The sequence below is a fragment of the Erinaceus europaeus genome, chromosome 3 (assembly GCF_950295315.1).
Source record: "Erinaceus europaeus chromosome 3, mEriEur2.1, whole genome shotgun sequence".
NCBI lineage: Eukaryota > Metazoa > Chordata > Mammalia > Eulipotyphla > Erinaceidae > Erinaceus > Erinaceus europaeus.
Genome location: NC_080164.1, coordinates 1 through 135,000, shown reverse-complemented (window position 1 = coordinate 135,000; position 135,000 = coordinate 1). Strand labels below are relative to the sequence as shown.

General features: G+C 45.0%; 1 protein-coding gene and 1 pseudogene across 1 annotated transcript; both read right to left on the bottom strand.

Moving 5' to 3' along the window:
- Window positions 1-57,107: 57,107 nt before the first annotated feature.
- On the bottom strand, window positions 57,108-109,527 carry FGF19 (fibroblast growth factor 19). The gene is given in 6 exon segments (XM_060187823.1): window positions 57,108-57,208; window positions 57,211-57,270; window positions 57,273-57,499; window positions 57,501-57,771; window positions 105,347-105,400; window positions 109,314-109,527. Coding segments are annotated over 6 exon segments (927 nt in total).
- A 163-nt stretch (window positions 109,528-109,690) lies between these two features.
- Window positions 109,691-124,709, bottom strand: LOC132537522 (uncharacterized; annotated as a pseudogene).
- Between the last annotated feature and the right edge of the window lie 10,291 nt (window positions 124,710-135,000).

Here is a 135,000-nt window from a genome sequence, read left to right as displayed (position 1 = left end):
AGTGAGGAGAAAATAGCTCTGATATCTCCCACAGACATCACTGTGCTTACAGAGAGTCACTTGCCTTAGACCCAGACACAGCTGGTGTCGCTTCCTTGTGAAGAGCCAGGAGGGCTCACCAGGAGTGGCAGAGTCCAGTGACCACCCTCCAGGCTGCATCCTGCCTAATCCCTGAGGCTGCTGTCCACAGAGGACATTCATTTACTTCTTCTCTGGGAAGGTGTCTGCTGTCACTTCTTCCCAGTTAATATGGGCATTCCACAGCATCATTGAAGGAGCTGTCATCTCTTCAACTTCAGGCACAAGGCACAGGCTCAGGGATAGGTGCTTGACTTGCTGAGTCCTTGTCCTCCATCCTTTGTTTTTCAATAGAAATACCCAGGTCCTCACGTCCCGGTCACAGCTGTCCTCCTTTATTTTTTATTTTATTTATTTATTTATTTATTTATTTATTTTTAATCTTTTTTAAAAATTAATTTATTTATTTTCCCTTTTGTTGCCTTTGCTGTTTATCGTTGTTGTTGTTATTGCTGTCATTGTTGGATAGCACAGAGAGAAATGGAGAGAGGAGGGGAAGACAGAGAGGGGCAGGGAAAGACAGACACCTGCAGACCTGCTTCACCACCTCTGAAGCGACTCCCCTGCAGGTGGGGAGCCAGGGGCTCGAACCGGGATCCTTATGCCGATCTTTGTGCTTTGCGCCACCTGCGCTTAACGGGCTGAGCTATGCCTGATATTTTTTATTTTTAACAAGAGAGATAAAAATAGGAGGAAGGAGAGAGAGTGATGGGAAAGGAAGAGGGAAAGGGGAGGGAGAGAGAGAGAGAATGCTTGAGCCTTGCTTGGTTCTGGCTGGTGACTGTGCTGGGTACTGAACCTGGGAGCATGGAGCCTCAGGCATGAGAGATTTTTGCAAAACCATTATGCTGTCCCCCCCCCCCCCCGTCCTAAACATTCTCTTTTAAGTCCAATGTGAAGAAGACTGTAGAATAAATTTTATTAAGTCAGTATATCAGTTCCGGGGGAACACAATTCAGTGAAAGATGTCCAGAGATACAGAGAGAGGAAGAGAAAAATCAGAAAAATGAAGAAAAGAGAGCAGAGGGGCAGGGGGAAGGGAAGAGAATGGAGGGAAGGGGAGGGAAGGGAGAGAATGGAGGGAAGGGGAGAAGAGGGAAGGAGAGGTAAGGGGAGAGAAGGGAAGAGAAGGGGAGGAGAGGGAAGGGAAGGGAGGGAAGGGGAGGGGAGGGAAAGGAGAGAAATGGGAGGGGAGGGATAAAAGGGAAAGGAAGAGGAAGGAAGGAGAAGGAAGGGGAGAGAAGGGAAGAGAAGGGGAGGAGAGGGAAGGGAAGGGAAGAGAATGGGTGCCAGGATAGCCTGAGGGTACTTCTTCCCGAGCTAGTGCTCTCTGGCTTTAGTCCCCTGTGCTGTGACTGTGCTCTGTCCTCCCAATCTCTGACCACACACCACACTGCTTTAGCCCCCTGTGCTGTGACTGTGCTCTGTCCTCCCATGCTCTGACCACACACCACATTGCTTTAGCCCCTGTGCTGTGACTGTGCTCTGTCCTCCCATGTTCTGACCACACACCACATTGCTTTAGCCCCTGTGCTGTGACTGTGCTCTGTCCTCCCATGTTCTGACCTCACACCACATTGCTTTAGCCCCCTGTACTGTGACTGTGCTCTGTCCTCCCATCCTCTGACCACACACCACATTGCTTTAGCCCCTGTACTGTGACTGTGCTCTGTCCTCCCATGTCTGACCACACACCACATTGCTTTAGCCCCCTGTGCTGTGACTGTGCTCTGTCCTCCCATCCTCTGACCACACACCACATTGCTTTAGCCCCCTGTACTGTGACTGTGCTCTGTCCTCCCATCCTCTGACCACACACCACATTGCTTTAGCCCCTGGACTGTGACTGTGCTCTGTCCTCCCATGTTCTGACCACACACCACATTGCTTTAGCCCCTGGACTGTGACTGTGCTCTGTCCTCCCATGCTATGACCACACACCACATTGCTTTAGCCCCTGTACTGTGACTGTGCTCTGTCCTCCCATGTCTGACCACACACCACATTGCTTTAGCCCCCTGTGCTGTGACTGTGCTCTGTCCTCCCATCCTCTGACCACACACCACATTGCTTTAGCCCCCTGTACTGTGACTGTGCTCTGTCCTCCCATCCTCTGACCACACACCACATTGCTTTAGCCCCTGTACTGTGACTGTGCTCTGTCCTCCCATGTTCTGACCACACACCACATTGCTTTAGCCCCTGGACTGTGACTGTGCTCTGTCCTCCCATGCTATGACCACACACCACATTGCTTTAGCCCCCTGTGCTGTGACTGTGCTCTGTCCTCCCAATCTCTGACCACACACCACATTGCTTTAGCCCCTGGACTGTGACTGTGCTCTGTCCTCCCATGTTCTGACCACACACCACATTGCTTTAGCCCCTGTGCTGTGATTGTGCTCTGTCCTCCCATGTTCTGACCACACACCACGTTGCTTTAGCCCCCTGTGCTGTGACTGTGCTCTGTCCTCCCATGCTCTGACCACACACCACATTGCTTTAGCCCCTGTGCTGTGACTGTGCTCTGTCCTCCCATGCTCTGACCACACACCACATTGCTTTAGCCCCCTGTATTGTGACTGTGCTCGGTCCTCTCATGCTCTGACCACACACCACAATGCTTTAGCCCCCTGTACTGTGTCTGTGCTCTGTCCTCCCATGTCTGACCACACACCACAATGCTTTAGCCCCCTGTATTGTGACTGTGCTCGGTCCTCTCATGCTCTGACCACACACCACAATGCTTTAGCCCCCTGTACTGTGTCTGTGCTCTGTCCTCCCATGTCTGACCACACACCACATTGCTTTAGCCCCCTGTGCTGTGACTGTGCTCTGTCCTCCCATGTTCTGACCACACACCACATTGCTTTAGCCCCTGTGCTGTGACTGTGCTCTGTCCTCCCATGCTCTGACCTCACACCACATTGCTTTAGCCCCCTGTACTGTGACTGTGCTCTGTCCTCCCATCCTCTGACCACACACCACATTGCTTTAGCCCCTGTACTGTGACTGTGCTCTGTCCTCCCATGTCTGACCACACACCACATTGCTTTATCCCCCTGTGCTGTGACTGTGCTCTGTCCTCCCATCCTCTGACCACACACCACATTGCTTTAGCCCCCTGTACTGTGACTGTGCTCTGTCCTCCCATCCTCTGACCACACACCACATTGCTTTAGCCCCTGTACTGTGACTGTGCTCTGTCCTCCCATGTTCTGACCACACACCACATTGCTTTAGCCCCTGGACTGTGATTGTGCTCTGTCCTCCCATGCTATGACCACACACCACATTGCTTTAGCCCCCTGTACTGTGACTGTGCTCTGTCCTTCCAATCTCTGACCACACACCACATTGCTTTAGCCCCTGGACTGTGACTGTGCTCTGTCCTCCCATGTTCTGACCACACACCACATTGCTTTAGCCCCTGTGCTGTGATTGTGCTCTGTCCTCCCATGTTCTGACCACACACCACGTTGCTTTAGCCCCCTGTGCTGTGACGGTGCTCTGTCCTCCCATGCTCTGACCACACACCACGTTGCTTTAGCCCCCTGTATTGTGACTGTGCTCGGTCCTCTCATGCTCTGACCACACACCACAATGCTTTAGGCCCCTGTACTGTGTCTGTGCTCTGTCCTCCCATGTCTGACCACACACCACATTGCTTTAGCCCCCTGTATTGTGACTGTGCTCGGTCCTCTCATGCTCTGACCACACACCACAATGCTTTAGCCCCCTGTACTGTGTCTGCGCTCTGTCCTCCCATGTCTGACCACACACCACATTGCTTTAGCCCCCTGTGCTGTGACTGTGCTCTGTCCTCCCAATCTCTGACCACACACCACATTGCTTTAGCCCCTGTGCTGTGACTGTGCTCTGTCCTCCCATGCTCTGACCACACACCACATTGCTTTAGCCCCCTGTATTGTGACTGTGCTCGGTCCTCTCATGCTCTGACCACACACCACAATGCTTTAGCCCCCTGTACTGTGTCTGTGCTCTGTCCTCCCATGTCTGACCACACACCACATTGCTTTAGCCCCCTGTGCTGTGACTGTGCTCTGTCCTCCCAATCTCTGACCACACACCACATTGCTTTAGCCCCTGTACTGTGACTGTGCTCTGTCCTCCCAATCTCTGACCACACACCACATTGCTTTAGCCCCTGTGCTGTGACTGTGCTCTGTCCTCCCATGTTCTGACCACACATCACATTGCTTTAGCCCCTGTACTGTGACTGTGCTCTGTCCTCCCATGCTCTGACCACACACCACATTGCTTTAGCCCCTGGACTGTGACTGTGCTCTGTCCTCCCATGCTCTGACCACACACCACATTGCTTTATCCCCCTGTACTGTGTCTGTGCTCTGTCCTCCCATGCTCTGACCACACACCACATTGCTTTAGCCCCCTGTACTGTGTCTGTGCTCTGTCCTCCCATGCTCTGACCACACACCACATTGCTTTAGCCCCCTGTACAGTGACTGTGCTCTGTCCTCCCATACTTTGACCACACACCACATTGCTTTAGCCCCCTGTACTGTGACTGTGCTCTGTCCTCCCATGCTCTGACCACACACCACATTGCTTTAGCCCCTGTGCTGTGACTGTGCTCTGTCCTCCCATGCTCTGACCACACACCACATTGCTTTAGCCCCCTGTATTGTGACTGTGCTCTGTCCTCCCATGCTCTGACCACACACCACATTGCTTTTGGTTTTATTTTGTTGGTTTTGCTTGGTTTTTGTTTTGCTACCAGGTTTTCACTGTCCTGGCTGACCTTTTTTTCCCGGTAGAATATGTGGGTGGTGGGAGAGATAGATAGATACATAGATGCTAGATAGATGATATATATATAATAGATAGATGATAGGTAGATTGATGATAGATGATAGATAGATAGATGATAGGTGATAGATGATAGATAGATGATAGATAGATAGGTAATAGATGATAGATATATGATAGATATATGATAGATAGGTGTTAGATAGATAGATGATAGATATATGATAGATAGCTGATAGATGGATAGATGGATAGAAAGATAGACAGATAGACAGATAGGTAGGTAGAGGTGTGTCCTTGCAGAAAGCTTCCTCCAGGTTGACGGCCAGGTTGGCAGCTGCCTGTTGGCTGGGAAAGCAGACATGCTCTCCCGCAGTGCTGTTTTTCCAGCCCAGGTACACGTTCCTTCCAGTTCACACACTCATCAGGCTTTTTGGGAAGCTGCACACCCATGGACTTGCAGCTTGCTTCATCCTAACAAAATCTGTTCATTCTGCCTGTCACCTCAGGGCTCCTGGGCCCCAAATGCAACTCTCTCCAAAGCCCAAGCCCAGCACTTCATGTGCCACACAGGCCCTTGTGTAGCTGGGCACAGAGTCCAGGTAAATTTAGAGCTGGAGTAACTCCAGCCTAGTCCCCTCCACTCCAGACTCTGAGAGCCAGCTCCTGTGACCTTTGAAGGGAACTCTCTGCACCTGTTTCCAAGAGGGCTCTGCAGTCAGCCCAGTGATGCTTGACAGAGAGCCTTGTAGACTGTGAGCCCCAGGGATGCGGGCTGATGAAGAGGCCAAGGTCACTGGTTGTGCCTGTCTCCTGCAGGAATGAGGACTGGGAGCCCAGGGCCACAACACAAGCCCCCAGGCCCTGTCCAGACTCTGCCTGGCTGAGAGTCAACCTCAAGCCTCATCCACTTCCTCGTCCTAGCCGGAGACCCCCCCACTTCCCCATCACCACCAAAGCCTGGAAATAGACACTGCACTCGCTTGCTCGCAGCAGAGGATAAACGGCTCAGCAGCATCTGGTGGGGCCGGATGCAGGCATGGAGCCTCAGGCCTTTTAGCCTCATCATGTGCTTTCTAGAAAGTGGAAAATGGCTTGAGCCTTCCAGGTGAGTGTACAGCCAGACACGGGCTCAGCTGGTTCTGAAATGATTCACAAAGCATCCCACTGAAAATCACTTTTGCTTCTTACCAAAAACAACAAAGTTTTTTGTTTCTGAACACTTGGTGCAACTCTCTCTCCCTCCCTCCCTGTTTATCTCTCTCCCCCCGCCCCCCCCCCTCTCTCTCACACACACACACATACACACACACACACACACACACACACACAGCGGGATGGTGATGGTGGTAGAAAGGAGTAATATGAGATTTATATGTAATCCTCCAACCAGTGCTCCCCCCCAATATCTATAATTATCCCATTCAAACCCAGCACATTGTCTTCTAAATGTCTGAGTGGCTTAATAATAGAACTGCCTCATTAAGCCCCGTCCATGCTTGAGAATCAAGCAATATATATTGCAGCAGCCAGAAAACCAAGGGACTGAGGATGGGTATTACTGGGTTACTGAAAAATGATATAGATGCTTGTGGCTGACAGGGCTCCAGCAGAAAGCCGAGACCGGGACCCTCCTCCTTTAGCTGTGGAGCTAAAGGTCTGCCCTCACATCCCTGTTTCTCTGGGCCACGTCTCTGTCCTCTCCCTCCCAGAGATAGAGACAGTCCTGCCTGCCCGTCCACTCTCTTCTGTCTTCCAACAGCAATGGAATGAGATAGCCCTATTGTTTTATATATGATTTGCTAAGACGGAGAAATTGATGAGGGGAAGAGAGACACCTGTGGCCCTGCTCCACCACTTGAGAAGTGTCCCCTGCAGGTGGGGACCAGGGGCTTGAACCCGGCCCTTGTGCATAGTGACATGTGTGCTCTACTGGGTGCACCACTGCCGGGAGGCACAGAGTCAAGCTTGCTCAATCTTGCTCTTGTCCAGGTCCCCACCTACCATGTAAAGTTGGATTTGAGGTGGGGGGTGTGGAGTATGGTTGGGATGGACATTAGGGAGAAAGGCCCAGCACCAGGGAGCTGACAGCTCAGTGGGACTGGAAGGATACACAGGAGAGACATCTTGCAGAGCAGAAGTCCTCACAAGGGGATGCAGCAGGACCATGACGCTTCCAGGGCGACTGGCGTGACTCCAGGGTAGAGATGGCCCCTCTGAGCTGGACTCAAAGGTCGCATGTGAGCCCGCACTTGACCGTCAGCAGTGCATCCCTCTGTGGTCACCCCACAGGCACTGTCCTGTGCAAATAGAGAGGAGGGTCAGGGAAGAAGCACCCCCTTTCTGGAGACTGACTGACTGATGAGAGAGGAGGAGAGAAAGAGAAGCAGAGCCTCCCTCTGGCACAGGTGATGCCGGGAATCAGACTTAGGACCCTCATGTTGGAGAGTCCAGTGCTTTAGTCACACACACAGTACTAAGGTAAGGAGCCAGATTCAAGCCCTCACTCCCCACCTACAGTGGGGAAGCTTCACTAATGGTAAAGGAGGTCTGCAGGTGCTATCTTCCTCTCTCCCTCTCCATCTCCCCCTTCCCTCTCAATTTCTCTCTGTCCTATTGAACAACCTTGGGGAGGGGAGGCCACCAGGAACGGTGCGTTAGGAGTGCTGAGCCCTAGGGATAACCCTAGAGACAAAAAGAAGAAAGAAAGAAAGAAATAAAGAAAGAAAGAGAGAAAGAAAGAAAAGAAACGTCATTCCCAAGTCTTTTGACAAATAAAACTGGAATTACCTTATGATCCTGTAATACCAATCTTAGGCATTTATCTAAAAAACATGCAAAGTCAAATTTGAAAGGACATGTGCACCTCCATGCTTGTAGCTGCATTAAGGACAACAGCCAAAGTGTCAAAGCAGCCAAAGTGACCACTATCAGGTGACTGGATAAAGAATTTATGGGAAATATATTCTATGGAATACTACTCTGCAATCAAAAAGATGATATTGTGCCTTTGGGATAAGATGGGTGGAGCTGGAGGTGATTCTGCTCAGCAAAATAAAGAAAGAAAGACAATGGCCAGGTAATTTTCACTCATATATACAATCTAGAGAACTAATACATATAGACTTACCAAAACAATGAAACAACAGCAAGCAAACTGTTTCTAAACCTCTGTGAGAAGTCTGGTGATTCTCCTTGGGACCTGGGAGGTAGGACCACAGAACTCTGGTGTTGGGAGTGGTGTGGAGCTGTGATCTTAGCGGCCTGTGAACCACTATTAATCACAAAGAAAGCATTAAAAAAGAAAGAGAGAACTATCTTTCCCAGAACTACTGCCTTGCAGATTTAGCTGGGTCACATATACAGTCACTAGCACAAACAGAAAATTTGACATTTACCTGCCCCACTCCCCCACCCCAGGGCAGGAGAGTCCTTTCATAGCTGTCTTCTGTGATTTACAAAAACAAGAGAGGGCTGGGGAGAGAGCTTCACAGTTATGCAAGAAAAGGCTCCTGTCTGAGGCTCTGAGGTCCCAAATTCAGTCCCTCACACCACCATAAACCAGAGCTGAGCAGGCCTCTGGAAAAACAAACAAACGAACGAACAAAGAAGCACAAAGCAGGAGAAGCTGTGTCCAGGCTCAGAAGTGTTCTCTTCCATGGCCTCAGAAGTACCTGGACTTTTCAGTCAGTTTGAATGCCTTAGACTGAGTGTCTCTCGGCCAGTTTTATCTCACCTGAAAAATGAGCATTGCCACCTCTCAGCCAGCTCCAGTGAGAAGCCAAGGGGCAGCTGTGTGTGTCCTGTGTAACCCCCTCCTCACAAAGGAGCTTTCTCACCTTCTCCCCCAAACAGGGAGGTGATGCAGCTCTGGTCTGCTGCCTGCTGCTGGCAGCAGAGGAGGCTATTTTGGGAGGAGTGGTTACTAAGAAACAACAGGCTCTGGTAACCTTGACAACCATAGGTAACAGAGTGAGGGTGCCTGGGCTCCCTGGCTTCCATTCTTTCCTCCGCCTCCCAGAGATGGTAGCTGGTGATTCCTTGATCAGATGAAGCATCTGCAGCCTAGACAGGGCCAGGCACTGGCTCACTAACTTTCTCGTGGGCAAAGTGGTCCAGTCCACCCTAGGAAGACACAGACGGTTCCTTGCCTGCAGGCCACCAAGGCCGGGTCTCCTTACCAACTTCCTGCTTGTGATCTTTGTCACTGTCCCACCCTCACTCCAGCTATCTGAACACGGGGCCTCACACAGGTGTTGGGGGTGTTCGGATGAGACAGGTTAGACATTCACACTCCTGGTGCAGGCAGAGCTGCCTCAGAAGTTGCAGCAAGAGTGGCCCTGTGTAAGCACAGAACAGCTGAGCCATGGATTCTCCTGAGCAGACTCAGAGCTATTAATAGAGACAGATACCGGAGAACTTGTGTGCAGGGTAAAGGGTCACCGGCTCCAAACGCCCATCTAGCTCACAGCCCAGATAAATGAAGCCCAGAATATTCCTGCAGCTTGGCAGCCACACATGCACTCTGCACCACACCCCTTAGGACACCTCTCTCCAAATGTGTGTTTCTCTTTCCTTGCTGTGCTTACCAGTTTTACCAAGTGTGAATTCCTTAATATGGTTAACTTTTGCTTAGTTTGGAGCTTCATATAAAGACGATGACAGACACCCGCTCTCCTACTCTTCCTTTTTGCTCCATCATATTTTCCTGAGAGTTGCTCCCAGGACACTGGTTTTCTCTGCTGTGCAGTACTCCACAGTGCCAGTAAAGCCAGGTGCCACCTGGCATTTCAGGGAGAACCATCTGTATGGCAGCAGTTCTGATAGGCTGCCCACCTAGTCCAGGCCTGTGGCGGGCTGTGGCATCAGTGAGATAGCTCACTTGGGGAGTATGGTGCAGTGTCATGTGCACAGCCCAGGTTCCAGCCCTCAGCACTGAAGAAAGCTTTGATGCTACCCTCTCCCTCTCCCTCTCCCTCTCCCTTTCCCTCTCCCTCTCTCTCTCTGCTTCACATTGGTTTGGTCTCACTCTCCCCGTCGGGAGATTGTGGTTTAGCCCTTGCTAGTTTTCACGCTACTCCCTTCTGCCTTCCCCGTACCCTACCTACTTCCTGAGTTCCTGATGCTGCCGCCGGAGGAGAAAGATGCAGGACAGATCTGTGTGGTGATTAGTTTTAGGTTAGTTTTTGAATCGTTGCTCCTGAATAAAGAAATACAGCTTCTCTGCCCAGCCATGTGTCCTCGAGTCTCTGTCTACTGCCGCGAAGCTAGCTCGGCCTACTAGAGCCCAGAACTCTAACGACATATGGCGCCTACAACGTGGGACCTGACCTGCATATCCCCCAGAAAAGTGAATCCATTATGGGATTCTTTTCTGACTGTGAAGAGGTTTCCAAAGGCCTCTGCCCTTTCTTCACGAGACTGTTTCTGTGTTTCTGGAACATTTCTCTCTGGTTTCTGCCTACCGCCCGCCCACAGAAACCAGCTCGCCACCGCGTGACGCGGGGCATTGGGTGTGGGCTCCCCCCACGCTGCTCAGCCGCCGGGAGCAGGACAGCAGGCATGTTGGGCAGGGCTGCAGCCTATCCTGGCCGCCATTTCGGGGCACCTTGGCCCGCGCCTTCTGCACTGCTGCCCCCCCACCCTCCTGCTATGAAGTCTGGGCAGATCCCGGACCATGCGGAGACCGCGGGCTCCCTGCCAAAACTGGGCCCCCTGGCCGAGACCCCCAACTTGGCTCTGAAGTCAGAAAAGCTAGAATATGCAGAGATCCCTGTAGAGATCACAACCTACAATTCCTGGAGCTGAAGTTGCGCAAGAAGCCACCACCAGACAATGCACCCCCCGAACAGCTAAGACAGTACAGATCTAAATTCATGTTTAAAATGACCTGTCTTCGTAACAAAAGTTTTCCTCCTTGTGCATTGAAGACTATATTTATGTGTGTGTTTAAAGTTTGGTAAACATTAACTTTAAGGTTAAAAATATAACTTTAAGGCTATATTCTTACCAGACAGAGTTAAATGAAAAAGGTTTCCAACGTAATTCTCATAAAGGTAAAATTAACTTACATTTAAAGTCTGAGGTAAAAATTAGTTAAAAATCAATATATTTTAACTAAGTTGGTCTAAAAAAAAAACTGCGCACACCTAGGGTGTGTCTCCATCTTAAATGGGTGTAACAAAAGGTTCAATAGACTTGTTGATATGTAAAACTCTCGACTACCCTCTCAATTAGAAATGGTAGATTACACAATGGTTATGCTAATGATTCTCATGCCTGAGGCTTTTTTTCCATGGTTCTTCTCTTTACCTTTCCATATTTTATTGTTTAAACTTTAAACAACCTTAAAATCATACTAAAAAAGACTTCCAATTGTAATAGAGTTATCAATTGTGGTAAACTAACCTGCTACAAGTTTTGTTTCATAAGTAACTGAATTGCAGCTGTCAAGTTCTCTACAGAAAAGTGGAATTCCGATGGCTGACATTCCCCATCGAGACAGACGTACAACAATTCACCCCCTGGCAATTCTTCGGTAGACATCTGCTTTGGACTGGCACTTCTATCGGACTCACTGGTACACCTCTTGGGCACTTTGCAAAAAACTAGCAGCTTCCCCTTATGCTGCTGGGTTTCTCAAAGACTGACTGCAGCCAGCTGCCTTGGGACTCTAGGCCCCCATGCTATAAAATGCCCGTCGAGGCAAGTAATCCCCCCCAGAGGCAAAAGAAGCCCCCAGAGGCAGGAAATGTTTTCTTAGCTGATAAAGTTTTGCCCACAGAGGCAAAAACGCCCCCCCTCAGGCCTTCCCTTGGCAGCACACTGGTTCTTGTTGCTCGCTTACATGTTCCTCCATGTTTGTGCCAGTTTCTTTTTTGAAAATGCCTACACGATATAGGTTTCTGTTCACCCCACACTCCTGATACTATGGTCATTTAGTTAAAAAGAAAAGGGGGAATTGTTGCTATGCTTCACATTGGTTTGGTCTCCCCGCCAGGAGATTGTGGTTTAGCCCTTGCTAGTTTTCGCGCTACTCCCTTCTCCCTGCCCCCTACCCTACCTACTTCCTGAGTTCCTGATGCTGCCGCCGGAAAAGAAAGATGCAGGACAGATCTGTGTGGTGATTAGTTTTAGGTTAGTTTTTGAATCGTTGCTCCCGAATAAAGAAATACAGCTTCTCTGCCCAGCCATGTGTCCTTGAGTCTCTGTCTACCACTGTGAAGCTAGCCTGGCCTACTAGAGCCCTGAACTCTTAACGACAGAAGAAAGCTTTGATGCTACCCTCTCCCTCTCCCTCTCCCTCTCTCTCTCCCAGGTTCCAGCCCTCAGCACTGAAGAAAGCTTTGATGCTACCCTTTCCCTCTCCCTAGCTCTCTCTCTCTCTCCTCCCTCCCTCCCTTTTGTGTCTCTACTTTAAAAAATAATAATAACATACATAAAATTCTCGACTTCAGGCAATGGAGATAACTACTATATTATTATCTTAGTTTTTTATTATAAGTTTGACTTTCATAACTAAAGTTTTATGTACTTAGAGCTGATTTATGTAAATGTTGTGAAGGAGAACCCTGTTTTATTTTTATTTGGTAGTTGCCATCTCAGCATTCTGAATGAAAATGCAGCCCCATCCCCTTCCAGCATACACACACATACACACTCACTCACACACTGTCTGATTAATCAGGTTTTTGTGCTTGCCTGCTCCTTCTCTGGGGCTATACGCTGTCTCATTGGCTTATTTTTATATGCTTGCCCTATACCACATTGTCCTAATTACTGATTTATCAAGTATTGTTTTCGTACCGGGCTTGTTCTCCTGCCTGATTCTTCTGGAGTGTTTTGGTTTTCTTGTCCAATTCCTGTTTCATATTTATTTTTGGAACTGTTTGTCAAGTTACACACACAAAAAACAAATTGTTAGGACTTTGATAGCATAGAATTAGGCGTATTGGTTGACTTAAAATGAATTATCTACACTATTTTGAATATTTTGTGTCAATGAAAACAACATAGCCATTTACCTAGGTCCTTTCTCATATTTCCCAGTCAGAACAATGTTATTTTCTTCAACTTTGGTACTACAAACTTTTTACTCTATTTATGTCCATTTAACACTATTCATGATGAATAAATAAAATTTTAATATGATTCATTATTAATTTACCTATTGGGGTACTAAAGTGCATTTTGTCCTTTATAAACTTATGTCTGGGTAGCCCATGAGTTGGTAAGAGTATAATTATAGCTTGCTTGGGTGTGTCCATGTTGGGCTGGGGAACTAGTATAATGGCTATCCAAAAGACTTTCACTCCTGAGACACCACAGTCCCAGGACTCCGGACGCTCTCCCCTGTATCTCTCTCTCCCTCTCATTAAAATGAAATGAATAAAATATCAGAGTCCAGGTAGCAGCACAACAGGTAAGACACGCAAATCCAGCTTTGAGGACAGGGCACCACCTGCAGAAGAGAAGCTTCACAAGTGTTGGGCAGGCTGCAGGTGTCTCTCTTCCTATTTCTCCCTCACTGTCTTTCTCTTTGTCTATATTGCAGTTTTTTTTGTATGTGTGTGGTTATTAGGTTACAAGATTGTAAGATGACAGTGTATAGTTGAACACCAAACCCACCACCAAGGTTCTGTGTCCCCACCTTCCCACAGATAACCACCAGAGTTCTCACAAAGTCTTAGAAACAGTTTGCTTGTTTCTGGTTTTTTTTTTAAGTTCATGTAAATCAGATCTCTAGATTCCACACATGAGTGAAATCATATGGTGGTCATCTTTCTTTCTTTTTTTTTATATACTTATTTATTTTCCCTTTTGTTGCTCTTACTTTTCATTGTTGTTGTAGTTATTACTGTTATTGATGTCATCATTGTTAAGTAGGACAGAAAGAAATGGAGAGAGGAGGGGAAGAAAGAGAGGGGGAGAGAAAGACAGACACCTGCAGACCTGCTTCACCACTTGTGAAGCGACTCCCCTGCAGGTGGGGAGCCGGGGGCTCGAACCGGGATCCTTAAGCTGGTCCTTGTGCTTTGCGCCACGTGCACTTAACCCACTGCGCTACCGCCTGACTCCCGGTGGTCATCTTTCATCTCTTTACTTATTCCACTAAGCACAACCATCTCCAGTTCCAGGCATTCTGTCCCAAAGGCACAATACCTGGTTTTGATTTCAGAGTAGCATTCCATAGGATATATGCCCTATAATTTTTTTATCTGGTCATCTGATGATGGGAATTTAGGCTGCTTCCACTCTTTACCTGTTGTTAATAATACAGCTATGGGGAGTCGGGCAGTAGTGCAGCGAGTTAAGCACATGTGGCTTGAAGCGCAAGGGCTGGCCCAAGGATCCCGGCTCGAGCCCCCTGCTCCCCACCTGCAGGGGAGTCACTTGGCAGGTCTGCAGGTGTCTCTCTTTCTCTCCCCCTCTGTCTTCCCTTTCTCTCCATTTCTCTCTGTTCTATCTAACGATGACATAGATAACAATAACTACAACAATAAAAAAACAAGAGCAACAAAAGAATATAAATAAATAAAATTAAAAATAATAATACAACTATGAATACAGGGCTGCATGTGTCCCTTTGAATTAGTACTTGAACGTCCACTGGATAAATGCCCAGGAGTGGTATTGCTGATCATAAGGTGGTTCCATTTCCACTTGTTTAAGGCCTGTCCACACCGTCTTCCAGAGGACCTGTCCCAGTTTGCATTCCCACTAGAGTAGAGCAGAGCCCCTTTTCTCCAACACTTGTCCCTTCCTGTTTTGTTGATGTCAGCCAGTATCTCAGGTGTGAGATGGGATCTGTGTAATTTTTATTTGGCATTTCTGAAACGACAGGTGAAATACAACATTTCTTCATATGTTCCTGGGCCATGTGTCTTTTTTTAGAAAACTGTGTGTTTAGTTCTTTGGCCTTTATTATAATTTTTTAAAAGGAAAAATGGCCACTGGGAGCAATGAATTTATTTTGTAGGCACCAAACCCCATCAATAAACCTGGGGGGAAAAAGTGTATAAGTTTACAAAGTTCTTTGCCCTCATCTCTTTACATTTTAGATACTCCACGATGAACCTGATACTCTTAGAATTTTCTTTAATGGAGATGTTTAAAAGAGTTTAATTTTACCTTAGTTCTTGCAAAATATCAATAATAGCTATTTTGCATATAACAATCTAGGTTACCAGTTGTATTTTCCAGTACACTGAAGGTATACATCTTCTAGTCTCCAATAAAAAGCTAATCATGTTGTCTTTCTAGGAATACCACTGAAAATGAAACTTAAATTATCTACATTTCCACAAACTGAAATCAGAACAAAGGCTTGTGAAATCAAGAAAGGAAGCCGTTCAGGAGAAATATTCATAGGACTGGTGATATAGCTCACCTGGCAAGGCTCCCTGCTTTGCCAGGCACATGGCCCAGGGTCAAGCATTGCCATCACAACACTGGAGGATGCTTCAGTGCTGTGGAGGCCTTCCCTCTACCTCTCTGTATATGAAAAAGTCAGCAGTGACAAAAACAAAGCAAAACAAAAAACTGTTCTTAGAAGATGAAAGATGAGATGTTGTTCCATGTCACTCACATTCGGGCATCCCATGGCCCTTCAGCTCTGAAAGAAATCCAGTTATTCTCAAGAGCAAGCATACCAGTCTGGCTCATATGCCACAGCCTATGTCCCCTGACCACATAGGCCACCGTTAAGATGGAGCACAGCAGCACACTTATATTTTCCAAGGAAGTCCAGGCCAACTAGCATCAGGTCTTATATCTGTAGAAAAGTCCTCTAACATTTATACGGCAAGGGCTATGCCCTCAGCGAATCCAGTGGAGAGCAGAAAACTCTGGAATTGCCCTGAAACTTTGTAGTCAGTGGGGGATTATTTAAACAGAGTTTCAGTGGTGAGTTCTAAATAACTCTGCCTCTATCTACAAGAGAAAAGTGTGAGAGATGAAACAGAAGGAGAAGAAATCTCTTAGTATAAATTGTCATTCCTTGGAAAGTAATCTGCCTCTTCCTACTTCTGATGTTTTCTTGTCTTTGATGTTCTGCAGATGTAATATGATATGATCTCTCATTTACTCTTGAACTAAAGAAGATAGCTGAACCCATCAATTCAAAGATTCAGAAACCAAGGTTCAGAAAGGTCAAGTCTTGCAAGAGAGAATTTTAGAGTTTTCATGATTTCTCACTGATTTAAAACCATGGAATAGCCTGTTTTTTGTAATGAATAACCAATAAAGAAATGGGTAGATTATGCCTAGGTTCTTTCAGAGCAAAGGACTGAAATAATGAAACCCTATAGCAGAGGCATCAAGGGGTCTGAGGGACGGGAGACAGCTCACCTGGCACAGTACTTATTGCCATGCGTGAGGCTCTGGGTTGAAGCTCTGGCACTGCGTGGGAGCATGAAGGGTGGGTTTGGGTGAGCTCCTTGAACAGTGAAGCCTTGCTGTGGTGTCTCTTCTCTCTGTGTCTTTCTTTCCTTGTCAGGGTTCCTCGGAGGGAACGAGACAGCCCGGCTCCCACTCACCCACCTGACCTGTTGGCCACCAGGAGACAGGCAGAGAGCGGGGAACCATGGGCTAGCAGAGGCAGGAGCGAGTTAGCTAAGGGGTCTTCCAGCATACAGTGGCAGCGGATGACACACAAACCTCCTTAGGGTACCGTGGCGGGAAGCGGGTCGTTTTTATTGACGTAGTCACAAGTTTATACAGGGGTAGCTGTGCAGGGGAAGTAGCCAGCTGGCCAATGAGGTCAATATCTCCTTATAAGGAAAGAGCAAGGCAATGAGAAGGTGTGGATGGTGATGCAGAAATGTGGAAATATAAATTTAAGGGAGCCGAAGCCCACCAGAGGGAGGAGGGGTGGGGTGATGTGGTAAGGCTGATAGGAAGGTTGGAATTCCCCTGCATACTCTGGCCACATCTCGCTTGACCACAAGGCTGGCATGCCAAGGGGTCTGATAGATGAGATTCTGGGGGTCAACCATCTATGCTCAAACACACATTAGACCCACATTTCCTCTCTCTCTAAAATAGAAAATTAAAAGTTGATGTAGGAAAGCTGCTCACTGATGGCAGCACACATGTGTGAGGGCTGGGTTCATTCTGTGGCACCTCATAAGTGTGTGTGTGTGTGTGTGTGTGTGTGTGTGTGTGTGAGAGAGAGAGAGAGAGAGAGAGAGAGAGAGAGAGAGAGAGAGGAGAGAGACTGAGGCTGAAGGACTCAGTTTGACCTGGAGGCTACACATTTGTGGAAGGGAAATTATGGTAAAATGATTACTAATTAAGAGGCTGGTTTTCTTTGAGGCCCAGACACTCCAACTTTGCTGATTGCCCAGTGACTAACAGCCTACTTCTTGAGAGGCTGATTGGGCAGATATAAAGGGATTTCAGGGATTTTATTGCAGCTCAAAATAGAATGACTACAGGGGACAGTCAGAACAGTGACTTTCCAATTTCTCCCATCCAAGTACTAACCAGGTCCAACCCTACTTAGCTTCCGAGATCAGACAAGATCGTGTTTGTTCAGGGTGGTATGGCCGCAGACGACTTTCCAATTTCTTAAACATGCCACCCATTATTAAACATTTTAGGAGTATGCATCTTCAATAAATATACATTTATCTTTGGTAAATTTTAGAAGCATTGACTGTGATTGCACTATCGTATTATTTACACTCTTACACAAGTGCACAGAAGATATCCCACGTCTACACTCGACCGGGCCTGCCAATATACGCGGATATCTTCGCCCACCCTGTCCAACGCTTGACGTCTTGTCACCCAATCTGGTCCCCTACGCCTACACTGAACTTCTGTGTTCCAGACTCTTGGAAACAAAGTTGGCAGTCAGCTGAGGTAAAGAACAAACACCTCATCGCAGACCCCTGCAAGCGTCAACCTGGCTTTAACCTAGCACGTTATGATCCTCAATCGCTATCGAACAGGCCATGGCCGGTGCGCCGCTATGTTCCATCGCTGGGGAGCCAGAGATGACCCGAACTGCCCCTGCGGCTACAGACAGACTATGACCCACATAGTCAAAGACTGCCACCTCTCCAGATTCAAAGGAGGTCTCGAAACTTGACATCAGGCTCAACCTGACTCTGTTGACTGGCTACGGAAGAAGGGCAAACGCTAGAAGAAGAAGAAAATAGACTATTAGGACAAGATGACACATAAATATCAATGAATGTTCCAATCTGTATTCCCACCTCCCAGTGAATCATTTATCCACCTCCACTTTGAAGACTTTGGACTTGAATTCCTGAAAGCTCATGTCCCGCTACAAAGAAAGACTGCAGGAAAAGTCCTAAGTTGACTGGGATTGGTAGCAGCGGTGACCCCAGAGCCTAGAAGCTGTGTTAGGCGGAGTGTAGCCTGGCATGCCATATGTTTCAGCATGAGACCCTAAGCCAGAGAGCACTGCACTGGGCAAGAGATGCCTCTTCCCCATTGGCAAAAGCAATTTTCTACTCTGAAGAATCTGCTCAGGTTAGTTCATTACATGACAGATAGATGAAGAAAGACAGACCCTCAGTGCTGTGGAACATGGCATGAGGACAAGGTTGCCATCAGGGAAACTCAGACTTTTATTACCTCTGAGGAAACCAAGGATCAGGAAGTCATGACCCTGGTCTGCCTTGCACCTGGTGAGTGGCCCTGCCAGGACTTGACCGTGACTCTCCTAATTTTCATTCCAAATATTCTCTCTCTCTCTCTCTTTTTTTTACCTCCACTTTCTTTTATTCTTTATTAGAAGCAATGAAGTCAGACAGGAGTTCTAGCAGGAGTATCGTGGCTGATGCTATCATAGGTGATAATTATAAACTGAGACTTCCAATACCATACTTAACTTCTGAAAATATGTGGATTTTTATTGCATATGAATAGAAATGTCCATTACACAAACCAGATACCTAGAATTAGAAAATACAAAAAGTTGAAGCCATTGAAACGTGTATGGGTATATAATTACTCACTGCCTACAGGCTTTATACTTTTAAAAATAGTCACAGGGAGCAGGAGTAATTAAGCTGGAATCATCACTCCACTACTAGATCACCATTGTGCTCTAGTCACAATGAACACTGTTCTCTCCTGACTGAAACTGAAATGCCCATCAAGGTTAGTCATATTTCAGGGTCAATCATGAGGAAAAACAAAGTGTAAATGGGGAGGGGAATTACAAAAACTCATATACTGGCAGTCTGTAAATCCAGACGTGGGAATTCTATCTTGCATAGTCAGCAAGGTGATAAGGTACCTTTGATGTGACTGATCTGATGCAACTGGGATGAAAGTCACAATGGCATGGCAGCCTGTCATGGTCCCTCCCTTAAAACCAACCTGGAGAGGGCAGGGGAGGTAGCAGAATGATTATGCAAAAACAGCTCTCATATCTGAGGTTCCAAAATGCCAGGTTCAATCTCCTGCACCACCATAAGCTAGAGCTGAGCTGTATGACGTTAAAATAATAATGATATAGTAATGATAATAAGTAAGTAAATACAAAAAACCTGGAGGGGACTAGTCAGTGATTCACCTGGTTGAGCACACAAGTTTACTATGCTCAACAACCTGGGTTCAAGCCCCTGGTCCCCACTTGCAGGGGTGAAGTTTCACTGGCAGTGATGCAGTGTTGCAGGTGTCTGTCTATCTCTCCTATTACCTCACAATTTCTCTCTGCCTTATCAAAAGCAAATAAATAAATAAATACTTTGATAAATTATAAAGAAGAAAACAGATCAGAGGAAGGATGAAGAATAATGAGATAAAAAATATCTAGACAATCAAAGATCAGTTCATGTAGTATCTGGTGTCAAAAGCTGGCTCTTCAAATGTTACTTCAACCTGTTGAGGAAATGAAGCTGAGGTTTTTGCTTTCCTCAGAGGGGAGAAGGCAAATTCAAAACAGAAACCTGAACATTTGATTTGAAGTTGTTCTTTCAAATGGAGTAAAACTAGTTTTAGATGAGGCTGAAAAGGAGTCGGGGAAGAATAGCTCCGTGCTGATGGAAACAGAGGACAAGGGTTCCGAGGCAAAGAATTCAAGGAATCTTATGGTCTAAACCAAATGATTGTTTTCCAATGAAAATTTGACTCTTATATAAATTTTAATGTGAATAGTCAGACAACTATCTAGACTGGAGATTCTTGGAAAAAGAAATTGAAGAAAATAGTGACAGAGGAAGAGTACCAGGTCAAAGTGATATGCACAGTGCTGTGGTTTCAGTGATAAGTACCCAAGTCTGATATGGGATAGAAGTTCCCGTTCCACTGGTTGAAGTGGGGTTAAGGTTAGGTGGTGGGAGGGTTAGGTGCCATCAGAGATGGCAATGGTTAAGGGCACCTTTAGTTTCAATCTAAATGCCATTATACCAACCTTGGAATAGTCACTGCTTGGTTTATCCAGTCATCTACATATAACTAGGTACTAATTCTGTTCTTTAGCAAAAAAAATCCATATTCATCAGTTCTCAGTGACTTTTCAATTATTTACTTGATGTTTTCTGTTTTTTTAAATAAATATTTTATTTTAATGAGAAAGAAATACACAGAGAAAGATACACACACACACACATACACACACACACAAAGAGGCCAGAGCCCTGCTCAACTCTGGCTGATAGTGGTGCTGGGAACTGAACCTGGGACCTCAGAGCTTCAGGGAGGAAAGTCTTTCACAGAACCATTATGCTGTCTTTCCAGCCCTTGTTTGATGATTCTTAAAATGGTTGCTTTGCTAGCCTGGTCCAAAGGTCTCTATCCCAGTTCAAGTCAGGTAGGCAACGCAGTTTCTCTGGGATGACTCCCAGCTCCATTTTTAAAATGTTCCTGCATATCTTAACTTTCCACACTACAAAATAGGCTTCATAAAGTTTAACACTGATTATTTACATGAAAATCCAGGGTGGGACTCTTAGGGGCCTGCTGGGAAGGAAGCTGGCCCAATCACACAGGCTGGGCCTGAGTCCAGGCAGAGATTCCTCCCACCAAGGTCCCAGGGCACAGGCTCAGCCCTCACACAGCAGCACTGCTGCCTCACACAGCACCTTCCAGAAAGTTCAGAAAGAGCTCCCAGTGAGCCACTCTACACATAAATAGGGGTCAGAAGCTGGGGTTGGAGTCCGCTGCCTGTGAGCTGCCATAGTTGTCCCAAGAGCCCCTCTTACTTAGCTCCCCTCTGGGGAGCCCTGCTACATGTCGTGACCCCACAGATGGAAACACTATGTGCCTTGCATCAATCAAACCCTGGATGATGGAAAGGAAGGGCTTACTGGTGCAAAGGTGAGTGGAGGGATAACGCAGAGAAGAACTTGAATCACTTGCTGGTTTGATCATCTGTCCAGGCTCTGGAGGACTGAAAGGAAGACAGGCTGGCATCTGCCCCACTCAAGCTTGCCTGGTGCAACATTTAAAGGCAGTGACGGCTGGGCAGCTGGTGAGCGAGGAACCTCCCTGGTCTCCTGCTCAGAGGTAAGCTCTTGTGGGCTCACTGACAGGACAGAAGGCCTCCCAGCCCCACCAGGAGGGCCGGCTCTACCAAGCAGAGGCTTCTCACTGGGGAGGGAGCTGAACAAATCCCTTGCACTGGGGCTCCCTTTGACTCACTCATCACATTTTCACTCTCAGATGACTTGTTGATACCAGCCTCCAGGGCTTGGGAGGCGATCTGGAGTGTTCTGACAACCAGGCCTATCTTCTTAGCTTCTTTCCTCATCAACGTCAGCCCCCGCCACCCCCCCCCCCCAAAGTCTTGCTCTTTCATGGTAGGCCTTCATGAGCTATTAAGCCCAGAGCAACTGAATCATCAGAGAAAGTTTAATTTCTCAGCTATGTTATCAGGCATATTTACAGCCCAATCTTCTAACACAGCAAAGAATTTTTTTTTTTTACTTTTCATATTAAAGCAGACTGAATATTTATAGTCTGTTCTCATGTCAATTTTTCCCCCAGAGCTAGGGCACATGCACAGTTTCATTACTCTGGGATTCTTTTGCAGAAAGAAGAGAGAGTTGCTACAGCAGCGGGGCTTCCTCTGGTTTCATGTAGTGTTGAGGTTCATATATGGATGGTGCACATGGCAGGGTATGCACCCTACCTAGTGATATCCAACCCACATTCTACATCTCTCTCTCTCTCTCTGTCTCTGTCTCACCAAATGCTTACTATATGCCTATTCAAGGCATCAAGCCTCTGTGGTCCCTGAATTGAGATTCTGCTCAACCAGAGATTCACCCTGTGGTAAGAGAACCAGTGGGATGACAGAGAACAGGGTGAAAAATGTCTCCATAGAGCCCAGGGCAGTCACTTGAGGATCCAGTTTGGGGCTGAAGTGTAGGGTACTCGATAGCACTCTGGCAGAAGAGAGGATATTGGGATGGCCTGGAAACAGCTCTTCTTCCAGGGTCACATCAAGGAATCCTTGCCACGCTGCTGAGGAGGACAACTAGGAAGATTTGGAAAGAAACAGCTGGGGTCTCAGGAGCTGTGGCCATGCTAAGCCCAGGATTCCTGTGAGGGGGCAACCATTGTTTCCCAAGCTGTTTGTTCAAGCAGTGCTGGCTGTGCTGTTAGAGACAGAATATGAAGCCTGAGACAATGTGTGGGCCACAGAGTGAAGCAGCAACAGATGACTGTTTAGGGAAATTATGGGATATATACTTCGTGAAATACCACTGCAATGTAAAAAAATAATAATAATAAAGATGATTTTGTGTGTCCTTTGGGCTAAAATGGATGGAACTAGAGAGGATTATGCTTAGGGAAGTGAAATGAGAGCCAACTACCAGATTGTTTTGTTCCAGCGTGTGAAGTGCTCTGTGGAGCCATCTTAAAAATGCAGCTGAGAACAACTGTAGAGATCAGTTGTCTGTCTCATTTCAGTGGGGCCTGTGAGAGACATTTGCACAGAGACAAAAAAGCATTTTTTTAAAAAGAGATTCACTTGTTTATCATATGAAAGAGAGGTTACAGCATCACTGCATGATAAGCAGTGCTAAGAAACATATCTTCCAAAGAACCATGTGTTCTCAGAGGAAAAGGACAGATTCCATCCTTGATTCCCTGAGTCAGGGAACAGGGGAAACCCCCAAGACTTACTTGTGAAGGGGTACAATGAGAAGAGATGCCTAGGACCCAGAGATGAGCTCACCATTACTGGGAGATAATGTTAGTAGATTGGGTATCATGTCTGGGGTGGGCATCAGGGTGTCAAAGAATCACCCTGTAGCCTTTGGACTCTTGGAGGACTAGATAAATGCTCAACCAAGCAGGAGGCATGTTGATAATTCTGGCACATGCAATGCTAGGGGCTTGCACTCAGGACCTCCTGCTTGCAAGCCTAGTACTCTAGCTGCAGCACCACCTCCCAGGCTGGGGCACCATCTTAGACAGATGAGCTAATGCAGAGGACTTGGGTAAGAAGAGAGTGCAGGTCAAACACAAAGATGACTCAGAGAAAGGCATGCAGATTGAAGGCCTACCTCCTCCACTGGTTACATCCTCCCTAGGCCAGATTCTCTTCCCAGTCACCACGCTGATTTCAGGGCTGCTCCCTTCAAAGTAAACTTCTCTCATCCTTAAACAAATAAATATGCAATCACCTTATGATCCAGCAATACCACTCTTGGGCATTTATCCAAAAGACACTCAAATACCCATTTAAAATATCATATGCACCCTTATGCTCATAGATGTATTCTTCACAATAGCCAAAGAGTGGAAGCAGCCTAAATGCAATCAACAAATGACTGAATAAGTAAATTATGGAATATGTATTTGATTAAATACTACTTTGCAATAAAAAGATAATACTGTGTCATTTTGGACAAAATGGATGGAACTGGAGGTAATTATGCTTAACAAAATAGGTAGAGAGATAAAAGGCAACTGTTTTCACTCATGGAATCTAGAGAACTGATACATATGAACTTGGAAATAAATAAATAATAATAGAAGCAAGCAAGCTATGTCTAAGACTTTGTGAGAACTATGGTAGTCATTGTTGGGAGGGTGAGGACACAGAACTCTGGTGATGGGTACCACATGAAACTATGCCTACAGTCTTACAATCTTGTAAACTACTATTGATCACAAAAAATGGCAAAGAAATAAACCTTCTTCCAATATTTCTTTGCTCCCCTTCAGTGGGGTGGGTGCTGAGTGCTTCCTGTGAGTCCATACTGAGCTTCCACACCACTGACTGTCTAGGCCCACTCAGAAGGAGATTTTTGTAGGGAGGAAGCAGAAGACTGTCAGTGTCCTAGGGGTGGGGGTGGGGTTGGGGGACATATACTCCCTCAACAAAGACTTCAAAACATTGTGTGCTATTTGGTTTGGGGGGTGGTGAAGAGTAGTTCACAGCTCACTCCTCCTCCTGGTCCCCCAGTTTTGAATTCAGGCAAAAGGCAAAAATTTAAATCCTAGGCAAAGGATTTAAATTCTATTAATGTAATACATGCCTGCCATCCACTGCCTAGAAATCTAGAGGAAAGGGGTAATTTTGTCCAATCTCCTGAGTACCTCTAAATAGGAAACTGGCTGACAAACCCCGACAGACATTCTAAAACACTGTGTTCTTGTATAATTTGGTCTCAAGTTCGAGAACACTTATCCTTGTTCTCACGGTTGCTATGAGACAACCAATGAGTAAACATCCTTCCTTCTATTATTGTTTTGTAGGATCCCAGTCCCTATGCCTTCATCACAGTTGCTCTGCTAAGAGAGCTCCTGGCCTCCTAATGGCTTCGTCACATGGGCCCGTCCTGGTCCCTTTCTGAGCAGACCTGTTGCCCAAGGACTTGGGACTTTATAACCTGTGCTTCCAGGGCATTTCCATACCTTCTGCCTCTTCCTGTGTGACTCTGCCTATAGCCTGCCCCTTACATATGGCTGATCCCAGACCCCTCCATCAGGGCTGAGACTGAAGCAAGAGGGACCCAGAAAGGACCATGAGAGAGACTGTAGTTCTGGTGAGAGACAAGGACAGGGCCCAAGCTTGAGAGGAGGGTCTTCTGAGTGTCACATCCCAGGCAAGCTGCCTTGTACTCTGAGACCCCACGGGTCCCAGGCTCCTGGCCAGGGCTCCTCATCAACATACAGCCTCACCTCACACCACTGGACCCTCACCTACAGGGGCTATTGGGTCCACATACCCAACTTCCTTCTGGATGAGATTGCCTGAATGCCTTTCCTTCCTTCAGAGGAACTTGGTGACATGTAGTCTACCACTACCTGGCCTCTTACAAGTCACTTTCATTTGTGACTAATGGTTGTTTACAAGATTGTAAGAGTACAGAGTGTAGATCTGCTGTGCCCCCTGCTTCCTGATGGTAATCAGCGCAGTTCTCCGTCTTAGATGGTCTGTTTACTTCTGCTTTGTGCTCTTGTCTGTTTAGCTTTGTTTACAAGCTCATGTGTTTCAGTTCTCTAGATTCCACATGAGTAAAGCCATCTAGTAGTCAGTCATATTTAACTGATATATACCTAAGTATAATGTCCTCCAGTTCCATCCATTCTGTACCAAAAGATATAATATCACTTTTGTTTTGTTTTAATCAGAGCACTGCTTAGCTCTGGCTTATGGGACTGAATCTGGGACCTTTGCTGCTTCTGGTATAAAAGTTCTTTTTTTTTTTTTTTTTTTTTTTTTAGCATGATCATTATGCTATCTTCCCCAGCCCTTATCTGTGTTTAAAGCCACTCACAATGGTCAACCCCTCTCCCCTCCCACTCTGCACACTCAGGGACTTCCTATGTCAGGCAGTCTGGACTGTAGTCTTGCCTGTCCCATAGCAACACCCACTCTGCACTCTCAGGGACTTCCTATGTCAGGGAGTCTGGACTGTAGTCTTGCCTGTCACATAGCAACACCTGCCAGCTATTTATTTATTTTTAGCTTCTTTTTACTTTTTAAAGTACCCTGTGGTGGCTGAAAAGTTCTGCCCTCATTCTGCTGGGGACCGTATAGAGTCCACTCCAAGACACTTTCAGTCCAGCTCCCTTGCCTCCTGTCCCATGTCTGTGTGGGGCTCTTAAGCCCCAGAATATGGAACTCCTTACATTGCCCCATCACACAAGCTATTTGTAGCCACTGGCCAGTGTGCCTGCTTCTCCCCTGCTGGAAAGCCCTCCAGCACCCTCTCAGCCCCAGGCTCAGGCAGCACCAGCCACTCACCCTTCCAGACTCCTCTGAAACTGCACAGAGCCCGAAGCTTCCAGCAAGGCTTCCAGTGCACAGTGAGCATTCCATGTGCCTGATGCTTCTGCTAGTCCCAAGGGCCAGACTTGGTCCTGTCTGAAGTGAAGGGCAAGTACAACACACCAAATGCCACCTCAGAGCCAGGAGCACTTGGCTTTGAATCCTGGGTCTATCCTTGGATGTCCAGCCTTGGGCAGTCACTTATTCTCTGAGCAGTCCTTTCTTCATCTGATCGCCTGCCAACCTTCAGGGTTTTTTTGGATCTTAAAACACAGCGCCAGTGAAATCATTCACTTGGATAATGCACTGCTTTACCCAAGGGTCAAACCAGGCCTCCTCCATACTGAGGGAAATCGGAGCTGTGGTCTCCTTCACTCTTTCTTTACCATTCTGTTTCTATCAGTCAGCAAATACAAAGCTAAGTAAATAAACACAGACCTGAGAATGTGGGTGCATACATGACTGGCTGGATTCATTGTGCCTGTTGCAGCAAATGTGTGAACTGGTGGGTGGTGTTTCTCTGTCTTTGGAAGCTGCACTGACTTTGTGACCAGATGCACAGGCCTCTCTAATTTCCTGCCCAGGCCTCAGAAAATAACTTCCCTGCAGGTGTCCTCCTTTCCATGTGCTTTCCTTTACCTTGATTTTTTTTTCTTTTACATTATCTACCATTCATCTTCTTTGTGCCTTCCTACCTCACAGCCCCCTCTGGGATTAGCTGACAGCACACAGGCCAACAGCAGCTCAGACCTCCGCCTGGTGAAGGACCAACAACAGCACAGGGGGACCATCCCCAAGTGAGCACAGAAGACAGGGTGCCAGAAGTTGTTAGAGCTGAGTCTTCTCCCAGCACTGCCCAGAGCTGTGGAACAGCTACCATCCAGCTGAGAGCCAGAGTTCCACCTGCAAGTGGGGAAAAGAGCTTTTACTGGAGGTCTTCAAGGGGTTGCAGTCTGGGGAACTACTTGGCTAATCCAGGCAAGTTCTCCAAGGAGGGAAAAATTACAGCAGAAGGACTAGGTGTCCATGTCCAGTAGTGTTGGTATGATTAATATTGGTTTGGTCTCACCACCACCCCCCGCCACCTCCGGGAGATTGTGGTTTAGTTTTTGCCTTTTCGTGCTTCTCCCTTCTCCCCGACCCCGACCCTACGTACTTCCTGAGTTCCTGCTGCTGTGGCCAGGCAGGACAGAACTTGTGATTATTAGATTAGATTAGTTTTTGAATCGTTGCTCCTGAATAAAGAAATACAGCTTCTCTGCTCAGCCTTGTGTCCTTGAGTCTCTGTCTACCACTGTGAAGCTATCCCAGCCTACTGGTGCCCAAACTCTAACAACACAGTAGAGCACATATTACTGTGTGGAAGGACCCGGGTTCAAGCCACCAGCCCCCACATGCAGGGTGGGAGATTCAAGACTGGGGGAGCAGGGCTGCTGGTGTCTGTCTTTGTGTCTCTCCCTCTCTATTTCTCTCTGCCTCTCTTAGGGAAGAAAAGGCCACTGGGATAGGTGGAATCATTCTTCAGACACTGAGCCCCTGCAATAAGCTGGTGTTAACAAATAAATAACAGCAGAGCTGTCAGCCCACCATAAACTAATAAAACTCTTCTAAAGGAGAGAAGGGAAGCATGCAAAAACAAATGTCACACTACAGTACAGTCACAGCCCTGTGAAGTCAAGGAACTGTGACACTTGTCCATCTCATGGGCAGGAGGTCCCTGAATCCCAGGTGTCATGACATTGGTTAACACTGGGTGACACATGAGTCCAGGCTGCATGCAGTCCAAGGTGAAGGCTCAGCAGAAGTCCCAGACTCCTAACGGCCTCCACTTTAGAGTTTCACTTGTCTATTCTGACTTTATGACTCCTTCATCATCTCCACAATGTCTAAAGAACTCCCTGGAGCCTCAGTTTCCTCATTTGTAAAATGAGAGGAAAATCATGCCAGCATCAAGGAGTTGTTGGAAAGACCGAATGAGGAGCCAGTGAGGTAGCTCACCTGAGAAGGTGTCTGCCTTGCTGTGTGTGCAGCCCAGACTCACATGGAAAGACTACAAGGAAACTCTGGTGTCCTAGTGTCCCTCCTCTCTGTCTCTGTTTTTCCCTGTCTCTACTAGAAGTAAAAGGAAGAGGGCATCTCAGCCAGGGAGTGATGAAGCCACACATGCACAGGGCCATGGCACCAACAAAAATAAACATGTAGACCCACCAGAGAGACTCCAGAGCTCTAGCTAAATCCCTGCATTTCATTTTCTTTCTATTTTTTTTCTGTCACTGAGGTTGTTGCTGATGCCTGATTGACTCCACCACTATTCCTTCTGACTATTTTTCTCCTCCTTTTGGGTAAAAGGTGATAAACAGTGGAGAGAAAGATCGAGGGACACCTGAAGAACTGCCTATGGATCAGGAAACGTCACCCCTTTGGGACCAGGGACTTGAACTCAGGTCCATAAGCATGCTAGTATGCTCTTGATTGGGTGTACCACTGGTCAATCCCAAGCTTAATCTCCTACACTTCATTTATTGATGAGGTAGAGAGAGAGAGAGAGAGAGAGAGAGAGAGAGAGAGAGAGAGAGAGAGATCTGGCACATGGGATGCCAGGGATAAAACTGGAGACCTCTTGTTCCTATGTCCAGTGCCTTACCCACTGTGTCACCTCTTGGGGGTTATTTCTGCAATATTTATTTTATGTCTCTAGAGATAGAAAACAGTAGAGTGATCAGAAGTTCCTCTCCTCTCCTCTCCTCTCCTCTCCTCTCCTCTCCTCTCCTCTTCTCTCCTCTCCCCAGTCAACTAAGTGCCAGGAGCCATTTCTCTGCTTGATAGATGATAAGCTTTGAGACAATGGAAGCCCTTGAGACAAGTGTTAATTCCCCCCTGGGCAGGCCATTTCCCCTCAGGTAAACCATTTATCAGTAATCAAGTGAGTCAACACACAGTTGTGGTAACAAACATGGTTTTGGCCATTTGTTGCAAGGAACAATCCGCTTTGAAGTTTGCTCCCCCTCCCCCCCTCCAGCATTCCCTCTCCTTCCCCAAAGCCTTATAATGCCTGTGAACACAATAAAATTTTGCAGCTTGATCAGAAACTTGACTTGCTGTTGTTCTTTCATGTCTCTTGTCCCTTTCATTCCAGATCTTTTAGGTTCCAAGCCCCTGCTCACTGCCCTGCTGGCCGGGGCATTCTGGCACCCGAGCGTGGGGCAAAGAAGCCTTCTAGACCTAGGAACTCCGCTGATCGAGAGGGTAGGCCTACCCAAATTCACTGAGTCATCGCAGCAGAGGGGGTAACACAAAGACTCGCAGAGATTGCCACGGAAATACCCGACCATGAGTTGCATATGGAGGAGAGTGTCACAGCGGCTGAGGTAAGCAAAACCATGGGACATGAATTTAGCAAACAAGATTTATTCATTAAAGGACTCAAGGAGTCACTCAAGACACGAGGAACTAGGGTTAAAAAGAAAGAATTAAAGAAGTTTTTAGATTATATTGGAAATATTTGCCCCTGGTTCCCCCAGGAAGGCACTATAGATGAGAAACATTGGAGGAGAATTGGTGACTGTCTTAATGATCAGTATCAGTCTTTTGGTCCTGAACGTGTACCTGTTTCTGCCTTTTGTTACTGGAATTTAATTAATGATATCTTAAAAATTTATATTAATCACCCTGATATTAAAAACCTTATTACAGAGGGTGAAAAGGTCCTCCGGCAACTTTCTAGTCCGCCGTCCAGGACAAAGTCCCCATCCCCATGCCCTTCTGTGATTATTGATCTTGATCCCCCAGTACCCAGTCAAAATAAAAGCCTCCCAGCACCCGATGAAAGTAAAAGCCCTGTCTCCCTCCCTACAGGTTCCACCTCACTTAATAAAGTTCCCTCCATTGACCCTCCTATTGCTAATTCACATGAGAATGAAACCCAGCATCCTTTCCCCTGCCTCTATCCAGTTTTACAAAACCCTCCCTCTCCTGAAGCACTTCCCATGGAGGATGAGGCTTTGCTAGAAAAAGAGACTGCGAAATACTACAATCCCAATTGGTGTCCTTCTCCCTTTAATCTCCCTCCCAACACTTATGCCTCTGCTCTCCAGCCTGACCATCTTCTTGACAATCCCTCTGTCAGGTGGGCACGCTTAGGAGCCCTTACAGGAATTTCCACCCTCCGCAAGGTCCTTGCTAACCGGAGAGAGCAGCTTCAATTAATGAAAGAAATAGCTGCAGTTACAGAAGAACTTACATTTTTAGCCTTACCAAAAAACCCAATCCCTAAAACTAAAACTAAAACTAAACCATCCAAATCAAAACCGGTTTGGCTTTCCCTGTTACTTGGAGCCAGGCTCAAACTGGCTAACCCTAACCCCTACTCTCTTACTTGTCCAGACTGCCTCCCTACACCACCACCCCTCCGTTTTGTGCTCCAGTCCTTGACTTGGCCAATAATACTGATTAGACCACCAAGGCTAAAACTCAACTAGCATGAAAAACAGCTTCCCTTAGATAATTAATAGAAGAAAAATGAGAACATTTACAATTACTTAAACTGTGGGCTCTTGATTTGGCATTATCTTAAAACTAGCCAGCAAAAAAAAGATCCAGCTTTTTCCCTCTACTCTCAGAAAGCTTTAAACCAGCTCTGAGTGAGATCTTATCTGGCTAGCAGGCTACTTACAGAAAGAATGAAATCAATCAAACAAGATGTTCTCTTTAACTTAAAAACTATTAATCAAAAAACCAGTACACAATTTTGATAGAAATTTAATGATTTGTTTCTTTAAAACTGTAAAATGTACCTTAGCCCAGAAAAAAAAATTTTCAAAGATTTTTCTCTGCGCGGCGGTAAACTGAGCCCACCTGTTCTGCCCGCACAGCCAATCATGGCACAGAGCTCCTGCTCCACAGATTGGCAAAGACTCCAGTCAATCATTCCCTAGCCACAAATGCCCCTCCTGGGTGGCGGTGAGTTAGAAATCCGAAAGCCGCTTTTCAAAGGGAAAATTTTTCTCTTCAGCAAGAATGTATGTTTTAAGTGTGTGCTAACCTTGTTTTCATTAATGTGTGTTAACCCCTAAGTAACTAAAGTTTTTTTTAAGTTTTAAATAAGATTTAGTTAAGCTAAATGTGGTTTTAAAGATCCCGACTTATAGAGTTGGCACACCTTTACCAAAGTAAAATATATGACAGTTTCGTCCTTCTGATAGCTAATATCAGCATCAATTCATTAGTTAAAAGATTTTCTGAGATATCTAGGCATGGTAAAATGCCTCTGCAGTCTCTCTCACTCTTGTGAGAATTGTAAATATTACCAGCACCCCAATACCAACTGCCACTGTTTGTTAATTCCATGCTTCAACTGGCTTTCTAATAACCCAGTCAGTGTAGAGCAGTGGCCTTGCCAGGAAAAAAAAAAGGTTAAACATATTCCTGGCCTGATAAAAAATTTTCATTCAACAGATGTGATTCAACAAAATTATTTAGTGTAAAATGGTCATCTAAAAGAAATGTTAACAGTAAAAATTTATTTTAACATTTCAGTTATAAGGTTTATTTTAGCTTTTTAAGTTACCTAGCCAAATCAAAGTGAAAGATCAATTAAGTTGTGTACCCACCCTTGTTCATAGCTGCCCTAAGGGTGTGATAGCTTTGTGATAAACAAAGATCCTAGCAAACAAAGTTTAACATTTCACTTAAAATTGTTTTTAAGACTGACTTGAGTTAGTAAAAGATAACACAATGGTTATGTTAATTATTTACATGCCAGAGGCTTTTGCTCTGTTTTTCCTCTTTATATCTTTCTGCTTTTAAAAATTATCTGGTTTGTTTTAAGACGGTGTCAGAGATTTATTCTTGGCAAATGGTGTTTTTTGTCTGATAGAAGGTTTGTTTCGGCAAATCCTGATTTAACAAAATTAATATTTTGAACATTTAAACTATGAGGTTTTATTTTAGCCTTTTAAGTTGCCATATTAGAGTTCTAAGGAACAAAATTTATTAAGAGTTTTATATCTATGCTTACTCATGATAGCCTTGTGATGAGTAAAGATCTTAGTAAACTGAAGTTATAATAGTGTGCTTAAACTGTCTAATCAGTTTAAAATAATGCTAAAAAATGGTAAAAATTTTATCATGTCAACACATTAGGCATTGACTTTCTATAACATATTGGTATATTCTAATAAAGAGCCTTCTAAAATCATATGAAAGAACTCAAGCCAATTCTAACCATTAGATCATCAATTAACTTGGTACAAGTTCTCTCCCTAAGTAAATAATTATAGGTACATCTGCATATGAAGAACTGACTGCTCATATGGTAAGATTTAAAACTAAACATTTTTAATTTTTTATTTATGGGTGTGTAATGACTCCTAAAGTCACTCATATCCTAAAATTTTTCTCATTTTTTTACAAGCCTCTTAAAAATTTTAACGCTTGACCTGCCATAGTGAGAGCACTTTACTGGCTCCTGCATTGTTTAATTAAGATTCTGTTATTCAGACTTTTAAGATTAATCTCCATTAATAAAAGCCAATGCTCTCTGACAGATTGATGTAATTCACCTGCCCATGTTTAGTAAACAAAAACATTTTTTTCTCAATTGGTATTTTTTTCTAAATTTATGTGGGCTACAGCTCAAACAAGAAAAACTAAAACCCTTAAGCTTAATTAATAAAAAAAAGGAGAATGCACCCCCCAGTATTCAGTTGGCTAAATTGTCAATGACGTAACATACTAAACCTTTTTAATATTTACAAAAATTCGAATTGTCCGTTTATTGTATCTCATTGACAAAGCCACCCACTTTTCCAGTCACAGAGACATATTCTTTTTCTCTTTTTCAACACTGGATGTCCATGTTTGTTTTCCTTTTATTATGGTGAATGACATTATTGCTCTTACAAAATCCACAGAGTCCCTGTTGGCAAGTCCTTACCACAAAGGACGCCATGGCAGTATATACTCCAGCTAACCTCACCAGCTTATCCAAGTCTTCTCTTTCTGCTGACCTACCACTGCTGACTTCATCTTTGCATGTTTATTGACTGCTCACTTTTTTCAAAATATTCCTCAATGTTCAAGGAACCTCACCTTGACTTCTAATGTGTATGCACCTCCTCTGTGTTTTGGTAAACACCATCCTATATTTTCATGTAAATTCTTCTCTACCTGGTCCTTGCCTCCTAGTTTTGCTTGTTCCACAGCTGACCCTCTATGAAGAAGAAAAATTTCATCAGTTGACGCTGACCAGACCAGATGTGCTGTGTTTCTTCCCCTGGACATCACATCCACTGACTGCTTCCCTTAGACTTGCTGGTGGCATGCTAGGACACTCTACATATTCCTCCCATGAATTTTCTGACAAATTACAACAGGTTATAGAATCCACCACAAATAGTCTTGAGTCACTACAGAGCCCCTTATGAGACCCTTGATTAGTCTTTTGTTAATGATTACCTTAAGACCCTTTATTTTTAATAAGATGACTGATTTTATAAAACAGCAGATTGATTCATTGGCATCAAAACCTTTGCAAATACATTATCACAGACTTGATTTGGCTGATAGAGGCCTGGCTGAACCTGAGGATGACAGACCTCCTTTACGGATGGCATAAAACTCAAAATTATGCATCGAGACATCCAACCTTGGCAGGGCAAGGACACCAGTAAGGGGTGCAAGGCAAAGCACTGCAGGGGGAGGACCCTATAGTCTGCCTCTGAGTCCCCCATGAAGCAAACCTGATTTGCATGGAGGTTGGTGTCAGCAACAAAAATTGTTTCCCTAGAAACTGTGGCTCTGCCTCCCCTCCCCAAAAAGACACAGAGAGCCTTATAAGATGTGGGAAGGTTGGTTTTGCACTCACCCTGCGGGAGGAATTGGGTCAATACTTCTCCCCTCTGGTTATGCCCACTAAACCTGCTGTTAGGGTCTCTGCTCCTCACCCCCAATTTCCTGCCTCAATTTAAATTATAACAAAGGGAGGATATGCCAGGAGCCATTACTCTGCTTGATAGATGATAAGCTTTGAGAGAATGGAAGCCCTCGAGACAAGTGTTAATTCCCCCCTGGGCAGGCCATTTCCCCTCAGGTAAACCATTTATCAGTAATCAAGTGAGTCAACACACAGTTGTTGTAACAAACATGGTTTCGGCCATTTGTTGAAAGGAACATTCCGCTTTGAAGTTTGCTCCCCTTCCCCCCCTCCAGCATTCCCTCTCCTTCCCCAAAGCCTTATAATGCCTGTGAACACAATAAAATTTTGCAGCTTGATCAGAAACTTGACTTGCTGTCATTCTTTCATGTCTCTTGTCCCTTTCATCCCAGATCTTTTAGGTTCCAAGCCCCTGCTCACCGCCCTGCTGGCTGGGGCAACTAAGAATAGCAAAGATTACCTGAGAACACAACAAGACAAGACTAGTACCAGTTTAGGAACACACCAAGTCATGGGTGAGTGCAAACATGTGTGGCTCATGGAAAGAGAGGTTCCTTAGGGGAAATTCTTGTGGCCTAAAAGCCCACGTCTACATCAGAATGACTGGTAACTGTTGTAGAGCCAGATGTTGTAGTGCGCGGGCTGCAGAGAAGAGAGAGAGAGGGTCCGGAGCAAAGAGGAAACACAAATCTTTATTTGCGCTGGCACCTCAGAGTTGGGTGTTAGAGAAGCAGGTTGGGCCACGTGGAGGTAGAGAAAATGGCCGCCTCACACAGTAACCTTTCCTGCGTCTGAACACCAGAGTGGAGCGCCGGCAAGAGAGCGAGGTGCGGAAAACGAAGGGTTTTTATAGGAGTAGCTTTCGCGAGAATGGGAAGGGGGAGGAGTAACCATAGCACTCCAGGATAGGATGATAACTCCCGTGAGAATGGGAGGGGGGAGGAGTAACGAGAGCACTCCAGATATCGCGGGGATATAGACAATGTCCTGAGGGCACAAAATGGCTGAACAGGCACTCCGAGAATGTCCCAACTCTCCAGGGAACTAGCAGTAGCCTGAGGGGACAACATGGCAGATGTGACTGCACTGGCACAATTTCTCAGCATCTCCCCCTTTCCTTTTATCTAATGCCCAGGTCAACAGTGTGTAAAGTCTGTGCTGATTAGACCTGGCGCCATATGTTGTTTTTGACGGGTTATGTTGTTTTCACCGGGCTGGCTTCACGGGCGGGTAACAGACGACCAGGGACTCATGGTTGAGCTGTAGGCAGTATCTCTTTATTCATGCAGGACGCAGCACAATCTAAGATGAGCTAAGCTAAACTCAAGTTAAAGTAAAACTCACAATGCTGTCTTTATATATACTTGCCAAGTAGGGTGGGAACAGGATGTGACATAGAGAGGGTGGAGAGAAAAGTTACTGGCGAAAATCAGAGTGTGACAAGGAGGGGGTGGAGCACCTTATGAGTCACTATTGAAGGAAATAGAAAAAGAGACAAAGAAGTGTAAAGATATTCCATGTTCATGGATTGGAAGAATTAACATCATCAAAATGAATATACTACCCAAAGCCATATACAAATTTAATGCAATCCCCATCAGGATCCCAACCACATTTTTTAGGAGAATAGAATAAATGCTACAAATGTTTATCAGGAACCAGAAAAGACCTAGAATTGCCAAAACAATCTTGAGAAGAAAGAACAGAACTGGAGGATCACACTCCCGATCTCAAATTGTATTATAGGGCCATTTTAATCAAAACTGTTTGGTATTGGTACATAAATAAATACACTGACCAGTGTAATATAATTGAGAGGCCAGAAGTAAGCCCCATACCCATGGACATCTAATCTTTGACAAAGGTGCCTAGACAATTAAATGGGGAAAGCAGAGTCTCTTCAACAAATGGTGTTGAAAAAATGGGTTGAAACATGCAGAAGAATGAAAGTGAACACAACACAAAGGTAAATTGGATGTTAGTCCAGAAACTATCAGATAATTAGAGGAAAGTATTGGCAGAACTCTTTTTCATATAAATTTTAAAGACATCTTCAATGAAAGGAACCCAATTACAAAGAAAACTAAGACAAGAATACACCAATAGGATTACATAAAATTAAAAAGCTTCTGCACAGCAAAAGAAACCACTACCCAAACCAAGAGACCCCTCACAGAATGGGAGAAGATCTTTACATGCCATACATCAGACAAGAAGCTAAAAACCGTGGGTTAAGCGCACGTGGTGCAAAGCGCAGGGACCGGCGTAAGGATCCCGGTTTGAGCCCCCGGCTCCCCACCTGCAGGGGAGTCACTTCACTGGCGGTGAAGCAGGTCTGCAGGTGTCTATCTTTCTCTCCCCTCTCTCTCTGTCTTCCCCTCCTCTCTCAATTTCTCTCTGTCCTATCCAACAACAAAGCAACGTCAACAATGGCAATAATAACCGCAACAAGCCTGAAACAACTAGGGCAACAAAAAGGGGAAAAAATGGCCTCCAGGAGCGGTGGATTCATGGTGCAGGCACTGAGCCCAGCAATAACCCTGGAGGAAAAAAAAAAGAAGAAGCTAATAACCAAAATATGTAAAGAGCTTGTCAAACTCAGGAAGAAAACAGATGACCTCATCTAAAAATGGGAACAGGATATTCACCATAGAAGAGATTCAAAAGGTTGACAAAAAGAAAAAAGTGGGTCAAGTGATTGACTGTCAGAGAAATTCAAATAAAGACAACAATGAGATACCACCTCACACCTGTGAGAATGTCATACATCAGAAACAATTAACAGCACCTGTTGGGATATGTGTAAGCTTGATAGAGCTTAAGGAGAACTCCCCCCATCCTTGGATGGAGGTCTGGGAAAGACACCCCCTTGTAAGTATCTCTTGCCAAGGTGAGCAAAGGGGAGAAACCATCTCTCAGACTTAGTTCTTCCCTTCCAGACTCTCAAGCCCACAGAAACCTCACTGACTCTCTCCATTAACTGCAGGCCACATGGATGCCTGCCTTAAGGTTCATTTACTCAAAGTTCACCTCACCTTCTGATCACTGAGGAGAACACACCTTTTCACACACTCCATCATACACCTCAGACCCCAGACAAGAGAAATTCCAAACTCTATGGCCTTTGATATTCATCTTCTCTCTGTCTCATCCTACTGGTTTAACCCCTATGTTTCTCTCAAATGCCTTTGGATAATTAAGTTGCTTGCATCATGGAGAATAATTGTCTTGACCTTTATGTATCTCATAAATTCCTATCATACCAACCCCCTACCATAGGGGCAAGCTGACCTTTAAGAAACCTGTAATTCCTGACATGCTTGAAATATATTCTTTGTCTGAATTCCTATTTAAACCAATGTTCTTCTGCCATTAAATGAGAGTTCCTCCATTCTCCCCAGTTTCTCTTGTCTCTATTTCGCGTCGTCTCTTGATCAAGCAAGGGAGAACCAGTTGGTTTGCCTTCCTGAAGGACATCACCCCACGGGAGTGCCGACATCCCGGCAAGCAGCAAATGCTGGAGAGGTTGTGGGGTCAAAGGAACCCTCCTGCACTGAACTGCTGGTGGGAATGTAAATTGATCCAATTCCCATGGAGAGCAGTCTGGAGAACTCTCAGAAGGCTAGAAATGGACCTACCCTATGACCCTGCAATTCCTCTCCTAGGAATATATTCTTAGGAACCAAACACACCTATCCAAAAATATTTGTGTATACTATGTTCACAGCAGCACAATTTATAATAGCCAAAACCTGGAAGCAACTGTTGTTGGAAGCAACAACAGTTGAATGCTTGAGCAAGTAGTGATATCTATACACAATAGAATACTACTTAGCTATTAAAAATGGTGATTTCACCATTTTCAGCCCATATTGGATGGGCTTGATGTAGTCATGTTAAGTGAGATATGTCAGAAAAAAAAAAGGATGATTATGGGATGATCTCACTCATAGAGAGAAGATGAAAAACAAGATCAGAAGAAAAAAAACACTAAGTAGAACTTCAGCTGGAGTTGGTGTATTGCATCAAAGTAAAAGACTCTAGGGTGTTGGGGGGGAGAATTCAGGTCCTGGAACAGGATGGAAGAGGAAGATTTAGTAGGGGTTAAATTATTATGTGGAAATTTTATATATGCACAAACTATTGCATTTAATTTCAATGGTAAAACATTAATCCTCCAATAAAGAAAATTTTAAAAGTAGAGTGTTTGTTATCCTGTTCACATCAGCTTCCATTTGTCCACAATCCCCCAGTACCTCCTCATAGCAGTAGCTTTTTGAAGCAAAGCTTTCTTGGGGTAAGGGTCCAGGGCATTTATGAGCTTGCCTTACAGAAGAAACTAATCTTCAGGCACTGGGGAGACAGCAGAAGGGCTCTGCAAAAGGCTTTCATGACTGAGGCTCTGAAATCTCAGGTTCAGTCCCCAGAACCACCATTAAGCAGAGCTGAGCATGGTTGTGGTCAGTCTGTCTACCATCTATCTATCTATATCATCTATTTATCATCTATCTATCTATCTATCTATCTATCAGTCATCTATCTAATCTTTCCTTCATCTTTTCCTCATTAAAGTAAAATTTATATAAAAAATAAAATATTGAAGAAGATGATAAGGAAGAAGGAGGAGGAGGAGAAAGAGAAGGAGAAGCAGCAGCAGCAAACCCTTTATATAGTTGTGGCCACCAAATACCCGAGTCCAGGTTTCCCTTGCTACCAAGAAACCTGGTTGCTCATGATGTCATCTGAATATGAAGAAGGGCAGGTCCTCCTTTCCTTCCCTTCCCTTCCCTTCCCTTCCCTTCCCTTCCCTTCCCTTCCCTTCCCTTCCCTTCCCTTCCCTTCCCTTCCCTTCCCTTTCCTTCTTCTCTACATCCCTCCCTCCTTTCCTTCCTTCCTTCCTTCTTTTTATAAATTGCCATTAAGGTAATCACTGGGACTTGGTGACTGCACTACTAATCCACAACTCCCAGATGTTATTATTTTAATTAATTAATTAATTAGTTAATTGATTGATTTTTGCTCCAGGTTTATTGTTAGGGCTTGGTACCAGCTCTATGAGTCCACTGCTCTTGGTGGTCAGTTTTTTTCCTTTTTACTGGCTAGTACAGAGAAATCTAGAGAGAATGGAGAGATAGATAGGTAGAGAGAAAGATACAAGCCTGCATACCTGTTTCACTGCTTGTGAAGAGAACCCCCTGCAGGTGGGAACCCGGGGCTACAACCATGATCCTTGCATGGGTCCCTGTGCTTAGTACTATATGCACTTAACCTGGTGTGCCACCACCCAGTCCCTATTTTATTTTATTTTATTTTATTTGGCAAAGAGAAATGGAGAGGGGAGAGGGAATATAAAAGGAGAAAGATATATACCTGATGACCTGCTTCCCCACTTGTGAAGCTTCCCCCTGCTGGTGGGGAGTGGGGGCTTGAACCCTGATCCTTGCACATGGTAATGTGTGCACTTAACCAGGTGCACCACCCCCTTCACCCTGAAGGTCCTCATTTCTCCCTCCCTAGCACTCCCTTTCTCTTCCACCTGGTCCCATAGACACCTTGTCTTTGTTTCCCAGAAGAAGTGAGTTTGTGAGTCCTTTCTCCCTGTTCTGACTTTGACCTGCTCTTGACATAGTCGCTGCTCTCTCTGCAGGCACCGGCATCTTTGTGTGTGACTTTCACTGCCTGGGTGCCTGAGTGCATCTGGGCCTCAGATGATATCCACATTGGGGTGCACATTCCACCCCGTGGCCTGTGGGGTTCACTCCTCCTGTGACACCTCACTTTCCCGTGACCTCGCTTGAACAGCCTCCCCCGCCTGCTTTCATGCCTCCACTCATCACATGTGCTTGTTCTTTTGGCTGCTCTTCCCTCACCACAAGAAGACTCCCTACAAGGACTGAGTGTGCCCAGGACACAGTGCACACTCAGTAAATACTGGGCAGCTGGCAGGCACCACTTTAGGGTTTAGAGGACTGAGAGTTTGAAGAGCAGGCTCACTCAGTATTTTATAGAGTCAGATTAAAAATAGTAATAAGCGTGGATGAAATAGCTAACTTGGAGAATGTGCTGATTTGCCTTGTGTGCGATCCAGGTTTGAGACCAGCCCCCACCACAACAAAGGAAGCTTTGTTGCTGTGGTCTCTTTCCTTCTCTTTTCCTATTTCTCTGTCATAAATATATAGATACCACATGAAAAGAACTCCAGCACTGGGGGGGGTCTCCTTCAAAGTCAGCATCTTTGTTCTCTCACTTGTGCTGCAGAAAGTTCTACATGGGTGCTGGGCAGTGATGTACCCATGCACAAGGACCCAGGTTCAAGCCTGGTCAACACCTACAGGGCCAGCTTCACAAGCAGTGAGGCAGGGCTATAGGTGTGTCTCTGTCTCTCTCTGCCCCTCTATCTCCACTATCCCTCTCAATTTCTGTCTCTATCAAATAAACAGGCATAAATAAATAAATAAATGGAAATATCACATGGTCAGGCCTACTGCTAACCTGGGTCATATCTGCTTGAGTGACCCTGTGTGACTTCTGGCGTGAAGTCTGACTCAGGCCCCTCCCTCAAGCAGAAATTCCACACAGGCCTCCCCAGAAGTGGAGTCAGAAACCCAGGCTTCTCTGAGTAGAGTCCTTGGTGTCTGCAGTGCAGAGAAAGGAAGCATAGTGTGAGGGTCAGGGCCCTGGACCTCAGCCTTAGCCTCGGGCTCTAGGCCTCCTCCTAGAAATAAGTCCATATTCTCTGACTAGGGTGGCTGAGACCCCACTTTGATGCTTAGTTGGAGGCCTAGCCCTACAGCCTTCAGTACTGGGGCAGAAATAGCCTGCTAATTAAGTTGTTTCCTAAAACAAACTAGTAGAGGCACTAAGAGGACAGTCTTAACACATTCGTCCCTGGATTACACTCCCAGGAACTGTCTGGGAGAGAAAACTCAGGGCACAATCAAAGCATCTCATCTGGAGCAAGGCTTCTGGGGTGCCTCCCAGAGCAGACCAGCTGAGAAAACTCTGAGGACTCCTTCCTCACGGCACCTCTTGGAGCATCTACATAGCTCAAGATGCACGTCAGATGGCAGCAGAGAGGAGTTGCAAAGAGACCTATTCCTGCCTGCTTCCATTTTCAGAAGCCCCCAAAAGCATATCCATGTGGTGGGAGGGGTTCTGAGCCAGGAGAACACCAGCTGGACCCTCACTGAGCATGAACTCCCTCAGCCTTCACCTCCTCTGGCAAAGGGGAGCCTCCCTTCCACTTCTAGGAGCTCAAGGATCTGTGATTGTGTAGGGCAAGGCCTGGAACACAGTGATATCATTATTTGGTATCTGAAGGCCCCCTCACCAGAACTCCCCAGCAGTCCAAGCAAAGCCCATATCCTGGGGGTCCCTGGCCCCTCCTCAACCCCACTTCTGGGATTGGAAGGACCCCAGGGCAATCTGTGCTGTTCTCCCCTGCCTCCCTGGTACCTAGAACATGCCAGTGCATTCTGGGAGGGCCATGGATGTGTGATGAGTGACTATATGAGTGAGTGGATGGGTGGATGAGTGAGAGAGTGAGTGGGTGGGTGACAACTCCCAACACTAACACTTCATGGTCTCATACTTCGAGGAATTCTTTAAAGAATGGGGGGAGGGTAAAGCATCATTCTATATGTAGTGCCAGGGCTTGAACCAGGGACCACATGCCTACAAGTCCAAAGCTCTACCAGTATGCCACTTCCCAGTATGCACCTTGGGATTTTTCTAGAGGGTCTTGGTCCCTCCACTCCAGAGACTCATGCCAGTCTAGCCAAGTGGTTCCCCTTCCTGCTGCCCCCTTACAGGGAGGGAGAAAGAGAGATATATTGAGGAGAAAAAGAGAGAGAAAAGGGGGGGAGAGGAGAGAGAGAGAGAAGGAGAGAGAGAGAGAGATAAAGAGAGAACAAGGAAGAAAAACACAGAGCACAGAGGCCCCTAGAGAGGAGCTCCCTCAGCTTCTCTGCCCTCCACTCCCTTGTCCTCTCCTCCTGCAGGTGATGGCGGAGGCCCTGCTCTGCAGAGAAGACCCTCCTGACCATTCACGACCTTCAACTTCCTTTGGGGCCTCAGTTGGAAAGTCTTAATTTGTGGCTGGAAAATAGCTTCCGTGGATAGTGTGTTGCTTTATCACGTGCACAACCCAGGTTCCAACCTGGCCCTGCTGCACTGAAGGGAGTTTCAGGACTGTGGCTACACAGAAAGGCTGTCATGTCTGAGTCTTTGAGGTTATCACTTCAATTTGAAGCAACGCCAGTTGCAGTGCTCTAGTAAGAGAGAGAGACCAGTCTAATTTTCAGTATCTTGTTACACAGGACAAACTCCAAGTCTGTGAAATTCCTTGGCCACTCTGTGGCAGCTCAGAACCCTGTGCACCCTTCATGCTACCTGCTGTGTTGTGACACCCTGAAGAGGAAGCAGGACCAGCATGGAGTCACACAGCAGCTTAATGGGTTTACATCCCAGGCCTGCCACTTCTTCTTCTAGCGTTTGCCCTTCTTCCGTAGCCAGTCAACAGAGTCAGGTTGAGCCTGATGTAAAGTTTCAAGACCTCCTTTGTATGTGTAGAGGTGGCAGTCTTTGACTATGTGGGTCATAGTCTGTCTGTAGCCACAGGGGCAGTTCGGGTCGTCTCTGGCTCCCTAGCGATGGAACATAGTGGCGCACCGGCCATGGCCTGTTCGATAGCGATTGAGGAGGGCCCAATCATAACATGCTAGGTCAAAGACGGGTTGACGCTTGCAGGGGTCTTTGATGAGGTGTTTGTTCTTTACCTCAGCTGACTGCCAACTCTGTTTCCAAGAGTCTGGAACAGAGAAGTTCAGTGTAGGCATAGGGGACCAGATTGGGTGACGAGACGTCAAGCGTTAAACAGAGTGGGCGAAGATATCGGAGTATATTGGCAGGTCTGGTTGAGCGTAGACGTGGGAAATGAACTTAGATGATGCCGCATCCCGACGAATATCTGGCGGGGCGATGTTGCAAAGAACTGGCAGCCATGGAACCGGGGTGGAATGAATGGTTCCAGAAATTATCCTCATGGAGGAATATAATTTGGAATCGACCAAGTGGACATGGGGGCTACGGAACCATACTGGGGCACAGTATTCTGCAGTGGAATAGCATAATGCCAGAGATGATGATCTTAGTGTGGAAGCACTCGCGCCCCATGAGGAGCTGACCAGTCTTGCAATGATGTTATTCCTCGCGCCCACCTTTGCTGCAGTTTTTATGAGATGTTCGTGAAATGACAGAGTGTGATCGAGAGTAACACCAAGATAGACTGGCTGGGCTTCATGCCGGATTCTCGTATCGCCAAGCTGCACAGTAAGCTCATGCGAGGCCGAGGGATGGTGTAGATGGAAAACAGATGATACCGTTTTTGCAGTGCTAGGGATTAGTCGCCATTTTTTTACAGTAATCAGATATCAGAGACATGTCTTTCGTGAGTGTTTCCTCGAGGATGTCGAACTTTGATGCCTGAGTTGCACAGCAGATGTCATCAGCATAGATGAACTTCCTTGAAGAAGTTTCTGGGAGGTCACTGATGTAAATATTAAATAGCGTAGGAGCCAGAACAGAGCCCTGGGGGAGGCCACTTGAGACAAGTCTCCATCTGCTAGACTTGTCACCCAGATGCACCCGGAATCTTCTGTTTTGGAGAAGAAATGATATAGTGTTGGCCACCCATGGAGGCAGGCATCTTGAGATCTTGACTAGGAGACCACGGTGCCAGACCGTGTTATAGGCTGCTGTGAGATCAACAAAGACAGCACCCGTCTTTAAATTCTTCTGGAATCCATTTTCAATGTAAGTTGAGAGGGCCAGGACTTATTCGCAGGTAGATCTTCCTGGGCGGAAATCAGCTTGGGCGGGTGATAGGAATTTCTCTGTAAGATGAGAAATATGTGACAGAAGCAGCCTCCCAAGAAGTTTGTAACACACGGAGAGGAAAGAAATTGGTCTATAGCTGGCGGCCAGTGTTGGGTCTTTCTTTGGTTTCAAAACCGCTATTATCTTTGCACGATGCCAAACTTTGGGCATAGACTCAGATTCCAAGATGTGGGACAGGAATGAAGCTAGCCACTTCTTTGCTGCGGGGCCCAGGTTAAGAATGAGTTCTGGGGTGATGTTATCATAGCCAGCAGCTGTTCCTGGTTTAACCCTCTTCAAAGCGTCTTCCAGTTCAGACAGTATAAAGGGAGAGAGTTTTGGAGATGGACAAGATAACCGGAAGTGGGATGACCACTCATGGGAAATATCTCTTTTTTCCAGACTGGGTCGATCTTAGCACGTCCAACTTGAGTTAGGTGACTGGCCACTGAGTTTGGAGATACGGGAGGATGGGAGACGGGAGGGGGTTGGCTACTGGCACCCAGTCTGTGAAGAAGCTTCCAGGCCTTCCTACTTGAGTGGGTGAAGTTCAGACTTTCCATGTCACTTTCCTGCCACTGAGAACTGGGCACTCGAGAGTGAGCTCCACGGCCTTCTTGCATGTGGGCCACCGGCATGCAAATTGAGGGAAAGAGTAAGACATGCAGGTTGTCTCGAGAATTGAATGGGTGTGCAAGGCTCCCCATTGTTGTGTCCACATGAGCCTCAGGACCTGTCCATCTGGTCAGCCTTGCACAGGCTTCATCTTGACTCACTCTTCTCTTCCTTTTCAGACCTTTCTGACTTCTTGTGGGATTATATGAGATGGAGGTCTGAAAAGACACCCCACCTGACAGTCTCTCCCTTTCAAGGATAGAGCTTGGAGGGAAATGCTCTTCTGACTCAGTTTCCCCTTGTCAGTCTCCCAGGCTTCACAGAGGCCTGCAACCTCTCACACTTAACTCAGTTGCCTGCTGCAGACCAAATGGCTGCCTGCTTGAAAGTTCACTTAAAGTTCACTATAAGCTCACCATCTTTTGATCACATACAAAGTATACTCCATCAGACTGCCTTGCCAGTAACTCAACAGTGAGACCCCCCCACACCTTATTTCCTCGTTCTTTGATCAGCATGCTTTACATCAGTGCTCTGCCCTTCTCTGTTTTATCTCACTCTGCTGGTTTAACCACCATGTTTTTCTTAATACCTTTAGGTAATTAACATCTCTTGCCTCATGGAAACTAACTGCTTTGACCTTTTGGTATCGCATCAATTCCCGTCATTCCTTAACTCTCCCCACCATAGCGGGACTGACCTTTTGGAAACCTATGATGACTGACATATGTGAAAAATGTTCTTTGTTCCACTTTGCTATATAAGCCTTGTATTTTTCTGAATAAAATTGGAAGTTCATACCTGAATTTCTTCTGGTGGGTCCTTTCTGTTTTGCGCAAGCCCTTGAATTGGCAACAGGGATGCCAGTGACTTACCTCTGTTGTGAGGCCACCCATGTGAGCACCAGCAACTTCTTCCTTGCTGTTTATTATCTGTCATGATGGGTTATCTTTACACAACCACCTCAGATACTTTGTGAATAAATAACACATACTGTGCTCTCTTTTCTTTGTCATTCTCCCTCAGTGTTTGATTAGTCCTTGTTAGATTTTACAGTCTCCAGGGTAGGGAGATGAACCCACCACAGTGGGTGGCTGGTAGTGAGTGACAGGGAGAGCAAGAGACAGAGTAGAGCCTTCCCACCAGCCAATTCTAGAAGATTCTCTCCCCAGCACCAAACTCAGAGAGATCAGATTTCTTTTAAGAGAAGCAGGAGTTTCCTGTCATAGTAGGCATATTATTATTACCATTACTAGCCTTTATCTATTTAATTTTTTTTACTACCAAATTTATTGCTGGGATTTGGTAACTGCATGACTCCACCATTCCCAGTAACCTTTTTTATTTTTTTTATTTTCCCCCTTTTGTTGCCCTTGTTTTTTTTTTTATTGTGGTTATTATTGTTGTGATTATTGCTGTCATTGTTGTTGGATAGAACATAGAGAAATGGAGAGAGGAGGGGAATACAGAGAGGGGATAGAAAGTTAGACACCTGAAGACCTGCTTCACCACTTGTGAAGTGACCCCCCTGCAGGTGGGGAGCCAGGGGCTCGAACTGGGATCCTTATGCCAGTCCTTGCGCTTCACTCTATGTGCACTTAACCAGCTGCGCTACCTCCTTACACCCCCCGTGACCATTTTATGTATTTATTTATTTTCCCTTTTGTTGCCCTTGTTGTTTAACATTGTTGTGGTTATTGATGTAGTTGTTGGATAGGACAGAGAGAAATGGAAAGAGGAGGGGAAGATATAGAGGGAGAGAGAAAGATAGACACCTGCAGACCTGCTTCACCGCCTGTGAAGTGACTACCCTGCAGGTGGGGTGCTGGGGGCTCAAACTGGGGTCCTTATGCCTGTCCTTGTGCTTTGTGCCATGTGTGATTAACCCTCTGCACCACAGAGGGAGAGAGACAGAGGGTGTGAGTGCCGGAGTTCCTGCCATTTTGTGAGTTGCCTGGTGGAGATAGCATCTCCAGAAGCTGCACTGCTCTCCAGACCTCCCTGCTCTGGTTTCTATTTCTATGATTGTGAGGAGTGAGGGGCAACAGAGCACCTCATCTTGTAAGGTGCAGTGATGCAGTGCTTCTCCAGCAGCCTCCCAGGTCAGCAGAGCAGGGCTTCAGGGACCAGAGGCCTCAGGCAGGAGCCCTGGCCTGCTTTCTGCCATCAGGTCCCCTTCCGGTCTCCTGCTGTCCTGTGGTTGTGAGAGAGCAGGGGAGGGACAGGCAGCAGAGCTGTGTCCTCCATCCTGGAAGATGCCAGGATGTGACCCAGAGCCTCCACATGCAAGGCCTGTGCTCTGCCTGTGTCACCCCAGGGACTCGGGCCTGAGAGGCTCAGCTGGGCCTTGGTGCTGTCTCCCACCCCATGCTCAGTGCTCCTCAGAGTTTATAATAGTGTGAAGGGTGAGGGAGGGGCAGGGGGAGGGACACCACAGTGCTGCCCCCTTTGAGTTGTAAGGCATAGGCTTCACAAGCTTTACCGCCCCACCTGCTCCTGGATTTCTGTTTTTGTTTAGCCTTAATTTTATTTTATTCTTTTAAAAACCATTTTTGTTTATCTATTTATGTTGGTAGAGACAGAGAGAAATTGACAGAGGGGGAGTTGGGGAGATAGAGATATATAGAGAGAGATGCCTGCAGTACTACTTCACTTCTTGTGAAGCTCTGCCTTGTGGGTGAGGACAAGAGGCTTCAACCTGGGTCCCTGTGCACAGTGATATCTGACCTCTACCAGGTTATCCACCATCCCACAATTACCACCAACATCCCTTGCATATGGGGAAATGGAAGGTCACAGAGCCAACTCACTAACATGGGGGAGGGGTGGGCTGGTGCTCCTCCCAAGTGATCCCCCAGCCCATCTCCCACATCAGTGTTCTGTTCAAGACCTGTGTCCCCCCTCCTAGCTGCATGAAACTAATCTTTTCCCCTTTCTTTCAGTCCCCACAAAACACAAGTAGAAATCAAAAGTAATTTTTAAAGTGTTCTGAAATGATTAGTAGTGATGGTTATACAAGCTTGTAAACATACTAAAAATGCAGAGTTGGACACATTGAAAGGGTGATTTTTACGACATGTGAATCACATCTCCATTTTTACAGCCTAGGGCGAGGTTCATTTATAGACAGGAAGGTGCTTGGAGACAAAGCGTTCTGCAAGCGTGAGGCTCCTTATTTGATTCCCAGAACCATTTATGGCCAGACCAGTGCTTTGGACTCATATTCTCTCTGTGTTGAAATAAATAAATAAATAAATCTTTAAAATTAAAAAAGGAGGTAGTGGTTATTCTGGGCCTGAGAAACTGCTCACCAGATAGGGCACATATCTCACAAGGGGCCTAGGGTCAAACCCCAGCACCACATGAGAGATACTATGGCATCAGGGATGCTCCAGTGATGCGGTGTCTCTCCCTGTCTCTCAAACTGTGTTGCTTTATCTGAATGCAAAAGTAACTGAGGGCAGTGAAATAGACCATGCCCAAGGTCCCATCTGTGGAGAGAAAAAAGGAAAGGAGGGAAGAGGAGAAGGGGGAGGAGAAGTCTCATTTGTAAATCGTCTTTATTTGATAGAGACAGCCAGAAATTGAGAGAAGGGGAGGCAGAGAAGGAGGAAGACAGAGAGACACCTGTAGTCCTGCTTCATCACTCACAAAGTTTTTCCTCCTGTAGGTGGAGACCAGGGGCTCAAACCCAGGTCTTTGCACACTGCAACATATGTGCTCAACTAGGTATGACACCACCTGGCCCCTGAGAAGGCTCACTTAAAACCTTAAAACCCTCAAAGTACCAATTATACTCCAGAAAAGGTAGCTGTGGGCTTGGTGTCATGCTAAGGGGCTGAACTCCAGTGCCTGTAAAGACTGGTTGCTGCATTTGAACAGGAGGAGCTCTGTAAAATGTGCTCCCAGGGAGAGACTCTGGGGAAAGAGGACTGGGTCTTCCCTCCCATTCCATTCCTTACATGACCCTTATTTGTCAAAGAACGAATGAGCTGAGTGGGCTAGTAAGCTCTTGTTGGGAAGAAGATAGTATTTGCTTGTCACACACATGTGTGCACACACACCTATACACACACACACACACCTACACACTCACACACACACACCTATACACACACACCTACACACTCACACACACCTACACACAAACACACCTATACACTCACATACACACACCTACACACTCACACACACCTACACACAAACACACCTACACACTCACACACACCTATACACACACCTACACACTCACACACACACCTATACACACACCTACACACTGACACACACATACACATATACACACACAAACACACACACACTCAGACACACATACACATATACACACACAAACACACACACACACACACACACACACACACAGACCAGGCAGTGGTGCACCTAGTTGAGCACATACACTACTCTACACCAGGATCAGGGCTTGAGCTCCCAATCCCCATCTGCAGGGGGGAAGCTTCATGAGTGGTGAAGCAGGTCTGCAGGTCTCTCTCTTCCCCTCCCCCTTTAATTATCTTTATTCCATCAAGTACACAAAAAAAAAGGAAAGAAAGAAAAAAGATAGCTGCCAGGAGCAGTGGATTTATAGTGTCAACACTAAGCCCCAGAGATAATCATGGTGGTAACAAAAATAATAGTAATGCAACCTTGTCTCCCTGAAGACAGCAATGCAGACATGTCTTCACCTGACTAGGTCAGTGTTTCCCTGATTCTGGATAGAGGAAGGTCTTTAAATGCATCACACCACCAAAATACTGCGGGGGTGTCATGGGACAGCCACCATGCTCCCTCTGAATGACCCAAAGTCAAAATACTAGGGAGGGGGTGTCATGGGACAGCCACCATGCTCCCTCTGGGTGACCCAAAGCTGTTCTGTCATGTTCGGGGCCTGAATGGGTTCAGTTTAGGGGACAGAAAGGTTATACACAGGTCAAGAACTGTTGGTACGCTTTTAAATTCTGCTTCTTCTAAAACCCCTTCTGTTGCATTGCTTGACTCTGATCTATTTACATAATCATTGTTTTCATTGGTTTAGTCCCCACTGGTTCACGGGATATTTTCCTTCTCCCCACCCCCTATCCTACGTACTTCCTCTTCTGCCTCAGGAGACATAAAAGACAGGGATTTCTAATGAAGAGAGATTAGAAGAGATTAGATTGTTGAACTGCATCCCTGCTCGCCAATAAAGATTGAACTGCATTCCCAGCTCAGCAGGATTCAATGCTCTCACCACCACGGCCTGGGTTTGTTTCCCGGTCAGGGAACCAAAGTGTGGCCCAGAGCAAAATATTCCAGAGACAGAGAAACTGTCTCATGATGAAAGAGTAGAGGCTTTGAGAAACCTCTTCATAAGTAGAAAGGCAACCCATGGTGGATGGGCAGCCAAGTTTACTTATCTGGGGGATGGGAAGGTTAGATCCCACGTTGCTTGGGCGCCATATGCCAGTCACTGCTCAGGGCGCCATTTGCCGGTCTAGCTTCATGGGGGGGAGACAGACGACCGGGACTCATGTCTGAGCTGGGAATGCAGTTCAATCTTTATTGACGAGTGGGGATGCAGTTCAACAATCTAATCTCTTCTAGTCTCTCTTCATTAGAAAGCCCTGTCTTTTATGTCTCCTGAGGCGGAAGAGGAAGTATGTAGGATAGGGGGTGGGGAGAAGGAAAATATCCCGTGAACCAGTGGGGACTAAACCAATGAAAACAATGATGATGTAAATAGATCAGAGTCAAGCAATGTAACAGAAGGGTGTTGTTGTTGTGGTCAGGTGTCGGACAGCACCACTGAGAAGAGAGAGAGAGGAGGTCTGGAACAAGTGGGGTACACAAATCTTTATTATAGGATGGGGGGTGGCTCAGGCCACGTATAGTATGGGGGGGTGGCTCAGGCCACATGGAGTCAGCCGACAATGGCCGTCCCCACTACCTCACCACGCAGTTAGAGAGAGAGCGCAACCCGAAGGAGCCCAGAGAGAGAAAGCTGAGAGCCCTGAGGGGGGGTGAGGGGGCTTTTATTGGGCGACAACGAGGGGTGATGTGTGGGGGCAGGATTGGTTGAAGGGGGCACTGCTAGGATAACGCGGGGCATGGTAAAACCTGGGGGCAGAGACTGCATCAGAATAATTCCTCAACATCATCTCCTCCTTTCCCTTTATATCTAAATGGACACAGTAAAGAAAAATGGAATAGAGCAGGCTTAAATGTTATTAAAGAGTGCTGTGCTCAGGTGGGAAGATGTAGGACTTTCTGTTGAGGAGGGAAGGCTTAAATGGCTGCCAACCTTGTGAGACTTATGTGTCCCCCTGTGCTTAATCCCTCTTTAGAGAGAGAGACTTACCTGGAGGGACTCATCTCATAGGTTTAAGCACAGCCTGCTCAACCATTTCTTCACAAATTCTCTACATCTTTTCTATCTTTCTACCTAGTAATAGCATAAGATGGTTCAAAGTCTGTAAAAGACTATCATGGAGCAGAAAAATTTTGGGCATAAACATAAATGATATAACAAAACAGGAAGGGACAAGTAGGGGAGTAGTAAAAGCCAGTGTGATGTGAAGGGAAGGATTGGTGTGTAAAGGAACATTCCATGCTTAGGGGAGGAAGGGGCAAGGGTACATAATGAGGGGGAGACGGGAGGGCATGACCCACCAAACAGAGGGGCTATTTGGTATTGTATAGTCCTCAAGGCAACAGTCTGTAAAGTCTATGAACTACTCAGGATCAGTCTATGAAAAACCAGCAGCGTGAAGGGAAATAAGCTGCTTTAAAATTGTGTAAAATGTCTATAGGGTATGCCAGCAAGTCCGATACAAGTCTCAGTCCAAAGTAGATGGCTAGGGGAGGAATTGGCAGGGGATGAGACGCTGCATGAGGGAGGTCAGCCGCTGGAATTATGCTTTTCTGTGGATAGCCAGCTGGAACTGCCAACACGTGACAGGCAAATCAGAAGCAGGAACGGCAAGCAGGTATTAAGAAGGTTCTGTCCTTGGAGTCTGTGTATCAGGTTCTTCAGATCGCGTTGAGTGACGTCTAGGGTTTCGGGGGGTGTGTCACTGTAGTCGTGCGGTCTAGTGGGTGACGTCTGGGTGTGCAGGGGTTCAGATGGTTTTTCCGGGATTGCTGTGAAAGAACCACAAACAATCTGCTTCTTGTGGTTAATTTAAACTTGTAACAAGTTAGAGGTTTATTACAGTTGATACCTCGATGATTATAATTGGTTTAAATATCTTTATGATTTTATTTAAAGGTCATCTAATGTGACCTCCTGTAGCAGTCTCTGCAGCAGGATCTTGAGACCAATTTTAGTTAAAATATGTATTTTAAACAGACTCAAATTGCTTACAGAGTTAACACATTTTCGTGACAATGATTTTAACATTTACAGTGCCAGATTGATGCCAGATCTGTTGTGGATTAATTTCCACAAGATAGTTTACAGGGCACTTCTGGGGGCCCTCCAAAGGTGTCCTGTATATAGAATTTATATTTTAGTTTTGGGAATGTACAGTCACGTTAAACATTTAGGCTTTTACCTTAAATAGTTACCTTAGCAAATTAATTTTTACCTTGTCTGGTAATAATGTAGCTGTAGGGTTACACTGTTAACCGTTAATTTAGTGTTACCAAGCTTGAGACATACCCATAAACATTTAGTTATAACACTGTATAAAAACATATCATTTTAAAAACAAATTTATATGTGTCATTAGTCACACAGTTTAAGACGAAACACTTACATATATACCAAAACTATATATAAAAATCAAGAGAGGGAGAAAAACAAAAATTTTGGAATGTTTCTGGATGTCTCCAGAAACTTTGGCTGTGTCCAGCATTTTTATATAAAGCCAATTACCTTTTAGAGTACTCTGAGCAGATGGGTCACGCAAAATAATTTTTTTTGGTCATTCAACACACTCACTCACAAAACACAACTGGCCAGTTATGACATAAGACATTCAGGGAAAGGGTAGAAGAGAGGTCTCTGTGAGCCAGATTTTGTAGGTTCAGCCATGTTGTATTATGGGTCCTGGGACGTATCCTGCATCTGGTCCTCTTGTAGTATTTCTTGTTCTTCAGGGATAACAGCGCCATCCTGCGGGTATTGTCGGACATGACAGGCAGGAACCCAGACAGGTTTAGAGAAATTTTGAGGGAAAACACATGCGAAACCCCTTCCCATGGTCAATAGGGGGTCAGGCCCTTTCCAAATTTTATCGAGTGGGTCTCTCCATTTGACCTTAATGGATGGGAGGGTAGATGGTGTTTGCCAGTGAAGAATAATAGGAGGTAGGTCCGAATTATTGTAAATATTAAAGAGATTTAATGTAGTTAAGGCTTTTGCTAGCTGGATATTGGGGGGATATGTTCCTCCATTATCTTTATTTAATTGAGCCTTCAGAGTTTGATGGGCCCTCTCGACAATGCCTTGTCCCTGTGGATTGTAGGGAATGCCCGCGGTATGAGTAATATTCCAGAGGGGAAAATTTTTTAAAATTGTTTGCTGGTAAACATCGTCACAATGTCTGTTTTCAAACAAAGTGGGAACCCCATAATGGCAAAATAAGAGAGCATATGGCTTACAAGTTTTTTATTGCTTTCTCCTGTCTGAGCTGTAGCCCACATAAATTTAGAAAAGGTATCAATTGAGACAAACACATATTTTTGTTTGCCAAAGTTTGGTATGTGGGTGACATCAATTTGCCAAATAGCATTAGCTTTTAAACCTCGGGGGTTAACCCCAAGGGTCTGGATAGCGGGTGTTTTTATGAGACTTGCACAAGAAGAGCATGTAGCGAGAATATGTTTTAACTGTGGTAAAGGAACATCAGGAAATCGAGCTCGAAGGCCTTTAAGATTAACATGGGTTAGAGAATGAAAATTAGCAGGCTCAGAGACAGAGACTGGGAAAGTTCCTGTGGAGGCAAAGCGGTCAACTGCAGCATTCCCTTCGGACAGGGAACCAGGAAGAGGGCTGTGAGAACAAAGGTGTTGAATATACAGTGGTTGGGTTCGAGAACAGAGCATAGAGATGATTTGAATCAAGAGAGGGGAAAGTGGGTTGTCATCAATTTTCACATAAGAACAAGCAAGCCATGGAAGTAAGTTAACAGTATACACACTGTCAGAAAAAAAGTTGAAGGATTCTGGTACAGCTTTTAATGCAAGGAAAACCGCATAAAATTCTTTGTACTGAGGGGAATTCTCAGGAAGCTCAGTAAAGAGAGGTTTAGGAGATTGTTTGTCTGGGTAATATATAAGGGCAGCAGCTCCCCTTTTTCAGCCATCAGTAAAGACTGTAGGAGCAGAGGGAATGGGATCCCGAGAGAAAAGTTTAGGTGCTAGTAGAGGCAAAAGAGGTAAAGAAGCTATCAATTTATTAGAAGGAAAATGGTTATCTATTTGTACTGAAAACCCCACAAAGCTTATGGCAAAGCGGGAATGATGGCATATAAGCCACTATGTATCTGTGAGAGAAAAGGGCAGGATAATTAAATCTGGTTCTTTCCCTAGGACCTGCAAAGACCTATTTCTCCCTTGGCGAACCATGAATGCTAACACGTCTATCTCAGTGAGGAGTCTTTGAGCTCCTCCGACTAGTGTGTGAAGCCACTCGAGAACCCCATGGTCTTGCCAGAATGCCCCTACTACTGTGGGGGTAGAGTTAAAGATTAGAAGGTTTAACGGAGAGGAGGGGGGGAATCGAACAAGGTACATGTCCTGGAGGGCCTGGTTAACCCTTTCCAGTGCCGAGGAGGCCTCAGGAATTAACTTATGTTTTGAGGAGGGCTGTTTGTTCCCTTTCAACAGGTCAAACAGTGGTTGGAGGCAGCTTGTAGGCAGGTAGAGATACTGCCTAAGCCAATTTAAATTTCCTAGAAAACTTTGTAAAGAAGCAAGAGTAAGGTTAGAAGGAAAGGTGACATTAGGTTTTAAGGGACGAATTTGCATTAGAGAAATCTCTGAACCTAAAAAAGATATTGGAGGAATTAGCTGTATCTTCTCAGGAGCTACATTAAGGCCGCTTTTCTTTAATGCAGGAATGAGAAAATAACGTAAGGCATAGAGATCTGTATCTGATTTTCCCCATATTAAAATATCATCTGTATAATGAAAAACATTAAGGCCCTTATGAATATATGGGACAAGGGAAGATTTAACAGCCTCCTGACAAATTGTAGGACTATTGGCCATACCCTGGGGTAGCACCACCCATTCAAATCTATCAGCAGGGCTGGTGTTATTAATAGACGGAACAGAGAAGGCAAAACATTTACAATCTTGTGGATACAAGGGAATAGAGAAAAAACAATCTTGTATATCAATAGCTATGACTGGAATTCCTGTGGGAATTGCAGAAGCAAGAGGCAAACCCCTTTGGGGAGAGCCCCAGACCTGCATGGTTTTATTTACTGCACAGAGATCTTGAAGGAGGTGCCATTTTCCTGAGCGCTTTTTAATCACAAAGACAGGAGTATTCCATGGACTTCAAGAATGATGAATGTGTCCCAAGAATGTGTGCTCTCGGAAGAGCTCTTTTAAAATTTCTAGCTTATCCCTAGGTAAAGGCCACTGTTCCACCCACTGTTCCACCTAGGTAAAGGTCTGTTCCACAGACAGGCTCATTAGAAAGCCAGCCTAAGCAGGGAGTTTGCCGAACAGTGGCAGCTAGTATTGGGGGTGCTGATTAGATCTGGTTTTTCAGGAGCGAATGTTACGCTCTGCAGAGGCATCTGTGAATATCCTAACATCAAGATGTTCCAGAAGATCTCTGCCCAGTAGGTTGGTGCTAATATCAGCTACCAAAGTGCAGAAGTGTCTGGTAGAGCCTTCCGGGTCTTCCCACACTAGCGAATCTCATGTGTGAAATGATGGGTTCACCCCTCCTACTCCATGTATACTGGGTCCAGGGAGGAGTTCCTAATCTTGGGGAACCTCTTGTTGCCTTAAAATTGTCTTTTCTGCCCCTGTGTCAATCAAAAATTTAAAAGGAATATTGCTAATCTTTACTGTCATAGAAGGGTGACCTCGTTCTAAAACAGGAGTGGTAAACAAAATCTCAGGCCCTGAATTTGTACCATTCAGGGGCATGCCATCTTTGTGAAAATTTGACCAACATTCTCTCTTCCAGTGAAACCCTTTATGACATCTTGGACAGACCGTACGTGGCTTCTGGCTCCCTGACTGAAGGCAGGGTTGTCCTGATTGGAGGCAGGGTTGCCCTGACTGGAGGCGGGATTGCCCTGACTGGAGGCGTGGTAGCTCTAACTGGAGGTGGGGTTACCCTGACTGGAGGCGTGGTAGCTCTAACTGGAGGTGGGGTTGCTCTGACTGGAGGCGGGGTTGCCCTGACTGGAGGCGTGGTCACAGCTTATCAGTACATTGGTTACGCCAATGCCCTTGGCAACCGCATTGAAAGCAGGCTCCATTTTGATTACGTGGGGTAACTGCATAAACCTGTGTCGCAGCAGGTACCCCATAATTGCCTTATGTAAGTTCCTGTGTCGCTAAAGTCCAATTCTGGATATAGTTGTTTAAGATTAAGGGATGCCTGATGGAATTGTGGTGTCATGCCATCCCAGACAATAGAGCACAGGAGTAGAGAGCAGACATCAGGATTATAAACCTTTCTCTCTAAGCTTGTCCTCACCCTTGAGATGAAGCTCGCTAATGATTCATCAGTGCCTTGGCGAAGACAGTTAATGGAAACTGAAGAATCTACATTGGCTGGGGTCACCGTTTCCCATGCTTGTGTTGCGCAGATGCATACCTGTTCAAAATAACCAGTTGGAAACCTGGCTTCTGCCTGCTGAGTTTCAGATTCAAATGTTCCTGCTCCAAACAGAGCATCAAAATTCCATTCTACCTGTTTGTTACTATTTTCCTGCGATTGTCTAGAGCATTCATTGCAGAAGCACGCTTTCCACTGAAGGTAGAGAGGGTCTGGGAGTGCAGCACAAGCCAGGTCTTTCCAGTACTGGGGGGTGTTAAGGTGCTGGTAAAAACTCCTTAAAATGGACTTAGTCCATGGCGCATGAATACCGTCATCCCTGACCACTTGTCTGAGTTCTCTGAGCTCTTTAGAGGAGTATGGGTGCCACGCCTGAGGGTTTTGTCTATTGGGGGCCACGTTTACTGGGAAGGTGTGAATTTGGTTCGATGACACTGGGGAGAGAGATATGGAAGTGGAAGGTGCCGTGGAAACTGCTGTAGTGGCCGCAGGGGAAACTGAACATGTATCTATGGGGACGGAGCTCTCGGGGCGGACTGCACATAGTTTAAGGTCCTTAAATGCTGAAAAAATATCCTTTAACTCTCGTATCTCAGCCACAAGGTCTCTTAATGATGACGAATCAGCAGGGGGCAGGGTCAGAGAAGCAGAAGCCTCAGGGAAGCTGAAACCTGGGCAGGGTTACAAATCCAAGGTCTGGAGCTGTGGAGGGGACAGACTGTGTGGCCGTTCACCTCTGGGGAGCCACCTGGATCCGTGGAGGCCGGCAGGTGGGACACCTCACTGGTGCCCAACTGACCCTGGCTGGGTGGGGAGCGAGGCCACATCCAGACCCTAGCGTCCCCAGCTGGTCACTCCTGGAAGCTAGGGCTCTTCACCTGCTCCAGGTGGCCAGCCAGGCCAAAGGGGCTCATGTTGTCTGTCTCCAGAGGAGCAGACTGGGGGGGGGGCCTGGATGGGGCGGGGCCAGCCAGGCTCCCGGCAGCAGGGGCAGGAAGTGGGACAGGGCCGGGGGTCCCTCTGGCAGGTGGTGCCCAGGGACATGGGCCGCTGGTGCTGGCAGGACAGGTACATGGTGTGGTGGTCTTGCAGCTGCTCCAGGAAGGCACAATCCTCAGAGGAGTACTGCAGCTGCCCAGCACCCATGCAGAGGTAACGTGAGCTCTGCACCCCTTTGATGGCCACGGTCTTCAGGGCCACGGAGCCGGTCTCCACCAAACTGTGGGCGCTCTGGCCACGGGGGGGGGGGCACGGCATACATGTGTCGCAGGCAGACTTCATTGCCCCAGCCCAGGTGCACGTGCGGCCCCAGGTCCGAGGACAGAGGCCTGGTGGCGGCCGCCAACCAAAGACCCACCAGGCACAGGGCGCCAGGGCGAGGCGGTGCACATGGCGCAGGGGCTAGTCTTGGGGGTCTGGGCGCATTGCCAAGGCTGCTGGGGCTCTGGGCATGAGCTGCTGGGGTGCAATTCTGAGGGTCCGGGGGTGCAGTGGCGGGGGTCCCAGGGTGAAGTTCTGGGGCCCATGGGGGGGGGGCTGGGCAGGGCCCAGACTCCTGGGCTCAGGGGGTTTAGGGCCAAAGCCCGGGCTCCGGTGCTCTGGGGCTTAGGGTGCAGAGCGGGGGTACAGGGCCGACGCTCCGGGGGTGCAGGGCCGGGGCTCCAGGGGTGCAGGGCCGGGGCTCCAGGGGTGCAGGGCAGGGACTCCGGGGGTGCAGGGCAGAGTCTCCGGGGGTGCAGGGCCGGGGTGCAGCATCAGAAGGGGTTTTAGAAGAAGCAGAATTTAAAAGCATACCAACAAAGAACCCCACTCCCAGGGCTGGACTGTGTGCTGTGTTCAGGCTGCTCTGAATTCAGCCTGCTCGGCTATGCTGGTGTGGTGGGTGGCAAAGCTGCATGGTGAAAGGTGACAAAAAACTGGATTTGGCACCAAGAGTTGGTGAGGTGGTGTAGCCAACAGCTGGTTCAGTCGGCAGAGTGCTAAACCTGCATGCATTACACCTGAGTTCTATTCCCATTATAGCATATGCCAGAGCAGAGCACTGGTCTCTCTGTTTCTCCCATTGGACTCTCTAGCATGAGGTCCCAGGTTCAATCCTCAGCATGCAGCAAAAGTACTAGAATGGCGCTGTTTCTCCTCTCCTCTCTTTCATTAATAAATAAACTGTTTTTAAAATAAATAAATCAGGTTGGTGATACAGTTCACCCAGGAGGTGCCTGCCTGCCATGCCGTTGACCCAGGTTTAAGCCCACCCCTGTGGTACTGAAGGAAGCGTCTATGCTGTGGTACTGAAAGAAGCTTCTATGCTGTGGTACTGAAGGGAGCTTCTACGCTGTGGTACTGAAGGAAGCTTCTACGCTGTGGTACTGAAGGGTGTTTCTATGCTGTGGTACTGAAGGAAGCTTCTATACTGTGGTGTATCTCTACCTCTGTCTCTGTTTCTCTCCTTCCATCTGACAAAGTTGGCCATGAGTGATGAAGCCCTGGTTGTGACAAAATAAATACCTTTTTTGAAAAAGATTTTGAGGTACAGGTGAAGGGCAGGAATTCAAGGTTCATCCAGATCATCTTTCACCAGAGTTGGGTGGTAACACAGTGGGTTAAGCGCATGTGACGGAAAGCTTAAGGATCCCCGTTGGACCCCCCAGCGAGTCACTTCACAGGCAGTGAAGCAGGTCTGCAGGTGTCTATCTTTCTCTCCCCTCTCTGTCTTACCCTCCTCTCTCCATTTCTCTCTGTCCTATTTAACAATGATGACATCAATAACAATAATAATAACTTCAACAACAATAAAAAAACAAGGGAAAACAAATAAATATTAAAAAAAAAGATGGGGCTTCAGGTTTTAGGATCTCAAAAGGTCATTCTGCATCAAAGAAGATGAGTTCTCTACTAAAATATGCCAGACAACTTTGGATTTAAGAGTCTGATGATGTCTGCACTGACAAAATAACTCACTTAAATAGCTCTGCTTTGCCATGTATGTGACCTAGGTTTGAGACTGGCCCCACTGAATGGAGAGTCTCTTTGACTCTCCCCCTTTCTCTCTGCCTCTCTCCTTCTCTTTTTCAAAAAAGGAAATACTTTAAAATAGAAGTGAACTTTGCCCCAATACACACAGCTATTCTTCAAATCCAGGACATCTGTGCTGAGAACAAGAACTGGTCCACTGGCAACTCTAGTATCCAGGACAGTCAAGTCCACCCACCCCTAGAGCCCAAACATGAAGACCCGTCACCTCTCCCCAAAGGGTCCTACAGTGAATAAGACAGCGTTGTAACCCTTTGAAGCCCACACAGGCTGGTGAGGTTTACTGAGATGATTTTAGAAAAGTGTAAAGGTGCTGACATGAAGTAAACATTCTATAAACAATCTTGCTGTGCATACCATAAAATCTTACCTGCCTGGGGCACTGAAGTCCCAGGTTCAGTCCCCAATGCTGCCATCTGCCAGAGGTGATCAGTGCTCTGGTATTTCTCTCTCTCTCTAAATAAAATATTTTTAAAAACATACTATAAAATCTACCCACTTGCCACATAGATGGATTTCCTGAATGTCCCCCAGGAAAGGGACACTGACATGTCCTTTTGCTTAAAAAAGGGGGGGAGGAGAAGGGGAAAGTGGGGGATATAGCACAGCATAATGTGAAAAAGACTTTCCTGCCTGAGCCTCCAAAGTCCCAGGTTCAATTCCTACTACTATCATAAACCAGAGTTGAGCAGTGATCTGGTCTTTCTCTCTGTGCCTTTCTGTATCTCTCTCATTAAAATAAACTGTGTGTGTGTGTGTGTGTGTGTGTGTGTGTGTGTGTGTGTGTGTGTGTGTTTAAAGGAAGGGGGAGTAGAGGGGAAGGGGAAGGAGGGAGGTCAAGACCCAGGTCAACCTGGGTCTTTGTCATAGCTTAACCCCCCTCATATCCCAGCCCAAAACACGCCCCCTCAGAGCCCCAGTTTGGGAGAACAAGGACAGAACCACAGAGTGGAGTCAGCAGAGGAGGAAGTATGATAATCTAAAGGATTCCAGAATGTTCCCTCTCCATGGGAAGCCTTTTTTCCCCAAAAAATGCACTGCTTAGGCAGCATCCGTGCCCCACATAGAAATCACATTTTCCTTTGATCCATCCTGAGCTTGTCTGCCTTCTCAGGATTGCTCAGCAGTGGAGCCTAAATTGAGACTGAATTTCTGCCTTCTTTGGAATCTGTGCAGCTGTCACTGGTGGTGGAGACAAAATAGAAACACTGGGGGGGGGTTGTTTCAGGTCTGCACTGTGCTCACTCTGTCAGCAGCAGGGATCTTGCAGTACTATTTAGAAAACGTGTAATGCCAGTCTGAAATTGTCATCAGGAGTTTGGGGGGCTAGGTGAGGAATCTGATTTCCCTATGGCATCAGCAAAAGACAAACAAAATAGAAACAAGAGATGGAAGAGATGGAACGGTTCTCTATATCTGTTCATAGCTTCTGATAGTCAGACACTGCAAGTCTGGAGTGCTGAGAGAAACATGGTAGTTTCTAGCCTTGGGGGTGCTGGTTAACCCTAGCCATCTTAAGATCCAAATCCGCTTATGTCATGAAACTCAAAGGAGAGCCTGAGTTGTGCAGGCTCTGTGTCCTGGAGATAGAAAAAGGCTGGCGTCCCTTCCCCTGAGCTGCAGAAGCTCCCATCAGTCATGAGTTTGAGAAGGGGAGCATCACCATCCGAGGAATGCCAGTGGCCCAGCATTTCAGAAGCTTGCATGTGTGAAAAGGCAGTCAGCATACCAACCCAGTAGACGTTGCCTCAGCACAACTTCACGTGCATTTGTAGCAGTGAGGTTTTTTTAAAAAAAAATAGTTTATTTGTTTTTGTGTTATTGGATGGAGACAGAAAGAAACTGAGAGGGAAAGGTGAGGTAGAAAGGGAGAGAAAGGGAGACACCTGTAGCTCTGCTTCACCTTCATGGAGTTTCCCTCCTGCAGGTGGAGATCGGGCCTTGAACCCAGTTCCTTGTGCATAGTAATGTGTGCACTTAACCAAGTGCACCAGCAATGGGCCCTAGTGGTGAGCTTTAGACTCACATGTGTGGTAGACAGAGCTCTCTGTACAAGGGTCTCATTGCAGGATGGCACCAACATGGTCAGTGAACCCTGCAGAAGTCGGTTTGGGCCAGGTTGGGTCATTTGACCATTTGCAAAGCTGCCCTGGACAGCAGGGGTCTAATCTTCCCTGAGGAATGGGACTCCTGGCTTCTTTCCTCATCCTAACACTCTCTGGGGTGCCATTATATTCACTCCCCTTCCCCCAGAAGAGTCTAAAACAAAGTGACACTGGAAGGGGATCCAGTGCCCTGCAATGAGAAGAAGGGTGGCATTTGGGTGGCATGTGGACATACTTTTAAGGGAAGTGTAAATTATATTCCTTGGGCAAGAACAGACCTGTAGAACATCTCCTCAATAAAAATAACAGGAAAGAGGGGCTGGGGAGATAGCATAATGTTTATGCAAATACCTTAAAAGCCTGAGGCTCTGAGGTCTCAGGTTCAATCCCCAGTACCATCATAAGCCAGAACTGAGCAGTGTTCTGGTCTCTTCCTCGCAGTATCTTTCCCTCTGTGTCTACTCTTTCTTATTAAACTAAAGAAAATGAAAATATTTTTTTTAATTCTTTAAAAAATAACAGGAAAGAAAGGAAGAAGGGAGGGAGGGAAGGAGGAGAAAGAAGGAAGTACACCTATCTTCATAGCTGCATCATTTATAATGGTCCAAACTTAAAGATTGTGCTATACATACACAATGGAATACTATTCAGCTGTTAAAAAATTCCTTGCCTCATCTTGGCTGGAACTTGAAGGAATCATATTTGCCAATTTGCAGTGGCGGGACGCAGAGGAGAGAAGCAAAGAAGGTCCTGTGCAGAGAGGGAACACAGTTCTTTATTCGCGCGGGCACCTCAGGGTTGGGTGAGAGCACAACGGTTCAGGCCACATGGTGCTAGCCAAAAATGGCCATCCCCCGCTATGCGCACCACCCTTCAGTCACCGAGTTAAAAAACTGGGCGGGGGGAGGGGCCGGAAGTAGGAGGGCTTTTTATAGGGCAACAGCCAGGAGTGACGTGTCAGGACAGGATTGATTGGGAAAGGCACTTGAGAATACCGTATAACTCTGATGGGAAGTGGCAGACCTGAGGGGACATCTGCATAGCATATATTCAGTGAGACAAGTGAGAGAGAAAAAGACAAATACCGAATTATTTCACTTATAGGTAGAACTTGAGAAGCCAACACAGAAATGGAAAATGCAAAGTGGAATCCAAATTCCAAAACAGAGGACTCCAGGGAAGGAGGGCAACAAGGGGTCAGAGAGGGTGTTGGGTCATAGTGCAGGAAGGGGAGAAGAGACCCAAGTTGGGGGTGAGAGTGTTTGCACATACCTGCTACAGGGAGGTGAGAAATTAACTTGTGTCAACAATTGCATTCTAAACCATTAACACCCAATAAAATGGTAGAAACAGAAGGAAGAGGGGAAGAAGAAAAGGAGGGGAAATAAGTAGGAAGAGGAGAGAAAGAAGTAGTAAAAGAAAAAAGGAAGGAAAGAAAGAAGGAAGGAAGGAAGGAGAAAGCAAAGAGGCAAGAGGAAAGGAAAAGGAAGAAGGGTCAGAGGGGAGAGAAGGGGAAAAAGGAGAGGGGAAGGGAGAGGAGACCCTGGAAGGTCTGGTTTCTGGCCTGGGACTCTGGTTGCCATTGGCCAGAGACTCAGTCGTGTGGCTTGGACCAGCCCTGGACTTGGCCTTGCCTCTCCAGCCCTGTCAGTATCCCCACAGCTGATCACTGGGCCTCACAGTCTCCTTGCTCTGTCCCATCTCAAGGCACAGCCTGCATCCAGAGCCATTGCGGTTTCTTTGGGAAATGCTTGCTCTACCCCAGGTCTTCCCCCCAGGACCTTGACCCTGAAAAATGGCTGTCCTGGACCAGGGTGCTTCAGCAAGACTTAGGCAGACACGGGGGGGGGGGGGGGGGGTCGGTCACCTGTCAATCAGAGGAGTAATTTACCCCAAGAACAGGATACAGAACCAGTCTTCTTACTTCACCAGCCATTTCCACACAGTGGGAGCAGCCGTGCCCCTTGGTAGGCATTTCAGTCGCTGGCCCACAAAGGCACTGTTTTTCTTGAATCCAGTTTTTTGGTGTTAGAACCTTATAGTGGGCTCCCTTTGCTTTTGGAAGGCTACACAGAGCTAGGTGAGGTCTGGCAGAAACTGAGACAGTGCAATGCACCAACATCACTCCAGAAAACTCCTGACCTACTGTTTGGCACCAACGGCAGTGGCACCAGCTTGTGCAACAAAGGGCCACAGCCCACCCTAAGCCCATGGGTCTTCCCAGTGTGCTGTGTCCTGATCTTGCCCTCTTGCTGGTGTAACCTCGACTTGGAGGTCTTCAAGTCCTGGCCTCAGCTCCACTCGGGGTGGCACAGGTTGTTGGGTCCTACCTCAAGTCCTAATGAATCCAAGAGATCAAATTTATTCTTGCAGAAGTGAGGACCAGCATCTTTACTTCCTGCCAGCTGCAAAGATCCCAGTTGCTCAGGATGCTGACTGAGAAACTCTTCCTGCTCCCTCTCAGCACTCGGGGTGCCTGCCTCACCACACTAAGGTTGTCTGAGGGGGCACTGGCTTGCTCCCCTGCATACCCCCAGCAGCAGAAATTCAACTTCTGGTGTGGAGCTGCTTCCTAGAGGGCCTCATTGCAACCTCTCATGGTGGAAGGGGCAAGCCAGCTCTGGGGTCTCTCCGGGTGCCAACCCTATTCATCAGGGCTCTACCCTCACATTCTAATCACAGCTCCAAAATCCACCTCTGTGGCCTGGGAGGTGTGCAGTAGATAAAGCTGGGCTATTGGGTGTAGGGATCTGAGTTCAGTTCCCAGAAATGCATGTGGCTCTGGTTCTCTCTCCTCTTTCCTCCATGTTATTAATAAATAAAACAACCTTTTAAAAACCCTACCTAGAAATAAACATTAGGTTTCAGTATATGAATGGGGGGGTTGGGGGGAGGCATTGATATTCAGCCCATAGCGGCAGGGCACCTCTTCCTGGTGCCAAGGTAAGTGGGTGGGTGTTTGTGGGGGGGCGGGGGGACTCGTGATGTGGTCCCAGGCTGCTTGCTTTACCTGACTTAGGCCCTGGGGGCATATCCCATGAAGCCTATGGAGAGGTCTGGCAAGGCTTAGTCCCTGCTCTTCATGGGGCCTGTCAGATGGAACACAGAGCTGGGGGCGGCAATCTGCAGCCACATGTTAGCAGAGGCTTCCTGTGGAGAAGCAGCAGGGCACCTTCTCCCTGCAGCCTGACAGAGACACTTCACAGAAGTGTGAGAGTCCTGGGAGATGGAGGGACACTACTACATACCAAAGTGTACGTGGAGTTAGCTGGAGAGTGTGGTCCTGGCCACACTGTGGTGGTGGTGGGGGGGGGTGTAGTAAATGCTACCAGGGGTTATTTGGATTCAGAGTAGGGCAAAGTCCCCTCCACTCTCTCAAGACCCCTCCCCCTGAGTTAAGATGACTTCACAGAGCAAGAGCAGCAAGAGACTGGAATTAGCACAGAAAGGACTCAGAATCCCCTAGAAGGAGGAGGCAGGAAGGTTAGGTGGGGAAGGTGAGATTTTCTTCTAAAAAACAGCAGGGGGGATGAACCCAGAGCATTTAAGCCCTTTGAACTAGCATCTGACTGAAGTGACACTGGGTCACAGAGCTGGGCTCTAGTCCATCCTAGAAGGTGGCATCTCTGTGTGCCCAGGGCTAGAGTCATGCTCTTCCCGGAACTTCACTTTCCTGCTGGAGCAGCAGATAAGCAGAGGATGCTAAGAAGGGAGGAGGCAGCAAAACCACAATTTGATTCTGAATATTTACTTGGGCTGACATCTCCCTTTGGCTTATGTTAGATGTCTTTTGCATAATTGTTTTGCTCTTATGAGCTGACACTGGGGTTGGGGGAACTGAGGATCAGCTCATGTGTGCTACTTCCAGAAAACAATCCAGGTAGAATAATCCACAGTCCCTAGGAATGTGTTCTCTGGCCCTGCAAAGGGCCTGATATATGGGGGCCAGGCGGTGGCTCACTTGGTTAAGCACACACATTTCAATGTTCAAAGACCCAGGTTCAAGCCCCGGTACCCACCCGCAGGGGGAAAACTTCACAAGTGTTGAAGCAGAGCTGCAGGTGTCTCTCTGTCTTTCTCCTCTATCTCCTCCTCCCTTCTCAGTTAATCCCTGTATCTACCCAATAATAAACAAGTAATATAATAAAAAATATATTCCTGATACAAAGGCCTGACACAAAGTCCATACAATACAGACTGCAAGCAGCCAGCATAGGCACTTAGCGCCACCTGGTGGTTTTTTTTTTTTTGCTCAAGCACACAGATTTGCACACACACAAAGAATGAGGACCATAGTCCTGTACCATCTTTTTTTTTTTAATTTAGGTATTCTTTTTAATGAATTTTCATTTTCTTATCGATTTAATAATTATAGACAAGTCCGTTGGGCAGAGGGGTATAATTCCACACAATTCCCACCACCAGAGTTCTGCATCCCTTCACCTCCATTCAAAAATTTCCTATTCTTCACCCCTCTGGGAGTCTAAACTCAGGATCATTTTATCATGGAATTGAGAGCAGCAGCAGCAGCAGCAACAACAAAGGGGAGTTGGAGTTCTAGATTGGGGGTGCTAATATGTTGCAGGCTCTCATGATGTGAAACTGGGAAATGGAGGCCACTTGTAGACACTTAGGCTGTAAACCATGAGCCTCCAAATAAAAAGAAAAACAAAAAAGAGTGAAGAGGGAGGCCAAAGTGGCCAAAGCAACACACAAGTTTGACCTAGGATTGTAGGCTTACAGATGGTGGAAGACCATGAGACCTTTATAAAACCTAAGAGCACAGTTTCCTCCAGAGCCCACACAACAGGACACAGAAAAATCTCCACTTTGATTTTATTCACTAAGCCCTATATTGAACTTTCAATGCAAGGAACTGTAATACAGTATACTTGCATTTTATTTTATTTATTTTTTAATATAGTTTTTAAATTTTTTTAAATCTTTATTTATTTATTGGATAGAGACAGCCAGAATCGAGAGGGAAGGGGGTGATAGAGAGGGAGAGACAGAGAACACCTGAAGCCCTGCCTCACCACTTGAAAAGTTTTCCCCACGCAGGTGGGGACCAGGGGCTCGAACCTGGGTCCTTGCACACTGCAACATGTGCGCTCAATGACGTGCACCACCGCCCGGCCCCATATACTTATATTTTATCTGCCCCATTGTTTCAGCAAGTTTTTCCTTTATGGTTACAGAATTTTTAATAAAAATTAAGACAATGAAAAATAAAAAAGGACGTTGGCCTGGGGAGGGAACTTTACTTTCCCTCTACCTCCCCCTCTCAAAGTAAGTAAATAAATCTAACAATGAAAGGTGCCACTGAAATAGCTTACTTGAATAGTGTGTTGCTTTGCCTCGTGCATGGCCCAGGTTAAAGCTTGGTACCCCACCTCACTGAAGGAGCTTCTCAGCTGTGACCAAGGGCTGCATTCTCAGACAGGGACTCAGAGGTTACACAGGCCCCTGTGCTAAATGTGAACAGATATGGACTCTGAGTCAGATTGGCATGTTTAGCAGTTACTTGTATTTGTGTATATATTTTTCAAGTTTGGGAGCTACTCTGCCTGAACCCAACTTTCAAGTTCTATTATCAACTCTGATACCATCCTTCAAAGCAATATTTCTGTTCCACTTCCATGTAGCTATTAAGCTTAAGCAAAACTTATTGAAACCATGGGCTCCTAGGAACATGTCCTGGAACCTCACTTCCACAGAATCCTGACCCACTAGGGAAAGATAGAAACAGGCTGGGGTGTGGATCCACCTGCCAACACCCATGTCCAGTGAAGAAGCAATTACAAAGCCAGACCTTCTGCATCATACTCCTTGAGGAGGAAGAAATGTTAGGGGAAGATGACCGGAGGGTTCTGAACCCCATTACATCAGGACCCAGAATGCTTGTCATTGGGAATCTTTGTTTTAATACCATCACCAAAAGGGAAGCAAATCTAGAAAACAGTAGAGAAAGCCAAACATTGTTTCATTAATCTGAGAGAGAAGAGAAAAAAAGAAGGACACCTGGAAGTTGAAGTTGGTCCCTGAGACTTAGGAAGGAAGTGGAAGCACAATCATAGAAAATATATATATATATATATATATATATATATTATATATAATATATATCTAATATATATATACATATATATATATATTAGATACCCTCCTCACCTATTTCCTATTATACTTCCCTCACTCACTCTCAAGCTAACCTCATCTAAGCAAGGACTACAAAAGCTGAATAAGGGCAAAAGACTGGCATACTTTAACGATGACTGTTTTGTTACTACCAGGCCACCCCATCAGCTGGGGCCCTAGTCAAGGAATTCTGAGATTCCCACCCCGACATGATGGGCCTAGACCTTGAATAAATCCATCTCTCCATTGTTACTGGTCATCTCTATCAGGAACAACACAATAGACCCCTTTGTAGTCCCCCATAAGACCTTGCCCTCAACTTGGATCAACAATGGTAGAGAAAGTTCCATCCTCGAAAGGGAGGCTGGACAACATACTCTATGCTACACCTGAGGAAGATGGGTCCTGAAATTGGGGCAGCTTGGAATGTTCCTACTCATGACCACAGAATGTGAGCTCAGATCTACAGTGATGCAGAGGTTGCGTAGGCTCCTAAGCTGAATATGGGCCCCAGATCACATCAAATCAATGGGGTTTACAGTCAACAATATTTATACACCTTTCCTATATACAATAACTTGGATCCACCTACATATCACATTTCAGGCTCAGGAAAAAAAACTAGTATAGCCAGAGGTCCTTTGGAATATAACTAAAATATGCCTACTAGCTACCTATGAAACAGACACCTCCCTCCCCAACTCTTCATCTGCACTACTCCAGCCTTTAGGTTCATGATTAGTCAACAATTTGTTTGGCTTTGTACATTAACTCTCTTTTCTGCCACTAGGTTCCAGATGTTAGCATGATGCAACCAGACTTCCCTGGACAGACAACCCCACCAATGTGTCCTGGAGCCTCCCCCTTCCCCAGAACCCTGCCCCACTAGGGAAAGAGAGAGGCAGGATGGGAGTATGGATCTACCTGTCAACACCCATGTTCATCATGGAATCAATTACAGAAGCAAGACCTTCCACCTTCTGCATCCCACAATGACCTTGGGTCCATACTCCCAGAGGGATAAAGAATAGGAAAGCTATCAGGGGAGGGGATGGGATACAGAGTTCTGGTGGTGGGAATTGTGTGGAGTTGTACCCCTCTTATCCTATGGTTTTGTCGTTGTTTCATTTTTATAAACAAGTTAAAATAAAATAATAATAGTATAAAATATATACAAAAGTTGAATACATAAAAAGTTTCTGACTTATTTATTATTTTTTTTATTTTTTAGTGAAATCTTAAACACCTTGCTTTTTAAAAATCATTGCTGTAGTTATTATTATTCTTGTCATTGATGTCATTGCTGTTGGATAGGAAAGAGAGAAATGGAGAGAGGAGGGGAAGACAGAGAGGGGGAGAGAAAGACCAACACCTGCAGACCTACTTCACTGCCTGTGAAGTGACTCCCCTGCAGGTGGGGAGCAGCAGGCTGGAACTGGTATCCTTAGCTGGTCCTTATGCTTTGCGCCATGTGCATTTATCCCACTGCACTATCACCCAAACCCCCAGACTTATTTTAAAAGTGTAATTTTAAAATCAGCAAGGAGAGCCTGTAGAGGGGGAGTTAAAGGGACCAGAGAAGATCTCCTCCAAGCTCCATCCAGAGGGTTTTGGACTGTCCTCAACTTGGAAGAGTCACAAAAAGGATATCAAGTTTCAGGAAGTTGAGCATTTGTTAAGAGAAAAAGAGAAAGAGAGAGAGAGAGAGAAGAAAAGCAGAAGAAAGTACATGCCAAAGAAACATGCAAACCCTGAAAGAAAGAGAGTGAAAAAGGGGTCTGGAGCCCCACCCCCAGTTCCACAGCCTCCCAGCCTTTATAGTCCCTCAGGTGATCCCAGAGCCCTGAGGCTGCAGTCTGTCCAGATGCTCACATCTGCTCCATCAGCATTTTATGACCTTGCAAGAAGGCAGGGAGGCAGGGAGGGAGTGTAGGGGCTTCTGGCATGGCCAGCATAGGTGTGAGCCTGGCACACATCTGTTGGTATGCTTATAAATTCTGCTTATAAGACCTTCTGTTTTGATCATCATATTAGGTTCGATTGTACTACTTACAAGATGTGGTCTGTTTACATAATCACTGTTTTACCTAGGTCCCGCCCTGCCTGCAGGGTATTGGTTTAATCCCCACTGGTTAGATGGAAGCTTTCTATGATTTTTGTTTTGCATTCTTTTTTTGCTCCATCCACTCTCCTAGTCATTTCCTTTTTCTTGCCACTTCTGATGAAGAGATGCATAAAAGGCAATGTATCTGATTAATAAACGAGATACTGCTTCCCAGCTCAGCTATGAGTCCCTGGTCATCTGTCTCCCACCTGCAAAGCTAGACCAGCAAATGGTGTCTTGAACAGGAACTGGCATATGGTGCTCAAGCAATGTGGGACCTAACCCGCCCATCCCCCAGATAAGTAAACTTGGCTACCCATCCATCATAGGCTGGCTTTCTACCTATGAAGAGGTTTCCCAAAGCCTTTACTCTTTTGTCGTGAGACAGTTTCTCTGTCTCTGGAACATTTTGCTCTGGGTCACACTTTAGTTCCCTGACCGGGAACTTTGGTTCCTTATGACCATTATTGTAGAGCTTGGGAGATGTGCAGAGATTTCTCCTTGGACTTTCTGGACTCCCTCTCTCATGTTTCCTGAGGAGAAGGACTACATTTTGCCACAGGCCACACTTTGGTTTCTTATGACTGTGATTGTAGAGCTTGGAAGATGCATGGAGATTTCTCCTCAGACTTTCTGGATTCCCTCTCCCATGTTTCCCGTGGAGAAGGACTACTCTAACTTGAAGAGCATTCTCCAGTACCCTGGCAGTCCCCAAGAATGGAAACACTTGGTTAGATCTACCCTCCTGATTGGATTCTTTCTTTGATGGGAAGACGCTTCTAAAATGGATGTCTGCAACCCTGCAGAAACAGTCAGAAGCACCCTAAGTGGAATTCTGAGGAGCTTTGTGGACTCAGACGCCTTCTGGAGACTCATGATGCTACATGGTGAGATCTGGATAATCTGGTTCAAGGTGAAAGAAGCAAAAACTGCCTACCTCTTTTCTCTTGATTCCTTCCTTGTTGTTCTCTCAGAATATCTTAAGTTTGTTGTCTGCTTTCAGTTGCATTTCATAAGAGAGTGATTTGAATGACTGAATTTTTGTATGACATTGACTTAAAAAAATGCTGGATGCAGCCATGATTTCTAAAGACATCCAGAAACAGTCCAAAATTTTTTTTTTCTCTTTTGATTTCTTACGTCTTGGAAACGTTTAATCCTGAAAACTGTATGAGTATGGGCAGGGTAGGTAAAGCAATGGTTATGTTAATGATTCTAATGCCTGAGGCTTCTAACCATGGTTCTTCTGTTTACCTTTCCACATTTTATTGAGTTTAAACTGTTTAAACAACCTTGAAATCATACTAGAAAGGATTTACAAAATTATACAGGTACTTAAACCAGTTATAATGGATTTATCAATTATAGTAAAGTTCTAATCTGATACAAGTTTTGTTTCACAAGTAAGTGAATTACAGCTGTCAATTCTTCACATGAAAAAGCATCTGCTCAAATGAAATCCCTGGAAATCCATTTGGACCCCTGTTCTCTGACATTGCCCACAAAATGGCATGACTACAACACACCTCCCAAAACCAATGATGTGACCTCACACAACCTGAAGAAACTGATTCACAGACTCCAAAACTCACTCTCTACAGAAAAGTGGAATTACAGTGGTTGACCTTCCCCATCAAGGCAGACATGCAGAGTTTTGTTCCCTGGCATTTCTTCCGTGGTCATCTGCTTTGGACTGACACTTCTATCAGACTTACTGGTACACTTCTTGGACACTTTACACAACTTTACAGCAGCTTCCCTTTATGATGCTGGGTTTCTCAAAGACTGACCGCAGCAGTCCATGGACTTTGCAGCCAGCAGCCTTGGGACTCTATAAGAAATGCCCCCTCGCCTGCAGGCCCTGTCCCCAGAGTCAGGAAACCCCCTTCTCCTTACTAGGTCCTGCCCACAGAGGCAGGAAATGCCCTTTTGCCTTTCTAGGCTCTGCCCTTTGAGGCAGGAAACACCCCCCTCAGGCCTCCCCTTGTCATCACCAACACTGGTTCTTGCTGCTCTCTTACTTCTTCCTCCATGTCTTGTGCAAGTTCTTTTGAAAATGCCTGTACGATATAAGTTTCTGTTCACCCCACACTCCTGACACTATGACCATTAATTAAAAAGAAAGGGGGAAATGTTAGTATGCTTCTAAATTCTGCTTATAAGGCCTTCTGTTTTGATTATCACATTAGGTTTGCTTGTACTGGACTTTGTGGATATTAGTTATGCAACTAAGAGTAATGGAAAAACTTTTTTTCTTTCTATACAGTAGTATTTAAATGTATTAAGTTAGGGCTGATAAAGTTAATATTCAAGCCTTTTAAATATTGTTGTAAAGTACATTTGTGAAGTGTCCAAGAGGTGAGGTAAACTGGATTTTGTTAGTACAGCTTGCTGTAAGATTTATAATGAACTATATTTGTAAATGTGTAGAGCAATTTATAGTTGTATGACTAGGACAGTGAAGCAGGAGCTTGCCTATTTATCTCTTAGTTTGATATACAGCACAATCAAGTTAGTGGCAGCTGTAAAATCACATCTCTAAGTAATAATTCATGTTGTACTCATGCACTGTGTCCAGCTGCTTCTGTTAACCATTAGCCTGTGTGATGCCACTCACACTCAAAATATGTACAGGCAGGTGATCATTTCTCTTTATTTTTTAGTTATCTGCAGGGTATGTATGATATTTATATGTTTGTGTTAATAAAAACAAAATAGTCACTCAGAACACTTTAATATGACATATTTGATATTTCAAAATGAATGTGTGAAAATTAATTACCAAATTATAGCAATAATTAAAAGTGAAACACAAATATATGCACACGATAAAATAAATAACTAAAGAAGAGTAACTGAGAGATAACCAGTTATAACTACTTGAGGTGCTTATTTGTGTAATGTGGTGTAGGAGATAGTTTCACTAGTCAGTGTTCACTAATGACCGGTCTGTACATCACTATTGAAGCATTAATGGGTAGATCAGGTCATATCAGTGATCTACTTCTTTTATAATTCAAAACACAGAAATTGTAAAGGTGAAAGGAAATGATAAGCGAAAATGACATTATTTGTAATATATCAAGTTTTAGACATGTTATTTAATAAATGGAATATATATCTGAGACTAGAAAACATAAAAACATAAAAATAAGTTATAAGGACCTTTTTTGAAAAATTTCTTGTTCTTAAGTAAGTCAAATTAATCTTTATTCAAATAGGGTAATGTGTGATTAATCCATTTATTTCTCTGAAATTGTCAGCAAAGACTCTTCAAAATGTTTTCACCATTGATGTGAGTATTTTTCAAGTTACTAGAGGAATTTTTCTGAAGAGACAACACCACCAATGTGCCTTGGAGATATGCTTCCCCAGGGCCCTTCCCCACTAGGGAAAGAGAGAGGCAGGCTGGGAGCATGGACCCATTTGTCAATGTCCATGTTCAGCAGGGAAGTAATTACAGAAGCCAGACCTTCCACCTTCTGCATCCCACAATGACCTTGATTCCATACTCCCAGAGGGATAAAGAATAGGAAAGCTATCAGAGGAGGGGATGGGATACAGAGTTCTGGTTTGGGGAATTGTGCAAAGTTGTACCACTCTTATCCTATCGTTTTGTCAATGTTTCCTTTTTATAAATAAAAAAATAGAAGACTTTTTCTTCTCCCTTTATTCATTTTATTTTCACTTAAAGATTTTTTTCAAATATGAATGAGGCTAAGATTAAAGATGAACATATTCTAGTATAGTGATGTTCAGTATGTATATAACATTTGTATAATTTCCTTCCTAGTGTTATTCTTATTTTTTCTTTAAATTTGCAAAATATTGGCTTTATTTTATATTTTTCTTCTCTGCTCATACTTCTTTAACCTGTACTGTGTTTCTTAGTACTCTATTGACACTAATAGTAATTTTGATTCATTGTGCTGATAAACTTCTAGTGATCATAATTTAAAAAATACATTGATTCTTACTTGGCATAACTCTGGCAAACGCTAGAAGAAGAAGGCATAACTCTACAAAGATGTTCTCAACTGTGAAAAAATAACTTTTGGTGACTGTGCAGTGGTCATCCACATTCAAGCCCCTGGCTCCCCACTTGTAGGAAGGATGCTTCATAAGCAGTGAAGCAGGTCTTCAGGTGTCTTTCTCCTCTTCTCTTATCTCCCCCTCCACTCTCAACTTCTCTCTACTTGGGAAGAAGATATGAAAATACTTCTTACCACAGAAAATATTCAAATGGTCAAGGGGTACATGAACAATAATCAACATCTGTAATTTGAGGGAAATTCAAATCAAAATAGAATTGAAATATCTTACACCTTTGAGAGAAACAATAAAGCTGGTGAAGAAATTGTGATAAAATAACTCTCTAGCATTGTTGGTAGAAATGTAAACTGGTCCAACTCCTGTGAAAAATAATATATAAATTTCTCTCTATATTAAAATAAACCTACCAAGGCAGGAGAAATAGTACAGGGATTTATACAGCAGTCTATCATGCCTGAGGCCTGAGAGGTCCCAGATTCAGTCCCGAACACCATCAGAAGCCAAAGCTAAGCATTATCCTGGTTTGAAAATTTTAAACTAATAAAGATGAACCTACTGTGTAATCTGGCAATTCTTTTACTAGGTATCCATTCTAAGATGAAAATAAATGTGTCTGTGAAATAGAGCTAAAACAGTGACATCTCTGAGTTTGCCTGCTCATGGAGCACAAAAGGCCCCTCCTTCCTTAACTAAGGAAAAGGTTTTATTAGAAGATAAAATATAGTAATAAAAAAAAGCAATCACTGTATAATGTGGAGGCAGGAATATTCAAAATCCATTCCCCATATCCTTTTAAAAAAGGTGTTCAGGTCTCTTCTACTTGCTGTCAATTGTGGTCTTATATAAATTACTTCATTGTTTACAGATGAGGAAGTTAGTAGGTTGGAGTTCTGTTGGGCATTATGCCAGCTTCCCCCTGCTTAACCCTGCGGTCTATTTACATAACAACTGTTACCCAAGAACTGGCCTGCCTGCAGGGCATTGGATTAATCCCCACTGGTTCACACTCTTTTTGCTCTGCCCCTCTCCTAGTCACACCTTGTTTTCCACCACTCTCTTTTCGCTCCACCCTCTCTATGTTACATCCTATTTCCATCCTACTTGGTGAGTATAAATACAGCTGCTCTTCTGACTAAACATACTTGGAATTGCCTTCTGGCTCCAAGAGTCCCAGAGTCTCTCTCCTGCTTTGCTAGCCCAGCACGAGTTCCTGATCCCTCTCCCATGCATCAGCCTAGGTTGGCTCCAGTCAAATTTTCTCCAACCCACCCAGCGAGCACTTGCTTGGGAAGAAGCACCCTCAGGCTATCCTGGCAGAGTTCCTTTGCAGAAGTTATTTCAATTCTTTTGTGAAAATGTCTATTTCCAAGCCTGCAGGTCCTTTTGTGTGATATCTGGGGGTGTTGTCAAGCAGATTCTCTTCACAGGAATCACTTATTGTTTTTATTATATTATAAGGTATATTATATAGTTGGTGACTTTGTGGCACCAATTGGTGTCTGAATGGAATTGGAAGCAGCAGCAACCATCCCCTCAGGCCGACTCATCTCATGGAAATTGCCTTCCATTATTTCTCAGGTGTGGAGGTCTGTTGCTATGTTTCATATTGGTTTGTTCCCCTTCCCCCCAACTCTGAGAGAATTGGTTTGGCCCTTGATAGTTTCGCACCCCTTTTTCTCCCCACCCCCTATGCTAAGGACGTCCAGAGTTCCAGGAACACCTGCTGAAGGAGAAACATGGAGAAGCACAAGGTGTGGTGATTTTCCCATTCATGAATAAAGATTAAACTGCAGCTTCTCAGCCCAGCCATGTGTCGTCGAGTCTTTGTCTACTGCTGCGAAGCTAGCCCGGCCAGTTGGAGCTCCGAACGTTAACAACAGAGGTTAGAACTGTCCATTTCCAGGCCTAAAGATTGACTTTCTTGGTTATATCCTAAGAATTCTCTCTTTATGTACCTGTAGTCATTGCAGTGCTACTGGTAGCAGTCAAAATTCCAAAACCACCTATGTGTCCAAGGATAGAGGTGTGGTTAAGGAAACTATAGCATACTGCATTGTTGATAGAGTCATGGCATATTTTTCTATGCAAAAATATGTCATAACTTCTCAGACAACCCAATATATACATATTGGAATGCTTCTCCATAGTAATATATATATGGCTGGGTGATGGCGCACCTAGTTAAGCACACATTACAATTCACAAGGAGCTGGGTCTGAGACTTCAGTCCCCACCTGCAGGGGGAAGGCTTTGCAAGTGGTGAAGCAGTGTTGCAGGTGTCTCTTTGTCTCTCTCCCTCTCTATTACCCCCTTCCTTCTCAATTTCTAGCTGTTCCATTTAATATGTAAATAAAGATTATTTTAAAATACTGTTTAGGGAGTCAGTCAGTAGTGCAGTGGGTTAAGTGCAGGTGGCACAAAGCACAAGGACTGGTATAAAGATCCCCATTCAAGCCCCCAGATCCCCACCTGCAGGGGAGTTGCTTCACAAGAAGTGAAGCAGGTCTGCAGGTGTCTGTCTTTCTCTCACCCCTCTGTCTTCCCCCTCCTCTCTCCATTTCTCTGTCCTATCCAACAATGATGACATCAACAACAACAACAATAACAACCACAACAATAAAACAACAAGGGCAACAATGTCTAGCTCATCTTCTGTCTGATTCTGTTTTCTACTTCTGTTAATCTGCTTTCCCTTCCCTCAGCTTCCTTCTTCAGTTCAGTTACAGTATTAGCTTTTTCTGCTAATTGACCTTTTAGCTCAGCTATTTCAGCTTTCAGTTCTCTAATTACCTCAAGGTAACTATTGTTTTCCTTGAGTGGCTCATCTGTTGTTTCCCTATTTCTTCTAGACTTTTCCTCAATAGCTGCCCTCATTTCTGTGACTAGTAGGTCAATTATCATCTGGATATTTTCCTTATTCATAGTTGCTTCTGATTTACCTGGAATTTTTTCTGGGCTCTTGTCTTAAATTACTGTGGTAGCAGTTTTATTTGTTCTTGATTTAACCATTTTTTTAATTGGTGTGGTTTTTATTTTTCTGTCCTGTCATCCTTCATTTGTTCTGTTGTGTGAGTGAATATAAGCCACACTAGAGTCTTTTCACAAATGAAGTCACAAACTTCAGTAAGTACAACAATAGCAAGTGAAGCAAAGATTAATGCAGTTAAATCAAAACCAGTTAGTAAAGCAACACCTCCACTCTAAAAACAAAACAAAACAAAACAATACAAAAAGAAAATAAAATTAAAAAGAAAAGTCAAGAATAGATAATTACAAAAATAAACTGTCATCTATAAATTCTATATACAGTAGAAGAGAGAGGTAAGGAAAAGGAGAGAGACACAGGGAGAGTGAGACAGAGATAGGGTTTACAGTCAACAATATTTATACCCCTTTCCCATATTAAGGAGCTAATCTCTTTCCTGATCCAGCTTTCTGGTCCTTTTTCCAGCCATGACATCACCTTCCCAGACAATAACTTGGGTCCACCTGCATATCAGATATCAGGCTGGGGGGGGGGGACAAAAGAACATTAGTATAGTCATGGGCCCTTTAGAATATAACTAAAATAGGACTACTAACTATCTACAAAATGGAGACCCCCAACTCTTCATATGAACTATTCCAGCCTTTAGGTTCATGATTAGTCAGCAATTTGGTTGGCTCTACATGTTAATTATTTTTTTCAGCCACCAGGTTCCAGATGCTAACATGATACCAAATGGACTTCCCTGCACAGACAACCCCACCAATGTGTCCTGGAGCCCTGCTTACCCAGAGCCCCACTCACAAGAGAAATAGAGAGGCAGGCTGGGAGTATAGATTGACGTGTCAATGCCCATGTTCAGCGAGAAAGCAATTACAGAAGCCAGAACTTCCACCTTTTGTACCCCGTAATGACCCTAGGTCCATACTCCCAGAGGGGTAAAGAATAGGAAAGCTATCAGGGGAGAGGAAGGATACAGAGTTCTGGTGGTTATAATTGTGTGGAGTTATACCCCTCTTATCCTATGGCTTTTGTCAGTGTTCCCTTTTTATAAATAAAATTTTTTAAAAATGTGTGAAAGATGGTTAGGTCTTCTCTTTAAAAGAACATGAATGGAACAACTGTTTAGTACAAAAAGTATTTTTATAAATTGTTATCTATGACCACCTTTGGCCAGTAGTTTTATATTTTTTAGGTCAGCTCCTTGCAGTGCTTGCTAATTCTCCAGCAGAGATCCTCAGATTCTCTTCCTACTTTCCTTATTTAGGCAATGGGGAGATTGTGTGCTCTGAATCCCAGCCCAGAAGTGGAGGAGACAGTTCTGCCTCAGGTATAAAAGATGGGAAAAGGCATAGGAGGGCATGCTGCTGCCTGATGGCCACTATTGGCAGCACACCCTTTGCAAAAGAATAAATGCCTTGCTCAACTCCTTATTTTTTGCCTTGACAAGTAATTTTAATTGGACATCATTCACAACAAAAGAAATTAAAAATATATAAAATAAAAGCAGTGAAAGGAGATTTTTCAGGTGAGCTAGAAGGAAAGTAAAAGAGAAGTAGAGAAAAGAACGAGGGAGAGGAGCATATTCCTCCCACAATGAATAGCACACCCAATCACCTATCAACAGAAAAAGCAGCAACAGCTAATTTTGCTCAACCTGGAGAGGAAGGAAAAGAAACAAGCACAAATAATAATAATAATAAATTAAATAAAAATCCCTAACAGTCAGTCTGCAGATTGAACCAGTCCAGATTTGCTCCACAAAGCCTCATCCCCAAACCAAGTTAAAATACACAATTACAAGAAGCAACTATCAGACAAAGTGGTAGCAGAGGAAAACAGGTATTCTATCTAACCCAGTGTTGAGTAGTATGCCAGCTCCCCCTGGCTTCTGCTTAACCAAGCACTGGTATGCCTGTATAGGGATTGATTTGATCCCATTAAAAGCTTTGGCCTATTTACATAAATCACTTTTACATTTACATAAAGCACCACACTCCCTCCAGGGCATTGGTGGTTTAGTGGTAGAATTCTCACCTGCTCCACCCCCTCTCCTTGTCACACCCTGATCCTCTCCTTGTCACACCCTGATCTTCCACCAGTCACTTTTTGTCTCCACCCTCTCTATGTCACATCCTGTTTCCACCCAACTTGGAGAGTATAAAAACAGCTGCTCTTCTGATTAAAGACACTTGGAAATTGCTTTCTGGCTCCGAGAATTCCAGAGTGTATCTCCTGCGAAGTTAGTGCAGCACGAGTTCCTGATCCCTCTCCCACACAGCAGCCTAGATCGGCTCCAGCTGAGTTCTCTCCAACCCAGGGAGCACTAGCTTGGGAAGAAGCACCCTCAGGCTATACCGGAAACCCAGGGAAGACTGAGGCTCTGATTGGTCAAGTATTCTGTCACTCAGAGCTCCAACCCCCTTCAAAAGAAAAGAAAAGGAGTCTTTGCTCAGGGAAATATCCCCCCTTGTCCTTTGAATGGCACCCCTGCTGATCCAAGAATTTTGATAAAGAAATTATCTCCATAGGAGTTCTACCTGGAGTAGCTGGAATGGGGGTTGGTTTTATGGGAGTGGGGTGGGTGTAGTAGTGAAATAGTAAAATAGAAAACTCCCAGCCAAATTCCTGTTTTCTTTGTCCATTTTAGCCTCTGTTTTCCAGCCCAAATATATATTATAGGGCTCTTCTTTAATTCCTGTCTGCCCACCCAGTGCACCCCTACTTCACCACTGACCCAGAACTCCTACCCTCACCCAAACTTCCCAGTTTTGAAGCAGCCTATTTGCAGAGCTCAGGTCAGGTATTGTCTCTGAGTCACCATCTTGGCTCCACCTTCCCACATTTTTATAGTTTTTAGGACTTGTTTGGTTTGGCTGGGGATCAATATTGTCTCAAGTTTTATGTCCTGATTCTGGTTGGAAAGTCAGTGTAGTCCTTTTGGCCTGGCAGCCTGTATTGTTCCAATTCTGTCTGAAGATGTCCAGTGTAGGTGAGTATAAATTCCTATGTGGGTGAGGGGTTTACTTTTCTGTTTCAGCAAGCTCTTCCCTTGAGATTAGGACATCAGGTCTCAACATATTTCCTTCACTCCAGACCCTAAAAAAGAATAAAAAAGGGTGCAAGGCAATAAATTCAGTCTGGATATTTCCTGCTGGTTGGGGAAAAAGTTGGTTTAGAGGTAGATCTGGATAAGGAATTACTTTGACCTGACCTCATGAGACAGCTTGCCAGATGGCATCAATGTGATTGTTCAGGAACCTTTTTAATGAGAGGAACAGCATTTACAGAGGTCCAGCCCTTCAAACACAGGCAGAGCAATTGCTGGAACTTCCCCTTGGGTTCCAGTCCTCAGGCACCCCTCACTCATTACTCCCACCCACATCTCTCCCAACCTCCTCATCACAGAATCACCCAGGGCTGCTGGACCCACATAGATCATTAGGCAGAGTCTGGGGAAGGCACCTGTTCACTTTCATCCTTTTCAGATGGCAAGTCAGAGAGAGGGAGATGTTGCCCCAGCCTTCCTCTGATACCATAGCATCTCACATGTGTTGCCAGACCTGGAGGCTGAGTGTGGTGCATAGCCATGCAGTTCCATTCCTGGACGCTCTCTTTCCCTAGCCTTTTTTCTCAGTACTATAGTAGTTGCATATAGCTTATGTCTGTAGATGATAAAATTTTTTACTTTTTTTATTGAGCATTTTCTTTCCAGTTCTTTACTATCAACATTTTAGAAGGTAATATAGAAACAATTGTAGTCTTATGATAGAACAGCACAATGTCAGTGAGTGGACTAGATGCATATGCAACATGTTGATGTCTGAAAAAGATTTTATTATTATTATTATTAGCTAGAGCACTGAACTCTTTGACCTGGGTCTTCAAAGGCTCAGGCATGAGAGACATTTAGCATAGCTATTACCAGACTTCTTCACACTCTTAAAAACTCTCTTACAAACAATACACTTCATTTAACATCTCATTAGGAGATTGTGGACCCCTGCCTACCCATTTGCACTTTATCTTTTGACTTTTGTTCTCTTTATTTTTCTCAATAACCATAGGTCCCTCCAGGGCTCCCTCTCTTGTGCAAGAGGCTGCACCAAGTTCAGTAACCAGCACCACCACCAGATAGAGATGAGCAGGGCTCTGGGGGCAATTTTGACAACAATAATGGTAATAATGAGAATAATAATGAAGCAGAAGAGACAACACAGTGGTAAACTTCTAACATGGTATAAGTAATATGTGTTTATGGCATTATTCTTTGCAATAAAGTTTCAGTAAAAAAAGCATGGGGGAGGGCAGGTTATGGCACACTTGGTTGAGAACATGTTAGTGTCTGCAAGGATTTGGGTTCAAGCCCATAGTCCCACATTGCCGTGGAACACCAAAGTGGATGAGCAGCAGGAGGGTCAGGGGTCTTGAAGGCAACCTCCCGGGTGGGTCAGGAGTCAGCATGAGGGAGAACAGATAGATACCACACTCTATTGGAGGGTGAATCTGGACTCATTTTAATAGTGAAACTGCATTAGCTTTTATACTTTTTTCAGGTTATATTCAGGTTGCCTAAACAACCAGCTCATAAGGAAGTAGCAATAAGAATCCTAGTCTTGTGGCTTTGGCAAGATATATGTTACTCCCCTTTTACTGTTAAGAATGGTACAATACTTAGTATCACCCTGTTCTCAGGGGAGGTCATACCCAGAATTGTTTTTGACTTTTGTGGAGGGCTATTTCTATCATTAATCTTCTATGGGGGGCATACAGCCTAGTCGTGAACCACTGCTCATCTAGGTCTGGTACAGCTTTACTATTAATCTTTCTTTGTTTCAATACATCAACTTATACCAGGGAGGCCTCAATCTCTGCATTCTTTCTTTGAGGGGCAGGTCATAATATGACTTCTTTTGTCCGTCTATGCTGACCCACCTTCCCCACTTTCAAATATGTCCCTGTGTAAGGGAGATAATAATGCAACTTTCAAATATGTCCCTGTGTAAGGGAGAGGGGGTGCTTCTGACTCTCCATTCCCACCAGGCACTGTCAAAGCACTATTAATCAATTGTGACAGTATAATTATTTGTAGCAATAATGGGGGGAGAATGCGTCGACCCATTCTCATCCTCCTGCCCAGCTTCCTTGAAGTCTGAATGCAGGTCCAGAGGAGATGACCCTGTCAGGCTCCCTGGTGATCGTGACAGGGTGGTGAATTTCCCTCTTTTTTATTTAGTTTAAAGTGGTGGAATTCATTTTGGAGCTGTCTGATGGATCTGGAGAGGAGCTTGAAGAGGACTGGAAGAATAAGCAGAACAATTACTACTACGAAAACCATGCTTCCCAGTGATATGAGAATATGTAGCCAATGGATAGGGTTGAGAGATGTCAAGCCCTCTTTTAGAGATTGGGCAAATTCCCAAACATCGGGAGTATCTAGGGAGGAAGCACTTATGGCACTAATCTGGGCGTGAAGGGTATCAATGTCATGGGAAATATTAACATGGGTTTGTTGTTAGATGCAGTTTGTACCCAATATGTATCAGAGGAGCCAAGGACTTTATCTCTCTGGGTTGTCTTGCAGCTGGGGTTGTCTATGGATGTCAAGGGTAAGAGGAGTAGCTGAGCCACCTGTTGACCTTTAGTAATGGCAGCGACCCCTTATGGGGAGGAGATCATGAGCTTAATTTCTCCTGTATAATCATTATCAACAACATCAGGGGTGATATCAAGCCTCAGCCTCTCCATCTCTTCTGTCAATTTTCATAGGTCTCGGCATCTGCAGGCATTTTGTCTCCTCTTCTGTTTGTTGGATGGACCTCTCTGGTGGCCAGCGGGCTTCATTATCTGTACGGGAGAAAACACAATCATGCCCTCGTCCCCATATGAGGACGGGATCTGGTCTTTTCCAGGACCCTGACAGGGGGTCTTTCCATTTAACCAGTGCATATCTACTGTTAGTTGTAGTTTTTTAGAACCTGTCACTGGCAGATTTTCTTTGTGTGTCCAAATTTAAAATATTAATGGTAAAGAGTGCTCTATTAAGAACGTTGTGTGGATTCTGTGGTCTTGTCTTTCTCTTATTATTTTTCAAAACACATGAATTGTCTGTTTTAGTGTTTTATTAGCATGTTTAACAATGGCCTGTCTTTGAGGAGGACCCATCAGTAAAGACTACTAAGGCTGTTGGAATCAGCTGAGATTTTGTTATCTTTGGAAAAACATAAAAAGATTATTAAGTCACATAAACTGAAATTGGGCTACATATAGGGAATTTTTTAAGAAAGCTTTTCACCATATGAAAGGCTGGTTTTTTATGTGAAGGCTTGTCATGGTTGTAATATTTTATTTGTGACCAGCAAGTCATACACAAGGCCAGGAAAAATATTAAAATTGATTATCTAATGACTTAGAATTTGTTTAAATATATTTATATAATTTTAGAAGGCCTTTTTAACAATAAAATGATTATCATCTTTGTAGTATAATTTTAAAATCACTTAAACAATTTAAGCATATTATTAGAACTTAGTTTAATGTTAGGATCATTGTACTTTACTCATTATAAAAGTCATATACGTTTAAAATAATCATTTACTTTTACACCATCTTATAATGACACCTTTAGACTAATTTTGTTTAATAAGGATTTATCAAATATTAAACTTTTTATCAGATCAGAAACATATGTATGTATCAACTTAACTTATCAAGAATAGACTTTTGACACTGTCTTGAAATAAATTAGATATTTTTAAATGTGGAAAGATATATAGAGGGGTACCAGAGCAAAAGCTTTAGGCATGAAATTTATCAGCATAACCATTGACAAGTTATTTTTTTTTGTTTATCTAGGTTTATTTTATCTTTTTAAATGAGAAGGTACTTGACAACTTTATATATATCAATAATATCTCTTTTAGTCTCTTGTCACACTCAGTTAAAATTGAGACACAACCTAAGTGTGTGATATCTATTATAAAAGGCTCTGTTTGAATTTTAAAGGAAGTAAATCTAAAGTCTAGCTTATTTAACCTTATCTACCAATCTCTGAATGTCAGGATCTTTAAACAAAATTTAACTAAAGTATATTGATTTTTTAAATTAATGTTACTTTAAACTTTAAGCAAACTCAAGTTACTTAAAGAGTCAACACACATTTGTGACAATGCTTCTCAGAAGATTTACAGTGCCAAACAAACAACAAATTTTGTTGTGGACTAATTTCCACAGAAAGAGTTTCAAAGGGCATCATGGGGACCTTCCATAATGTCCCAGAACCTCTCTGACTTAAAACCATACATATAATTTGTATTTTAATTTGAAGATGAAGAATTGTCACGTTGACACCTCTAAGAAGTTAGTCAATTTAAATACTTAGGCTTTTACTTTAAATATTTATTTATCTTAGCAAAATAATTTTTATTTTTAGATTACCACATAAGTGGTCTGTTAAGAATGTGGCCTTAAGATTATTTACACTTTTAACCTTAAAATTAATGTTTTTAGGCAATAAAGTCAAACTCAAAACACACATATATAAATAATAATTACTATTATTTAGTAATTATTATCATTATTTAATAATATATAATCTAATAATATTTAAAAATATTCAATATTTAAAATTTAAAATTTAATAATAATATTTAATAATATATAATTATAAATACCATCATCAAATTATTGAATATTATTATATTATTATATAATAAATTATATCATTATATTATATAATAAATTATATTAGTATATAATAAATTACATTATATTATATTATTATATCATTTATTATATAACTATATTATTATACAATAAACTATATTATTATATAATAAATGATATTATATTATTATATTATTTAATAATATATAATTATTCAACAATATATTATTATTTAATAGTAATTATTATTTAGTAATTGTTATTATTTTTGTTACTATTTAATTTTTATCATTATTAAATTTAATTATTATTAAATAATTATAAATAATATATTATTATTATTTACCTGTTGTCTATAGGAAAAATATCTCTCAATTTTCTTGATGGCACCATTTGTTTTATTATTTAGTTTATTTAAGAATTAAGTACAAGTTTCTCTTTGTAGGGTAGCAGCTATAGTTATATCTTGTAGGAAGGGTGGAATAATCTCTGAACAGGTTCATATATAATCACTTAAAGAACCCGGTTTTCTTAAAGGGTGAATTAAGTTCTGACAAGTCATGAGTCAATTGTTTGATAATTATCTGTGTTTCTTCTTTTTGTGGCATGATTTTGAAAACCTGATCTATAAATTTAGACAAAGGTATATAAACATCTTTTTGTCTAGCTGACACTTTTTTAAACAAGAGAGTAATTTTTGTGGCAGAGATGGGAATTTAAGTAGGAGAATCTTTCTGTATAAAGACAAGCATATCTTTGCCCCAATGTTAGTAGAGGATCTGATCTTTTCTATTTGTCTATCAGCAGACCTTTCTATTTAACCAGGGGTTTTTTAATGGTGATTTCTTGGCCTCAGTGATGAGAAACTGAAGCAAAGGATGGAAAGGAATTTTTGTCGCTTTTTTTCCTTTCTCTCTCTCTCTCATGGGGGTGTGGTGGAGAAGGCAGTGGCAGCAGCCAAGGTATGTGAGCCTAACTCTCCAAAAGAACTAATTAAAGTTTGACAAGTAGAATTTGTGCTCTCAAAAGCCAATTATTTGATAATAATTTTTGTAGTCTTTTTAAATAGGGAGTTATTCCAGAAACAACTATATGGGAAGTAGCACATCGCTGTGAAAGTGAAAGTAACTTATGAGTAAGGTCTAAAAAATCTCTTAAGTTTTAAAGTAAAAAGGTTTCAACCAGAACATTTTTGGGTCTATATCACACATAAAACTCTCTTAATTTTTTTACCTAGTCTCCCCCATATTTCAGTATATAAAGTTTTTTCTCAGGGAAACCAGGGGCACACCAGAGAGAAACTTAAAAAAAAAACTAATTAAATCTCTCTCTTTTTTTTTTTTTAATAGACCATAGGAATCTTTTATTGCATCTCCTACTCTTTTTTACGTCTAGTGATAGTGTTCCTTCTTCTGGGAACCATGGACTTAGCATTTCTTAATAAATGCTAGGAATTGCTTCAGCTGTTTGTGGGGGACCTTGATTCCTTATCCTAGCAGCATCTGCTGGAGGACCAAGAGGAAGAGCCCTTCATTCTTCGAGCCCTCCCGCCCCCTGTTACCTTCCTGCTTCCTATGAGACCGCTACTTCCAGTGGCCGGGGCTGCAGTCTCCTTAACCTGCGGGTCCTATCCTGACTGAAATTTCTTAATAGTTCAGATTGCTATCTTACCTGGATGGTCTTCCTTCAAGTCCCTGTTCTTTGGGCACCACCTGCCGCGGACCACCACAGTGGATGAGCAGCAGGAGGGTCAGGGGTCTTGAAGGCAACCTCCCCGGTGGGTCAGGAGTCAGCGCCAGGGAGAACAGATAGACACCACACTCTATTGGAGGGTGAATCTGGACTCATTTTAATAGTGAAACTGCATTAGCTTTTATACTTTTTTCAGGTTACATTCAGGTTGCCTAAACAACCAGCTCATAAGGAAGTAGCAATAAGAATCCTAGTCTTGTGGTTTTGGCAGGATATATGTTACTCCCCTTTTACTGTTAAGAATGGTACAATACTTAGTATCGCCCTGTTCTCAGGGGAGGTCATACCCAGAATTGTTTTTGACTTTTGTGGAGGGCTATTTCTATCATTAATCTTCTATGGGGGGCATACAGATCTTTGCCTAGTCGTGAACCACTGCTCATCTAGGTCTGGTACAGCTTTACTATTAATCTTTCTTTGTTTCAATACATCAACTTATACCAGGGAGGCCTCAATCTCTGCATTCTTTCTTTGAGGGGCAGGTCATAACATGACTTCTTTTGTCCGTCTATGCTGACCCACCTTCCCCACTTTCATAATGCAACTTTCAAATATGTCCCTGTGTAAGGGAGAGGGGGTGCTTCTGACTCTCCATTCCCACCAGGCACTGCCAAAGCACTATTAATCAATTGTGACAGTATAATTATTTGTAGCAATAATGGGGGGGAGAATGCGTCGACCCATTCTCATCCTCCTGCCCAGCTTCCTTGAAGTCTGAATGCAGGTCCAGAGGAGATGACCCTGTCAGGCTCCCTGGCGATCATGACGGGGCGGCACACCACATGCAGAATGGGAGTTTCATACATGGTGAAGCAGTATTGCAGGTCTCTATCTTGCCTTTCTCTCTGTTTCTTTTAATCTCTATCCAATAATAAATAAATAAATAAAATTTTAAAAAGCAGTAGTTGGGAGATTCATTATCCTGAACTTGCTATTGATTTCAGGAATAGATGTTTAGATTCAAACCTTGAACATAATCTATATCTTATTGTAATGCTCTTTTAATCCTAATTTGATGAGTGAGTATATCAAATAGCATTGTGCTTTGTTTAAAGTTTCTTAATCTGCATCAATTAATAGAATCACTTGTGTTTATTATTTTAAAACACTTTATTTTAGGATTTTAATATGACCCATATCATTCTGGGGAAAGACAATGGCTTATGAATAATATATGCTACATATTTTATTGAATATGATAATATTTTATATAGTTTACATATGTATTTGTTATTTTTAAATATTTACTTATTTTGCTGGAGGAGCTAGCAATAAATACAAGTAAATAAACAGATAAGGCCAAAGCACTGCTCATCTCTGGCTGTTGATGGTGCTGTGGATTGAAACTGGGACCTCAAAACCTCAGGTATAGAAATCTTTTTGTATAAACATTTTGCTGTAACTCAAGCCCTAAAAGTAGTCATTAACAAGAGAGAGGGGAGAGGCTTTAGAGTTCAAAGCATTATCCACTGCTTTATCTCCCAGACCATTTTATTTATTTATTTATTTATTTATAAACACTAGAGGCTATAAAGAGAATAGGACTTCACGTTCCCAGATTCAGTTCTCAAAACCAGCATAAGCCAGAGCTCAATATTTTTCTGGTGTTTCTCTCTGTATATCGCTCATTAAAACAAAATATTTTCTTAAAAAAGAATATCTTATTTTAGTTTTCTGTACTCTTTAATGTATTTTTTGTGATATGATTGAACTGAATTTGGTTTTCATGTTATAGGCTAGGTGTTAGTTTCTTAGGGATTAAGAGATGTAGGGAACTGAGCGGTAGCACAGCGGCTTAAGCGCACTTTGCGCAAAGCAAAGAGATGTTGCATCTTCTTTGGGTAAGAGTTGTGCTTAAAGTCTTGCTTAAAAATGAGTTATCTAGCTGCTGTAACTGTGGCAAAGATAGTGTAGTAGGATTATGAGCAGACTGTTATATCTAATATGTGAAGTTCATATGTCAAAGAAGTGCATTTTACAGTTACCATGCCAGCAGGGTACAGAGGAGATTGGGTGCTTTCCCTAAGGAGAGCTCTAACACCACCAGGAACTGGGCAATAAAGACCCTTGGCTGCAGGAGGCCTCGGCTTGTCAGAATTTCATTGCCCTCTTACCTAACAAAGCCCCTACCCCACTGTACTTACCCTACACCATGGAAATTCCTTAAAAATACTTTTATCTTTATTTATTTATTGGATAGAGACAGCCAGAAATTGAGAGAAAGAGGGAGATACAGAGAGGCACCTGCAGGCCTGCTTCACCACTTGTGAAGCTTTCACACCACAGATGGGGACTGGAGGTTTGAACCTGGGTCCTTGTGCATGGTAACATGTGCACTCAACCAGATGCACCACTACCCAGCCCTAGAAATGTGTTTTTTGGTGAACTCCATAGCTCCTGTGTCTTTCAGAACAGTCCCCGCACTTCCAGCAGCATTTTTTTCCCCTACTGCCTTGGGGCACCCTTAGCTGGCTCCCCTCTGGTGTCTGGAAGAAACAGTCTCTGGTCTGGCCAAGGCCTCTTCACAAAATCAGACTGATATTTTAAGACAGAGAATGCAGAAGTCTTCTCTTGGAAAATGAATCCCATTATTGTTTTTAGTGCTGCCTTAAATATTTTTTCAGGTCCATGAAGGACCATGAAACTCTTAAGGTTTTGTTATTTAAGAATGATAGGGCAAGGTGCTGGGGAGACAGCCTGATGGTTATGCAAAACACTTTCCTACCCGAGGCTCTGAAGTTCAAGGTTCAAAGTTCATTGTCCAGCACCACCATTTATTACTATATAATATATATATTATTTATTGGATAGAGACTGAGAGAAGCTGAGTGGAAAGGGAATGTTAGAGAGGGGAAAGAAAAAGCTGCTTCATCTGCAGCACTTCTTTGTGGTCCTGAAGCTCACTCTGGCCCCAGAACCACAGGTGGGGACCTGGGGCTTGAACCCATGTCCTTGCAAATAGAAACATCAGTGTTCAGGCAGGTGCAGAACCTGACCCCCTGTTTGTTGGATTACACCCTCAAAGGAGAGTGCTCTGGTGTTAGTTAATCAGCAGAGTGTGAGCACCTGAGTCCCGGCCATCTCGTGACATCCTAGTGGAGGCACTTGCGCCCTGCTCTGACCCTCTCTGCGCAGGTCCCACGCATGCGCTTTCCTACCTCCCAGCTGAGGCTTCAGTCCTCTCCTAAGCAGCGGGTCTCTCAGTTCTGCTGTGGCTTCAGGCAACTTTCTCTGTGGAAGGTGAGCAGCATGTGGACTCTCAGTGTGTTTCTCTGACCTGGTGGATTGTATCCTTGGTGCTTTGCTGTGTTTGATGCAGAAGTTCCTCATGTTAGTCAGCATCTGAGCTTCTGCCATCTTGTGAGGTGCAGAGGAGGCAGCGTCTGAGGAAGCAGCTCTGCTCTGGGGCCTCCTGGTGCTGGGAAATTGTGCAGATGCAGTCACATCTGCCATGTTGTCCCCTCAGGCTATTGCTAGTGATGGAGAGTTGGGACATTCTCAGAGCACCTGTTCTGCCATGTTGTGCCCTCAGGGCATTGTCTATTTCCCCGCCATAGTTGAAGTGCTTTGGTTACTCCTCCCCCTTCCCATTCTCATGAGAGTTATTATCCTACCCTGTAGTGCTATGGTTACTCCTCCCCCTTCCCATTCTCATGAGAACCACTCCCATAGAATCCCTTCTTCTTCTGCCCCTCTCTTTCTTGCCAGCTTCTTCACTTCAGTGTTTAGACGCAGGAAAGGTTACTGCGTGAGGCGGCCATTTTTGCTACCTCCACGTGGCCTAACCTGATTTTCTCTCACCCAACTCTGAGGTGCCAGCGCAAATAAAGATTTGTGTTCCCTCTTTGCTCCGGATCTCTCTCTCTTCTCTGTGACGGTGATGTCTGAGAGGACATCAGGGCACCCTACCATCTTGTGAGGTGCTGAGGGAGGCAGCGTCTGAGGAAGCAGCTCTGCTCTGGGGCCTCCTGGCTCTGGTGTCTGTGACTCAGGACTTAGGGGACAGCAGGGCAGGGCTCCAGGGACCAGAGGCAGGAGCCCCCCCCCCCTGGCCTGCTTTCTGCCATCAGGTCCCCATCCAGTCTCCTGCTGTCCTGTGGTTGTGAGAGAGCAGGGAGGGACAGGCAGCAGAGCTGTGTCCTCCATCCTGGGAGATGCCAAGATGTGACACAGAGCCTCCCACATGCAGGGCTGACATCACAACAGGGAGTCAGCTTTGGGAGTCTCAGCTGGGTCTTTGTGCTGTCTCCTACCCCATGGCCAGTGCTCCTGAGAGTTTATAATAATGTGAGGGGTGAGGAAGAGACAGGGAGTGTCACTATAGCACTGTCCCCTTTGGGTTGTAAGTTGCAGGTTTCACAAACTTTACCACCTTACTAGCTCCTTAAATTATTTTTGTTTAGTCTTTATTTTATTCTTTTAAAAATATTTTATTTATTTGGAAGAGATAGGGGAGTTGGAGAGAGACAGAGAGAGAAAGAGCTTTAGCACTGCTTCACTGACTGTGAGTCTTCCCCCCTGCTGGTGTGTGCAGGACCCTTGTGCACTATAGCATGTGTGCTCAACTGGATGCACCACTCCGCTGCACCTACTTTTATTTTAACTTATTTATTTATTTATTTATTTTACCAGAGCACTACTGCAGTCTGGCTTATGGTGGTATGGGGAACTGAGCCTGGAACTTTGAAAGTTCAGATATGAGATTCTCATTGCATAATGACTGTGCTGTCTCCCCCACCCTGATGAGTCTCAGTTGGCTATGCTGGCTAGACTAAACTCACTTTAATTAACCCTGCTTCCCACCTCCAGTGAGTCAGCTTCAAGAGTGAAGCTGGTCTGTAGTTGCATTTCTCTCTCTCTTTCCCCATCCTCTCTCAATTTCTCTTTGCCATATTTAATGAAAATTAGAAGGAAAAAGTGGCCAATGGCAGTGGTGAACTTTTAGTGTCAGCATTGAGTCCCAGCAATAACTGCTTTGACAAAAAAAAACTATCTTTTCTTTGTCCATAATTTTTATTTTATTTTATTTTTTTTGCTTCCAGGGTTATTGTCAGGGCTCAGTGTTTGCACTACGAATCCACTGCTCCTGGAAGCTATTTTTTCACTTTTGTTGCCCTTGTTTTTATCATTGTTGTTATCATCATCATTGTTGTTGGATAGGACAGAGAGAAATGGAGAGAGGAGTGGAAGACAGAGAAGGGGAGAGAAAGACAGACACCTGCAAACCTGCTTCACTGCCTGTGAAGAGACTCCCCTGTAGGTAGGGAGCTGGGGGCTCAAACCAGGATCCTTACACTGGTCCTCATGCTTTATGCCAAGAGCACCTATAGGAATGATTTTAAGTCAGCAGATGTTAATAATATACTGAGACCTTATTTTTTTCTTTTTGTACGCATGAATGGTTTCACTTTTATTGAGGGATAATGCAGTTCCTTTAGGTATTATTTCATAATTTTTAGGACCCAAGTCTTATATGCATTCCAGGAAAGTGCATTAGTGGTACAGAATTATTTTGCATTTGTGAAGGACAAAGCTTGATTCTTGGCCCCATGTATATTAGAATGAGGCTCTTAAGTATTCAATAGATTTTGTAATGAATGTTTTTATCGATATATTTTAAATGTTTACACTTTCATAAAACCATGTTAACTCTAGCTAGTGCTCTCCAGATATATCTGAATTTTTAGCAGGATATATAAAATGGCATGACAGTACTCTGTGAATAGGCAGTGCTGTGTGTGTGTGTGTGTGTGTGTGTGTGTGTGTGTGTGTGTGTAAGGCTGTCTTCTTTCCATAGTTCTCTGGATAGATTTTCTAGGAAAATATAAAGTTATAGTGGATGTTATGCTCTATGAAGAGGGATGTGTTTATATCTATTAATATATAATATATGCTAATAATATTTGTATATGTGAAGAAAATATAAATGAAGATGTTATTTGTGGTAAACTTCTAACATGGTATCAGTAAAAAAAATATGTGTTTTTGACACTATTCTTTGCAATAAAGTTTTAATAAATACAGTCATGGAGGGGCAGGTGGTGACACACTTGGTGGAGAATGTTAGCATTTGCAAGGACTTGGGTTCAAGCCCCTAATCCTGACCTGCAGAGTGGGAGTTTTGTAAGTAGTGAAGCAGTATTGCAGGTCTCTATCTTGCCTTTCCCTCCCAGTTTCTTTTCATCTCTATCCCATAAATGGATAAATAAATACATTTTAAAAAAGGCATAGGGAGATTCATTATCCTGAACTTGCTGTTGATTTCAGAATTCAAGCCTTCAACATAATCTCTATCTTATTGCAATGCTATATTACTCTTAATTTGAAGAGTAAGTATAACAAATGGTATTAGACTTTGTTTAAAGTTTCTTAATCAATTAATAGAATTACTTCTCAAGGACCTGTGTTCAAGCTCCTAGTCCCCACCTTCAGAAGGAAAGCTTTGCAAGAGGTGAAGCAGTGTTGTAGTCTCTATTTCTCCCTCCCTCTTTCTCTTTCCCTACCTCTTGATTTCTGTCTGTCTCTATCCAATAAAGATAATAAACTTTTTAAATAGAATTACTTGTTTGCTTTCATAATTATTTTAAAACATTTTATTTTAGGATTTTGATCTGACCTTTAACATTTGGGGTAAAGACAATGGCTTATAAAGAATACATACTACCTGTCTCTTTGAATGTGGTGATAATTGTATACAGTTTAAAATATTTGTTATTTTTTAAATATTTAATTTTTTTACTGTAAGAGCTATAAGAAATACAGAAAAATAAACAGATAAGGTCAGAGCACTGCTCATCTCTGGCTGTTGGTGGTGATATGGATTGAACCTGGGAGCTAAATGCCTCAGGCATAGATATCCTTTTTCATAACCATTTTTCCGTTACTTGAGCCCTAGAATTATTCATTAACTGTATTAGTGGGACAGTCTGAACTTGGATGTTTGAAGTGCAGTGTATGACTCCTGGCATGACATACGTGAGAGAAAGACTCGACTATTTATAATAAATAACTAGGTAAATATCTTATCAATGTTGCCTTTGTTGTGATGTTTACATTTTTATCAAATTAGATTTTGTGTAGCTCATGCACTCCCAATAATTTTTAATTTTTCATAAAGTTCTATAAGATTGTGTAAGATGGCATTCTGTGAATATATACACCTACAGTCTTATGTTTTATTAAATTTTTTTATTTTATTAGTGATTTAACAATGATCAACAAATTGTGGGATAAGAAGGGTACAATTCCATACAGTTCTCACCCCCAGAGTTCTGTATACCATTCCCTCCACTGGAAAGTTCCCTATTATTTATCCCTCTGAGAATATGGACCAACTAGAAGGAATCATGCTAAGTAAGATAAGCTAGAAAGAGAAAGAGGAGTGTGGGATGATCCTACTCATAAACAGAAGTTGAGAAAGCACAGAATGGGATGCACAAGACAGAATTTGATCGACTTTGGAGTATTTTAGCAAAGTAAAATATGGGGCGGGGCAGGAGGGAACATAGATTTTCAGCTCCACTGTAAGGTGTTGGGGGTAGGGACACAAACCTTTGGTGGCAGAAATGGTGTTAATATATACTCTGATTAACTTATAGTCTTATAAATCGCTGTTGTCACCAGGGTTATCACTGGAACTCAGTGCCTGTACTATGAATCCACCCTCTCTTCTGTTTCTGCCCCAATTATCTATTTGACAGAACAGAGAGAAACTGAAGGTGTTAGAGGAGATAGAGAGGTTGCGAGAGGGGCAGGGAGATAGAATAAAGTTTATGCAAAGAAACTTTCATGCTTAAGGCTCCAAAGTCCTAGGGTCAATCCTCCATCCCACCATAAGCCAGAGCTGATCAGTGCTGTTAGATAGAGTGAGAGAAAGCTAGAGACTTGCAGACGTGCTTTACCACCTATGAAGATGAGAAGGAGTCTGATCCTAGGCCTTTGCAAATAGTAACACCTGTGGTGAACTAGTGTACATGCTGATGCCCCTGGCATTCTCCTTTCTTCTTTTTTAATATTCATTATATGAAGAGAGAGAGAGAGAGAGAGACCGGAGCACTGTTCAGCTTTGGCTATGGCACCAGGGATTGAACTGACTGAGACTCAGGCATTAAAGTCAAAATTTTACAAAACCCTTATGCTGTCTCCATAATGAAAGCATCCCACTTCAACAGGCAACAATTTTGAAAGACTACATAGGACAACACACCTGTCTCAGCATTTGTTGAATATATATATTAACCAGTGTATGCTCCCAATGATAGAATGGGTGATGGTTTAAATCAATGTTTTAAACAAGATAAGCTCCATGAATGAGAGTTGTCAGTCTGATGAATCACAGGATGTTATGGATAAATCTGTTTGCTCTGATTTTATAAAGATTTTCTCATTTACTTTACATATATTATTTATTTTTTGGATAGAGACTGAGAGAAACTGAGTGGAAAGGGGGCCTTAGAGAGGGGAAGAGAAAAAGCTGCTTCACCTGTAGCCCTGCTTCATGGTCCTGAAGCTCAGCCCTCCCCTAGAACCACAGGTGGGGACCTGAGGTTTGAACCCAGGTCCTTGCACATAGAAACATCAGTTTTCAGGCAGGTGTAGAACCTGGCCCCCTGTTTGTTGGATGACACCCTCAGAGGAGAGTGCTCTGGTGTTAATCAGCAGAGTGTGAGCACCTGAGTCCTGGCCATCTCGTGAGGTCCTAGTGGAGGCACCTGCGCCCTGCTCTGACCCTCTCTGCGCAGGTCCCACGCATGCGCTCTCCTGCCTCCCAGCTGAGGCTTCAGGCCTCTCCTGAGTGGCGGGTCTCTTAGTTCTTCTGTGGCTTCAGGCAACTTGCTCTGTGGAAGGTGAGCAGCATGTGGACTCTCAGTGTGTTTCTCTGACCTGGTGGATTGTGTCCTTGGTGCTTTGCTGTGTTGGATGCAGAAGCTCCTGGTGTTAGTGAGCACCTGAGCTTCTGCCATCTTTTTTTTTTTTAATTTCATTAAAAACTTTATTTTTGGAGCCCAAATTGGATAAAATCCAGTAAGTATTGATACAGACTATTCAATAACATTTAAATATTTATTTCTACATATTAGTCTACCTTTGTGTTTTCCTTTATATAAACACATATACTGAATTAAAGTAACAAGCTTCTGCCATCTTGTGAGGTGCTGAGGGAGGCAGCGTCTGAGGAAGCAGCTCTGCTTTGGGGGCTCCCGGCTCTGGTTTCTGTGACTGTGATGACTGGGGGGACAGCAGAGCAGGGCTCCATGGACCAGAGGCCTCAGGCAGGAGGCTCTGGCCTGCTTGCTTTCCTTTCTTTTTTCTTTCTTTCTTTCTTTCTTTCTCTCTCTCTCTTTCTCTCTTTCTCTCTCTCCTTCCTTCCTTCCTTCTCTTTATTTTGAATAAAGACAGAAAAAAATTGTGAGGAAAGGAAATAGAGTGGGAGAGAGACAGAAACCTGCTTCACCACTCATGAAACTTTCCCCCTGCAGATGGGGACCAGGGGCTTGAACCTGGAACCTTGAACACTGTAATATGTGCGCTTAACCAGGTGCACCGCTGCCGGCCCCCTCTGGCCTGCTTTCTGCTATCAGGTCCCCTTCCGGTCTCCTGCTGTCCTGTGGTTGTGAGAGAGCAGGGGAGGGACAGGTAGCAGAGCTGTGTCCTCCATCCTGGGAGATGCCAGGATGTGGCCCAGAGCCTCCACATGCAAGGCCTGCACTCTGCCTGTGTCACCCCAGGGCCTCGGGCCAGAGAGTCTCAGCTGGGCCTTGGTGCTGTCTCCCAGCCCCTGCTCAGTGCTCCTGAGAGTCTGTAATGGTGTGAGGGTGAGGGAGGGGCAGAGGGAGGAGCCTCATAGTGCTGCCCCCCTTTGAGTTGTCAGTCATAGGATTCACGAGCTTTACCACCTTCCTTACTCCTTAAATTCTGTTTTATTTAGTCTTAACTATTTATAAAATATCTTTCTTCTTTATATGGATAGAGACAGAAATTGATGGAGGAGTTGGGGAAGGAAGGAGAAAGTAAAACACCTGTGGCACTGGTAGACTGCTTGTGAAGATTTCCCCCTGCTGATGGGGACCACTGGCTTGAACCCGGGTCCTTGTGCATTGTAGCATGTGTTTCCAACTGGTTGCACCATCACCTGTCACCCTTCTTTCTTCTTCTCTTCCTCTTCTCCTCCTCTTTCTCCTATTCCTCCTCCTCCACCTCCTCTACCTCCTCCTGGCTTATAGTAGTATGGGGAATTGAGCCTGGAACTTTGAAACCTCAGACATGAGTCTCCCCTACACTGATGAGTCTCAGCTGGACAGACTGAGACTAAATTTTCCCTAATTAAACCTGCTCCCCACCTGCAAGGGGTCTGATTCAAGAGTGGTGAAGCAAGTCCACAGGTTTTATTTTTTTCCTTCTCTCTCCCAATCCTTTCTCACTTCTTTCAATCCTATCTAATAAAAGTTAGAAAAAAATGGCCACTGAGTTTATTCCTACAGCTGGCATAAAGCCCCAGTGTTAACCTTGTTGGTAATAATAACCTTGTTGATTGTTCATAATTTGTACATCAAATGTAAACCTTTTTTGAAGTCCAAGGCCATAAAGGGTTATCATGTTGACTCTGTAGAGACAAAAGAAGACAGTAGAGCACTGAAGCTTTCCCCAGGGTGATGGGTATTGGCCTTTAACCTGGGTTGTGCCCATGAGAAGCAAATTAACTATCCCAATAAGCTACCCAGCCAGCCCACATCTAATCTATTTCTAGTTAGTCATATGCCATTATTTAGGCTCTAATTTCATCTGTGTGTAATTTGCTACTCAGTTTTTTTGTTGCAGCAATTTTCTTTAAACATCTGGATGCTTCTTTACTTACTGAAGCCATTCACTATGGATGGACTTCACTATTTTTGTAGTTAATTTCCATTAATTTCTGTGCAAACCTGGGTTATTACATTTCAGTAGCTAATTTTTTATATTTGGAAGTATGAATCTCCTGCTTTAGATTTTGTTTCTCAAGATAGATTTTACCTGTTTAGAGTCTCTTAATATTCACTGTGAATGTTTAGATCTCCTTATACATTTTTAAATCAGGAAACTGATTAAAAATCAGTTAGGGTTGGGGTTGGGGTAGGGTATAGGGTTTAGGGTTTGGGGTTGGGGTTGGGGTTAGGGGGTTAGGGTTAGGGGGTTAGGGTCAGGGGGTTAGGGTTAGGGTTAGCGGTTTAGGGTTAGGGTTATGGTTAGGGGGTTAGGGTTAGGGTTGGGGTTGGTGTTGGGGTTGGGGTTGGGGTTGGGGTTAGGGTTCAGGGGTTAGGGTTAGGGTTAGGGGTTGGGGTTGGGGTTAGGGCTAGGGCTAGAGTTAGGTTAAGGTTAGTGTTAGGGTTAGGGCTAGGGCTAGAATTAGGTTACGGTTAGTGTTAGGTTTAGTGTTAGGGTTAGGCTTAGGTTTGGGTTAGGTTAGCGTTAGTGTTAGGGTTAGGCTTAGGCTTTGGGTTGGGGTTGGGGTTGGGCTTGGGTTTAGGCTTAGGGTTTACGGTTTAGGGTCAGGGTCAGGGTCAGTGTGGTTAGGGTTAGGGTTAGCGGTTGTTAGGGTTAGGGCTAGGACTAGGGCTAGGACTAGGGCTAGGGCTTGGGGCTTGGGGCTTGGGGCTTGGGGCTTAGGGCTTAGGGTCATGGTCAGGGTGTTAGGGTCCGGTTTTTCGGGTCAGTGTCAGGGTTAGGGTGTTAGGGTCAGGTTCAGGGTCAGGGTGTTATGGTTTTAGGGTCAGGGTCAGGGTTTAGGAGTGAGGTGGGGGGGTTGGCTACTTAGAAATAAAAAAGGCCAGAGGTTTCAGAAGCGTATAGACTTAGAATCACTGATACTCACTGGTGGGACAGGAATTTGGTAAAGAAAGAAGCTTGGTAGGGGAGCCTGCTAGGAGCTTGTCCCCAGGGACTGGTTATGGGGTGGAAGGGGGAGGAGGTATGCTTAATAATTAAAAGGAAAAAAAATTTTCCCTTTTTTCATACTCGATTTCTTAACCCAAATTAAGTTATAGTCAGCTCCTTGGTGTCACTGCTAGGACCCCTTATTGACTGGTCTACTAAAGGCAGAAAATCCTACCATTTCCAGGAGATGTGGACAGAGATCAAGCCACTAGCAGCTTCTCAGTCTGCCATCTTCTGGGAACCACCAACAGCCTCCTTTTTCATAAATAAATATATATGTGTCATTTTTAGAATTGTCGACCTATGTATTTGATATTAATTCAGAATTACCACCTTTATAACAGCCTCCTTTTTCATAAATAATTGGACACATAGTTGGAGCAGGATTCACTACAATTTTAAGTAATAGAACATTCCAGTAGCATTTCTAATAGTGTTTCTATCAGCATCCTTATTGTAATTATCATAGCACAGAACTTGCCTCCTTTTTCTAGTGTAAGCTGCAATACGTATGCTTTTGTCTTCATTCTCTGGAAATCTTAATTTCCCTGGACCTGAAGTGTCAGGGAATTTTTAAAGCAGCCCTCTGTTTCTCAGCAGATGTTTTCTATGTTTCTACTGTAATCAGGTCTTCTTGTGGTTTTTCTTTTTATTTTTTTTTCAAATCTTCCTAGATCATCCCCATTTATTTGCATATTTATTTACTTATTTATTTATTCAGATATTACATGAGGGGGTCATTTCTTCTGCTTGATAGATTTTCTCTTATAATTGAAGAGAACTTTTGATGCACAATACATTTCCTGTCACAAATACTACACATATATGCTGACGGCTGGGGTTTTCTGGGGTCTGTGGGCATGAGAGCTGCTGCCTTACAATCTCTACAACCCAGGTTTGAATCTGTCATGAATGAACACAGTGTAGGAGGTTTCTGACTTCTGGTCTCTTTCCAACTCTTCTATTTCTCTTCTTGCCTTCTCTGTCTCTAACTCTCACATGCTCTCATTCACTCTGTCTCCACACATTAATATTTTACATAGATACTTATTTTACTGACAGGCCCAGATATACAAAGAGAGTTACCAGAGCACTGCTGAGCTCTGGCTTGTTGTTGTCAATTTCACCTAGGCTACTGAGCCTTAGCTTTGTAAGTCTCTCTGGCATAAGCCATATTCTGTCTACTCATATCCATGCCAGTATCTCTCAGAGTTTATCAAAAATATATACATATATATATGTATATATATATATGTCATTTTTAGGATTGTTGACCAATGTATTTTATCTTAATGCAGAATTATAACACTTATAACAGCCTCCTTTTTCATAAATAATTGACCACATAGTTGGAGTAGGATTCACTACAATTATAAATAATATAACCTCCCAGTAGCATTTCTAAGAGCATTTCTATCAGCATCCTTATTGTAATTATCATAGCACAGAACTTGCATCCTTTTTCTAGTGTAAGCTTCAATACGCATGCCTTTGTGTTCATTCTCTGGAAATCTTAATTTGCCTGTACCCTGAAGTGTCAGGGAATTTTTGAAGCAGCCCTCTGTTTCTCAGCAGATGGTTTCTATGTTTCTGCTGTAATCAGTTCTTCTTTTTTTTTTTTTTTTGCTTTTATTTTTCATTTTTTCAAATCCTTCCTAGATCATCCCCATGTATTTGCATATTTATTTATGTATTTATTTAGTCAGATATTACATGAGGGGTCATTTCTTCTGCTTGATAGATTTTCTCTTATAATTGAAGGGAACTTTTGATGCACAATACTTTTCCTGTCGCAAATACTACACACTACTATTACTACTACACTGTTTTTGACAGTGATGTCCAATGCACAATGGATTAGTATTACATGGTTCTAAAGAATTTTCACTATTTTACCTACAATCTTTTTAACCTTGCAAACATTTATTCTGTTCTTTATTGGGACATGAATGGTTTACAGTCAACAGTTACATGTAATAGTGGGCACAGGGGTAATTTTTCCCACTTTCCCTGTATTTCTGTATATCATTTGAAACTGTCTTATTTAGGAGAAGGGAACAGTCATAAATTGAGACAGCAGGGCCCAAGCAGGAAGACAGACAGAGAGACAGTTCTAGCTCTGATTTGCCACTAGCCCAGCTTTTCCCTAGCTGGGTAATTGGTGACCAGGGGCTCAAAACGGGGTCCTGGCCTTCCACATAGTTCCCTGGCAGCTCCACCAGGTGTCCCTCCAACCCATGCTCCCTTTGTTGTCTATGTCACTATCGATCTGCTCTAGGCATTTCTCACCTTCATATGCCAGAAATTTAACACTTCTCCCCTTCACCCATGAAACTTTAACCTTTTACTTGGATGCAAACAGCAACTCCAATCCAGGTTATTTCAGGGAAAAGTGTGTGCGTCTGTGAGTGTGTGTGTTTGTGTGTTTGTGTAAGTGTGTTTCAGTTATGATTACCACTGTTGTTTCTTCATTTGCCAGAATCTGGGCTACCTAGCTTGCCCTGACCAGCTAGGTTCTCTGTACATAGTTTGTATGTGAGGATAGCTACCTTTCCACCCATGCTCTGAGAGTACTATAGGTGAGCTCTGAGCACACACAGACACACACACACACAGAGATAGACACACACACACACAAACTACTGTCATGTCTGTTAGTAGAGCATATGGTGAAGACTTGGGCTGTGTGTGGTCTTTGGGCATGAGAGCTGCTGCCTTACAATCTCTACAACCCGGGTTTGAACCTGTCATGAATGAACACAATGTAGGAGGTTTTTGACTTCTGGTCTCTTTCCAACTCTTCTATTTCTCTTCTCGCCTTCTCTGTCTCTGACTCTCACATGCTCTCACTCACTTTGTCTGCACTCATTAATATTTTACTTATATACTTATTTTACTGACAGGCCCAGATATACAAAGAGAGTTCCCAGAGCACTGCTGAGCTCTGGCTTGTTGTGTTGTCGATTTCACCTAGGCTACTGAGCCTCAGCTTTGTAAGTCTGTCTGACACAAGCCATATTCTGTCTCCTCATATCCATGCCAGTATCTCTCAGGGTTTATAATAAAGATATACATATAAATATATATATATACATATACATTTATATAGCTGTCATTTGTAGAATTGTTGACCTATGTATTTGATCTTAATTCAGAATTACCATATTTATAACAGCCTCCTTTTTTTGAAGCATCCCTCTGTTTCTCAGCAGATGGTTTCTATATTTCTGCTGTAATCAGGTCTTCTTGTGTCTTTTGTTTTTATTTTTATTTTTTTCAAATCCTTCCTAGATCATCCCCATTTCTTTGCATATTTCCCGTGGACCACCACAGTGGATGAGCAGAAGGAGGGTCAAGGGTCTCGAAGGCAACCTTCCAGGTGGGTCAGGAGTCTGCGTGAGGGAGAACAGATAGACACCACACTCTATTGGAGGGTGAATCTGGACTCATTTTAATACTGAAACTGCAGTAGTTTTTATACTTTTTTCAGATTACATTCAGGTTGCCTAAACAACCAGCTTAGTCTTGTGGCTCTGGCAGGCTACATGTTACTCCCCTATAACTGTAAAGAATGGTACAATGCTTAGTATCACCCTGTTCTCAGGGGAGGTTATAGCCAGAATTGTTTTTGACTTTTGCTGAGGGATATTTCTATCATTAATCTTCTATGGGGGGCATACAGATCTTTGCCTAGTAGTGGACCACTGCTCATCTAGGTTTGGTACAGTATAACTATTAATCTTTCTTTGTTTCAATATGTCAACTTGTACCAGGGAGGCCTCAATCTCTGCATTCTTCCTTTGAGGGGCAGGTCATAACATGACTTGTTTTGTCCGTCTATGTTCACCCACCTTCCCCACTTTCACAATGTAACTTTCAAATATGCCCCTGTGTAAGGGAGAGGGGTTGCTTCTGACTCTCCATTCCCACCAGGCACTGCCAAAGCATTATTTTTTTTAATAGGGGAATTAATGTTTTACATTCAACAGTAAGTACAATAGTTTGTACATGTATAATATTCCCCAGTTTACCATATAACAATACAACCCCCACTAGGTCCTCTGAATCCTTCTTGGACCTGTATTCTCCCCACCCACCCACCTCATAGTCCTTTACTTTGGTGCGATACGCCAATTCCAGTTCAGGTTCTACTTGTGTTTTCTTTCTGATCTTGTTTTTCAACTTCGACCTGAGAGTGAGATCATCCCATATTCATCCTTCTGTTTCTGACTTATTTCACTCAACATGATTTTTTCAAGGTCCATCCAAGATCAGCTGAAAACGGTGAAGTCACCATTTTTTATAGCTGAGTAGTATTCCATTGTGTATATAGACCACAACTTGCTAAGCCACTCATCTGTTGTTGGACACCTGGGTTGCTTCCAGGTTTTGGCTATTACAAATTGTGCTGCCAAGAACATATGTGTACACAGATCTTTTTGGATGGATATGTTGGGTTCTTTAGGATCTATCCCCAGGAGAGGAATTGCAGGGTAATAGGGTAGGTCCATTTCTAGCCTTCGGAGAGTTCTCCAGACTGTTCTCCACAGAGGTTGGACCAATTTACATTCCCACCAGCAGTGTAGGAGGGTTTCTTTGACCCCACACCCTCTACATCATTTGCTGCTGTTACCTTTTCTTATGTATGATATTCTCATAGGAGTGAAGTGGTATCTCGTTGTTGTCTTTATTTTCATTTCTCTATCAGAGACTTAGAGCATTTTTTCATGTGTTTCTCGGTCTTTTGGATCTCTTCTGTGGTGAATATTGTGTCCAAGTCCTCCTCCCATTTTTGGATGGGGTTATTTGTTGTCTTGTTGTTGAGTTTGGCGAGCTCTTTATATATGTTGGTTATTAAACTCTTGTCTGATGCATGGCATGTAAAGATCTTCTCACATTCTGTGAGGGGTCTCTTGATTTGGGTAGTGGTTTCTTTTGCTGTGAAGAAGCTTTTTAATTTGATGTAGTCCCATAGGTTTATACTTGCCTTAGTCTTCTTTGTAATTGGATTCATTTCATTGAAGATGTCTTTAAAGTTTATGCGGAAGAGTTCTGCCAATATTTTCTTCTAAGTATCTGATAGATTGTGGTATAACATCCAAGTCCTTGATCCATTTGGAATTTACTTTTGTATTTGGTGAAATACAGTGGATCAGTTTCATTCTTCTGCATGTTTCAACCCATTGTTTCCAACACCATTTGTTGAAGAGACTCAGTCTTCAGCCCAGGGCCCTCAGGGCCCTCAATGCCCTCAGGACTCTCTGGCCAGGCCTTGCAGAAGCTGTCCACTGAGCATGTGCATAAATCAGTTTGTGCCTGTGTGGATGCGTGTGTGTGTGTGTGTGTGTGTGTGTGTGTGTGTGTGTGTGTGTGAGAGAGAGAGAGAGAAAGAACCATAGAATCACTGTGGCACAGGTGATTTTGTGCAAAACACTTGGCACATTATGGATTACAGCTGAATATTTCACCATTGTAGCTCTCCTTGGCCCTTGGTCACTTTTCTTCTTTCTAGATGTAAAAACAATGAGAGGGAGAGGATTTTTCCCTGAGGATTGCACAGGGAATTAGCAGCTGCCCTGTGTGTGTTGCCAGACGAGGACATTTGTTGTGGTGCCTGTCCATGTAGAGAATTTCCTGGATGAGTTCCTTCTCGAACCATTTTTGCTCGGTCCTGTCGGAGCTGCATATAGCTAATGATTTGGAGATTTTACTACATTTGACAATTATTTTCTTGCACAATTTTCTCCCAGGTTTTAACAATCAACTGAATGTCACATCGAATCCATTGTAGAAAATGATTACATTACTGTTATATATACACATATATATGTATATATATACACATACATACATACATATATATATGCAACACACAGATGTCTGAACAATTTTTTAGGTAGAGCACTGCACAGCTCTGGTTTATGTTGGTAATAGGGCTTGACCTGGCTTTTTCCAGCCACAGTTCTTCTTCTTCTAGCGTTTGCCAGCCACAGTTATGAGAGGCATCTCACAGAGCCATCCGTATTCCTCTAATCACATTTCAAATCTCCCTTAGCTCAAGATACCCCTGAGAAATCATCTACTTACCTCTTGCTCTTTTTGTTCATCTAGTCCTATCCGGAAAATGTAAATAAAAAAAAGAAATAGACATAGTATAGTTACCTGCACACAGGGCAGGCTAGGCTGGACCATGGAGATGCAATCAGCCAGCCTGCATCTCTTGGATGGAGTATCACAAAGACTACTTCCAATTTGGAGTGGCAAGGGAAGTTTAGGAGAATGGGCTGAATGCTAAGTGTTGCTTTTCAGAGTGGCTGAGACCTAGATGTTTGAAGTGTTCCCCTTCGTCAGAAACATAAAATAACAATACCACTCATAAGAAGTATGAATGGACATGGAGAGTATGTCTTCAGTGCTCCAGCACTGATCAACACAGGGCCAGAAATTTTGTCTACTTCTGTCTCTGTCTTGGTTTCTCTCTCACTGTTTCTACTTGCCTTCTTTACTGGTCCCTTACTGGAAGTCAGTGCCTGCATCATGAGGTCAGTCTTCCTGGTATTGACGTTTTCCTTTCTTTGCCTTTTGGATTATTCAGTCTCACGCATATCAAGTATTTCAGAGGGGAATTGAGGAGACAGCCTACCTGCTGCAAGTTCCAGGCATATGTCCATCCCCAGCTGCTGCTGTCCAGGCCCTCTGTGCTGGACTCCCCATCTCATATGCCCCGAGGCCGTCTCAGCCTAAATGCAGCCCTCCTCTCCTTCCTGCACAGCATCCTTGTCCTTATCCCAGGAGAGCCCAGGTCAAGAGAAGTGAAACTCTATGCCACTGGCACACATATTGTGCTTTCCCTATATTGGGTTGAATGTAAAGGATCTGTGGCACTGATGACCACACCAATGTGAAGATTTCCACCACGCAAAGCTGAAGCTTCCAGGGTTCAGAAAGAGGGTGTTTTGATGGCTGTGAAATGTCTTTTCCAAGTGCCTCATGGGGTTTCAAATCATGTTGAAACGTGAAGTTCTCTCTTGTGTCTAGGAAATATTCTCACCTATGGCCAGAAGGCCCGCCCAACTTGGATCACAGCTCTGGGCCAATAACCCGGCGTCAGGCAGTCAGCCATCCTGCTGGCTCCTGGAGGGATTCCTGGGTATCTCCTCAGGACCCAAGTGGTAACAGGTGTTTCCAGTTGCCTTTGTTAGCAGGATCCAGGCCCTCAGGTGAGGGGTGGGGCTGCGATCTCCACTGCAAGCTCCTGACTCAGCCAGTGGAGGCACCCATCTTCCTTTTGTCTCTCCATAGCAAGGGCCCAGGGAGCTTCTGGTTCCTGCATGCAGAGTGACTTACCTGGGACACTCATGCACGCTCTCTTCAGGAAATCTGAGTGCGATGTGTGGACACCTGAACACCAATGGATGGGTCTGTGAGAGGCCACTGGAGCAATTCCCTTAGCAGGACCATAATGGTAGGTGTAAGGGGCTGGGTTTATCCACTATTGTTTGGTAAAACAGAGTTCCCATCCATGTTGAAAACACATCTCTGCCTGGGTGCTTGTTGGGCTTGTAGTCTGCTGGCGTTAGCAGTGGACTGAGAGTCTGGAGGCTGAGCAGGCAGCCAAATGTGACTGGCCAGGCTCATGCCCCTGAATTCTTTGGGGTGCCCAGCTTCCCCTGGTGACAGTGTTTGGATGATAGTAAGGCATGACTCAGATTCCAAGATGTGGGACAGGAATGAAGCAAGCCACTTCTTTGCCGTGGGGCCCAGGTTAAGAATGAGTTCTGGGGTGATGTTATCATAGCCAGCAGCTGTTCCCGGTTTAACCCTCTTCAAAGCGTCTTCTAATTCAGACAGTGTAAAGGGAGAGATTTTTGGAGATGGACAAGATAACCGGAAGTGGGATGACCACTCATGGGAAATTTCTCTTTTCCAGACTGGGTCGATCTTAGCATGTCCAACTTGAGTTAGGTGACTGGCCACTGAGTTTGGAGATACGGGAGGATGGGAGATGGGAGGGGGTTGGCTACCGGCACCCAGTCTGTGAAGAAGCTTCCAGGCCTTCCTACTTGAGTGGGTGAAGTTCAGACTTTCCATGAGTTGTTGCCAGCAGGCTTGGTGTGCTGCATCCAGGGAGGCAATGAGATGGTCAGCCACATCTGGGTCGCCCGACTCATCATACTGCTTTAGTAGTTGCTCGCATTCAGCATCAAGACAAGGCATATAGTTAGCATGTCTCCCATGAGGAATGGCTTGGGAAGCTGCTTTGAAGATGGCTTGACGGAAGCGCCTGTAGGAGTCTGCAGAGGGGATAGAGTTAATTGGAATTGCAGGAATAGATTTGTTGGTAAGATCACTGAACAGACGCCAGTTTGCTTTCTGAAAGTTCCATCTTAGTTTCTCCGAGCACAGAATCAGTGGGAGCTGGAGACCAATGTGGATGATAGCTGGGCAGTGATGACTGTGCGGGAAGATCTTGAGAACTTGTCTCGTAGCGGGAAAGGCTTGGCCATTGACTGTGCTAATCCAGCACAGGTTGGGTGACGAGTCTTTATTCCATCTAGCACTGTGAAAAGAGCCTGGCTCTTTTCTGTTTTTTCTGTTTGGGATCGTATAATAGGGAGAGGTCATTCGCTGAAGCCCAGTCGGCTAAGATAGAGCCATCAGCACGAGTGGAGGAATATCCCCAGTCTTGGTGATGACTATTAAAGTCTCCAACGTAAACGGCTGGGTGATTCGGGCTAGGCAGGACCTTGTTATCCCATGAGGCACTGGGAGGCTTATATACATTGACAAGCTGAATAGTTCCAATAGTAATGGAGTCGTAGAAGGTCAAAGAGGCCATATGGTAAACGTCCGCAAGACACGATTTGGCGTAGATGGCTCGGCCATGTTTAGGATGGAGATTATAGCATATTAAATTGAATCCACTGATGGTGAATCGAGCAGCTTCATTGACTGCTATATGTGTTTCTTGTAGGCAGATAACATCTGCCTGATGCTGAATCGCCAATTGACCAATAAGAACGCGTTTGGCAAAGGACAGCCCCTCAACATTAAGTTGGAGTACTCGAAGAGCAGGACCAACAGCTTGAAAGCTGGCAGAAGCTGCTTGTTGCTGGCTTTGAAAGTGACTGGGATCCATGTGGATTCAGTCGGCTAGGAAGGATCGTCAATTTCCCCAATGAATGGGTACTCACATGCGAAGATTATAGCGGTTTTGAAACCACAGAAAGACCCAACACTGGCTGCCAGCTATAGACCAATTTCTCTCCTCTCCCTGTGTTACAAACTCCTTGAGAGGCTGCTTCTGTCACGTATTTCTCATCTTACAGAGAAATTCCTATCACCCACGCAAGCTGGTTTCCGCCCAGGAAGATCTACCTGCGAACAAGCCCTGGCCCTCTCAACTTACATTGAAAATGGATTCCAGAAGAATTTAAAGATGGGTGCTGTCTTTGTTGATCTCACAGCAGCCTATGACACGGTCTGGCACCGTGGTCTCCTAGTCAAGATCTCAAGATGCCTGCCTCCATGGGTGGCCAACACTATATCATTTCTTCTCCAAAACAGAAGATTCCGGGTACATCTGGGTGACAAGTCTAGCAGATGGAGACTTGTCTCAAGTGGCCTCCCCCAGGGCTCTGTTCTGGCTCCTACGCTATTTAATATTTACATCAGTGACCTCCCAGAAACTTCTTCAAGGAAGTTCATCTATGCTGATGACATCTGCTGTGCAACTCAGGCATCAAAGTTCGACATCCTCGAGGAAACACTCACGAAAGACATGTCTCTGATATCTGATTACTGTAAAAAAATGGCGACTAATCCCTAGCACTGCAAAAACGGTATCATCTGTTTTCCATCTACACCATCCCTCGGCCTCGCATGAGCTTACTGTGCAGCTTGGCGATAAGAGAATCCGGCATGAAGCCCAGCCAGTCTATCTTGGTGTTACTCTCGATCACACTCTGTCATTTCACGAACATCTCATAAAAACTGCAGCAAAGGTGGGCGCGAGGAATAACATCATTGCAAGACTGGTCAGCTCCTCATGGGGCGCGAGTGCTTCCACACTAAGATCATCATCTCTGGCATTATGCTATTCCACTGCAGAATACTGTGCCCCAGTATGGTTCCGTAGCCCCCATGTCCACTTGGTCGATTCCAAATTATATTCCTCCATGAGGATAATTTCTGGAACCATTCATTCCACCCCGGTTCCATGGCTGCCAGTTCTTTGCAACATCGCCCCGCCAGATATTCGTCGGGATGCGGCATCATCTAAGTTCATTTCCCACGTCTACGCTCGACCAGACCTGCCAATATAAGCGGATATCTTCGCCCACCCTGTCCAACGCTTGACGTCTCGTCACCCAATCTGGTCCCCTATGCCTACACTGAACTTCTCTGTTCCAGTCTCTTGGAAACAGAGCTGGCAGTCAGCTGAGGTAAAGAACAAACACCTCATCACAGACCCCTGCAAGCGTCAACCCGGCTTTGACATCGCACGTTATGATTGGGCTCTCCTCAATTGCTATCGAACAGGCCATGGCAAGTGCGCCGCTATGTTCCATCGCTGGGTAGCCAGAGACAACCCAAACTGCCCCTGTGGCTACAGACAGACTATGACCCACATAGTCAACGACTGCCACCTCTCCAGATTCAAAGGAGGTCTTGAAACTTGACATCAGGCTCAACCTGATGCTGTTGACTGGCTACGGAAGAAGGGCAAACGCTAGAAGAAAAGTGAGGCATGAGATTCAATGGGGAACTCAGGAGAGCAAGACATGAGAGTCCCTTTGCAACTCCATGCAGTCATGCTGCTTTTCTAAATCTGCTTCTGGGAAGAGGGTAGCCGGATTTAAAGTGGATGGGGCTACAAATTGTATTCTTGGGGAATCTAGGAGGAGGCCTTAAAAGTGAGTTAGTCTGGCATTGCTCATCCACTTTCCTGGGCATTGTTTCAATACCCCTTCAATAGCATGTGGAGTGGTAATCTTTAGAGCCTGCCCCAAAGTCAGTTTATCTGCGTCTTTTACCAATGTAGCTGAGGCCGCTGTTATTTGTAGGCAGGGTGGCCATCCTGCTGCCACTGGGTCTAGTTTTTTTGATATATAAGCGACTGGCCGCTTCCAGGGTCCCAATACCTGGGTCGGTACTCCTTTAGCTATCCCCTTTTCCTTATCTATGAACATCTGAAATGGCTTTGTGGGGACTGGGAGGGTCAAGGCAGGTGCCAACAGGAGGGCTTCTTTGAGCTGATGGAAAGCCAAGTCCATAGCCTCAGTCCACCCCCACTCTCCTTTTTCAGCCGCACCTTCATATAGGGGTCGAGCAATTTCTGCAAACCCAGGGATCCATAAGTGGCAGTACGCCACCAATTCTAGGAACTCTCGCACCCCCCTCTTATTGGTGGGGGTCGGTATGCCCAGAATCATCTGCTTCATTGCTTGGGTGAGCAATCTCTGCCCACCTCTCAGTTTGTGTCCCAAATAGACAACCTCCTCTTTGCAGATCTGTGCTTTCTTCATGCTGGCCCTATATCCCAGCTGTCCAAGTGTCTGCAATAAGTCTTTAGTCCCTTCCATACACAGTTCTTTATCTGGGGCAGCCAGGAGAAGGGCATCAATGTATTATAAAAGCGTCAGCTGGGGTTGGGCATTTCTGTACTCACTCAGGTCTCAGTGTAGTGCCTCATTGAACAAAGTAGTCGAATTTTTGAATCCCTGAGGGAGCCTGGTCTAGGTCAACTGTCCTGCGATGCCAGGTCAACTGTCCTGTGATGCCACAGGACTCCTCGATCCACTCAAAGGCAAAAACTTCCTGGCTTTTAGGTGCCAGTGGCAGGCTGAAAAATGCATCTTTCAATTCTAGTATAGTATACCAAACATGAGTTGGGGTCAGAGCCAACAATAAAGTATAAGGGTTAGGTACTGTGGGGTATATGTCCATGGTCCTGTCATTTACCTCCCTTAGGTCCTGTACAGGCTGATAATCTCCAGTTCCAAATTTTTTTACAGGCAAAAGGATATTCCACGGTGATCTGTGTTGCCTCAATATTCCCAGATCTAAAAGGTGTTTTATGTGAGGGGTGATTCCCTCCCTTGCTTCCAATGTCATTGGGTATTGTTTAATGTGGACTGGTTCAGCCCCAGGTTTAAGTTCTATGAACAGGGGTGCCTGTTTCACTACCAGTCCGGGACCCCCTGTTTCTGCCCATGCCTGGAGATAAGCTTGCAGCCACCATCCTGATAAGGTTTCCCCAGCCTTTGCTGTATCATAGAGGCGGTATTCATCTACCAATGACATGGTCAAGACTTATAGGGGCTGAGTTTGGCAGTCAGTTACTCTAATTTTTCCTTTCAAAATGTATCCTAGCCCCGACCTTGTTCAGGAGGTCTCATCCTAGTAGTGGTGCTGGACATTCCGGAATGACCATAAAAGAATGTGTGACCTGGCCTACGCTTAGGTTAACCCTTCTTTTAGTAGTCCAGTTATAGATCTTCTTCCCTGTGGCTCCCTGTGCCCAGCTCTGTTTATTGTCTAATTGTCCTAGCGGCTGGGTGAGGACTGTGTTGGGCCCCAGTGTCCACCAGGAAGCTCACAGGCTGCCCTCCACTTCTAGTGTTCTCTGCGGCTCAGGGAGGGACTCTGAACCGAGACATCCCTAGTCACTATCTTCCTGTGCCAGCAGGACCTGCTTAAGTTTGTTTGTCATGGTCTTCTTTTGGCACTCTTTTGCCCAATGTCTCTTCTCTTTGCAGTAAGCACACTGGTCTTTCTCTAACCTTTTTCTCTCTCCCCCCTTTTTTCTTCTTTCTTTTTTTCTGTCCTGACCCCCTATCTCTTTCTCTTACATGTCTGTCTCCTTGAGTGACGGCATACAGGATTTTTGTCAATTCCCTACTCTGCTTCTTCCCTTCAGCAGCCCAGTACTTCCTTCTTCAGCCCTCAGCTGCTCCTCCCTCTCCTCAGGGTTTTCTCTGTTGTTATAAACTTTCTTTGCCACCTCTACCAAGTCCCTCAAGGATTTTTCCCCTAGTCGATCTACCTTCTGCAATTTTTTCTGATGTCTAAAGCCGACTGATTGACAAATGCCATTATCACAGCTGCCTTGCTTTCCTCTGCTTCAGGGTCCATGGGTGTGAACTGCCTAAAAGCCTCTATGATTCTTTCTAGAAATGCTGCAGGAATTTCTTGCAGTCCATGCCTCATGTCCCCCACTTTGGCTAGGTTAGTCGGCTTCCTAGCCGCTGCTCGGGGCCATTAGAGTCTGGCAGTAGACATGGAGACGCTCCCTACCTTCTGCTGAATTGAAATCCCAGGAGGGTCGGGTCAATGGGAAAGCCACTGCGATTAGGCCTGGATTTTGGGTGGGCCTCCCATTGGGCCCAGGGATGGCTTTCCGCGCCTCATTCTGGATCTTTTCTCTCTCGTCCGTGGTAAACAAGACCTCTAAGAGCTGCTGGCAGTCATCCCAGGTAGTTGGATTTGTAAAGATAACAGAATATAACAAGTTAATCAATGTCTTAGGGTCTTGAGAGAAGGGGGGTTCTGAGTTTTCCAATTATACAAGCCAGAGGTAGAGAATGGCCAATAATAGAGTGTCTGGTTCCCTTCCTCATCTGGGGAACCTACTGCTCACAGCGGGAGTGCCTTAGGGACTGAAGTGGGTTCTGACAATGTGGGCTCCCTCTGCCCCTGCTGGGGCTGGAGGCCAAATGCAGGTCCTGTGGCGTGCTGATCTCCCTTATCTTGAGGCAGAGGAACTGTTGGATGTTGACAGGGAGGGTGGTTGTTCTGTCCTCTGGTACCTGCGGAATAAGGTGGGGGAAGTTCTGGCCCTAGATCAATGAGATCGGAACAAGGGATGGAGTCTGAGAGCACCATTGGCTTCTTGGAACTCAGCCACTTAGCCTCTGCCACCAATACTTTTGGAGGAACCTGTGAGGGAATCAAAACCTTGATCCACGTGGGGGGGGGGGGGTTTTGGAACTTGGTTGTGCTCTGACAAAGAAAATTTCCACTGCACAAGTGCTTCTGCAAGTATGAATGGCACATTGGATTCGGGATACTGTTGTTCATTCTCCCAGGTGATCTTCGCCTTGGTTCTTCCCTTTGCTATTCCTATGCTGTGTGTAATTTTCTGTGAAGACTCAATTGGGAGTGGCATGGGGAGCTCAGCTGCCTTCTGCTGTGTGTCCACAAGGTGGCATCAAATCCGGTAGTTGAGTGTAGTGATTTTGTGGAATGAGGAGAACTCCGGGATTTGTGTCCCATGCAGAGCAAGGTTTGAAATTGACATAGACTGCCCTAGACATCTATTCTCTCCTGTGGGGTAGGGGGAACCCCCTATTTGTCTTTGCAAGTGAATGGGGTTTCACTCTGGGATGACTCTACTGGGAGCTTGTGAATCCCTGTGCTCAGCTGCATTCTGCTGAGTGTCCACAAGAGGGCAGCACCAGTGAAGTACTGAGGCTCCTTGGAGCAAGTGCCCTGGAGGCAGTGGCCAAGGAGAGTGGCAAAAGTGTTTCTGGGTGTGCCCCAAGATCATGGCCAGCCTAGTGCAGACAGTGTCCTAAGAAAAGGCCAAGACAGGAGCTGTGGGGGGTTGTGTGTCCAGAAACAGGGCCTTCAGAGGATGGCTGAAAGTCCCCAGGGGCGGCCCTTAAAGCCCATGCTCAATGAGCATGAGGGGAAGGCCGTGTGTGTATTCATAGAGACAGCTGACCAATCATAGAAGAGGAGCATGATCTTCAGGGACGTGAACCTAGAGCTGGCCAATGAGAACTGAGGAGGAGTTGCGAGGGTGGGCCTAGGAGAGCATCCCACCAATGAGAGCCCAGGTGCCTGCTCTGGGTGGCGTGCCTCTGGATGTTGGCCAATCAGTGTCCAGCAGAAGTGCCTGGGGGCTAGGCCCTCGGGAGGCTGTCCAATGTGCACCTAGGGTGGGCCTTGTTGGTGGAGCCCAGGAGGCTGGAAAATCATGGGCCAGGGGCAGTGACCTTTCTGGGCATGCCCTAGGGCCTGGCCTATCAGAGGCCACCCCCTCAGAGAGCAGCCCACCAATGGGAGCCAAGATAAGGTAGCTGGGGGTGTGTCCCGGGACACCAGGCCAATCAGAGTCGAGTGAAAGTGGCTGGTGGGCAGGCCTTCCAGTGGTGGTCCAATGAGCATACTGCAGGGACATGTGGGCGGTGCTCAAGGCCGCTGGCCAATCACTGACTAGGGGCACTGAGCCTCCTGGGCGTGGCCAATAACACTGGCCAATGAGATTGTTGGCAGTGGTTTTGGGCGTCTCCTAGGCCTCTGGTCTATCTGAACCTGGTTTCTCCCTATGGGCGGGCCTTCTGAAGGAAACCCGCCAATGGGAGTCCAGAGCTGGCCTTTAAAGGCTGGGCGAGCTTCCAGGAAGTGTGAAGTGGAGTTCAGCCTATGGCCCTCAGGGCCCTCAGTGCCCTCAGTGCCCAGCCTTGTAAAAGCTGTCCATTGCGCATCCCTGTGTGGATGTGGGCATGTGTGTGTGTGTGTGTGTGTGTGTGAGGGAAAGAGAGAACCACAGAATCACTGTGACAAAGGTGATTTCGTACATAACATTTGGCACATTATGGATTACAGATGAATATTGTCACCATTCTTGCTCTCCTTGGCCCTTGGTCACTTTACTTATTTTCAGATATAAATACACTGAATAGGGAGATGTTTCTGCCCTGAGACCTGCACTGGGAACTAGCAGCTGCTCTGTGTGTGTTCCCAGACTAGGAAGCTTGTTGTGGTGGCTGTCCATGTAGAGACTTTCCTGGATAAGTTCCTTCTCGAGCTTTTTTTTGCTCGGTCCTATAGGAGCTGCATATACCTAATGATTTGGATATATTACTCCATTTCACAATTCTTATCTTGATGCTAAGTTTCTCTCCAGGTTTTAACAATCAATTGTTTTAATGTCATATCAAATCCACTGTACAAAATGGTTACATCAGTGTAATTAATATATATATATATATATATATATATACACATACATAACATACAGATATTTGAACAGTATCTTTTAGTTAGAGCACTGCTCAGCTCTGGATTATAGTGGTTATAGGGAGTGACCTGGCCCTTCCCAGCCACAGTCTTGAGATTCATCTCACAGAGCAATTCATATTCTTCTTATCACTCTTCAAAACTCTCTTAACACAAGATACCTTTGACAAATCATCTGCTCACCTCTTCCTCCTTTTGTGCACCAAGTCCTACAAGAAAATGTAAATAAAAGAAGAAATAGAGTATAGTTACCTGCACACAGGACAGGCTGAGTCTGGACCAGGGGGATTCAATCAGCCAGCCTGCATCTCTTGGCTGGAGCATCACTAATACTACTTCCAATTTGGAGAGGCAATGGCAGTTTAGGAGAATGGGCTGCATGCCAAGTGTTGCCTTTCAGAGTGGCTGAGACCTAGATGTTTGAAGTGTTCCCCTTCGTCAGAAACATAAAATAACAATACCACTCATAAGAAGTATGCATTGGACATGGATAGTATGTCTTCAGTGCTCCAGCACTGATCAACACAGGGCCAGAATTTTTGTCCTTTTCTGTCTCTGTCATTCTGTCTCTCTCACTGTGTCACATATTTCTCATCTTACAGAGAAATTCCTATCACCCGCCCAAGCTGGTTTCCGCCCAGGAAGATCTACCTGCAAACAAGCCCTAGCCCTCTCAACTTATATTGAAAATGGATTCCAGAAGAATTTAAAGACGGGTGCTGTCTTTGTTGATCTCACAGCAGCTTATGACATGGTCTGGCACCGTGGTCTCCTAGTCAAGATCTCAAGATGCCTGCCTCCATGGGTGGCCAACACTATATCGTTTCTTCTCCAAAACAGAAGATTCCGGGTGCATCTGGGTGACAAGTCTAGCAGATGGAGACTTGTCTCAAGTGGCTTCCCCCAGGGCTCTGTTCTGGCTCCTACGCTATTTAATATTTACATCAATGACCTCCCAGAAACTTCTTCAAGGAAGTTCATCTACGCCGATGACATCTGCTGTGCAACTCAGGCATCCAAGTTTGACATCCTCGAGGAAACACTCACGAAAGACAAGTCTCTGATATCTGATTACTGTAAAAAATGGCGACTAATCCCTAGCACTGCAAAAACGGTATCATCTGTTTTCCATCTACACCATGCCTCGGCCTCGCATGAGCTTACTGTGCAGCTTGGTGATACAAGAATCCGGCATGAAGCCCAGCCAGTCTTCTTGGCGTTACTCTCGATCGCACTCTGTCATTTCACAAACATCTCATAAAAACTGCAGTAAAGGTGGGCGCGAGGAATAACATCATTGCAAGACTGGCCAGCTCCTCATGGGGCACGAGTGCTTCCACACTAAGATCATCATCTCTGGCATTATGCTATTCCACTGCAGAATACTGTGCCCCAGTAGGGTTCCGTAGCCCCCATGTCCACTTGGTCGATTCCAAATTATATTCCTCCATGAGGATAATTTCTGGAACCATCCATTCCACCCCGGTTCCATGGCTGCCAGTTCTTAACAACATTGCCCCGCCAGATATTCGTCGGGATGCGGCATCATCTAAGTTCATTTCCCACGTCTACGCTCGACCGGACCTGCCAATATAAGCGAATATCTTTGCCCACCCTGTCCAACGCTTGACGTCTCGTCACCCAATCTGGTCCCCTATGCCTACACTGAACTTCTCTGTTCCAGTCTCTTGGAAACAGAGCTGGCAGTCAGCTGAGGTAAAGAACAAACACCTCATCACAGACCCCTGCAAGCGTCAACCCGGCTTTGACATCGCACGTTATGATTGGGCTCTCCTCAATCGCTATCAAACAGGCCATGGCCGGTGTGCTGCTATGTTCCATCGCTGGGGAGCCAGAGACGACCCGAACTGCCCCTGTGGCTACAGACAGACTATGACCCACATAATCAATGACTGCCACCTCTCCAGATTCAAAGGAGGTCTTGAAACTTGACATCAGGCTCAACCTGACGCTGTTGACTGGCTACAGAAGAAGGGCAAACGCTAGAAGAAGAACTGTGTCTACGTGCCTTCTTCACTGGGCCTTTAGTGGAAGTCAGTGCATGCATCGTGAAATTTCTTCTTGTGTCTAGGCAATATTCTCATCTATGGCCATAAGGCCCACCAAACTCGGAGCACAACTCTGGGCCAATGATCCGGGGTCAAGAGGTCAACCAGTCCACAGGCTCCTGGAAGGATACCTGAGTATCTTCTTAGGGACCAAGCTTTAACAGGTGTTTCAAAGTGCATTTGTTAGAAGCAGCCAAGCACTCAGGAGGGTGCGTCTTTGATTTCCACTGGAAGCTCCTGACTCAGCCAATAGAGGCACACATCTTCCTTTTGTCTTTTGTCTTTCCGTAGCAAAGTGCTGGCCAGGGAAACTTCTGGTTTTTGCCCGCAGAGCGACATTGCATGGGAGACTCATGCAAGCCCTCTTTTGGGAATCTCTCTGAGTGTGATGTGTGGATACCTGGACAACATCTTTCAGGGCTGTGAGAGGCTACAGGAGCAATTTCCTTAGCAGAGCCTGAAGGGTAGGTGTAAGGGGTTGGGTTCATCCACTGTTGTTTGCTCAAGCAGAGTTCCCATCCATGTTGAAAATACAGCTCTGCCTGGGTGCTTGCTAGCTTGTAGTCTGATGCCCTGAGAAGTGGACTGAGAGTCTGGAGGCTGAGAAGGCAGCCAAACAGGACTGGCCAGGCTCATGCCCTTGAATGCTGAGGGGTGGCCCAGCTTTCCCTGTGGGTGAAAGTTTCTGGATGATAGTGAGGCAGGTGATTAAAGTGAGAACTATGGAGAGTCAGACATGACTGTCCCTTTACATATGCATTCCTACTTAGGCAGAATCTGGGTTACCTGGCCTGTCCCTGACCAGGTGGGGTGTCTGTAGTTAGGTTGCAGGTGAGGGTGGCTACCTAGCAGCCATGCAGTGAGACTAGTATAGATGAGCTCTGAGCACACACACACACACACACACACACACACACACACACACACACACACAGGCACACATGCATACACACATGCACACACACATATTCACACTTGTCCATGCCTGGTAGAAAATTATATGGAAAGCCTAGTGTAGGTCTGGGGGTCTGTGGGCATGAGAGTTGCTGCCTTACCATCTCTACAACCCAGGTTTGAACCTGTCAAGAATGAAAGCAGAGCAGGAGGTTTTGGTGCTATGGTTTCTTTCAGCGTCTAGTTCTTCTCCAACATTTCTGTCTCTGCCTCTCAAATGTTCTCACTCATTCTGTCTCCACTCATTAATATTTTACTTATATCCTTATTTTACTGACAGGCCCAGATATACAAAGAGAGTTACCAGAGCACTGCTGAGTTCTGGCTTGCTGTGTTGGTGATTACAATTTGGCTACTGGAGCCTCAGCCTTGGAAGTCTCTCTGGCACAAGCCATATTTTGTCTCCTCATATCCATGCCTGTATTTTCAGAATTTATAATAAAGATATATATATCACCCAGAGAAGCAGCCAGGACTAGAGAGGGTGGCAATTATACCTGCAAATTCACAATACAGGTATATGCTAACTATCACTGAGCTTGTGAATATTTATCTATATCTATATCTATCTATCTATATATATATATATCTTTTTTAGAATTGATGACCCATGTATTTGATCTCAATCTGGAAATACCACGTTTGTACGAGACTCATTTTTCATAAATAAGTGGCCACATACTTAGAGCAGGATTCACTACAATTATAAATAATTGAACTTTCCAATAACATTTCTAATAGCATTTCTAGCAGTATCCTTATTGTAATGATCATAGCACAGAAATTGCCTCTTTATTTTCTAGTCTAAGGTTCAATACATATGTGTTTGTTTTCATTCTCCATAAATCTTCAATTCCCTGAACACTGAAGTGTCAGGGAACTTCTGAAGCAGTCATCAGTTTCTCAGCAGTCTGTCTGGACAATACTGCCATCATCTGTTCTTCTTGAGCTTTTCATTTTTAAGTGTTTTCCAAAATTTTTCCTAGATCCTCCCCATTTATTTGCATATTTATTTATTTAGACAGGTATCCCATGGGGAGTATTTTCTTCTGCTTGGTATATTTTATTTTGTAATTTTAGGGATCTTTTGATGCACAATACAATTCCTGTCACAAACTCTACACATTATCTTAGTTCATGTTAGTGACATCCAATGCACAATGGATTTGAATTGCATGGCTTAAAGAATTGTCACTATTTTACTTAAAATGTTTGTAACCTCAATAATTCACTGTTCTTTACTGGGGGTGAATGGTTTACATTCAGCAGTTAAATATAACAGTGGGCACAGGGATAATATTTCTCACTTTTCCTGTATTTATGTACATTATTTTAATTTTTCTTATTTACTAGGAGATGGTCAGAAATTGATAGGGCAGGGAACCAATCAGGAAGAGAGGAAGAGAGACAGAGAGACAGCTGCAGCTCTGATTTGCCACTAGCTCAGCTTTTCCTCAGCCAGGTAAGTGGTGACAAGGGGCTCAAAATGGGGTCCTGACACATTGTTTTCTGTGAACTTAACCAGGTGTCCCTCCACCCAGGCTCCCTTCGTTAACTATGTAACTATCTAACGGCTCTAGGCACTTCTCTTCCTTCATATTCCAGAAACTTAACACTTCCCTCTCCACCCATGAAACTTTGACATCTTACTTGGCGACAATACAGCAACTCCAATCCAAGTTATCTCAGGAAAAATTGAGTGTGTGTGTGTGTGTGTGTGTGTGTGGTAGAGTGTTGGTTATCACTGTTGTTTCTTTATTCCTGCCTTAGGGTATTATTAACCATGTTGTGCTATGTCAAAGGTAGTTTACACTGCAAAATTTGCTGTTTGCAATTCCAGCCCTCCTCTGCCTCCTGCACAGCGTCCTTCTCCTTATCCCATGAGAGGCCAGGTCAAGAGATGTGAAACTACATGCCACTGGCACATTACATTTTCCCCATATGTGTGTCGAATTTGAAGGATATGTGGCACTGATGACCACACAAGTGACAAGTTTTCCACACAAAATCTGAAGCTTCCAGGGTTTAGAAAGAGGGTGCTTTGATTGACCTGACTTCTGATGTGAAATGTCTTTTCCAAGTGCCTCATGAGGTCAAATTGTTTTGAAACTTGAACTTCCTTCTTCTGTCTAGGCAATATTCTCACCTATGGCTAGAAGGCCACTAAACTAGGAGCACATCTCTGGGCCAATAACCTGGGGTCAGGAGTCAGCCAGCCTGAAGGCTCCAGGAGGGATTCCTACGTATCTCCTCAGGGCCAAAGCTGTAAGAGGTGTTTCAAATTTCCTTTGCTAGCAGGAGCCAGGCACTGTCAGTTCTTGAAATTCTTAACAGAAACTTAGTGCCTGCTGACATTTATCAGGAGATGGCTGGATTCCCCAAGGCCAGCTCTTAAACCCCTGGCAGCCCTAGAATGTTCAGGGACTGCATGCCAGCTTGACTTTACTGTACTTTCATTAGCCAGGGATGCCTGGATCCACCCAGGGACTGGAAGGGTCAGTACTCTTCCTGAGTGATTGGCATTTAATGTCCAGAACCACCTACATTGTGCTCCCCAGAAGTTCCTTGTTAATACCTCTGTGAGGACCCATTGAAGCACTTCTGCTTGACTCTGATTGGCTGGTTTTCAGATACATGCCCCCAAGTGTAGGCACCTGGGCTCTCTTAGGCCAGCTGTTCTGAGCCCAACCCTTGGCCCACTACCTTTGCTGATTGGATAGTTCTTAGGGACCCCCTAGGAAGGTCAGTATTCTTGGTTTTTGATAGATCAGAAGACTGAAAGACAGCCTTCCCAGCCCACCCCTCACACTCCCTGATCAGGTCTATAAGGCCCCTTTGCTGGACTCTTACTGGCTTGTTCTTCTAAACATGCACCCCATAGCCCCTATCTGGGTTCTCATTGGAGGGCTATTTTCTGAGACCCGCCTTACAGATGATGCCTGCACTTTGATAGGCAATGCTCTTCAGCCATGCTCAGAAGCCCTGTCAGTAATCTCCTTGACAAGTGCCTCTAGGGAGCCTTCAAGGAATCTCTCTTCTGCTTTTGTGCTGCCCTCTTGTGGACATACAACAGAATTCAGCAGAGCACAGGAATTCAGAAGCTCCCAATGGAGTCTCCCTAGACCAGTAAAGAAACCCCATCCACCTAGAAAGCAAAACGGGGGATCAATACACCCTAGAAGAATGATTTTTGGGAATCGTGTGTGCAATTCAAACCTTGACATCTATAGTCGACAATACCTGATCTACTCTCATTTTACAAAACACATACACAGAAGTACATGGGTTGCTGCCACCTTGTGGTCACACAGCAGAATGTAGCTGTGCTCCTATTTGGCAACTCTCAATGGAATCTATATTTAATCTTTATTTTCCCTTTTGTTGTCCTTGTTGTATTTTTATTGTTGTTGTAGTTATTGTTGTTATTGATGTTGTCATTGTTACATAGGACAGAGAGAAATGGATAAAGGAGGGGACGACAGCAGGGGAGAGAAAGATAGACACCTGCAGACCTGCTTCACCGCCTGTGAAGTGACTCCCTTGCAGGTGGGGAGCTGGGGGCTCGAACGGGTATCCTTGAGGCAGCCATTGTGCTTTGCACTGCTTGCGCTTAACTGCAGTGCTTAACCGCCCGACTCCCCAATAGCATCTATAAAATGACAGAAAGCACAGGCATGGGAAGAGCCATGTTGAGAAATGACTTCGGGAAAGAAAGACAGTTTTGTGAGTCCAATGTGCCATTCATTCATGCAAAAGCACTTGTGCTGAGGGGATTTGCTAGGCCAAGCAGTGGCACACATATTGAAATACACACATCACAGAGTGAACTTGTATTGTCATGGGCACAACCAAGGATGAAGCCTAGTCCCTAACACACTGAGGTATACTTCTGAGCTCTCTCTCTCTCTCTCTCTCTCTCTCTCTATATATATATATATATATATAGAGAGAGAGAGAGCTTTAAAACAGGTTTACATTGGATGTGGAAATTATGAACAAAGAGAAATTTCTCTTTTTTTATGGCCAACAAAGTTATTACTGTGGCACAGCAAGTACGGATGAACTAGTCCTGGTGGCCATATTTTCATTTTATTTCTTAATATTTCTTTTTTTAAATTCCCCCCTTGTTTTATCGTCATTGTGTCTTATTGATGTTGTTGTTGGATAGGACAGAGAGATATGGAGAGAGGAGGGGAAGACAGAGGGGGATACAAAGATATTCAACCCCTGCAGACTTGCTTTACCCCCTGTGAAGCGACTCCCCTGCAGGTGGGAAGCCGGGGGCTCGAACTCGGATCCTTACCCCAGTGCTTTGTGCTTTGCGCCACGTGGCTTTACCCGCTGCACTACCGCCGACTCCCATTATTTCTCATTTTAATTAGATAGACTATAAAAAATAGAAGGGTTAGGGAGAGAGGACAAAAAGATATACACCTGTGAACAAGCTTCACTCTTGAATTTGACTCACTGCAGGTGGGGCACGAAGTTACTTATGGGAAATTTAGTCGTAAGCACAGCCAGCTGAGACTCATCAGGATGGTGGAGGCTGCACAGTGATGATGCAATAAGAATCTCATGTCTGAGGTTTCAAAGTCACAGGCTCTATTCCCTTTGCCACAATGAGCTGGAGTGTACCAGTGTTCTAGTAGAAAAATAAATACAGTAGGGGAAGGAGAGTGCTGCACACATGTTATAATGCACTGGGTTAAAGCCTCAGTACTACCAAGCAGGGGGGAAACTTCACAAAAAGTGAAACAGTGCTACAGGTCTCTATCACCACAACTGATCTGTGTCTTCCAAATAAATAACATAGTTTCAAAAGAATAATGCAAAATGTAGACTAAACAATAAACAGAATTTAATGAGCAGAGAAGGTGGTAAAGCCAGTGAAACCTGCAACTTAAAACTCAAACGAGGCAGTGCTGTGGTGTCCCTCCCTCTCTCCCCCTTTCTTATCTCTTGTACTATACTAACACTCTTAGGAACATTGAATGTGGGGTGGGAGACAGCATGAAGGCTGGGCTGAGATGACCAGGCCTGAATCCCTGTAGTGTTGCAGGCAGAGTGCAGACCTTGCATGTGGGAGGCTCTAGATTACATACTGAAATCTCACAGAATTGAGGACACAGCTCTATGGCCTGTCCCTCCCCTGCTCTCTCACAACCACAGGACAGGAGACTGGAAGGGGGCCTAATGGTAAAAGCAAGCCAGAGGTTCCTGCTTGAGGCTTCTAGTCCACAGTCAGCAGTGCCGCCTGGAATGAGAAACCATACACTGTCCTGATCACAGGGCGCACCAGTTGGAGGCTGTGAATTGAACCTTCAGACATAGAAGTCTTTTTGCATAGCTATTTTGCTATAACAGAGCTCTAAAATTATTCATTAAGATAGAGATGAGCAGAGGCCCAGACCGACACCCTGAATCTTATGATGCTGGACCTTGTGTTTTAGATTTCAAAGTGTTATACACTGTTTAATCAACCCAACCGCTTCATTCTGAAACAATAATGACTATAAAGAGCATTGAACTTCAAGTTCAATCCCAGCACCATCTAAAACCAGAGCTAAACCATGCTCTGGTGTTTCTGTTTATTTATCTCTGTATCTCTCTCATTAAAAGTAATAAAACATTTAAAAAAGAGTATTTCATCTTATGTTTTCTGTACTCTAATATTCTCTGTGGTATTAATGAATTCTACTTGGCTTTCATGTTACTGGCTAAGTGTTAAATTATTAATTAGGGATTAAGAGATGTTACAGTTTCTCAGGCTAAGGATTGTGCATTAAAGCCTAGCATAAGTTTGTATTATTTATCTTTTCTATTTGGCTCCAGGGTTATTGCTCGGGCTTGGTACCTGCACTGCTCCTGGAGGCTGTTTTTCTCCTTTTATTGCCCTAGTTGTTTATCATTGTAGTTATTGTTGTCATTGTTGGACAGGACAGAGGAAAATCAATCAGCTAGGCTCCCTCTTTGTTTTCCCACCTGGGTCTTTGCTCAGTATGGGAGGCATGAATTCCAGTGCTTGATCAGGCAGTGGAGTGGGATCTTCTTGGCATTAGTAAGATTTTTTTTCTTTTACCAGAGCACTGCTTAGCTGCAGTTCATGGTAATGCAGGGGATTGTGCCTGGGACTTTGAAGCTTCAGGCAGCAGAGTCTTTTTGCATAACCATTATGCTATCTCCTCTGCCCTCTCTGTGTCTTTATTAAACAGATGCAGAGGGGAGGTGACCCCACAGCAGCTAGAGATAGGTGTGGGGGCAGCCTGGGTTGGGCTGCTGACTTCTTCCCTCTCAGAGGGCACCATGCTGCAGGCACCTCAGCTAGCTCAGGGCTGGCGGGGACATCTGGGCGTGCCTTGGTTTGGGACTGGGGAGCAGGCTTGCAGGCAGGCGGCAGGACCCCTAGGGGCCAGCTCAGGGCTGTAGGCGGGGTTGGGAGGGGCTCCGCGGCCACATTCAAGATGAATCCTCGCGGCCAGCCATCAGCCCCTCCTCTGCCACCTGCACCTGGGCCAATGGCGCGGCACGGGGTGTGGGCGGGGCTCCCTCTTCAAGCAATTAATCCCACGCCGGACTCATTGCCTGCCCCGCGGGCTGCAGCCTGCTCACCTCCCTCCTGCCGCGCCGTCCTGCCCGCACCCTCTCCTGTGCTGCCTCTCCTGCCCAGTGGTGGCGGCTCCTCCCCAGGTGTCCTGGCAGAGGCCTCCCCCCCGCGGCTGTCTCCCGACAGTCAGGTAGCGCGGCCTCAGCTCGGCTCCCTCTTTGTTCCCCCACCGGTGTCTTGGCTCTGGCGCCACCTCCTCCCGTGGCCCTCCAGGGAGTTCTGGGCGCTGCGTTCAGCCCATGCCCCTCTGCTTCACTTCCATCACTGCCCGCTGCGGAACAGGAACCCCCCTTTTATTTATTTTTATTTATTTTTTTTAGCAGAGCACTGCTCAGCTCTGGCTTATAGTGGTGTGGGCGATTGAACCTGGGACTTGAGAGCCTCGGGCATGAAAGTCTCTTTTGCATAACCATTATGCGGTACCTCCACCTGCTTTTTTACTTCTTTTTTGCCTCGTTTCCCTCCGTGTGGCCAAAGAAGGGAACTGCAAGGCTGCGGTGGAGAGCCCAGACTGGAGTGCGAGGTGAGTGTCCAGGGCGTGGAGCAATGGGGGCGGGAGCGAAGGTGGCACCATGCGGTTGGTAGGTCCTCTGAACCACCATCCTTTGCGGTGACCGCGGCGTGGTGGCCTGAACTTGGGGCCCATGAATCCTGCGCCCGGCCCTGGGTGGTCACGCGGGGTGATTCGGGCTCCACTTGGCCGGGACACCCAGGTCGGGGGCTTTCGAAACCTCCCGAAGGGATCGAGCAGGGTGGCTGACGCCTTAGACTTCTGGCAGGTCAGGCCCAGGAGTAGCTCTCTGGCCAAGGCCAAGGTCCCGAGGGAGAGGGGGCCCACCACACCTCCCCCAGCGGAGGAGCACGTGGTGGCTGATATCCCGCCCGTCCCACTAGGAGTTTGCCCCACTAGGAGCTTGCGGGGCCCCTGAGCTTAGCTCTGCGTGGGGGGTGACTGGAAGGGGCGCACCCGGCGGGCACGTGTCCCCTGGACCTCGAGGCTGGTCTGGGAGGCTGTCCCCAGGGCATGGATGCTCAGGTGCGTGGAGCCGGCCATGCTGAATCCCCCTCCCCCATCTTCAGTTCCCCCCCACCTGCTGCCCAGCCATGCTTCTGATGAGGGCTGCAATGTGCCTCCTGAGGGCCGGGGGAGGCCCTTATACTCGCCGAGGATTAGCTATTTGGGTTTAACTGATAATATCTTTGAGAAATAGGTGTTTCTGGTATTTGCAGTAAAGTTTCAATAAAAAGCATTGTGGGAGAGCACACAGTTCACTGACATGTTAGCATTTCTGAGGTTTTCCCATCAAGCACCCTACACCCCAACTGAAGAGTAGGAGCTTAATAAGTGGTAAAGCACATATATTTTATTACAGTGCTATTTTGACTCTAATTTAAAGACAGTATATCAAATCGCATTGGGTTTTGTTTAAAGTTTTTTTTTTTTTTTAACCAGAGCACTGCTCCGCTCTGGCTTATGGTGGTGCAGGGGATTGAGCCTGGGACTTTGGAGACTCAGGCATGAGTCTCTTTGCATAACTATTATGCTATCTATCCTCTGCCCTAACATTTCTTAATCTACATAATTAATAGAATAAGTTGTTGCCTTGGCTTGGGACTGGGGAGCAGGCTTGCAGGCAGGCGGCAGGACCCCTAGGGGCCAGCTCAGGGCTGTAGGCGGGGTTGGGAGGGGCTCCATGGCCACATTCAAGGTGAATCTTCACGGCCATCCATCAGCCCCTCCTCCGCCACCTGCACCTGGGCCAATGGCGCGGCACGGGGGGCGGGCGGGGCTCCCTCTTCAAGCAATTAATCCCAGGCCGGACTGATTGCCTGCCCCGCGGGCTGCAGCCTGTTCACCTTCCTCCTGCCGCGCCGTCCTGCCCCCGCACAGCTTCTCCATGAGGTCCCACACCCTCTCCTGCGCCACCTCCTGCCCAGTGGTGGCGGCTCCTCCCCAGGTGTCCTGGCAGAGGCCTCCCCCCCGCGGCTGTCTCCCTACAGTCAGGTACCTCTTTGTTCCCCCACCGGGGTCTTGGCTCTGGCGCCACCTCCTTCCGTGGCCCTCCATGAAGTTCAGGGCGCTGCGTTCAGCCCATGCCCCTTGGCTTCACTTCCATCACTCTGCCCGCTGCGGAACAGGAACCCCCCTTTTATTTATTTTTATTTATTTTTTTAGCAGAGCACTGCTCAGCTCTGACTTATGGTGGTGTGGGCGATTGAACCTGGGACTTGAGAGCCTCAGGCATGAAAGTCTCTTTTGCATAACCATTATGCGGTACCCCACCTGTTTTTTTACCTCTTTTTTGCCCCGTTTCCCTCCATGTGGCCAAAGAAGGGAGTTGGAAGGCGGCGGTGGAGAGCCCAGACTGGAGTGCGAGGTGAGTGTCCAGGGCGTGGAGCAACGGGGGCGGGAGGGAAGGTGGCGCCAGGCGGTTGATAGATCCTCTGAGCCGCTCACCGCGGCTTGGTGGCCTGAAATTGGGGCCCATGAATCCTGCGCCCGGCCCTGGGTGGTCACGCGGGGTGATTCGGGCTCCACTTGGCCGGGACACCCAGGTCGGGGGCTTTCGAAACCTCCCATAGGGATCGAGAAGGGTGGCTGACGCCTCAGACTTCTGGCGGGTCAGGCCCAGGAGTAGCTGCTCCCAGGAGTAGCTCTCTGGCCAAGGCCAAGGTCCCGGGGGAGAGGGGGCCCACCGCACCTCCCCCATCGGAGCAGCACGTGGTGGCTGATATCCCGCCCGTCCCACTAGGAGCTTGCGGGGCCCCTGAGCTCAGCTCTGGAAGGGGTGCACCGGCGGGCACGTGTCCCCTGGACCTCGAGGCTGGCCTGGGAGGCTGTCCCCAGGGCATGGATGCTCAGGAGCGTGGAGCCGGCCATGCTGAATCCCCCTCCCCCATCTTCAGTTCCCCCACCTGCTGCCCCGCCATGCTTCTGATGAGGGCTGCAATGTGCCTCCTGAGGGCCACGGCTTAGATCCGCCAGGGATTAGCTATTTGGGTTTAACTGATAATATCTGTGAGAAATAGGTGTTTCTGGTATTTGCAATAAAGTTTCAATAAAAAGCATTGTGGGAGAGCACAGGTGGTGCCACAGTTCACTGACAACATGTTAGCATTTCTGAGGATTTCTGATCAAGAACCCTTGTCCCCAACTGCAGAGTAGGAGCATGATAAGTGGTGAAGTATTCTATCTTGCCTTTCCCTGTTTTTTTTTTGTAATCTATATCCCATAAAGGAATGAATAAATAAAAATTATAAAGCAGGGAGTCGGGCTGTAGTGGAGCGGGTTAGGCGCAGGTGGCGCAAAGCACAAGGACCGGCATAAGGATCCTGGTTCGAACCCTGGCTCCCCACCTGCAGGGGAATCGCTTCACAGGAGGTGAAGCAGGTCTGCAGGTGTCTTTCTCTCCTCCTCTCTGTCTTCCCCGCCTCTCTCCATTTCTCTCTGTCCTATCCAACAACAACAATAATAACTACAACAATAAAACAACTAGGGCAACAAAAGGGAATAAATAAAATAAATATTTAAAAAAATTATAAAGCAATACTAGATAAATTCATTATTCTAAACTTGATGTTGATTTCAGGAATAGATATTAAGACTGCTTTCAAAAACATCTATCTTTTTACAATGCTATTTTCATTCTAATTTAAAGACTGAGTATATCAAATCACATTGGGCTTTGTTTAAAGTTTCTTAATCTACATAATTAATATAATTAATTTAAATCATTTTACTGTAGGATTTCGATAAGACTCTTATTCTGGTGTAATGACAGTGGCTTGTGAAGAATATATCCTACATATCTGTTTGAGTATGTTGATATCTTTATTTTTCAGATATTTATTTATTCCCTTTTGTTGCCCTTATTGTTTTATTGTAGTTATGATTGATGTCCTTGTTGGATAGGACAGAGAAATCAAGAGGAGGGGAAGACAAGGGGGGAGAGAAAGACAGACCTGCATATCAGCTTCACCACCTGTGAAGGGCCTCCCCTACAGGTGGGGAGCCTGGGGCTTGAACTGGGATCCTTATGCCGGTCCTTGCAATTTGTGCCACGTGCTCTTAACCCTCTGCATTACCGCCCGACTCCCGATTACGTTGATACTTAATGAAGTATAGAAATAATCCCTGACTGTATATTCTTTATGGTGATGTGTTTTTAAATATTTAATTTTTTATTTATTGACTCATGAGAAATGATAGGAGAAACAATCAGACAGCAATCTGCTACATGTGATGTCGGGGATTGAACTCAGGACCTTCCAACTACTCCTGGAGGGATTGAGCAGGGTCTCCCAGCACCTCAAAGCCCTGGCAGGTCAGGCCCAGGAGTTCCTGCTCCCAGGAGTAGCTCTCCTTTCAAGGTCAAGCCTGGTCCCTGGAGGAGAGGGGGGCCTCCAGCACACCTCCCCCTATTGGAGGAACACATGGCTGATATCCCACTAGCTTTTAGGAGCTTGCAGGGCCCCTGAGCTTAGCTCCGTGGGGGGGGGGAACTGGAAGGGGGCATGCCCCCCTGGACCCTGAGTCTTGGGTAGGAGGTTGTCCCCAGGGAATGGGTGCTCAGGTGCAAGGAGCCAGCTATGCTGAATCCCCCTCTCCCCTGCCCAATTCCCCACCCACAACCATGCCATGCTTCTGCTGAGGGCTGGGCTCAGAGGCTGTCCCCAGGGCAGGCTGAAGCCCCCTCCCTCATCCCCAGTTCTCCACCTGCAGCTCAGCCATGCTTCTGCTGAGGGCTTTGAGGTTACCTCCTGAGGGCTGTGGGAGGCACTTATACCTGCCTGGGATTAGGTAGACTGCCTGTGGCCTAGCCCCTCACTAGCCCCAGCTGCCTGTCTTCTGCCCTGCTGCTTTCTATGCTTCTGGTTTCTCCTTGTGCTGGGTGGTGGCTGTGTGTTGTGCCCCTCCTGCCCCATCCCCCAGCTCTGTCACAGACTCCAAAGGGTGCTACTGTGATCACCACGGGCGAGGGGGTGGTTTCTCAGTCTGGGTGGTGGTGCTTGCTGACATCAGACTACAAGCCCCAGGTAGGATACCCTCTTCTGCTTTTGCCTTTAGGCCCCTTTCCAGTCTCCTGTCCAGGGGAATTATGTCCTCTGATGTGATTCTCTTGCATCACCATTAAGCTGTTTCCCCAGCTTATAGGAAGACATATTGATGCACATGTTCTACATTTTGCTATGTCTTTATCAATTCAAAAAATAGTGGCATATAATTGTGGCTATCAGTGCAGGTATGTCTCAGTTCTTGCTATGTAGTTTTAACTGTTAATTTATTTTATTTTACTTATTTTTTCACCAGAGCACCAATCAGCTCTGGTTTATGGTGGGGCAGGGGATTGAACCAGGGACTTTGGAGCCTCAGGCTTGGCAGTCTGTTTGCATAACCATTATGCTATCTACCCCCTGCCTGTTAATTGTTTTGTTACTTTCTTTTGACATATTGGGGATTTGTTTTTGAAGATTATTCTCTTTATAATTCACTTTTCCTGTATCGAGACAACAAGTAGAGGGAGAGATGGAGACATCCAATAATCAATAAATGAAAACATGAGAGTACATATATGCATATTTATACTCATGTTCCAGTGCAGAGATTTGAGTGTGAGAGGTAGGCTGATAGGCAAATCCCCATCACAAAAACCTGTCTCAGTGTCTTGGGGGCTGGGCTTGAGCCCGGGTTGTGCCATGACAAAGGAAGTTCACACTGCACAAGTGCTTTTGCATGTATGAATGGCACATTGGATTCTGGATACTGTTGTAAGTTTTTATCTTCAAGGCAACCCTCACCTTATTTGTTCCCATTCCCATTCTTTGTGTATTTTTCTGTGAAGACTCCACTGAGAGTGGCAAGGGGAATGCAGATGCATTCTTTTTTTTTAATAAATTTATTTTCCCTTTTTGTTGCCCTTATTGTTTTCCATAGTTGTTGTTGTTGTTGATATGGAGAGAGGAGGGGAAGACAGGGAGAGAGAGATAGACACCTGCAGATCTGCTTCACAGCCTGTGAGGTGACTCCCCTACAGGTGGGTAGCAGGTGGGATCCTAATACAGGTCCTTGTGCTCTGCGCCACATGCACTTAACCCACTGCGCTATTGCCCGACTCCCCTCATTCTGTTTTATTACAACAAGGAGGCAGCAAAGCACATAACTGTAGAGATTTTGTGCAATGAGAGCTCAGGATTTGTCCCCAGTGCATGTCAAGGTTTGAGTTACACATAGACTCCCCTAGACATCTGTTCTTTCCTCTTAGGTATGGGGATTCCGAATTTGGCTTTCCAAGTGGATGGGGCTTCACCATTGGGAGTTTGTGAATTCTCTTGCTCAGCTGCATTCTGCTGAGTGTCCACAAGAGGGAAGCACAAGAGGGGGACTAAGACTTCAGGCTTCTTCAGTAGTCATTTCTCTCCCAGTTCTTGCCATATACTTTTAATTAATTGTTTTAATACTTTTTTTAACATTAGAGATTGGGTTTCTGAAGGTCACTCTATTTAAAATATTTAACTTTTCATATATAGAGACAGTGAGTGTAGGAGGAAATAAGAGAGGGGAAAGAGACTGAAACATATGCAGCCCTCTTCACTACTTGTTAAACTTTACCCCTGCAGGTGAAGACCAGGATGTTCAACCTTGGTCTTTTTGTTCATTGTATTGTGTGCATTTAACCAGGTGTGCTACCACCTGGTCCTCAGATTGTTTTTGAATCCCAGGGAGATTCTTTTAAATCAGATTCTATAACTAGTATTCTTCCTTAATCCCCTTTTATCTCTCACATAAGTGGATAAGTGTACACATTGAAGTGTGCAAGGTTTTTGGTTCCCCACCTTCAGGGAGAAAGCTTCACAAATGTTAGACTAGGGCTGCGAGTGTATATCTTTCTCTCCATGCTTTCAAATTTTTCTGTCTCTAACCACTTATAAAAGGAAATAAAAATAGAACAGCACACCCAAGCACACACTCACATGCCAATGAAGAGAAGGGAAGAGAGAGAGAGAGGGAGAGAGACTACAGCACAGAAACCTGCCTAAGTGTGTTACTGAGTTTGACATGTCTTGCAAGGGAATGTTCGGGAAACCTTTCAGAGCCTGGATGATTGCTAAGCAAAAGGTCACAGTAGCAATACATCATAGCATTTGGTAGTGAGGTGCTAAGTATATTTTTTCACTAATCAGCAGGTGTATAAATATTGTAAACAGTAATTACAAAATGTACCATTTACTTTAGGGTTCCAATTGCACTACCTTTCTTATATACTTATAAATTTTTGTTCTGTACTTGGCCTCCAGTGTATATGACATTTTACAGGTTTGCAGTTTAAATTTCTTTTTCATTTTTATTTGCTTTTATTTATTTATCTATTTAAAAAATATTTATTCCATTTTGTTATTTTTATTGTTGTAGTCATCATTGCTGCATAGGACAGACAGAAATGGAGAGAGGAGAAGACAGAGGAGGAGAGAAAGACGCCTACAGACCTGTTTCACTGCTTTTGAGGCAACTCTCCTGTAGGTGGGGAGCCGAGGTCTTGAACTGGGATCCTTACACCAGTCCTTGTACTTTGTGCCACCTGCAGTTAACCTGCTGTGCTAACGCCCCACTCCCTTTCATTTTTATTAAAAAAAACTGTTTTATGTATTATATGAGAGTAAGAAGTTGATAGGGGAGTGTGGATACAAATAAGGACACATACCTAGAGCCCTTCTTCCACATGCATGAAGCTCCTCCCCTGCTAGTGGGGACCATGGTATTTTACTGGGTTCTTGATCACTGTAATGTGTGTACATAACCAGGTCTTGCACCAAATACCCCCATACCTTTCTTATTTATAATGTCTGCTATTTAAAATGTTCTCTTTATTTATCATTTGATACTGAGATATTAAGAAGAATAGGGAGGTTGAGATAGGGAGATTCAGAGATAGTGCTACTTCATTAAATTCTCCTGATATATCCTACAAAACTGTTTTACACAAAAATAATTCATGTATCAAAAGGTGTGTCTTTCAAATTGAGTATAGTTGTTGTCTTTATGAGGTTGAAAGTTCAATCCTTCACTAGTCATTCGGGGTCATACTCTGGATTTTCTTTCTGCTTACCTCTCTGAAAAAAACAGAATATCATTGTAGTTCTCTATATCAGTTTCAGAACCTCATGCATACCTGTTCTATTGTCTTCCACTTATCATCACCTGCACTACACCACATCAATAAATATTTAAAAAAAAATGTCTCTGGCCTTTTTTTTGATTTCGAGGTTATTGATAAGAATTTAATTGTGAAAGTGTTTTGTCATTCTGGACTATGTTTCACTGTGTCTTTGCTAATGTGTTTACATGAAATAACTTATTATGCATGCCTGGTTTTCCTTTCAAACAAGTTTCTTATATTAGATGATGTTAACTGTGGTTGATCAACATAACTGCTTTTTATATAGTCTGTTTTATGTAATTTGCCATTGCTGTGGGTTGCTCATGCTTAGGGGGAAATGACATTTGCAGGAGTGTTGGTATAAATGTTATGACTTCTTTTTTAAATTTTTACTTATAAAGGGGAAATATTGGCCAGAACATAGGATGAGAGGGATTTAATTCAACACAATTCCCAACATCAGAACTCAGTATTCCATCCCCACCCTTGCTAGCTTTTCTATTTTATCCCACTTAGAATATGGATCCAGGATCATTATAGGCTGTGTAAGGTGCATTTTTTCCTCTAGAATTGCTGGCTCTTGGTGACTGCATCTTGAATCTACTGCTCCTGGAGGCTATTCCCCCTATTTTTGTTGCCCTTTTTTAGAAATCATTTTTGTGGTTATTATTGTTATTCATGTGGTTGTCATGGATAGGAAAGAGAAATGAAAACTGGGTGAGAGAAAGTAGCAACACCTTGCAGGTGCGGAGCAGGGGGCTGAAAACGGGATCCTTAGGCCGGACTCTGCACTTTAGGCTGTATGTACTAAACCCATTGCACTACAGCCCAACACCCAAGAAGTTGCATTTTCTACTTTGTACCCTGTGCATCATTCTATGTTACCTTAGCCAGCTGCAACAGTGCCCCTGTCCCTAAAGTTCCATTATTTTTTAAAAAATATATATTTACTTTTTGTTTCCCTTGTTCTTTTTTTTTTTTAGAGGGACCTGATCAAAGTCCCGTACTTTTTTTTTCAAATATTTATTTTATTTATTTATTCCCTTTGTTGCCCTTGTTGTTTTAATGTTGTAGTTATTATTGTTGTTGTCGTTGTTGGATAGGACAGAGAGAAATGGAGAGAGGAGGGGAAGACAGAGAGGAGGAGAGAAAGATAGACACCTGCAGACCTGCTTCACCGCCTGTGAAGCAACTTCCCTGCAGGTGGGGAGCCGCGGCTCGAACCAGGATCCTTGTGCTTTGCGCCACCTGCGCTTAACCCTCTGCTCTACAGCCCGACTCCCTCTTTATCGTTCTTGAAGTTGTTGTTGTTCTTGTTGGATAGGGCTGAGAGAATACAGAGAGGAGGTGAAGACAGGGAGAGAGAGGCAGAGACCTGCGGCGACTCCTGCAGATGGGTATCCATGGTCTCAAACCACATTCCTTATGCAGGTCCTTTGCACCACCTGTGCCCAACCCGCTGCACTACCACCCAACTCCCCTAAAATTCCATTATTATATGGAAAAATTTAATATTTCATTTACATTAGGGAGAGAAAATCAGAAAATCAGAGTGTGATAGGCAGAAACAGAGAGAGATAGATACAGAGAAGTATCCCACAGTACAAAAGCCTGTTTCAGTGTCTTAGGGACTGGCCTTGAACCTGGGTTGTGCCATGGCAAAGGCAGTTCACTCTGCACAAGTGCTTTTGCATGGATGAATGGTATTGGATTCTTGATACTGTTTCTTCTCCAAAGCGATCTGCACCTTTCTTCTTCCCATTCCCATGCTTTATGTAGTTTTCTGTGAAAGCTCAATTGAGCATGCCATGGGGGGAGCTCAGCTGCATTCTGCTGTGTGTCCACAATGTGGCAGCTAGGCACATAATTTTGTGTAGAGATTTTACAGAATGAGGAGAGCTCAGGCTTTTTGCCCCATGGATGTCAAGGTTTGTATTGCACATAGGCTCCCATATGACATCTGTTCTTTCCTCTAGTGTGTAGGGCTTTCCCATTTGGCTTTCAAAGTGTATGGAGTTTCTCATTCTAGTAAGACTCCATTGAGGGCTTGTGAATTCCCATGCTCAGCTGCACTGTGCTGAGTGTCCACAAGGGGACAAAAGAAGTGTGATGCTGAGGCATAGGGTAAGTGCCCTAGAATCAGTGGCCAAGTGTAGTGCCAGCTTGGTCTCTGGGCATGTCCAAAGAGCCTGGCCTATCAGAGCATAGGCACTATGTAGAGGAGCGGCCTCAGAAAACAGTGCAGCAATATGAGCCTATATAGGAGTTGTGGGTGTTGTGTTTGCAGAAATAGGCCAGTCAGCATACAGCAGGAGGTCCTTGGGACTGACATTAATGAGCAAGAGTTGAGTGCTGTCTGGGCGTACCTCTCTGTTGTTTTCGACGGGTTATGTTGTTTTCGCCGGGCTGGCTTCACGGGCGGGTAACAGATGACCAGGGACTTATGGTTGAGCTGTAGGCAGTATCTCTTTATTCATGCAGGACGCAGCACAATCTAAGCCGAGCTAAGCTAAACTCAAGGTAAAGTACTGTAAAACTCACAATGCTGTCTTTATATATACTTGCGAAGTAGGGTGGAAACAGGATGTGACATAGAGAGGGTGGAGAGAAAAGTGACTGGTGAAAATCAGAGTGTGACAAAGAGGGGGCAGATTAGGTGAGAATCCTATCACTGAACCACAAATGCCCTGGAGGGTGGGTGGAACTTGTTAACAGTGGTTATGTAAATAGAATGAAGTGGTTATGTAAATAGAATAGTGTTAAGCAGGGGGGATTTAAACCAAATGAAACAGAAGGGGTCTCATGCATACCAACACCTCTAGACTGCCGGCCAATCAAAGAACAGGAGCAGTGACCTTCAGTGACTTGGCACAAGGAAGTCTATCAGCACAGGCAGTGTTGTGAGGGTGGGCTTCAGGGAGCATCCTGTCAATGAGAGCCCAGTTGCCTGTTCTGGGGAGGAATCCCTTGATAAGGCATCCTATCAGGCTCCAGCTGAATTGCTTTGCAGGTGGGCCACATGGATGCTGTCCAATGAGCAGCTAGTGGTGCCCCAGAGGGAGTGATGACATTATGGGCATACCTTAAGAACTGGCCTACTAGAGGGCAGTCCTCAGAAAGTTGCCTAGCAATGGGAGCCCAGAAATGGGGTTTTGGTGACTTGTCTTGAACCCAGCCCAATCTGATTTT